Raw genomic sequence first — 144,179 nt, 5'->3', positions numbered from 1 at the left:
CACAAACAACTGCAGTTTTGACCCCTTTCCCAACATTTTACAGTTTTCTATATAAAATCTACCCCTACTCTTCTGCTTTTCAAGCAACAAGTCGGATTTCAAATCGGGTATACCAATCTGTAACTAGAGCTATTTTTGTAACCCTTCGCCTGCTTTTCTGGCTTCGGTAAAAAATGTCAGAAGTTAGCAGATTCATTAAATTCAAAACAACGTTCACAAACAACTGCCGTTTTAACCCCTTTCCCAACATTTTACATAAAACAATGTTTTCTATATAAAATCTACCCCTACTCTTCTGCTTTTCAAGCAACAAGTCGGATTTCAAATCGGGTCTACCAAATTTTAACTAGAGCTATTTTTCTAACTCTTCGCCTGTTTTTCTGGCTTCGGTAAAAAATGTCAGAAGTTAGCAGATTCATTCAATTCAAAACAACTTTCACAAACAACTGCCGTTTTGACCGCTTTCCCAACATTTTACAGTTTTCTATATAAAATCTAACCCTACTCTTCTGCTTTTCAAGCAACAAGTCGGATTTCAAATCGGGTCTACCAATCTGTAACTAGAGCTATTTTTGTAACCCTTCGCCTGTTTTTCTGGCTTCGGTAAAAAATGTCAGAAGTTAGCAGATTCATTCAATTCAAAACAACTTTCACAAACAACTGCCGTTTTGACCGCTTTCCCAACATTTTACAGTTTTCTATATAAAATCTACCCCTACTCTTCTGCTTTTCAAGCAACAAGTCGGATTTCAAATCGGGTCTACCAATCTGTAACTAGAGCTATTTTTGTAACCCTTCGCCTGTTTTTCTGGCTTCGGTAAAAAATGTCAGAAGTTAGCATATTCATTAAATTCAAAACAACTTTCACAAACAACTGCAGTTTTGACCCCTTTCCCAACATTTTACAGTTTTCTATATAAAATCTACCCCTACTCTTCTGCTTTTCAAGCAACAAGTCGGATTTCAAATCGGGTATACCAATCTGTAACTAGAGCTATTTTTGTAACCCTTCGCCTGCTTTTCTGGCTTCGGTAAAAAATGTCAGAAGTTAGCAGATTCATTAAATTCAAAACAACGTTCACAAACAACTGCCGTTTTAACCCCTTTCCCAACATTTTACATAAAACAATGTTTTCTATATAAAATCTACCATTACTCTTCTGCTTTTCAAGCAACAAGTCGGATTTCAAATCGGGTCTACCAATTTTTAACTAGAGCTATTTTTGTAACCCTTCGCCTGTTTTTCTGGCTTCGGTAAAAAATGTCAGAAGTTAGCATATTCATTAAATTCAAAACAACTTTCACAAACAACTGCCGTTTTGACCCCTTTCCCAACATTTTACAGTTTTCTATATAAAATCTACCCCTACTCTTCTGCTTTTCAAGCAACAAGTCGGATTTCAAATCGGGTATACCAATCTGTAACTAGAGCTATTTTTGTAACCCTTCGCCTGCTTTTCTGGCTTCGGTAAAAAATGTCAGAAGTTAGCAGATTCATTAAATTCAAAACAACGTTCACAAACAACTGCCGTTTTAACCCCTTTCCCAACATTTTACAGTTTTCTATATAAAATCTACCCCTACTCTTCTGCTTTTCAAGCAACAAGTCGGATTTCAAATCGGGTATACCAATCTGTAACTAGAGCTATTTTTGTAACCCTTCGCCTGCTTTTCTGGCTTCGGTAAAAAATGTCAGAAGTTAGCAGATTCATTAAATTCAAAACAACGTTCACAAACAACTGCCGTTTTAACCCCTTTCCCAACATTTTACATAAAACAATGTTTTCTATATAAAATCTACCCCTACTCTTCTGCTTTTCAAGCAACAAGTCGGATTTCAAATCGGGTCTACCAATTTTTAACTAGAGCTATTTTTCTAACTCTTCGCCTGTTTTTCTGGCTTCGGTAAAAAATGTCAGAAGTTAGCAGATTCATTCAATTCAAAACAACTTCCACAAACAACTGCCGTTTTGACCGCTTTCCCAACATTTTACAGTTTTCTATATAAAATCTACCCCTACTCTTCTGCTTTTCAAGCAACAAGTCGGATTTCAAATCGGGTCTACCAATCTGTAACTAGAGCTATTTTTGTAACCCTTCGCCTGTTTTTCTGGCTTCGGTAAAAAATGTCAGAAGTTAGCATATTCATTAAATTCAAAACAACTTTCACAAACAACTGCCGTTTTGACCCCTTTCCCAACATTTTACAGTTTTCTATATAAAATCTACCCCTACTCTTCTGCTTTTCAAGCAACAAGTCGGGTTTCAAATCGGGTATACCAATCTGTAACTAGAGCTATTTTTGTAACCCTTCGCCTGCTTTTCTGACTTCGGTAAAAAATGACAGAAGTTAGCAGATGCATTAAATTCAAAACAACGTTCACAAACAACTGCCGTTTTAACCCCTTTCCCAACATTTTACATAAAACAATGTTTTCTATATAAAATCTACCCCTACTCTTCTGCTTTTCAAGCAACAAGTCGGATTTCAAATCGGGTCTACCAAATTTTAACTAGAGCTATTTTTCTAACTCTTCGCCTGTTTTTCTGGCTTCGGTAAAAAATGTCAGAAGTTAGCAGATTCATTCAATTCAAAACAACTTTCACAAACAACTGCCGTTTTGACCGCTTTCCCAACATTTTACAGTTTTCTATATAAAATCTAACCCTACTCTTCTGCTTTTCAAGCAACAAGTCGGATTTCAAATCGGGTCTACCAATCTGTAACTAGAGCTATTTTTGTAACCCTTCGCCTGTTTTTCTGGCTTCGGTAAAAAATGTCAGAAGTTAGCAGATTCATTAAATTCAAAACAATTATCATTTTGACCACTAAGCCAAAGACTTTGACAAAAATATATTAGATTAAAACTTCCCTCTACTTCTCTGCTTGTCAAATGCGGAGAAGGTTTATTCAGTATGGAATTTACGTTACAGCAGTTTTACTAAATGCACTACCATGTGTTTTTTAAACTTTCACAAACTGCCGTTTTACCCCTTTCCCAACATTTTACAGAAAACAATGTTTTCTATATAAAATCTACCCCTACTCTTCTGCTTTTCAAGCAACAAGTCGGATTTCAAATCGGGTATACCAATCTGTAACTAGAGCTATTTTTGTAACCCTTCGCCTGCTTTTCTGGCTTCGGTAAAAAATGTCAGAAGTTAGCAGATTCATTAAATTCAAAACAACTTTCACAAACAACTGCCGTTTTGACCCCTTTCCCAACATTTTACAGTTTTCTATATAAAATCTACCCCTACTCTTCTGCTTTTCAAGCAACAAGTCGGATTTCAAATCGGGTCTACCAATCTGTAACTAGAGCTATTTTTGTAACCCTTCGCCTGTTTTTCTGGCTTCGGTAAAAAATGTCAGAAGTTAGCATATTCATTAAATTCAAAACAACTTTCACAAACAACTGCCGTTTTGACCCCTTTCCCAACATTTTACAGTTTTCTATATAAAATCTACCCCTACTCTTCTGCTTTTCAAGCAACAAGTCGGATTTCAAATCGGGTATACCAATCTGTAACTAGAGCTATTTTTGTAACCCTTCGCCTGCTTTTCTGACTTCGGTAAAAAATGACAGAAGTTAGCAGATGCATTAAATTCAAAACAACGTTCACAAACAACTGCCGTTTTAACCCCTTTCCCAACATTTTACATAAAACAATGTTTTCTATATAAAATCTACCCCTACTCTTCTGCTTTTCAAGCAACAAGTCGGATTTCAAATCGGGTCTACCAAATTTTAACTAGAGCTATTTTTCTAACTCTTCGCCTGTTTTTCTGGCTTCGGTAAAAAATGTCAGAAGTTAGCAGATTCATTCAATTCAAAACAACTTTCACAAACAACTGCCGTTTTGACCGCTTTCCCAACATTTTACAGTTTTCTATATAAAATCTACCCCTACTCTTCTGCTTTTCAAGCAACAAGTCGGATTTCAAATCGGGTATACCAATCTGTAACTAGAGCTATTTTTGTAACCCTTCGCCTGCTTTTCTGGCTTCGGTAAAAAATGTCAGAAGTTAGCAGATTCATTAAATTCAAAACAACTTTCACAAACAACTGCCGTTTTGACCCCTTTCCCAACATTTTACAGTTTTCTATATAAAATCTACCCCTACTCTTCTGCTTTTCAAGCAACAAGTCGGATTTCAAATCGGGTCTACCAATCTGTAACTAGAGCTATTTTTGTAACCCTTCGCCTGTTTTTCTGGCTTCGGTAAAAAATGTCAGAAGTTAGCATATTCATTAAATTCAAAACAACTTTCACAAACAACTGCCGTTTTGACCCCTTTCCCAACATTTTACAGTTTTCTATATAAAATCTACCCCTACTCTTCTGCTTTTCAAGCAACAAGTCGGATTTCAAATCGGGTATACTAATCTGTAACTAGAGCTATTTTTGTAACCCTTCGCCTGCTTTTCTGGCTTCGGTAAAAAATGTCAGAAGTTAGCAGATTCATTAAATTCAAAACAACGTTCACAAACAACTGCCGTTTTAACCCCTTTCCCAACATTTTACATAAAACAATGTTTTCTATATAAAATCTACCCCTACTCTTCTGCTTTTCAAGCAACAAGTCGGATTTCAAATCGGGTCTACCAATTTTTAACTAGAGCTATTTTTCTAACTCTTCGCCTGTTTTTCTGGCTTCGGAAAAAAATGTCAGAAGTTAGCAGATTCATTCAATTCAAAACAACTTTCACAAACAACTGCCGTTTTGACCGCTTTCCCAACATTTTACAGTTTTCTATATAAAATCTACCCCTACTCTTCTGCTTTTCAAGCAACAAGTCGGATTTCAAATTGGGTCTACCAATTTGTAACTAGAGCTATTTTTGTAACCCTTCGCCTGTTTTTCTGGCTTCGGTAAAAAATGTCAGAAGTTAGCAGATTCATTCAATTCAAAACAACTTTCACAAACAACTGCCGTTTTGACCCCTTTCCCAACATTTTACAGAAAACAATGTTTTTTATATAAAATCTACCCCTACTCTTCTGCTTTTCAAGCAACAAGTCGGATTTCAAATCGGGTCTACCAATCTGTAACTAGAGCTATTTTTGTAACCCTTCGCCTGTTTTTCTGGCTTCGGTAAAAAATGTCAGAAGTTAGCAGATTCATTCAATTCAAAACAACGTTCACAAACAACTGCCGTTTTCACCCTTTGACCCAAATGACCCTTTGACCTCAATTTCAATTGTATTTGCTTTTTGGAGACAGAGAGAGAACCGTTAAGGTTAGAAGCACAATTTGACCTCAGGAACGTTCCTAAGGTCCTCCCGGTCTGTGCAAGCCTAACCTTGACTGTGTGGCATTAACCCTTAACAGTTAAAAGAAGGTGTTTACATCAAACAGTTTACAATGACATCTCTCCCATAGGAACACATTGCCTGCACCTCTAAATTCAACCTGAAGCCTATGTGGGTTATGAATGTCTTATGAACCTGTCTTTGATGACAATCCATCAAGCCACTATGAGGTCTACCTGTGTTGATTATAAGCTACCTGGACCAACCGGAAGTGGTTAAAATCACCCTAAAAGGTGTCCTGATTTACATGACCTGCAATTTTGAAAATCACTGCATTCAACCAGTCAGATCAGATCAGTCAATTCTTAACGTATAGACTTAAAACTCAGGATTCTGTAAAAGCATACCCCGATCAGGATATGTATTTACTTATAGCTTCCTGTGCCAACCGGAAGTGCCTTAAAATGGGGTCATAGGAGTTGTTTCGAAAGTGTTAAAAAAGTCAGATCTTTCCAAAACTTTAAGTGTGTGATTAGGCAACCTTCATGAACTGTAAATCAGTCATTTCTCTAAACAGATCTCAAAGAAAAGCTCACACACACACACACACACACACACAAAGCAAGGATGGAGTGAAAAAGTACGGTGCTTAAAGACACACAGAGCCTTAAATGCTTTTAGGGGGGATCCAGACTTCCATACCCGCTCTGGGAGCACTATACTACGGGCAAAAATCAATGGGTGCTGGCCTGAGTGATTTATGGAGGTTTTCAAAAAAGTCAAAAAATATTGTATTTTTTTCTGGAAAATATTTTATGTTTTTTCTTCTCGAGTCAATGGCCTGAGTGATTTATCGAGTTTTTCCAAAAAAATCAAAAAATATTCTAAGACCAAACTTTTCGTGCACCTGGTATTTTTTTGGGGTTACCAGGTGCCATTTTTCAAGACGGTTGAAGTTGCTTTTAGGGGCATCCAGACTTACATACCCGCTCTGGGAGCACTATTCTACGGCCAAAAAACAATGGGTGCTGGCCTGAGTGATTTATGGAGGTTTTCAAAAAAAGTCAAAAAATATTCTGTTTCATGTTTTGAGTTACCACACACGATTTTCAATACGGTTTTAAATGCTTCATTTTGGCCTTTAAAAAAAAACCATGTTATTATCGACTATGAAATCCAAAGAGCACTTTTTTAAAGGGGGTGATACGTTTTTTCCAAATTTTCCAAATGTTTGACTTTTGACTTTTGACTTCCTATGAAATCACATTCCAAATGCACAAAACATATGCCTTAAGTACATGTAAACATTTTTTTTTTAAATGAGGATAATAAAATTTGACAAAAGTATGTTCATACAGTTCTTATACATGTGTAATTGACATAAAAATCGAGAGAATTTCGAAAAACGGTCCAGAAAGCAGTTTTTTAAAGGGGATGATACGTTTTTTACAAATTTTTGACATTTTTGACTTTTGACTTCCTATGAAATCACATTCCAAATACACAAAACATATTCCTTAATAACTCTACCTACATGTACATATTACCTCAATTACCTCAACACATGGTGCCCCGCACATTGACTCTGTACCCCTGTATATAGCCCCGCTATTGTTATTTACTGCTGCTCTTGAATTATTTGTTATTCTTATCTCTTACTTTTTTAACCTGTCTAGGCTGAGGGTGCCGCTAGCGGCACTCCCCCCCCACCCCCACTGAAAAGGCAGAGCCGCGAAATTCAAAAAAAATATTTTTTTTAAATATTTAACTTTCACACATTAAAGTCCAATACAGCTAATGAAAGACACAGATCTTGTGAATCCAGTCAACATTTCCGATTTTTAAAATGTTTTACAGGGAAGACACAATATGTAAAGATGTACATCTATTACCTAAAAACACATTAGCATAATCCACCATCTTTTATTTGTCCACCAACACCAGTAGCCATCACCAATTCGGCTAAACTAAGATATTTATAGCCCCTAACCAACAAAAAAACTCATTAGATGACAGTCTGATAACATATTTATGGTATGGGATAGGTTTTGTTAGAAAAAAGTGCATATTTCAGGTATATGGCATAGTTTACAATTGCACCCACCATCACAAATGGACTAGAATAATTACAATGAGCAACGTGTTTACCTAACTACTAATCATCAAACATTTCGTAAAAATACACAGCATACACGAATCGAAAGACACAGATCCTGTGAATACAGACAATATTTCAGATTTTCTAAGTGTCTTACAGCGAAAACACAATAAATCGTTATATTAGCATAGCACATAGCACATAGCAGCCCAGCATTGATTCTAGCCAAAGTGGGCGATAACGTCAACATCGCCAAAAATATATTAATTTTTTCACTAACCTTCTCAGAATTCTTCAGATGACACTCCTGTAACATCATATTACACAATCCATATAGAGTTTGATCGAAAATGTTTATATTTAGCCACCAAAATCATGGTTAGACAATGTGAAATGTAGCTCAGCTGGTCAGAAAATGTCCTTGCGCCACTTAGACAGTGATCTACTCTTATACATAAATACTCATAAACGTGACTAAAAAATATAGGGTGGACAGGGATTGATAGACAATTTAATTCTTAATACAATTGCGTTATTACATTTTTTAATTTATCCTTACTTTTCAATACAGTTTGCGCCAAGCGAAGCTACGTCAAAAAACATGGCGTCCTAAGCCACTAAAATGTTTCGACAGAAACACGATTTATCATAATAAAAATGTCCTACCTTGAGCTGTTCTTCCATCAGTATCTTGGGCAAAGGATCCTTTCTTGGGAGAAATCGTCTTTTGGTGGAAAGCTGTCCTCTTGCCATGTGGAAATGCCAACTGCGTTCAGCATGAACTGGAAGCGTGCCCAGCGATTCACAGCGTTTCAGAAATAAATGTCCCAAAATCGCACTAAACGGATATAAATTGCTATAAAACGCTTTAAATTAAATACCTTATGATGTTTTTAACTCCTATAACGAGTCTTAACATGACCGGAGAAAGATTACTCCCAACACTAATGCTTGGAACAGGTGCGGGTCGGTGTCCTCCACGCGCATAACGCAGCTCCAAAAGACTTACTAGCTACAGGGTTTTTTAATTTATAGTGCCTGTGAACGCGCAATCGACCCCATTCAAATCGTCATCACGTAAAGGCATCCAGGGGAAGACGTAAGCAGTGTCCGTATACTCATAGCAATAACAGTGGCCTTTTAACTGACTCCAGATCAGGGGCCAAAATTTCTGAAATCTGACTCCATGTCAGGGAAATTGCTGTAGAATGGGTTCTGTTCCACTTAGAGACAAAATTTCAACTCCTATAGAAACTATAGACTGTTTTCTATCCAATAATAATAATAATATGCATATTGTACGATCAAGAGTTTTGTAGGAAGCCGTTTCAAAAATTACAAGATTACCATAAATAGTGACAACAGCGCCCCCAGCCTCAACAGGTTAAAAAGGTATTTACTTAAAACTGCATTGTTGGTTAAGGGCTTGTAAGTAAGCATTTCGCTGTACGGTTCTATTCGGCGCATGTGACAAATAGAATTTGATTTGAGGTGTAAGCGAACATAATTCATAATCTTTTTATTAACCTGTTTAACATGTATTAAACGCATTATGAAGAACAATTTGTAATTTAGGCTCCACGAAATGCGTTATGAAGAAAGTCGTGTACTGTTGCCTACATGAAAAAAGGGGCCTTTCTGACTACAAGTGCACCAGTATTCCAAAGTATTACGTGAAATCAAGCATAGAAAAACAGCATTGGTGTAACAATCTTCTTTGGGAGAAAGAGAGGAGGACCAAAGCGCAGTGTGGTAAGTGTTCATGATGAACCTTTAATAGAACAAACTGAACACTGAGATACAAAACAATAAAGTGAACTACTGAAAACCGAAACAGCTCCGTGTGGAACACAGACACGGAAGACAACCACCCACAAAACACAACAGAAAACAGGCTCCCTAAATATGGTTCCCAATCAGAGACAATGACAAACACCTGCCTCTGATTGAGAACCATATCAGGCCAAACGAAAAACACAACATAGAAACACTAACATAGATAACCCACCCAACTCATGCCCTGACCATACTAAAACAAAGAAATAACAAAATAACTAAGGTCAGAACGTGACAATACCCCCCCCCCCCCCCCCAAGGTGCGGACTGAAGGGCGGCTCCGGACTGAAGGGCGGCTCAGAACTGAGGGGCGGCTCAGGACTGAGGGGCGGCTCAGGACTGAGGGGCGGCTCAGGACTGAGGGGCGGCTCCGGACTGACGGGCGGCTCCGGACTGACGGGCAGCTCCGGACTGACGGGCGGCTCTGGCGACTCCTTACTGGCGGGCGGCTCTGGCGGCTCCGGACTGGCGGGCGGCTCTGGCGGCTCCTGACTGACGGACGGCTCTGGCGGCTCCTGACTGACGGACGGCTCCTGACTGACGGACGGCTCTAGCGGCTCAGGACAGACGGGCGGCTCAGACGGCGCTGGACAGACGGGCGGCTCAGACGGTGCTGGACAGACGGGCGGCTCAGACGGCGCTGGACAGACGGGCGGCTCAGGCGGCGCTGGACAGACGGACGGCTCAGGCGGCGCTGAACAGGAGGGAGACTCAGAAGGTGCTGGACAGGAGGGAGACTCAGGCGGCGCTGGACAGGAGGGAGACTCAGGCCTGCCAAGGCGCACAGTAGGCTTGGTGCGTGGTGCCGGAACTGGTGGTACCGGGCTGGGAACACGCACCTCAGGGCGAGTGCGGGGAGTAGGAACAGGGCATACTGGACTCTGGAGGCGCACAGTAGGCCTGTTGCGTGGTGCCGGAACTGGTGGTACCGGGCTGGGAACACACACCTCAGGGCGAGTGCGGGGTGCTGGAACTGGAGGCCTGGTACGTGGTGCCGTCACCGGAGGGCTGGTGCGAGGGGCTGCCACAGGAGAGCTGGTACGTGGGGCTGCCACAGGAGAGCTGGTACGTGGGGCTGCCACAGGAGGACTGGTGCGTGGAGAAGGCACCGGATCTGGAGACCAGATGCGTAGAGCCGGCTTCATGGCACCTGGCTCGATGCCCACTCTAGCCCGGCCGATACGAGGCACTGCTATGTACCGCACCGGGCTATGCACACATACTGGAGACACCGTGCGCTCTTCCGCATAACACGGTGTCTGCCCGTACGCTCGCTCTCCACGGTAAGCACGAGGAGTTTGCTCAGGTCTCCTACCTGGCTTAGCCACACTCCCTGTGTCCCCCCCCCCCCCCAAGAAAGTTTTGGGGCTGCCTCTCTGGCTTCCAGCCGCGCTTACGTGCAGCCTCCTCATACCACCGCCTCTCTGCTTTCGCTGCCTCCAGCTCAGCCTTGGGGCGGCGATACTCTCCAGCCTGTGCCCAGGGTCCCTTGCCGTCCAGAATTTCCTCCCAGGTCCAAGAGTCCTGCGATCGCTGCTGCTGCTGCTTTTGCCCGTTACCACGCTGCTTGGTCCTTTGTTGGTGGGTGGTTCTGTAACGATCTTCTTTGGGAGAAAGAGAGGAGGACCAAAGCACAGCGTGGTAAGTGTTCATGATGAATCTTTAACCTCTAACGAGTCACAAACCCGGATCCGGGATCCCCCCCATCAAAAAAGCTGACTAGCATAGCCTAGCCTAAAGCCACAGGTATATCATATAATAAAATGTTCATGAAATCATAAGTCCAATACTCAAAATGAAAGATTACACATCTTGTGAATCCAGGCATCATTTCTGATTTTTAAAATGTTTTTACAGGGAAGACACAATATGTATTTCTATTAGCTAACCACCATAGCAAAAGACACAACTTTTTTTTCCCACCATTTTTTTCCTGCATAGGTAGCTATCACAAATTCGACCAAATAAAGATATAAATAGTCACTAACCAAGAAACAACTTCATCAGATGACAGTCTGATAACATATTTATTGTATAGCATATGTTTTGTTTGAAGAATTTGCATATTTCAGGTATAAATCATAGTTTTACATTGCAGCCACCATCACAACTCTCACCAAAGCAACTAGAATAACTACAGAGAGCAACGTGAATTACCTAAATACTCATCATAAAACATTTATGAAAAATACACAGCGTACAGCAAATGAAAGACAAGGATCTTGTGAATCCAGTCAATACTTCAGATTCTTTAACCTGTTGAGGATGGGGGCGCTGTTGAGACTATTTATGCTAATTGGGTACTTTTTGAAACGGCTTCCCACAAAATCCTTGATCGTACAATATGCATATTATTATTATTATTGGATAGAAAACAGTCTATAGTTTCTATAGGAGTTTAAATTTTGTCTCTAAGTGGAACAGAGCCCATTCTACAGCAATTTCCCTGACATGGAGTCAGATTTCAGAAATGTTGGCCACTGTTCTGAAGTCAGTTAAAAGGGCACTGTTATTGCTATGACTATACGGACACTTCTTACGTCTTCCCCTGGATGCCTTTACGTGATGACGATTCCAATGGGGTCGATTGCGCGTTCACAGGCCCTATAAATTAAAAAACCCTGTAGCTAGCAAGTCTTTTCTTGGTGCGTAACGCGCGTGGAGGACACCGACCCGCTCCTGTTCCAAGCGTTAGTTTAGCCTGTTATATTTCTCCGGTCATCTTTTCACTCGTTATAGGAGTTAAAAACATCATAAGGTAGTTAATTTAAAGCGTTTTATAGCAATTTATATCCGTTTAGTGCGATTTTGGGACATTTATTTTTGAAACGATGTGAATAGCTGGGCACGCTTTTCAGTTCATCCCGAACGCAGTTGGCATTTCCACATGGCAAGAGGACAGCTTTCCACCAAAAGACGATTACTCCCAAGAAAGGATCCTTTGCCCAAGATACTGATGGAAGAACAGCTCAAAGTAGGACATTTTTATTATGATAAATCGTGTTTCTGTCAAAACATTTTAGTGGCTTAGGACGCCATGTTTTTTGACGTAGCTTCGCTTGGCGCAAACTGTATTGAAAAGTAAGGATAAATTAAAAAATGTAATTCCGCAATTGTATTAAGAATTAAATTGTCTATCAATCCCTGTCCACCCTATATTTTTTAGTCACGTTTATGAGTATTTATGTATAAGAGTAGATCACTGTCTAAGTGGCGCAAGGACATTTTCTGACCAGCTGAGCTACATTTCACATTGTCTAACCATGATTTTGGTGGCTAAATATAAACATTTTCGATCAAACTCTATATGGATTGTGTAATATGATGTTACAGGAGTGTCATCTGAAGAATTCTGAGAAGGTTAGTGAAAAAATTAATATATTTTTGGCGATGTTGACGTTATCGCCCACTTTGGCTAGAATCAATGCTGGGCTGCTATGTGCTATGTGCTATGCTAATATAACGATTTATTGTGTTTTCGCTGTAAGACACTTAGAAAATCTGAAATATTGTCTGTATTCACAGGATCTGTGTCTTTCGATTCGTGTATGCTGTGTATTTTTACGAAATGTTTGATGTTTAGTAAGTAGGTAAACACGTTGCTCAATGTAGTTTTTCTAGTCCATTTGTGACGGTGGGTGCAATTGTAACCTATGCCATCTACCTGAAATATGCACTTTTTTCTAACAAAACCTATCCCATACCATAAATATGTTATCAGACTGTCATCTGATGAGTTTTTTTGTTGGTTAGGGGCTATAAATATCTTAGTTTAGCCGAATTGGTGATGGCTACTGGTGTTGGTGGACAAATAAAAGATGGTGGATTATGCTAATGTGTTTTTAGGTAATAGATGTACATCTTTACATATTGTGTCTTCCCTGTAAAACATTTTAAAAATCGGACATGTTGACTGGATTCACAAGATCTGTGTCTTTCATTAGCTGTATTGGACTTTAATGTGTGAAAGTTAAATATTTTAAAAAAATATTTTTTTTGAATTTCGCGGCACTGGTTTTTCAATGGGGGGGGGGGGGGGGGGTGCCGCTAGCGGCACGCTGATCCTAGACAGGTTAAGTGTTTTACAGCGAAAACACAATTTAGCATTATATTAGCTTACTACAATAGCCAACCACACAGCAGCATTGATTCATGCACGTTAGCGATAGCGAATAAACCAGCAAAAGATATTACATTTTTCACTAACGTTCTCAAAACTTCATCAGATGACAGTCCTATAACATCATATTACACAATACATATATTGTTTGTTCGAAAATGTACATATTTAGCGGCACAAATCGTGGTTATACAATGAGAATAGTAGCCAAGCTGCAAAGAAAATGTCGGGAGAAATCTTGGGAGAGGCACCTAATCTAATCAATAACTAATCATAAACTTGACAAAAAAATACAGGTTGGACAGCAAATGAAAGATACATTAGTTCTTAACCTGTTTGGGCTGCAAGGGGCAGTATTGAGTAGCCAGATAAAATGTGTCCATTTCAAACGGCCTCGTACTCAATTCTTGCTCGTACAATATGCATATTATTATTACTATTGGATAGAAAACACTCTCTAGTTTCTAAAACCGTTTGAATTATTTCTCTGAGTGAAACAGAACTCATTCTGCAGCACATTTCCTGACCAGGAAGTGGAATGTCTGAAATCGATGCTCTGTTCTTCTTCCTGCCTATAAATGGGCACAAGACCTATTAGTATACATGCACGTCATACACCTTCCTCTGGGTGTCAAGAGGCTGTGAGAGAAGAAATTAGGTGATTATCTTGGTCTGAGATGGAACACATCATTTTGGAATGACGTGTCCACCATTTTTGGCACTCTGAAGAGCGCGAGCTGGACAGTGGGGTTGCCTTTTGTTTAGCTGCCGTAATAGGTGACTACAATCTCCGGCTTTGATTTTATTTGATACATGTCACCATATCATCGTAAAGTATGTTTTTTCAATATAGTTTCATCAGATTATTGAAATTTTTTCGGGAGTTTTGCCGTGTTCCGTTCTCTTCCGTTTGTTGACATGGAGAGTGTCGTGCCACCCGGCTAGCGCGCTTGCTAAATGAAGAGGGAAAGTTGCCGTTCTGAATCCAAACAACGACTGTTCTGGACAAAGGACACCTTGTCCAACATTCTGATGAAAGATCAGCAAAAGTAAGACCCATTTTATGATGTTATTTCATATATCTGTCGTAGTCGCCGGCGCCCACTACATTTTTTTTCGCTGTAAAACACTTAATAAATCGGAAATATTGGCTGGAATCACAAGATGCCTGTCTTTCATTTGCTGTACACTATGTATTTTTCAGAAATGTTTTATGATGAGTAATTAGATATTTGACGTTGGTGCCTGTAATTATTATGGCTGCTTTCGGTGCAATTTCTGACTGTAGCTGCAATGTAAACTATGATTTATACCTGAAATATGCACATTTTTCTAACAAAACATATGCTATACAATAAATATGTTATCAGACTGTCATCTGATGAAGTTGTTTCTTGGTTAGTGGCTTTTTATATGTTTATTTGGTCGAATTTGTGATAGCTACTGATGGAGTAAAAAACTGATGGAGTAAAAAAAGTGGTGTCTTTTGCTAACGTGGTTAGCTAATAGATTTACATATTGTGTCTTCCCTGTAAAACATTTTAAAAAATCGGACATGTTGGCTGGATTCACAAGATGTGTACCTTTCATATGCTGTATTGGAAACCCGGATCCGGGAGCACCCCCACCAGTAAAAAAGCTGACTAGCATAGCCTAGCATAGCGTCACAAGTAAATACTAGCATCTAAATATCATTAAATCACAAGTCCAAGACATCAGATGAAAGATACACATCTTGTGAATCCAGACATCATTTCTGATTTTTAAAATGTTTTACAGGGAAGACACAATATGTAAATCTATTAGCTAACCACGTTAGCAAAAGACACCATTTTTTTTACTCCACCAGTTTTTTACTCCATCAGTAGCTATCACAAATTCGACCAAATAAAGATATAAATAGCCACTAACCAAGAAACAAATTCATCAGATGACAGTCTGATAACATATTTATTGTATAGCATATGTTTTGTTAGAAAAATGTGCATATTTCAGGTATAAATCATAGTTTACCATTGCAGCCACCATCACAACTCGACTAGAATAACTACAGAGAGCAACGTGTATTACCTAATTACTCATCATAAAACATTTCTTAAAAATACACAGCGTACAGCAATTGAAAGACACAGATCTTGTTAATCCAGACAATTTTTCAGATTTTCTAAGTGTTTTACAGCGAAAACACAATATAGCGTTATATTAGCTTAGCACAGTAGCAAACCACACAACAGCATTGATTCCAGCCAAACATAGCGATAACGTATTCACCACCAAAATATATTAATTTTTTCACTAACCTTCTCAGAATTCTTCAGATGACAGTCCTGTAACATCATATTACACAATGCATATAGAGTTTGTTCGAAAATGTGCATATTTAGCGGCACAAATCGTGGTTATACAATGAGAAAAGTTGCCAAGCTGCCCAGAAAATGTTGGGCGCCATCTTGGAGAGTCACCTATTCTAATCAATAAATAATCATAAACTTGACTAAAAAATACAGGGTGGACAGCAAATGAAAGACAAATTAGTTCTTAATGCAATCGCTTTGTAACATTTTTTTAATTAAGGTTATTGCGCAATACATCGTGCGCTAAAGCAAGGCTACACTGAAGTTAATGGCGGCTTATGCATTTAACATTTTTCAACAGAACAACGATTTATCAGCATAAATAGTTCTTACTTTTTGATTATCTCCCATCAGAATCTTGGAAAGGTGTCCTTTGTCCAGAACAATCGTCTTTTGGTTGAAAGCTGCCCTCTTGTCCTGTCGAAATAGCCGCTAACGTTCGGCATATGCCGGAAAGGTGTCCAACTCTTGAAAGTGCGTCACAAAGAAATGCCAGAAAATCGCAATAAACTGATATAAATTGCTATAAGTCGATTTAAATTAACTACCTTATGATGTCTTTAACAACTATAACGAATAAAAACATGACCGGAGATATAGAACTGGCAAAACGAAAGCTTGGCAGGAGGCCACTCTGATGTCCCTACTGCGCCAGGCGCAACGTTGAAAAGGACGGTACTTCCGCTCCAGGGTCTTATATAAGGTCCCAGATTGCGCAATCCACTCCATTCAAATTCTCCCCGCTTACTGACATCTAGAGGAAGACGTATGCAGTGCATGTAGCCCGATGGCTTACATGGGGACTTATAAACTGACCTCAGAACAGGGACCTCGATTTCTGAAATCTCACTCCCTGATAGGAAAAGTGCTGCAGAATGAGTTCTGTTTCACTCAGAGAAATAATTCGAACGGTTTTAGAAACTAGAGAGTGTTTTCTATCCAATAGTAATAATAATATGCATATTGTACGAGCAAGAATTCAGTACGAGGCAGTTTATTTTGGGAACACATTTTTCCAAAGTCGAAATAGCACCCCCCATAGGCTCAAGAGGTTTTAATGCAACCGCTGTGTTAGATTTTTTAAATTAATGTTACTACGACATACAGCGTGCGTTAAAGCGAGACCGCACCGAAATTAATGGCGGAATAGTAGTTTTACATTTTTCAACAGAACAACGAATTAACATCATAAATAGTTCTTACTTTTTGATGAGCTTCCATCAGAATCTTGGGCAAGCTGTCCTTTGTCCAGAATAATCGTTGCTCCGGCTGTAGAATGTAGTCTTCAGCTTAGGAATTAGCAGCAAACATTAGCTATGTGGCCCAGACATGTCCAACTCTTCATTACGCAGCACAAAGAAAATTCCGAAAATCGCAATATACTGAAATAAAAAAAAAAAATTATTTTTTATTTTACCGTTATTTTACCAGGTAAGTTGACTGAGAACACGTTCTCATTTGCAGCAACGACCTGGGGAATAGTTACAGGGGAGAGGAGGGGGATGAATGAGCAAATTGTAAACTGGGGATTATTAGGTGACCATGATGGTTTGAGGGCCAGATTGGAAATTTAGCCAGGACACCGGGTAACCTGTTGGGGATGGGGGCGCTGTTTAGACTATTTATGCTAATTTGGCTAATTTTTGAAACGGCTTCCCACAAAATCCTTGATCGTACAATATGCATATTATTATTATTATTGGATAGAAAACAGTCTATAGTTTCTATAGGAGTTGAAATTTTGTCTCTAAGTGGAACAGAGCCCATTCTACAGCAATTTCCCTGACATGGAGTCAGATTTGAGAAATGTTGGCCACTCTTCTGAAGTCAGTTAAAAGGGCACTGTCATTGCTATGACTATACGGACACTTCTTACGTCTTCCCCTGGATGCCTTTACGTGATGACGATTCCAATGGGGTCGATTGCGCGTTCACAGGCACTACAAATGAAAAAAACCTGTAGCTAGCAAGTCTTTTCTTGCTGCGTAACACGCGTGGAGGACACCGACCCGCTCCTGTTCCAAGCGTTAGTTTAGCCTGTTATATTTCTCCGGTCATCTTTTCACTCGTTATAGGAGTTAAAAACATCATAAGGTAGTTAATTTAAAGCGTTTTATAGCAATTTATAGCCGTTTAGTGCGATTTTGGGACATTTATTTCTTTAACGCTGTGAATAGGTGGACACGCTTTCAGTTCATCCCGAACGCAGTTGGCATTTTCACATGGCAAGAGGACAGCTTTCCACCAAAAGACGATTCCTTCCAAGAAAGGATCCTTTGCCCAAGATACTGATGGAAGAACAGCTCAAGGTAGGACATTTTTATTATGATAAATCGTGTTTCTGTCGAAACATTTTAGTGGCTTAGGACGCCATGTTTTTTGACGTAGCTTCGCTTGGCGCAAACTGTATTGAAAAGTAAGGATAAATTAAAAAATGTAATAACGCAATTGTATTAAGAATTAAATTGTCTATCAATCCCTGTCCACCCTATATTTTTTAGTCACGTTTATGAGTATTTATGTATAAGAGTAGATCACTGTCTAAGTGGCGCAAGGACTTTTTCTTTACCAGCTTGTCTACATTTCACATTGTCTAACCATGATTTTGGTGGCTAAATATAAACATTTTCGATCAAACTGTATATGCATGTTGTAATGTGATGTTACAGGAGTGTCATCGGAAGAATTCTGAGAAGGTTAGTGAAAAAATTAATATCTTTTGGCGATGTTGACTTTTATCGCTCACTTTGGCTAGAATCAATGCTGGGCTGCTAATTGCTATGTGCTAAGCTAATATAACGATTTATTGTGTTTTCGCTGTAAGACACTTAGAAAATCTGAAATATTGTCTGTATTCACAGGATCTGTGTCTTTCGATTCGTGTATGCTGTGTATTTTTACGAAATGTTTGATGATTAGTAAGTAGGTAAACACGTTGCTCTAAGTAGTTTTTCTATTCCATTTGTGACGGTGGGTGCAATTGTAACCTATGCCATCTACCTGAAATATGCACTTTTTTCTAACAAAACCTATCCCATACCATAAATATGTTATCAGACTGTCATCTAATGAGTTTTTTTGTTGGTTAGGGGCTATAAATATCTTAGTTTAGCCGAATTGGTGATGGCTACTGGTGTTGGTGGACAAATAAAAGATGGTGGATTATGCTAATGTGTTTTTAGGTAATAGATGTACATCTTTACATATTGTGTCTTCCCTGTAAAACATTTTAAAAATCGGAAATGTTGACTGGATTCACAAGATCTGTGTCTTTCATTAGCTGTATTGGACTTTAATGTGTGAAAGTTAAATATTTAAAAAAAATATTTTTTTTGAATTTCGCGGCACTGGTTTTTCAGTGGGGGGGGGGGGGGGTGTGCCGCTAGCGCCACGCTGATCCTAGACAGGTTAACACCCCTACTCTTACGATAAGTGCCATGGGATCTTTAATGACCTCAGAGAGTCAGGACACCCATTTAACGTCCCATCCGAAAGACGGCACCCTACACAGGGCAGTGTCCCCAATCACTGCCCTGGGGCATTGGGATATTTTTTAGACCAGAGGAAAGAGTGCCTCCTACTGGCCCTCCAACACCACTTCCAGCAGCATCTGGTCTCCCATCCAGGGACTGACCAGGACCAACCCTGCTTAGCTTCAGAAGCAAGCCAGTAGTGGTATGCAGGGTGGTATGCTGCTGGCTATGATATAATGATATAAAATGATATCACTCAGTTTAAAATAACTACATTATGACGTTTTTAACACCTATATTGAATAAAATCAGAGCCGGATATATCTAAGGCCTATAACGAGAGCTTTCCAGAATGCCATCCTGAGGTCTGTCTCGCGTCATGGTGAACGTTGAAAAGAGTGCACCCCACGTTCCAAGACCCTTTATATGGCCTCAGATCTGCCTAGCAACTCCATTCCAATTCTCACTGCTTGCTGACATCTAGGGGAAGGCGTATGCAGTGCATGTCGACCAATAGAATACATGCAAATTAATAAACTGACCCTGGAACAGAGTGCCTGATTTCAGATTTCTCACTTCCTGACAGGAAGTTTGCTCCAACTTGAGTTCTGTTTTACTCACAGATATAATTCAAACGGTTTTAGAAACTAGAGAATGTTTGAATTATATCTGTGAGTAAAACAGAACTCATTTTGCAGCAAACTTCCAAACAGGAAGTGAAAAATCTGAAAACGAGGCTCTGTTTCAGGTATTCAACTGGCTTTTAGTTATCGATATGCATGCACTTCATACGCCTTCCACTAGATGTCAACAGGCAGTGGAAGGTGGAATGGGGTGTCTAGCTTGATCTGAGGTCGAATGAGAGCTTTTGGAGTGACAGGTCCGGAATTTTCTTTGTCTTCTAAGGCGCGCGGCGGAGCTCGACATTTTCTTCTGAAAAGCGTTACGTATACACAGCGAATATCACGTCAAGGCTAGTGCGGGGAGCAGCAACAGGGCGCACAGGGCTCTGGAGACGCACAGGAGGCTTGGTGCGTGGTGCCGGAACTGGTGGTACCGGGCTGGAGACATGCACCACAGGGCGAGTGCGTGGAGGAGGAACAGGGCTCTGGAGACGCACAGGAAGCCTGTGCGTGGTGTTGGCACTGGTGGTACTGGGCTGGGGCGAGGAGGTGGTGCCGGATATACCGGACCGTGAAGGCGTACAGGAGCTCTTAAGCACTGAGCCTGCCCAACCTTACCTGGTTTAATGCTCCCCATAGCCAGGCCAGTGCGGCGAGGTGGAATAGCCCGCACTGGGCTGTGCTGGCGAACCGGGGACACCATGCGTAAGGCTGGTGCCATGTACACCGGCCCGAGGAGACATACTGGAGACCAGATACGTTGAGCCGGCTTCATGGCACCTGGCTCGATGCCCACTCTAGCCCGGCCGATACGTGGAGCTGGAATGTACCGCACCGGGCTAAGCACACGTACAGGAGACACCGTGCGCTTTTCCGCATAACACGGTGTCTGCCCGTACTCTCGCTCTCCACTGTAAGCACGAGGAGTTGGCGCAGGTCTCCTACCTGACTTCGCCACACTCCCCTTTCCCCCCCCCCCCCCCCAAGAAATTTTTGGGGCTGCTTCTCAGGCTTCCGTGCTAGCCGCGTACCTTGATAACGTCTCCGTTCCTCCATTCTCCTGTATCCCTCCTCGCACTGTTCCATTGAATCCCAGGCGGGCTCTGGCACTCTGGCTATTTGGCTATTTACATTCTGAAATAGATATTTTAAATAATATCCAAATTGTTGAGTTCTCTAAATAAGACATTGCAAACTTTTTCCAAACTAATCTAGATGAAGCAACTTCTCAGGTTAATTAAAGTTTAATTCACAAATTGCCTATACATGTTTGATTTATCATTAAATTGATCAATCAGTAAAATTTGGGGTTTTCAAAACCCATTCAGTAATCCAGTATTGACAGAAGCCCCGCCCCAGCAGGAATCCCATGTGGTTTCGGCCTTAGGGAGAAGTGCCACAGTGTTGAATGTGCCCAACATTTGGTCTACTGTTTTACACTTATGATATCCAATCAACAGAGATTTTATGGATTATCGTCTCATTCAATTTAATAAGTTAAATTGTTGAACATAATTTAATGTTCTTCCAATCAAATGAGACACTTTTAAACTTATCATATTAACCTAGATGAAGCCACATCTCATGTTAATTAAAGTTTAATACCCAGATAGCCTACACAGGTAGGATTAATCATTGGCATTGATTAATTAATTCAATTTGCTTTTGTAAATTAATTCACGTCCAACTTCCACATTACTGGTACAGTACTGGTAGTTCGTCAACATCTATAAATAGATTAAACTTGTCATTGCAGCTTCCAATTAATTCCAAATCCAAACTTTGAATAAATTTAGTGAAAAATGTTCCTCTAAATTTTTCTAATAATGTGCAAGCTATCAAAGGAGGTGGTCACCACTCCTCCGCTAAGTAGTGAACCTCCACCCATAAAAGGATTGATCTCTGACCTCAGCAGCGATACCAACCCTAATTATGCCATTAGTGAAAAAAAGCCGAAATTGCGAACGCTCTCCAAAATCAACCATCAAACACAATCAATCAATCAATTTTATTTTATATAGCCCTTCGTACATCAGATAATATCTCGAAGTGCTGTACAGAAACCCAGCCTAAAACCCCAAACAGCTAGAATGCAGGTGTAGAAGCACGGTGGCTAGGAAAAACTCCCTAGAAAAGCCAAAACCTAGGAAGAAACCTAGAGAGGAACCAGGCTATGAGGGGTGGCCAGTCCTCTTCTGGCTGTGCCGGGTGGAGATTATAACAGAACTATGCCAAGATGTTCAAAAATGTTCATAAGTGACAAGCATGGTCAAATAATAATCATGAATAATTTTCAGTTGGCTTTTCATAGCTGATCATTAAGAGTTGAAAAACAACAGGTCTGGGACAGGTGGCGGTTCCATAACCGCAGGCAGAACAGCTGAAACTGGAATAGCAGCAAGGCCAGGCGGACTGGGGACAGCAAGGAGTCACCACGGGCGGCAGTCCCGATGCATGGTCCTAGGGCCCAGGTCCTCCGAGAGAAAGAAAGAGAGAAGGAGAAAATTAGAGAGAGCCAAGATTTTCAAAATGTTCATAAATGACAAGCATGGTCAAATAATAATCAGGAATAAATCTCAGTTGGCTTTTCATAGCCGATCATTAAGAGTTGAAAACAGCAGGTCTGGGACAGGTAGGGGTTCCATAACCGCAGGCAGAAGAGTTGAAACTGGAATAGCAGCAAGGCCAGGCGGACTGGGGGCAGCAAGGAGTCACCACGGCCGGTAGTCCCGACGTATGGTCCTAGGGCTCAGGTCCTCCGAGAGAAAGAGAGAAGGAGAAAATTAGAGAGAGCCAAGATTTTCAAAATGTTCATAAATGACAAGCATGGTCAAATAATAATCAGGAATAAATCTCAGTTGGCTTTTCATAGCCGATCATTAAGAGTTGAAAACAGCAGGTCTGGGACAGGTAGGGGTTTCGTAACCGCAGGCAGAAACAGTTGAAACTGGAATAACAGCAAGGCCGGGCGGACTGGGGACAGCAAGGTGTCAGCATGCCCGGTAGTCCTGACGTATGGTCCTAGGGCTCAGGTTCTCAGAGAGAAAGAGAGAACGAGAGAATTAGAGAGAGCATACTTAAATTCACACAGGACACTGGATAAGACAGGAGAAGTATTCCAGGTATAACCAACTGACCCTAGCCCCCCGACACATAAACTACTGCAGCATAAATACTGGAGGCTGAGACAGGAGCGGTCAGGAGACACTGTGGCCCCATCCGAAGAAACCCCCGGACAGGGCCAAACAGGAAGGATATAACCCCACCCACTCTGCCAAAGCACAGCCCCCACACCACTAGAGGGATATCCTCAACCACCAACTTACAATCCTGAGACAAGGCCGAGTATAGCCCACAAAGGTCTCCATCACAGCACAACCAAGGGGGGGCGCCAACCCAGACAGGAAGTTCACGTCAGTAACTCAACCCACTCAAGTGACGCACCCCTCCTAGGGACGGCATGAAAGAGCACCAGCAAGCCAGTGACTCAGCCCCAGTAACAGGGTTAGAGGCAGAGAATCCCAGTGGAGAGAGGGGAACCGGCCCTGGAGAGACAGCAAGGGCGGTTCGTTGCTCCAGAGCCTTTCCGTTCACCTTCACACTCCTGGGCCAGACTACACTCAATCATATGACCTACTGAAGAGATAAGTCTTCAGTAAAGACTTAAAGGTTGAGACTGAGTCTGCGTCTCTCACATGGGTAGGCAGACTGTTCCATAAAAATGGAGATCTATAGGAGAAAGCCCTGCCTCCAGCTGTTTGCTTAGAAATTTTAGGGACAATTAGGAGGCCTGCGTCTTGTGACCGTAGCGTACGTGTAGGTATGTACGGCAGGACCAACTCGGAAAGATAGGTAGGAGCAAGCCCATGTAACGCTTTAAAGGTTAACAGTAAAACCTTGAAATCAGCCCTTGCCTTAACGGGAAGCCAGTGTAGGGAAGCTAGCACTGGAGTAATATGATCAAATTTCTTGGTTCTAGTCAGGATTCTAGCAGCCGTATTTAGCACTAACTGAAGTTTATTTAGTGCTTTATCCGGGTAGCCGGAAAGTAGAGCATTGCAGTAGTCTAACCTAGAAGTAACAAATGCATGGATTAATTTTTCTGCATCATTTTTGGACAGAAAATTTCTGATTTTTGCAATGTTACGTAGATGGAAAAAAGCTGTCCTTGAAACAGTCTTGATATGTTCGTCAAAAGAGAGATCAGGGTCAAGAGTAACGCCGAGGTTCTTCACAGTTTTATTTGAGACGACTTTACAACCATCAAGATGAATTGTCAGATTTAACAGAAGATCTCTTTGTTTCTTGGGACCTAGAACAAGCATCTCTGTTTTGTCCGAGTTTAAAAGTAGAAAGTTTTCAGCCATCCACTTCCTTATGTCTGAAACACAGGCTTCTAGCGAGGGCAATTTTGGGGCTTCACCATGTTTCATTGAAATGTACAGCTGTGTGTCATCCGCATAGCAGTGAAAGTTAACATTATGTTTTCGAATAACATCCCCAAGAGGTAAAATATATAGTGAAAACAATAGTGGTCCTAAAACGGAACCTTGAGGAACACCGAAATGTACAGTTGATTTGTCAGAGGACAGACCATTCACAGAGACAAACTGATATCTTTCCGACAGGTAAGATCTAAACCAGGCCAGAACTTGTCCGTGTAGACCAATTTGGGTTTCCAGTCTCTCCAAAAGAATGTGGTGATCGATGGTGTCAAAGGCAGCACTAAGGTCTAGTAGCACGAGGACAGATGCAGAGCCTCGGTCTGACGCCATTAAAAGGTCATTTACCACCTTCACAAGTGCAGTCTCAGTGCTATGATGGGGTCTAAAACCAGACTGAAGCATTTCGTATACATTGTTTGTCTTCAGAAAGGCAGTGAGTTGCTGCGCAACAGCTTTTTCTAAAATTTTTGAGAGGAATGGAAGATTCGATATAGGCCGATAGTTTTTTATATTTTCCGGGTCAAGGTTTGGCTTTTTCAAGAGAGGCTTTATCACTGCCACTTTTAGTGAGTTTGGTACACATCCGGTGGATAGAGAGCTGTTTATTATGTTCAACATAGGAGGGCCAAGCACAGGAAGCAGCTCCTTCAGCAGTTTAGTAGGAATAGGATCCAGTATGCAGCTTGAAGGTTTAGAGGCCATGATTATTTTCATCATTGTGTCAAGAGATATAGTACTAAAACACTTAAGTGTCTCTCCCGATCCCAGGCCCTCGCAGAGCTGTGCAGATCCAGGACAGCTAAGCCCTGGAGGAATACGCAGATTCAAAGAGGAGTCCGTAATTTGCTTTCTAATGGTCATGATCTTTTCCTCAAAGAAGTTCATGAATTTATTACTGCTGAAGTGAAAGCCATCCTCTCTTGGGGAATGCTGCTTTTTAGTTAGCTTTGCAACAGTATCAAAAAGAAATTTTGGATTGTTCTTATTTTCCTCGATTAAGTTGGAAAAGTAGGATGATCGAGCAGCAGTGAGGGCTCTTCGGTACTGCACGGTACTGTCTTTCCAAGCTAGTCGGAAGACTTCCAGTTTTGTGTGGCGCCATTTCCGTTCCAATTTCCTGGAAGCTTGCTTCAAAGCTCGGGTATTTTCTGTATACCAGGGAGCTAGTTTCTTATGACAAATGTTTTTCGTTTTTAGGGGTGCAACTGCATCTAGGGTATTGCGCAAGGTTAAATTGAGTTCCTCAGTTAAGTGGTTAACTGATTTTTGTCCTCTGACGTCCTTGGGTAGGCAGAAGGAGTCTGGAAGGGCATCAAGGAATTTTTGTGTTGTCTGAGAATTTATAGCACGACTTTTGATGCTCCTTGGTTGGGGTCTGAGCAGATTATTTGTTGCGATTGCAAACGTAATAAAATGGTGGTCCGATAGTCCAGGATTATGTGGAAAAACATTAAGATCTACAACATTTATTCCATGGGACAAAACTAGGTCCAGAGTATGACTGTGGCAGTGAGTAGGTCCAGAGACATGTTGGACAAAACCCACTGAGTCGATGATGGCTCCGAAAGACTTTTGGAGTGGGTCTGTGGACTTCTCCATGTGAATATTAAAATCACCAAAAATTAGAATATGATCTGCTATGACTACAAGGTCTGATAGGAATTCAGGAAACTCAGAGAGGAACGCTGTATATGGCCCAGGAGGCCTGTAAACAGTAGCTATAAAAAGTGATTGAGTAGGCTGCATAGATTTCATGACTAGAAGCTCAAAAGACGAAAACGCCATTTTTTTTTTTGTAAATTGAAATTTGCTATTGTAGATGTTAGCAACACCTCCGCCTTTGCGGGATGCACGGGGGATATGGTCACTAGTGTAACCAGGAGGTGAGGCCTCATTTAACACAGTAAATTCATCAGGCTTAAGCCATGTTTCAGTCAGGCCAATCACATCAAGATTATGATCAGTGATTAGTTCATTGACTATGACTGCCTTTGAAGTGAGGGATCTAACATTAAGTAACCCTATTTTGAGATGTGAGGTATCACGATCTCTTTCAATAATGGCAGGAATGGAGGAGGTCTTTATCCTAATAAGATTGCTAAGGCGAACACCGCCATGTTTAGTTTTGCCCAACCTAGGTCGAGGCACAGACACAGTCTCAATGGGTATGGCTGAGCTGACTACACTGACTGTGCTATTGGCAGACTCCACTAAGCTGGCAGGTTGGCTAACAGCCTGCTGCCTGGCCTGCACCCTATTTCATTGTGGGGCTAAAGGAGTTAGAGCCCTATCTATGTTGGTAGATAAGATGAGAGCACCCCTCCAGGTAGGATGGAGTCCGTCACTCCTTAGCAGGTCAGGCTTGGTCCTGTTTGTGGGTGAGTCCCAGAAAGAGGGCCAATTATCTACAAATTCTATCTTTTGGGAGGGGCAGAAAACAGTTTTCAACCAGCGATTGAGTGCTGAGACTCTGCTGTAGAGCTCGTCACTCCCCCTAACTGGGAGGGGGCCAGAGACAATTACTCGATGCCGACACATCTTTCTAGCTGATTTACACGCTGAAGCTATGTTGCACTTGGTGACCTCTGACTGTTTCATCCTAACATCGTTGGTGCCGACGTGGATAACAATATCTCTATACTCTCTACACTCGCCAGATTTAGCTTTAGCCAGCACCATCTTAAGATTAGCCTTAACCTGTCTAGGATCAGCGTGGCGCTAGCGGCACACCCCCCCCCCCCCCCCCACTGAAAAACCAGTGCCGCGAAATTCAAAAAAAATATTTTTTTAAAATATTTAACTTTCACACATTAAAGTCCAATACAGCTAATGAAAGACACAGATCTTATGAATCCAGTCAACATTTCCGATTTTTAAAATGTTTTACAGGGAAGACACAATATGTAAAGATGTACATCTATTACCTAAAAACACATTAGCATAATCCACCATCTTTTATTTGTCCACCAACACCAGTAGCCATCACCAATTCGGCTAAACTAAGATATTTATAGCCCCTAACCAACAAAAAAACTCATTAGATGACAGTCTGATAACATATTTATGGTATGGGATAGGTTTTGTTAGAAAAAAGTGCATATTTCAGGTATATGGCATAGTTTACAATTGCACCCACCATCACAAATGGACTAGAATAATTACAATGAGCAACGTGTTTACCTAACTACTAATCATCAAACATTTCGTAAAAATACACAGCATACACGAATCGAAAGACACAGATCCTGTGAATACAGACAATATTTCAGATTTTCTAAGTGTCTTACAGCGAAAACACAATAAATCGTTATATTAGCTTAGCACATAGCAATTAGCAGCCCAGCATTGATTCTAGCCAAAGTGAGCGATAAAAGTCAACATCGCCAAAAGATATTAATTTTTTCACTAACCTTCTCAGAATTCTTCCGATGACACTCCTGTAACATCACATTACAACATGCATATACAGTTTGATCGAAAATGTTTATATTTAGCCACCAAAATCATGGTTAGACAATGTGAAATGTAGCTCAGCTGGTCAGAAAATGTCCTTGCGCCACTTAGACAGTGATCTACTCTTATACATAAATACTCATAAACGTGACTAAAAAATATAGGGTGGACAGGGATTGATAGACAATTTAATTCTTAATACAATTGCGTTATTACATTTTTTAATTTATCCTTACTTTTCAATACAGTTTGCGCCAAGCGAAGCTACGTCAAAAAACATGGCGTCCTAAGCCACTAAAATGTTTCGACAGAAACACGATTTATCATAATAAAAATGTCCTACCTTGAGCTGTTCTTCCATCAGTATCTTGGGCAAAGGATCCTTTCTTGGGAGAAATCGTCTTTTGGTGGAAAGCTGTCCTCTTGCCATGTGGAAATGTCAACTGCGTTCGGGATGAACTGAAAAGCGTGCCCAACTTTTCACATCGTTGCAAAAATAAATGTCCCAAAATCGCACTAAACGGATATAAATTGCTATAAAACGCTTTAAATTAACTACTTTATGATGTTTGTAACTCCTATAACGAGTGAAAAGATGACCGGAGAAATATAACAGGCTAAACTAACGCTTGGAACAGGAGAGGGTCGGTGTCTTCCACGCGCGTTACGCAGCTCCCAAAGAATGACTAGCTTCAGAGTTTTTTCATTTGTAGGGCCTGTGAACGCGCAATCGAGCCCGTTGGAATCGTCATCACGTAAAGGCATCCAGGGGAAGACGTAAGAAGTGTCCGTATAGTCATAGCAACGACAGTGCCCTTTTAACTGACTTCAGAAAAGTGGCCAACATTTCTCAAATCTGACTCCATGTCAGGGAAATTGCTGTAGAATGGGCTCTGTTCCACTTAGAGACAAAATTTCAACTCCTATAGAAACTATAGACTGTTTTCTATCCAATAATAATAATAATATGCATATTGTACGATCAAGGATTTTGTGGGAAGCCGTTTAAAAAATTAGCCACATTAGCATAAATAGTCTAAACAGCGCCCCCATCCCCAACAGGTTAACGTCGGTAGCCCTGCCCCCTGGTAAACAGTGTATGATCGCTGGGTGATTCGTTTTAAGTCTAATACTGCGGGTAATGGAGTCGCCAATGACTAGGGTTTTCAATTTGTCAGAGCTAACGGTGGAAGCCTTCGGCGTCTCAGACCCCGTAACGGGAGGAGTAGAGACAAGAGAAGACTCAGACTCAGACTCCGACTCGCTACATAATGGGGAAAACCGGTTGAAAGTTTCTGTCGGCTGAATGAGCGACACCGGTTGAGCATTCCAACAGCATTTCCCTCCAGAAGCCATGAGAAAGTTGTCCGGCTGCGGGGACTGTGCGGGGGGATTTATACTAACGTTACTATCTGTACTTACTGGTGGCACAGACGCTGTTTCTTCCTTTCCTACACTGAAAATACCCTTGCCTAACGATTGCGTCTGAAGCTGGGCTTGCAGCACAGCTATTTTCGCCGTAAGGCGATCGTTCTCCTGTATATTATGAGTACAGCGACTGCAATTAGAAGACATCATGTTAATGTTACTACTTAGCTTCGGTTGTTGAAGGTGTTGACGAACCATGTCCAGATAAAGCGTCCGGAGTGAAAAGGTTGAATGAGGGAAAAAAGTTGCGATGGAAAAACTAAAAATATAAACGGTAATTAAAAACAGAAACAAAACAAAAAACGTAAAGTTGTCAGCCAGCAAAGTAAAGTAAAGTTCGCAGCAAATCGCACAGCAACAAAACGCACAGCAACACGTCTGCAGATTCAACAGGAAGTGACGTCACAGAGGGGGCTTTGTGACGGTTCTCCCCACATTTGCACTGATGTATCGCCATAAGAATGTGGCATCGGTTCAATACCACCGTGCACAGCTGAAGCACGTGCCAGTCATGGCTAGCATCAGGGGACAGGTGGAGAGAACTGAGCCACTATTGACAAAAGCAGGAAATGAAAACATTCTGCTAGTCGAGGAACTGCGTTTCAAATCTGAACAATTGAAAGTAATTGTAAATACTTATGACGATGAACGAGCACAAACTCTTCAACAAAATCGTTGTCTCCAGGAACAACTCAATTTAGCCAAAACTAAATACGAGGTAGTCCACTCCAAACTAGATAAATCTGTTGAGTTATCTACAAATAGGAGCGCGCAATTTGATAACATGCAGGCAGTTTTATTGAACGTTACTCAGAGTAACACGGTTCTACTCAAAATTCTGCAGACCAAAGACGATCAGTTGATGAACACAACGACGAAGTTGGATGACAAATCAGCAGAACTCATTGAAGTCGCTGAACAAATTAATGATGAGAGAACTCGGGTGATGAAGATGGAAATCTTGATTTCTAAGCAAGCGGAAGAAATCTCATCACTGAATCTCTCGCTCCGTACTCAAGACCTCTATTTGCAAACCATGACAGATAAGTTTGAGACCGAAAGGAGCAAGTGCGACACTCACGTGTCCAAAATCAGTACTCTAACCGCTCAAGTGGACTCTGCAATGCAGCAGAATACCACCTTTAGGTACCATCTGGAGGAAGTCCAGAAGGGTCACGCTCTACAGCGTGACTATCCATCCAAGCAACCGGAGCCCGGTACTCAAAGGAGTGAAGACGATAGGTTTCAGACATTGCCTCCGTCAGGTGTCCCCCAGTCTTCTCCGCTTGGCCATTCGGCACTGAGTAATATGGCGCCTCTTGGCCAACAAAGCCAAAGCTTGGCTTCTCCTCTTGGCCTTTTGCCCCACTTTCCCCACAGGATAAAGCCCACCCTCTCCGCCCTCTTGACGCGAAATACCTTGACAAACTCGTCAAGTATTTCCCCACCTTTGACCCCGTTCCAGGTCAGCCAAACGATACTGAGACGTTCCTAGCTGACATAGAGGACGTGTTGGATGGCTACCCGAACGCTACGGGTTCTGACAGGGTTTACCTGTTGAAGCGAACGTCGAATAGACACGTGACAAGGTTCATTCGCCTACAACAGAAACACGTGCTAAATGACTACGCTAAACTTGCCACAGCTTTGAAATTAGAATTCAGTGGTTCTGCAACTCGCAAACACGATAGCTCACTGGCTAACACGGTCAAACAAGCTCGGAATGAACACCCACAAGCTTACTATCATAGGCTTTGTTCAGCTTACTTTGGCCTACTCACTGAAACAGGCATGGAAGACCTGTTACCATTTAAACAAATGTTCCTGTTGAACATGTATCCCACCTTCATTACCTACTTGGGCACTGCAGCCCACATTGGGTTGCCTATCTTACAACTCAGAGAGCTTGCAAGCACAGCTTTTGAGGCATCAAAAGCTCGCAACGCCAAGAGCCCTGACCACTCGGTTTTGAAGTTTGACCAGGAGCACTCACTCCAGTCAGAGGGTGCATTATCAGGTATTGGAGCGTTAAGAGATGACGCAGAACAACAGTTTCTACCACGAAACCATGATTCCAATAACCTCCGCGGTCGAAATAACTGTAAAGCACGTCGCCATCAAAACGACTACCGCTACAATCGACCTGTTCACTACGTTCCTGCACCCAACCCACACAAAGTCTCAGAGCACAAGGGTAACAAAGGGTTGAAGGATGATCAAAAAGTAGACCAATGTTCTCCAGAAGTTCCACTAGGTGAAGAACTAAAGCGAGAAACATTTGAGAAAAGGGTAAAAGATAAGTCACAAGGACTAGACAGGGAATTACCGGACTCCAGGTCCGCAGGAATTAACACCCATAGCAAGGACGTTAAAATTCAAATCCCTCCTGCTTTCACTCGAGACCCTATCCAGGGCCCGATTGACCAAGAAACAAGCCCACGGGCTTCGTCTATAAACTCTGATACAAAGGTTGCGAAGAAAAAGGTCAAACGCTTCGTTAAAGCCAAGCCCACTCAAAATCGTAAAAGTCAATCTGCTTCCACCTTGAACAGAATTGACACATCACGTTGTTGCGAAAGACCACTCCACTTTGTGGGGAACATGTCCACTAAACACGAATCGAAACGACCATACCTGGAAACAGTCCTGGAGGACTGCTTAACTTGTCATGCGCTAATTGATTCGGGTGCGACAATATCAGTCATCTCTCAAACATTGTTTGATGATCTAAAAAGGGCTTTGAAGCCAACCAAACGTTGGTTAAAAGTGGAACGATGCGACACTACACTTCGAGGGGTCACTCAGACTACCTCGCCTCTCACATTGAGAGTCATGCTGAAACTACACTTCAAGGACATATCGCTCGTCCACCCTGTGTATGTCACTAGCCTCGAAACTGTACCCCTGCTACTTGGAGCAGACTTGATGGATCGGTTACTCCCATTGATGGATTGGAAAACCAACCAGGTATGGTCACAGGCCACAGTGCCTTCTCCACTGACCACAATGTCTTCCCCTAACGCTAGCTGCAACACAGTCAGTCACGAGGGATATCTGTCAAAAGCACCCCTTGGGAAAAAGACGTTTAAAACCCTCTTGGGGCAGAATCCGATCCAAGGAGATATTACGATATCTCAACACATTCCATCAGCCAACCTGATTGACCATTCTTTTCAGGATTTCGAGCCAGCTGTCTCTGTTAATAAGCAACTTCCCTCCTCCGTGCAGTCGTGCAATACGGTAGTTGAGATGAACTCCTCTTGCCCTTCAGACATTTCCGCAAGCACTGCGGCCGTCTCAGCAAGAAAAACATCGATGCGCAGAGTATACTCTGCTTCCGATGATACACCTTCCGCTTTGTTGGGGACTGTCAACCCTTACAATGACACTAATGGCGGTAGTCTAGCAACTGACCCGATGATTCCCACTGGTGAAACACTTTGCGATATCACAGACCGATATCCTCGTCTCAGTTCGCAGGTACTGAAGAGGATGCCACGCGCGGACGCGGTGATGACTGACAGACCTCGACAGCCACTGAGGGTGTTGAAACACAAACACCAGGAGATTTGGTTGAAAAGTTGCAGCCATTCTCATAATAACGCGGCCACTGACAACTCGTACATAGGGTCCGAACCTTTCGTTTGCGCCTCGGATACCAACACCACATGCTGGTGGGGGGGTCCCGAGACACAAAGGGGGGGAATAGGAGCCCAGACCCATGATGAGCCTTATCGAGGCCGGTGGGGGGGTCGAGACTACGGACAACACCGTACGAGGCCGCCAGAGCATAAATTAAATCTAGTTGTAAACTCCCCTTTGAGAACAGTGAGGAGCAGACATAATCCCTGTCTAGGGGCCTCTTAGAACACATCTAAGATAGTACTGAGGTGTACCACACTGGTCGTAAAGGAAGTCCAGTGGACAAAACAAATGGCAACAATAATCATTCCTTGCCTTGTGTAGTAGTCACTACAAGACAACTAGTAAAATGCTCTAATCATGTATTCCTGTAGGATAACATTTCAGAATAAATCGGTAGGACAACTGGACCCCTTGAGTACCAGTACCAATACCACAGTCAGTCCAGCAACACTCAGTAAGAGGATTAGTAACCTCACAAGTTAAATTGCTATTGATAATAGCAACATAGGAGTCACTCAGAGTGCAGCACGGGGAAGGGAATCTCCATTGCACTCTTCCAATGGTTACACACGCCACTAATAAATAGAATCCTCCGTACAGGAGAAAAAGTTATTAGAAGTCAGGAACCACGATCACACCACGTACGACTGGTCTAATACTTACAGTACTTCCGTCATGAGGTTAGCTCCTCCGTGGATAACATAGCTATGAAGTATATTTCTTCGTACCTACTGCCACTACAATAGTGGAAGACAGTGACTGGTAGTAAAACCACTACAGACTCCCTCGACACCAATTCTGACTGACCTCCAGGCATTGACCTGAAAATTACCTGACTACGTCAGACTCATTCTGAACAAGTTGTAATCTGCCAGAATACTTGGTTTCCTTCCCTTGGCATGTGTGCTTGCGTAAGCATAAACGCACATGTACAACGGAACATCCAATTAGGATTTATGCTAGGATCACTTAAGGGTCCGAGCAAAATACCAGCCTTAGTAAAGTTGAACATTTATTTTGAGGCCTTTAACTCTACAGCTACAGCACTCACCAGTTTTCTTCTCAGAAGTCCATAGGTCATCCCTGTAGACTGCCCAAAACTAGTGCCTTACAGCTGTAGACGTATCACATAGTTATCAATTTAGGATAGTACCTTAACCAACACCCCGCAAATTAGAAGAGCCCTAGATATGACATTAGACAATGCCATGATAGGGTCATTTTGTCATTTTCTGCCAATAACTATATTTTGTTTTGTTTTGTTTATGCTTTCATTCATTTTGTTTCATTTTCTTCGGCATGTAGAAAGTGATAGCCATAAACAACTTCCCCATACAACCATCAGTTAGTGCCACAACGCCGCTCATTTGGGAGGAAATGTAATTATATATTTCATGAGTGTGTGTGCGTTGTTAACATCTGCCTAAGTTACTGCCCAGATCTTCCAGTCTGGACGACCAGATGACGGGTCCGGAACGGCGATCCCAATCCGGACCTCCGCTGCCCAGCCATGGAGCAGACTTCTTCATTTGCAGACACCCTACCCGGGTCGACCACACCAGAGGCGGGACTGCAACAGCGATCCCAATCCGGACCCCCGCTTCCCAGCCATGGAGCAGACTTCTTCATTTGCAGACACCCTACCGGGTCGACCACACCAGAGGGGGTACTGCAACAGCGATCACCAACTGGACATCTGCTGTCCAGCCATGAAGTAGACTTCTTCATTCGCAGAAACCCTACCCGGGTCGACCACCAGATGGGGACCACAACGATGGTCCACAACCAGGACAACCCACGGTCATTTGTATGTTGGTTTGCAACATGCAGGTTAATCGCAAGATTGAACCCAACATGGGAGGACTGTCATGACGTTGAGTTGGGGGTAGGTTTATGACAGTCATAAATACCTCTTTCCCCCTTTTTCTCTCTCCCTACTATAACTGATGTGACATAAGAAAACCCCTTGGTTAACATAGATATTCTGGGTAACATCAGAAGTTGGGGGAAATGAACTATATTCTAGTAACCCGACCAACTGAACATATGCGGTGGTACTTAAGGTATATTATGTCAGTTCGGTTGCCCTCTGACACATTCTCATCAATGATAGAATGACATAAACTCTACTGTGGAAAGTCTAAACGTCAGAGGTATCGGATTCACATGGAATTGTTTAATTCAAATGTTTGAATATGACATTATTTGTGAAGAGGTGAAATGTAATTTTAGCTTCCAAATGAGAGATCTGTGCTTTCATAAGTTTTCCTCTGCTCACAGTGGTCCGCCCCTGTGAAGAGGCATGGGTTATAAACTTTTCAGACACACCCCTCTCCCTCCACTATAAAAGCCACATGAACAAGAATATAACTTCCTGTTCCGGGTACGCTAGGATGACGATCCAGTGTCAGAATGGTTCAGATCACTATAATCACTATAGATGAAGCCAACATCAGCATGGACTTTGATTGTGAATGGTATGAACTTTGAACTCGTATTCACTACAGAAGTGATATCTCCTAGCCTTTGAGTTAGCAACAGCTAAACGCAGGTTCGGAAGGACAGTCCAAGTATCCCGTCTAATACACACAACGTATCCCGTGACTACCAGAGACATTCTTCAAAGGACAGAGGACTCGGGTTGGCGACACGGGCCATCTACCACCAACCTACTGAAGCGCAGCTCAGAGTAAATATGTATTGCATTTTCCTCTTCAAATGGGCGGTAATTTAGAATGCATAAGATACTGTATTTACGATAGTACAGCTCGCCTATGTTTAAGTCTCCCGCTCTTTCACTAGGACTCAGCCCCCCCTTTCCTTTGTGTAACAAGCTGTCATATCTATTCTGCCCGCTAGGGACGTTTTTCTGTGTGACGTAATTTGTGATCAAGTTATGAGTTAATTGTATATGTGTGATTCTGTGTGATTAGTTAGGTATTTAGTAAATAAATAATTAAACCCAATTTTGTATTGCTGATTCAACTTGTTAGCCAGGATTCTTGCAGATAACCAAGGACTTACAACTTTCAGATGAGACTGAATAAAATGACGATTAATGTCACTGTTATGGACGTAAAATCTTACTAAATCTTTAAGAGTTTATTCGAAAGATAACAGCTCTATAAATATTCTTTCGTGGTGTCCCTCTCTAGTTAATTCATATTTACATGATTAGTTCAATCAGGTAATATTAATTACGGAGAAATTATTTTATAGAATAGCATGTCATAGCAATTAATCTGGCATAGTCAAAGACACGACAATGGTCAGGGCGTGAGTTGGGTGGATTATCTATGTTTGTGTTTCTATGTTGGGTTTTTCGTTTGGCCTGATATGGTTCTCAATCAGAGGCAGGTGTTAGTCATTGTCTCTGATTGGGAACCAAATTTAGGGAGCCTGTTTTCTGTTGTGTTTTGTGGGTGGTTGTGTTCCGTGACTGTGTGTTCCACACTGAACTGTTTCGGGTTTTCGTTAGTTAAATTTATTGTTTTGTATTTCAGTGTTCAGTTTGTTCTATTAAAGATTCATCATGAACACTTACCACGCTGCGCTTTGGTCCTCCTCTCTTTCTCCAGACGAAGATCGTTACAGAACCACCCACCAACAAAGGACCAAGCAGCGTGGTAACGGGAAAAAGCAGCAGCAGCAGCGATCGCAGGACTCTTGGACCTGGGAGGAGATTTTGGACGCCAAGGGACCCTGTGCACAGGCTGGAGAGTATCGCCGCCCCAAAGCTGAGCTGGAGGCAGCAAAACCGGAGAGGCGGTGGTATGAGGAGGCTGCACGTAAGCGCGGCTGGAAGCCAGAGAGGCAGCCCCAAACATTTCTGGGGGGTGGCACACGGGGAGTGTGGCTAAGCCAGGTAGGAGACCTGAGCCAACTCCCCGTGCTTACCTTAGAGAGAGAGGGACCGGGCAGGCACCGTGTTATGCCGTGAGGCGCACGGTGTCCCCGGTGAGCAGGCATAGCCCGGTGCGGTACATAGCAGCGCCTCGTATCGGCCGGGCTAGAGTGGGCATCGAGCCAGGTGCCATGAAGCCGGCTCAATGCATCTGGTCTCCAGTGCGTCTCCTCGGAACGGGGTACATGGCACCAGCCCTACGCATGGTGTCCCCGGTTCGCCAGCACAGCCCAGTGCGGCCTATTCCACCTCGCCGCACTGGCTTGGCTACGGGGAGCATTCAGCCAGGTAGTGTTGGGCAGGTTCGGTGCTCAAGACCTGCAGTGCGCCTCCATGGTCCGGTCTATCCGGTGCCACCTCCACGCACCAGCCCTCTGGTGGCAGCCCCCCGCACCAGGCTGTCTCTCTGTCTCCTCACTACAGGTGCTCCCGCCTGCTCAGCGCTGCCAGAGTCTCCCGTCTGTCCAGCGCCGCCAGAGTCTCCCGTCTGTCCGGCGCCGCCAGAGTCTCCCGTCTGTCCGGCGCCGCCTGAGCCGCCCGTCTGTCCGGCGCCGCCAGAGTCTCCCGTCTGTCCGGCGCCGCCAGAGTCTCCCGTCTGTCCGGCGCCGCCTGAGCCGCCCGTCTGTCCGGCGCCGCCAGAGCCGCCCGTCTGTCAGGAGCCGCCAGAGCCGCCCGTCAGTCAGGAGCCGCCAGAGCCGCCCACCAGTCATGAGCCGCCAGAGCCGCCCGCCAGTCAGGAGCCGCCAGAGCCGCCCGCCAGTCATGAGCCGCCAGAGCCGCCCGCCAGTCAGGAGCCGCCAGAGCCGCCCGCCAGTCAGGAGCCGCCAGAGGCGCCCTTCAGTCTGGAGCTGCCCCTCAGTCCGGAGCTGCCCCTCAGTCCGGAGATGCCCCTCAGTCCGGAGATGCCCCTCAGTCCAGAGGCGCTCCTCAGTCCAGTGGGGCCCTTTAGTAGGGTTGCCAGTCCAAGGTTGTCCAAGGGAGTCCGCACCCTGGGGGGGGGGGGGGGGGTACTGTCACGTTCTGACCATAGTTCGTTTGTGTTTTCTTTGTTTTAGTGTTGGTCAGGACGTGAGCTGAGTGGGCATTCTATGTTGTGTGTCTAGTTTTCCCGTTTCTGTGTTTGGCCTGATATGGTTCTCAATCAGAGACAGCTGTCAATCGTTGTCCCTGATTGAGAACCATATTTAGGTAGCCTGTTTTGTCTTTTGGTTTGTGGGTGTTTGTCTTCCGTGTCAGTGTTTGTCGCCACACGGAACTGTTTCGTTTGTTCACTTTGTTTATTGTTTTGTTTAGTGTTCTGAGTTAATTAAAATACTTCATCATGAACACTTACCACGCTGCGCTTTGGTCCGATCCTTCTACCACCACAGATGATCGTTACACCAGGGGATAATGGGAAAGATGGGTGACACCTGGAGGGGGGTGGAGACAAGCACAAGGACAGGTGAAACAGATCAGGGCGTGTCATATTTAAATCTATTTAGTCTTACCTCAGGCCAACAACGTGAAAATATGGGACACCACCACTTAAAATACCCTGTAACTCTTCTGATGTCAAGTCTCGCACACCCAAATACCACTCTGCAGCTGTCACCACCACCTCAATTTTCTGTGATTTACGTTCCATCCCTGTAGTACAGTTGATAACCATTGCTATAAATGCAAAAATATCCAGTCTTACTGAAACATATGTCACTTGTTGGCCTATCCCTCTGTACTGGTACAAATCAACTAGTCACCCTACTCCTCTCAGGATCCCTCCCCCTTATCCCATCTTCCTCTAATTTCTTTACTGCCTCAGCATATGACAACTTCACAGTGGAAAATATTAGATCCTAATGACTCCCATTGAGTACACTGTCACGGTTTTCTTCCTGGGATGAAGGAGAGGACCAAAATGCAGCGCGGCTAGTTTTCAACATGTTTAATAGACGAATAAACAGTAACACTAATACAAGTAACAAAATAAGAAATGTGAAAACCGAGACAGACCTATCTGGTGCAGACAAAACAAGAGACCGGAAACAATCACCCACAAAATCCCAACACAAAATAAGCCTCCTATATATGATTCTCAATCAGGGACAACGATTGACAGCTGCCTCTGATTGAGAACCATATTAGGCTGGACACAGAAACAGACAAACTAGACACACAACATAGAATTCCCACCCAGCTCACGTCCAAATCATTAGTGCACAGATATAGAAAACAGTTTAATATTATTATTAAAAAAAATTGTTGACAAAATCTACTAGGCAGCAAAAACATTTTTTTACAGTGTTGATAAATCACTACATGAAAGAAGAATTGCTCATAAATCGAAACCGCTTCACAAAATGAAAAGACATTAAAGGCCCTACGCAGGACAAAACAGCGGTCAAAAAGATATAACCCGTTGAAATAAAAGGCATCAATCCAAAGGGATTATCTACAATAGTCAAAGACGCATGGCAGACCAAAAAAGTGGAACCAAACAATTGGCAAAATCAGGAAGTAGAAAGGAAGACTCTGCGCATGCATTGCTGTATTCAGCACCATTAAATGGAGAGCGCGCTTCTGCTGCATCTCCACTCATGAGACAGGTAATAGCGGAGCTCCGTGGTGCTGACATGCTATAGGCACAGTTCAGTACACCCCTCATCCAATAGACCCCCAGAATCTATATAACCCCCCTCCTGTAATTCTCACAGAAACCACTATGTCGGGAATGGTTTTTTCCAACACTTTCCCTGGATGCCCCCAGTCTTGCTCAGAAAATAAGGTAATCTGTCTCATCTCAACTTTTTAAGTCACTGCAATAAAACTATTTGAGGTGCTTTCATGGAATATGTAGTCACTGAAAAAAAGTTATATACAGGCTATATACTGTAATGGCATCTAGAAAGTGTTTTAATATACACTGCTCAAAAAAATAAAGGGAACTCTTAAACAACACAATGTAACTCCAAGTCAATCACACTTCTGTGAAATCAAACTGTCCACTTAGGAAGCAACACTGATTGACAATAAATTTCACATGCTGTTGCGCAAATGGAATAGACAACAGGTGGAAATTATAGGCAATTAGCAAGACGCCCCCAATAAAGGAGTGGTTCTACAGGTGGTGACCACAGACCACTTCTCAGTTCCTATGCTTCCTGGCTGATGTTTTGGTCACTTTTGAATGCTGGCGGTGCTTTCACTCTAGTGGTAGCATGAGACGGAGTCTACAACCCACACAAGTGGCTCAGGTAGTGCAGCTCATCCAGGATGGCACATCAATGCGAGCTGTGGCAAGAAGGTTTGCTGTGTCTGTCAGCGTAGTGCCCAGAGCATGGAGGCGCTACCAGGAGACAGGCCAGTACATCAGGAGACGTGGAGGAGGCCGTAGGAGGGTAACAACCCAGCAGCAGGACCGCTACCTCCGCCTTTGTGCAAGGAGGAGAACTGCCAGAGCCCTGCAAAATGACCTCCAGCAGGCCACAAATGTGCATGTGTCTGCTCAAACGGTCAGAAACAGACTCCATGAGGGTGGTATGAGGGCCCGACGTCCACAGGTGGGGATTGGGCTTACAGCCCAACACCGTGCAGGACGTTTGGCATTTGCCAGAGAACACCAAGATTGGCAAATTCGCCACTGGCGCCCTGTGCTCTTCACATATGAAAGTAGGTTCACACTGAGCACATGTGACAGACGTGACAGAGTCTGGAGACGCCGTGGAGAACATTCTGCTGCCTGCAACATCCTCCAGCTGGACCGGTTTGGTGGTGGGTCAGTCATGGTGTGGGGTGGCATTTCTTTGGGGGGACGCACAGCCCTCCATGTGCTCGCCAGAGGTAGCCTGACTGCCATTAGGTACCGAGATGAGATCCTCAGACCCCTTGTGAGACCATATGCTGGTGTGGTTGGCCCTGGGTTCCTCCTAATGCAAGACAATGCTAGACCTCATGTGGCTGGAGTGTGTCAGCAGTTCCTGCAAGAGGAAGGCATTGATGCTATGGACTGGCCCGCCCGTTCCCCAGACCTGAATCCAATTGAGCACATCTGGGACATCATGTCTCGCTCCATCCACCAACGCCACGTTGCACCACAGACTGTCCAGGAGTTGGCGGATGCTTTAGTCCAGGTCTGGGAGGAGATGCCTCAGGAGACCATCCGCCACCTCATCAGGAGCATGCCCAGGCGTTGTAGGGAGGTCATACAGGCACGTGGAGGCCACACACACTACTGAGCCTCATTCTGACTTGTTTTAAGGACATAACATCAAAGTTGGATCAGCCTGTAGTGTGGTTTTCCACTTTAATTTTGAGTGTGACTCCAAATCCAGACCTCCATGGGTTGATAAATTTGATTTCCATTGATCATTTTTGTGTGATTTTGTTGTTAGTGTAACAGTATAAACTTTACGGCGTCCCCTCGCCCCGACACGGGCGCGAACCAGGGACCCTCTGCACACATCGACAACAGTCACCCACGAAGCACGGTCGTTACCCATCGCTCCACAAAAGCCGCGGGGGCAACACTACTTAAGTCTCAGAGCAAGTGACGTAACTGATTGAAATGCTACTGGCGCGCACCCGCTAACTAGCTAGCCATTTCACATCCGTTACACTCACCCCCCTTTCAACCTCCTCCTTTTCCGCAGCAACCAGTGATCCGGGTCAACAGAATCAATGTAACAGTATAAACTTTACGGCGTCCCCTCGCCCCGACACGGGCGCGAACCAGGGACCCTCTGCACACATCGACAACAGTCACCCACGAAGCACGGTCGTTACCCATCGCTCCACAAAAGCCGCGTCCCTTGCAAAGCAAGGGGCAACACTACTTAAGTCTCAGAGCAAGTGACGTAACTGATTGAAATGCTACTAGCGCGCACCCGCTAACTAGCTAGCCATTTCACATCCGTTACACTAGCACATTCAACTATGTAAAGAAAAAAGTTTTTAATAAGAATATTTCATTCATTCAGATCTAAGATGTGTTATTTTAGTGTTCCCTTTATTTTTTTGAGCAGTGTACATATACCAGTAGGGGAGCCTACAGATAAATAATGCACTAGGTTAGAGAGAAAAGTTGCAATCCGTTTTTTATAAAGTAGTACAATTTAAGTTACCCTCATTTAATACTTCACGAACAGACAATTTCATGATGTAGTGTTCCAATCCTGCGTTAGACAAATCTGTAGGTTAACACCAAACGGTTAAGTGATTATGAATTTAGAGCAGTCGGATTAAGTAATAGTGAAATACATTTTAACAAATGAAAAATAATATCATAACAAATGTAATGTGAGCATTGCATTGTGGAAATCAATGACTTTATAAGAACATGTATTGCAATGTGAAGCATGTATTTGTAGATGAAAAAGTAACTATGATTTGGTGTACTCTACTTGAAAATGTGTTTAGAGTTTTGAAACCACTGCCTGTTTGATGATCTGTTGTTGTAGTTTTTTTTACCATATACTTTGCACCTGTGGCCACACTTCTCATCCAGCAGGTGGTGTTAAATCCCTCCCTACGTGGCTTGAATGATGAGTAGAGTTATTCCTTATAACTCCTAAAAAATGTAAGGCCAGTGTTGGCAACATTTCTTCTGATCCAGCAGGTGGAAATGAAATCCCTCCATATATGAGTTGACTGACCAGTTAGTTGACTGACTCCTTATAGCGCCTAAGGATTTTAAGCAGTGTTGGCAACATTACTTCTGGTCCAGCAGGTGGCGGTGAAATCCCTCCCTATATGAGTTGACATTCCTTTGAGCTCCTAAATTAAGCATAGTGTCAACAGTGCATCTCTGCTGAACCCTGTTCTGGGCCGTTTGCTTCACTTAATTCGAGATGATTCCGGTCTTCTTCATCTCCTCTTCATTAGTTCTTCTCCATGTCTTCCTTCCTGTCTTGCCCTGTGGGTTCCACTGAAGTGTGTTTTTTTTTTATCACTGGCCACTTAAATTAATGGAACACCAGTTACTTTAATAATGTTTACATATTTTGCTTTACTCATGTCATATGTATATACTGTATTCTATTCTACTGCCGCTCTGACATTGCTCGACCATATATTTATATATTCTAATTAAATTCCTTTACTTAAATGTGTGTTTATTTTATTTATCTTTTTTTTAAGGAGAGCCCTCTAGGAGCTCAGATGCAATAATTTAATTACCAACGTTTCGACAGACAAGCTGTCTACATCAGGGTATAATTTTTCAAGTGTACTTCAAGCGCTAGCCAGCACCTCGCCTAAATAGGTGTGCGTTTCTTTCGCCTCTATTTTATTTATTTAACTAGGCAAGTCAGTTAAGAAAAAAGTATTATTTACAATGACGTCCTACACCGGCCAAACCCAGATGACACTGGCCAAATTGGGCGCCGCCCTATGGGACTCCCAATCACGGCTGGTTGTGATACAGCCTGGATTCGAAACAGGGTGTCTGTAGTGATGCCTCTAGCACTGAGATGCAGTGCCTTAGACCGCTGCGCCACTCGGGAGTCCAAACATAGTAAATGGGTAGTGGGTAAATGTGGCCTCAGGACATGTGGTTTCCAGTTTGCATAAAGTCCAGTGGAAGTTCTTTGAGGGCTGTCGTGGTATCGGCTTGAAGGGGAATATACATGGCTGTGACTATAACCGAAGATATTTCTCTTGGGAGGTAATACGGTCAGCATTTGATTGTGAGGTACTCTAGGTCGGGTGAACAAAAGGACTTGAGTTCCTGTATGTTATCACAATCACACCATGAGTGGTTAATCGTGAAACAAGCACCCCCGCCTTTCTTCTTCCCGGAGAGTTCTTTATTCCTGTCTGCGCAATATACTGAGAATCCAGCTGGCTGTATGGACAAAGACAGTATGTTCCAAGAGAGACCTGATGTCTCTCTGGAAGGAGATTCTTGCCCTGAGCTTGTCTACTTTATTATCCAGAGACTGAACGTTAGCGAGTAATATACTCGGAAGCAGTGGATGGTATGCGCGCCTCCTGAGTCGGACTAGTAGTCCACTCCGAATACCTCTTCTCAGCCTGCAATGTTTTGGATCAGGCTCTGGAATCAGTTAAATTGCCCTGCGGGGTACGAACAAAGGAACCAATTCGGGAAAGCCGTATTCCCGGTCGTAATGCTGGTTAGTTACCACCGCTCTGATATAAAAAAGTTATTTCTGGCTGTATGTAATAACACAAAACATTTCCTGGGCTGATAATGTAAGAAATAGCACACAAAAAAATGAAATACTGTTCATTAACACGGTACTTCATTTTGTTTATCTGTCGGCCCCAGCCTCGAACTCAGGCCGGCCCTGTGTGTAACTAACTGACCCTCTCTGCCCATTCATCGCCATTTACCCGTTGTTGTTGTTTTCCAAGCTGTTTACCCGTTGTTGTCTCACCCGTTGTTGTCTTAGCTCTTCCAATCAAAACCTTATGCCTTTCTCTATTGTCAATATGTATACTGTTGTTTAGGGCAGCGCTCATTGTTTTATTTTACTGGAGAGCCCCTAGTCCTGCTCAACATGCCTCAGATAGCCCCCTTGTCCCACCCCCCACACATGCGGAGACCGCACCTAACTTAACTGGCGCCTCCAGAGATGTAACCTCTCTCATCATCGCTCAATGCCTAGGTTTACCTCCACTGTACACGCACCCTACCATACCATTGTCTATACACTATGCCTAGAATCTACACTACCACGCCCAGAAATGTGCTCCTTTTATTCTCTGTTCCCAAAGCACTAGACGACCAGTTCTTATAGCCTTTAGCATACCCTCATCCTACTCCTCTGTCACATCCTGACCATAGGAAGCCTTTATTTTCTATGGTAGAGTAGGTCAGGGCGTGACTAGGGATTTAGTCTAGTTTATATTTTCTATGTGTGGTTCTAGTTTGTTTTTTCTATGTTGGTGTGTTGGTATGATTCCCAATTAGAGACAGCTGGCTATCGTTGTCTCTAATTGGGGATCATACTTAAGTAGCATTTTTCCACCTGTGTGCTATGGGATATTGTTTGGAGTAAGTGTATGTAGCACCTCTGTTGTCACTGTTTGTTTTTGCAAAGTTTCACTATTAAATATTATGTGGAACTCAACATACACTGTGCCTTGGTCCGTCTATACAAACGATCGTGGCATCCTCCTCGTTTCCTCTGGTGATGTAGAGGTTAACCCAGGCCCTGTGTGTCCCCAGGCGCTCTCATTTGTTGACTTCTGCAACCGTAAAAGCCTTGGGTTCATGCATGTTAACATCAGAAGCCTCCTCCCTAAGTTTGCTTTATTCACTGCTTTAGCACACTCCGCCAACCCTGATGTCCTAGCCGTGTCTGAATCCTGGCTTAGGAAGGCCACCAAAAATTCTGAAATTTCCATCCCCAATTACATTTCTGTCAAGACAGAACTGCTAAAAGCAGCAGAATTGCAATCTACTGTAAAGATAGCCTGCAGAGGTCTTTCATACTATCCAGGTCTATGCCCAAACAGTTCAAGCTTCTACTTTTAAATATCCATCTCCCCTGAAATAAGTCACTCACTGTTGCCTCTTGTTATAGACCCCCCTCAGCTCCCAGCGGTGCCCTGAACACCATATGTGAATTGATTGCCCCCCATCTATTGTCAGAGTTCGTACTGCTAGGTGACATAAATTGGGATATGCTTAACACCCCGGCCGTCCTACAATCTAAGCTAGATACCTCAATCCAAGATGGCGTAGCAGTGCAGACGTGTTTTTGTTCGTCCTCTAGTGTACTTTTGTACATTTCATGAATATGTACGATGTAGCCACAATTTTGACTTTGTGGCTGTGGTATAGAGTGACAACCGTTGAGGAACGAGGACGTTAAACGATGGTCAAAACTCTCCAGCACAGTAGGTGTCGGTAATGCACCATTATGTTGGATGCCAACCGCCCCCAAAAAACACCTAGGAAGAAAAATAATTACCACTGACATCATTCAGCGTCAACTTGGTAACAAGTTGTCACGGAGTGGCCTGTTAGTACTGCATGTAGCGGTGGCTATCGTAATAGAATAATTCAAAAATATAGTTACATCATTCACTATGCCTCCGAAGAAACCAGTTCAAGCTGCCGCGGGTAGTAAAAAAACGCAAGAAAAGAAGAAAGAAAAGATCATTGAGGTGAAATCCCTTATGCGCACGAGATCCAAATTACATGGGATAATGCTAAGCTAGTTTGCTAGCTACTGGTAGCTAGCTAAGTTACAGTAACGTTCAAATGTTATTTTGTGAAGCTAGTAAGTTAGACAGATAACGTTAGATGCTAGCTAGTTATACCACGTATTGTTGAAAGCAGAACACTTTCCAACCGTTATATTTGTTAGGTACCAACCTAACGAACGTTAGCGTTCTTATGCTAACCCCTTTTTAAGAACGTGGTAGCTACTGGTAGCTAACTTGTGCTTGCATGATGTAGCTTGTTAGCTGCAGACAGTAGCTAGCAAAGGTTACAATCGTATTTATTCGAATTAATGTCAAGTGTAGCTAAGTTGTGTGATCGTCTGTCCACGGCTTGAATGAACTGTCTAGTTAGTAGTTGTAACACAGATGAAAGGTTGGCTAGCTAGTTATCATCTCTAATATTTGTCGGTAAAGTAACCCAGGCTAGTTAGTCAGCTACTATAAATCTACTTAGATAGCTAGCGCCAGAAACATTATTTTGTCGTTGAGGTTTCTAATAGGTAGCCTGCCAACTAACATTAACGTTATGTCCTTTATTAAATTGCTGGTATTCAATTTGTTTATCTATATAGGACAAGACATTTGGTTTGAAGAACAAAAAGGGTGGAAAACAACAGAAATTTATCAAGAATGTCTCTCAGCAAGTCAAGCAAGTTCCTGGTAGTAAGGTAAGATTGCGCAGCTAGGCCTACAGTCTTATTGTTTCTCAATTAATTGTCCTAATGACCACTGGCTTGACTTGTAAAGAGATGGTTGCCATTAGAACATCATCAACCTATAGCCATAATAACCCGGCTTTTGTTCATGTCTTCTCTCTAGTTAGAATGTACCCAATTCATAGACATTAATTGCTTTAGCGCCTATTGACAATAGTATCTTGTCACAGGGGGAGTTTTGTTAAGAGCCCGACGCTTGCAGTAAACATTAACACGCATCGCTTGTGGTACTGTTTTGGAAACATAAGGAACATATCCTGTATATCAGCAAAGAAAAATAAACTAAATGTTGAAAAAATACACACTTTTTATATGGTTAGTGTTCCCACACAGCCATTTCTCCATGTTACAGCGCTTGTTTATTGAAGACAGGCTTCTGTCCAAACACTTAAAAGACACACCCTCGTCCACTTACCCTCACCTTATGCCCTTGGGGAAATCCCCGTTGCCATCTTGGAGGGGTGTCCAAATGATTAGCCAAGCAAGGGAAGTTTGCAACGTAAGCCCCTCAGCCCTTGTTTTTAGTCGGCTTTGCTAGTGTACAATTATGTTCACTCCGGGGCCCGAAACTCCCCATAATTCAATTTGTGACAATTATACATCCGATAAGAAGTCTGCGAAAACTTAAACATCAATGGAAGTCAACATACAAGTGTAAGTCAAAACGAATGCAAATAAGTTAGAAATTGTGCTACTAATGCACATGACAGCACAAACACATCTCGTAAAAAGTAAATATGTTTTTGTTTGGTGATCTTTTGGAAATTGTAGAAGTAAAACATTTTCCAGCAGAAGTTCTAGCTAGGCAGTCTAACGTTAGTTAGCTAATTAATTTGCTAACTATCATACAGGAAGTGTATATTAATAATTATATATTTAATTTAAGTAGACATGCACTCATAATTGACTGTAGGGCATATAAATAACCCACAAGCTACTGGTGGCTGAAAACACAATCATCGAGGGATGGAGTGACGAATTTCTGACCAAGGCTGGTCCATTTTAAAATTAATTCCTTCCTCCCTTGCCCTGCAAGTGTATACTCATCAGACGTCATGATACGTCATCAGAAGTGTTCACTTAATTTGAGGGCTGAGGGGATAGGGTGGGTCTTTTAAGTGTTTGAACCGCAACCACAGAAGTTACCGCCTGTGCTAATTAGCTATCTAGCGTGCTCGAAACATTTGTGTTTAACAAATGGAACTCAGGAGGTGTAGCTAGGTCGGATGGAGCCACCCATAGCTGTATAGATCTGTGCAACACTGCTTCAGTAATTGTATATTTTTTATTTGAATGATTCTTTCTAACTAAGTACTAAATGTTTCGAAAGCTGTATCGCAAGCAACGATTATTTACGTTTCTAAACTTCAAAACAGTCGGGATTGTAGGTCACACGAGCCAGTTGTGGGTGACGCTGAAAACTGTAAGGAGAAGGCAAAATGCTCCCTAGAGTTTTTGAGAGCTAGTCAGAACAGTGTGTTATGCCAGAATGTGGACGGCTAATGTTAAAGCAACCCGTTGGGATTTTACAACACTTAAGGTAGCTACTACTCACCTCAATGCTAAGCATTGCATTTTCTTGGGATTCAATGGACTGCTATAGCATTTGCTAGGATATCAGGCTGACGAAAAAGGCAGTTTGATAAAAAATGGGCAATATTTCAATCTTATTGATTAAACATTTATCATTTTGGGGAAATTACAGAGTACAGCGACATATTCTAACCCTGGATTGAGGTACATTTTCCTAGCCATATTCCGTGCTGTCCACGTTCTGGCATAGCTCTGTTCCAACTAGAGAAGAAATTTACATAAGTCAGGTTCTTATGGCTACATCAATCTATAGATGTTTTCTTGCTAATTTACTTTGACACATCTAGCCTAATTTTTGCCTGGATCTAGCATCTTAATGCAACCGCTTTGTCAGATTTCAATAAAGCTTTACGGAAAAAGCAAACCATGCAATAATCTGAGTACGGAGCTCAGAAACCAAAACAAGCCAAACATATACCCGCCATGTTGTGGACTCAACAGAAGTCAGAAATAGCATTACAAATATTCACTTACCTTTGATGATCTTCATCAGAATGCACTCCCAGGAATCTCAGTTCCACAATAAATGTTTGATTTGTTCGATAACGTCCATAATTTGTCCAAATACCTCCTTTTTGTTCACGTTTAGCCCAGTAATCCAAATGCTCAATACGCGATCGCTTAGTTAAGACAAAGTCAAAAAAGTCATATTACAGTTCTTAGAAACATGTCAAACGAAGTATAGAATCAATCTTTAGGGTGTTTTATCATAAATCATCAATAATGTTCCAACCGAAGAATTCCTTTGTCTTCAGAAATGCAATGGAACTCAAGCTAACTCTCACGTGAACGCGCGTGGTCAGCTCATGGCACTCTGCCAGACCACTGACTCAATCCCCTCTCATTCCCCCCTCCTTTACAGTAGACGCATCAAACAAGGTTCTGAAGACTGTTGACATCTAGTGGAAGCCTTAGGAAGTGCAATTTGGCCTCATAGAGACTGTATATTCGATAGGCAAAGAGTTGAAAAACTACAAACCTCAGATTTCCAACTGCCTGGTTGGATTTTTCTAAATTTTTCACCTGCCATATGAGTTCTGTTATACTCACAGACATCATTCAAACAGTTTTAGAAACTTCAGAGTGTTTTCTATCCAAATCTACTAAAAATATGCATATATTAGCAACTGGGACTGAGTAGCAGGCAGTTTACTCTGGGCATGCTTTTCATCCAAACGTGAAAATGCTACCCCCTATCCCAAACAGATTAATGTAATTTATTTAGGCCGTTTAAAAAAATATTTTATCAATCAATTAAAAGTCTACATATCAGCCAGGATCGGAATGTCACTTTAGCGTGTTTGTGGGCATCACTTGTATCTGTGCAAGACGAGTGGGCCGTTGCTCAAGGAGAGCGAGACAGTCGGACATTGCAGAAGCAGGCCTAACATATAAAATAGGATTAAGAACAGACTAATAACTAAGTAGCCAATTCAAACATATATTGTACCCTCTAGGTAACTGTCTAGCTATTATTAGCATGTATTAATGTTTTGGTAATTTCCCTAAAAACTTTCCACTGCCTACACTCACGAATATGGCTATACAAGTTGATTTAACAAAACAAATGATTGTATTAGTTGGTATTTGGTTAAATCGTGGTGAATCGAATTATGTGAATCAAAATAATTGGAACTGCGAACTGTAATTTTAGGAAAACATATTAATGTAGGCTTTTGGTTTAGGTGGCTTCAACTTGTTTAGTAGATACCTCCATTTTAATTGTATCATCCAATGTTGGGACATTGCATCTCTAGATGCTAGTCAGCCTGCAAAGTAAATACTTCTAAGGCAGCTAAGATAAATGACTAAACTAGAAAATGTTAATTTACTGAATTTGTGGGCTTGCTTCAGTTGAATAAAAATATTTGTAACTAGGGTTGCAAATTTTGGGGAATATTTAGAGGTGGCACTTTCCATGGGAATTAAAGGGAATATAGGGGGAATTAACGGAATATATGCAAATGAATATTAATACCATTTAAATGTAGATGTTTTTTGCATTGTAAATATTTACCATATAATATGGAGACATAAACCTTTTACCTTATCATAAGTAGACATAATTGCAAATGATTAAATCCTTCCAATAGAAATAAATAAATGTAGTTACGAATTTAACTTGAATTAAATTAGTTGACTCTTCACATGGGATGATTTCACTGAACAACAAAAGAGAATATTGAATGATCCCCAATGATCTATCGCATCTCCCAAAAACATTTTCAACATGCATTTGTAAAATTATAGTCTAGAAACTAAAGTTTTGGTTCTCTTCCACTCAGGCTTCCATGTCTTCTCCCTGGACCTCCTCAATGTCCACCTCTTGAACATCAGACTCTGAGGCCTCATCTTCACTGTCACTTTCTAACCTTTTTGAGGATGGCTCTTTGTCAGGCTCAAAAAACGCAAATTTGCCTGGATGGCAACCAATTTTTCAACCCTTGTATTGGTCAGTCTGTTGCGTGCTTTGGTGTGTGTGTTCCCAAACAAGGACCAGTTGCTCTCTGAGGCGGCTGATGTTGGTGCGATTTGGAGGATGATGGAGGCAACAGGGGAAAGAGCCTCAGATACACAGTGCCTTCCACCAGGTGGCTGATGAGATATGTTGGCACGACTGCAAAAAATGAGTAAAAAAACAAACAAATACAATTCCATGTACAGATAAATAGTTTAGCAGTTAGATTAAACAACTCCTTTGTAAGATATATGTTTTAAAATGAAACATGTATGGAAACAGGTGAATTAACACTCCTCAGTTAGCAGGCTCAAGCAAGCTAAAACCCACATAGTTTTTGCTACCAACTATCAGAAATTGTTAACAAGTCAGAAATGAATTAAACACACTTTTCTGTAGGCTATTATTTACTAGTTAACAAAAATCATGTTTGTCATATAAAATATATTCACCCCACCCAGTATTGCAATCAAAACTTTACCAGAAGGCATGAAGTCCTTGGCTCAGACAGTGTAGTACTGTGAGAATCAGCTGCACATGTGCATGCAGAGGATTGCAATTCCATTGAATTGGGGATAGTTTAACCCAAATATGCCATAAGACCTAGTATTGCCTTATGTATATCCCACAAAAAAAGTTCACTGTTATGAGCTAACTTCCCATGGAAAATTTCCAGAAAAATTCTGGAAATTTACTGGAAAGTTTCCAAACCTTTGCAACCATATTTGTAACCTACCATAGCCATTTGATATATTGAATGAAATCATTATTTCATGAGGTAAAACCTATTTGGTTGCAATGTTATACATCAGAGGTGGTCAAATCAAATGTTATTGGTCACATACACGTGTTTAGCAGATGTCATTGCGGGTGTAGCGAAATGCTTGTTTCTCTAACTCCAACAGTGCAGTAATATCTAACTTTCACAACAATACACACATCTAAGTAAAGGAATGGAATTAAGAATATACACTGCTCAAAAAAATAAAGGGAACACTTAAACAACACAATGTAACTCCAAGTCAATCACACTTCTGTGAAATCAAACTGTCCACTTAGGAAGCAACACTGATTGACAATACATTTCACATGCTGTTGTGCAAATGGAATAGACAACAGGTGGAAATTATAGACAATTAGCAAGACACCCCCAATAAAGGAGTGGTTCTGCAGGTGGTGACCACAGACCACTTCTCAGTTCCTATGCTTCCTGGCTGATGTTTTCGTCACTTTTGAATGCTGGCGGTGCTTTCACTCTAGTGGAAGCATGAGACGGAGACTACAACCCATACAAGTGGCTCAGGTAGTGCAGCTCATCCAGGATGGAACATCAATGCGAGCTGTGGCAAGAAGGTTTGCTGTGTCTGTCAGCGTAGTGCCCAGAGCATGGAGGCGCTACCAGGAGACAGGCCAGTACATCAGGAGACGTGGAGGAGGCCGTAGGAGGGCAACAACCCAGCAGCAGGACCGCTACCTCTGCCTTTGTGCAAGGAGGAGCGGGAGGAGCACTGCCAGAGCCCTGCAAAATGACCTCCAGCAGGCCACAAATGTGCATGTGTCTGCTCAAACGGTCAGAAACAGACTCCATGAGGGTGGTATGAGGGCCCGACGTCCACAGGTGGGGGTTGTGCTTACAGCCCAACACCGTGCAGGACGTTTGGCAAAATTTCCCACTGGCGCCCTGTGCTCTTCACAGATGAAAGTAGGTTCACACTGAGCACGTGACAGAGTCTGGAGACGCCGTGGAGAACGTCCTGCTGCCTGCAACATCCTCCAGCATGACCGGTTTGGCGGTGGGTCAGTCATGGTGTGGGGTGGCATTTCTTTGGGGGGCCGCACAGCCCTCCATGTGCTCGCCAGAGGTAGCCTGACTGCCATTAGGTACCGAGATGAGATCCTCAGACCCCTTGTGAGACCATATGCTGGTGTGGTTGGCCCTGGGTTCCTCCTAATGCTAGACCTCATGTGGCTGGAGTGTGTCAGCAGTTCCTGCAAGAGGAAGGCATTGATGCTATGGACTGGCCCGCCCGTTCCCCAGACCTGAATCCAATTGAGCACATATGGGACATCATGTCTCGCTCCATCCACCAACGCCACGTTGCACCACAGACTGTCCAGGAGTTGGCGGATGCTTTAGTCCAGGTCTGGGAGGAGATGCCTCAGGAGACCATCCGCCACATCATCAGGAGCATGCCCAGGCGTTGTAGGGAGGTCATACAGGCACGTGGAGGCCACACACACTACTGAGCCTCATTTTGACTTGTTTTAAGGACATAACATCAAAGTTGGATCAGCCTGTAGTGTGGTTTTCCACTTTAATTTTGAGTGTGACTCCAAATCCAGACCTCTATGGGTTGATACATTTGATTTCCATTGATAATTTTTGTGTGATTTTGTTGTCAGCACATTCAACTATGTAAAGTAAAAAGTATTTAATAAGAATATTTCATTCATTCAGATCTAGGATGTGTTATTTTAGTGTTCCCTTTATTTTTTTGAGCAGTGTATAAATATTCGGACGAGCAATGTCAGCCCTACATAGACTAGGATACAGTACAATAGAGTACAGTATATACATATGAGATGGGTAATGCAAAATATGTAAACCATTAAAGTGGCCAGTGATTTCAAGTCTGTATATAGGGCAGCAGCCTCTAATGTGCTAGTGATTGCTATTTAACAGTCTGATGGACTTGAGATAGAAGCTGTTTTTCAGTCTCTTGGAAGTGCTTCTCCTTCCAATAGGGCGCTTCCCCTTTAATTACCAATTAAATAGCCAGCCTCAGCTGCACAAAAGTGAGGTTGTGATGGAGACGTGAACAAGGATGTGTTCAACCCTCAGTTCCGAAGCTTCTCGCTTCCGTTTTGTTGTATTTAAGTGTGCTTTGTAGCCTAATTGCAAGTGTTCTTCGTGGCCTTTCTCCGCTGGAGATCTGTTGGCGGATCGGATTGTATGTCTGACCAACTGACTACAATCTTTTTGTATACGGTATTTCATTTGTCTTGGTGTGACGTATACCGTGATGAATTATGTGGTTAGTTGTAGTTGAGGACTTATTAAGATTTGATACGCTTTATGGTTGTGTGGTAAAATAAGTGTTATTTTGATTGTATGATTGATACTGGGTTTACGCTACACTTGTATGAACGAACAAACATTGCGTGACTAAGGTCACTTGAGTTCCTTGAACTCCTTTACCGGGCAGAACTCTATTAGGCCCGAGGTACAGGACTTTTCTGGAGGCACCAGAGCTCATTATTTGTTATATTATTATTATGTGTGTGTGATCATTTGTTGGTAATACAACCCACGCAAAATAATAGTTGTTTTGAAGTTATTTCCAATGTTTTAAGGGTTTATGAAAATTGTATGTCCATCCTGACTTTTACATGAGTCCTTTGTATTGGTGTATTGTATTGGTGTAGGCTTACCATGGAATCGGTACATCAAAAATCTTTTCCCAACTATTTCGCAATCTGTATGGCACAGTTGTCAACATCCTGGTCCTCAAATGAAACTGGTATACTTTCGTATTGATGCTATTTTTATTCCTCCGCCAGCATTTTAAAAAGTCGGTTTGGTAATACTTTCCTGTGGATATTTTGTAAAAAATGTCCAATGGCATAGGACCAACAAAGTGGACAATTGGCAGAGTAAGTCCAAATGACAGTTCATTCAACATTCTGGCCACACAAGGCAAAACAAGGCACTGTTACGAGAATTTTGTTCTCAGTTGTTCATAATACCCAATTGAATTAATTACTCAGCCTGAAACCCAGAATTTGTAAGAAACTGGTTGAAATGAATCAGACGGAGGCCCCGCCACAATAGTCAGAAAATGTATTTACGAGAGTGCTCTGCCAATCATTACATGTGCATTGGTTTATTTACCTCATTTCGTCATAAATGTCCCTCTAATACAATGACAATATAGTTCACAAGTCCTTCTCATACATTGCCTGACACCTGTTATACAATCTACTACAAGCCTAAGGTTTCTCCCCTGCCTAGGTGGGGAGACTTCCTTCTCTGTTATCCGTTTCACAATGGTCAGTTCCATAGTGGTCACAAGTTGTCTGCCACAGTTCCTTGCCTACTAACAGTCCCTCTTTCTTATGGACAAACATTCTTCATCAGACAGGATATAATTCTGTTATGTCTAGTTAAATGTATACATTATTTAGTCAGTATTCATAAAAATCCCATAACAGGCACCTTCTGGAAAATGTAAATGTTTGTAAAGCTGACCTAATCAAATCAGTTTGTCATGTGCGCCGAATACAACAGGTGTAGACATTACAGTGAAATGCTTATTTACAGGCCCTAACCAACAGTGCAATTTTTAAGTAAAAATAGGTATTAGGTGAACAATAGATAAGTAAGTAAATAAATAAAAAAACAACAGTGAAAAATAACAGTAGTGAGGCTATATACAGTAGCTAGGCTATATACAGGCACCGGTTAGTCGGGCTAATTGAGGTAAGTTTAAGCTATAAGCTATAGCTTGCTATTAGGTCAGGAGACCGGCAAAACTGGTTCCTGTTGTGGACTTGTGACTAACTAGATCCTGTTTTCCTAGGTTGCTGCTGAAGGGGACAAGAACAGAAAGGGTGACAAGAAGAAAGAGTTAGATGAGCTGAACGAGCTTTTCAAGCCAGTGGTGGCTGCTCAGAAGGTCGCTAAAGGTGAGGATGGAAATGTTGTCTATATTCAGCTACAAAGTTTCCCCTGGTACATATATTCTGAAAAATGCTCTGGTTAATATAAAAGGACATTTTGCAACCTTACCCTATTGAATGCTTAGCAAACTCTTATTGTCAGGCTTAATCACTGATTAGGCCTATGTGGACTACCCACTACTGTTCGTCAAGAATTAGAACAGGGCAAAGGTGCAAAAAGTTATTATGATATAAACTGAGCAATTTCAGACAATCTTTGTGCACCACGCAAACTACTGTGTTTATCCTCAATCTAGAAAAGCCATCAAGTGTGCATAGAGTTGCATCATTGAGGTTTTGTGTTGGAGATACTAACATATTTTATTTTAAGTTCTTATTTACAATGACGGATGTTACATTTCTAAATGATTCATTCCATTAGTGGATAGTTGTTTCTGGAGGGTTATATCAGGTTTCAATTAACCTCTACAGAGTACCTAACCCGGATCCGGGAGCACCCCCCCCCCCCCCCCCACACACACTGATTAGCATCGCTAGCATAGCGTCACAATTAAATAGTAGCATCTAAATATCATTAAATCACAAGTCCAAGACACCCAATGAAAGACACAGATCTTGTGAATAAAACCACCATTTCAGATTTTTTAAATGTTTTACAGGGAAGACACAATATGTAAATCTATTAGCTAAACACGTTAGCAAAATGACACCATTTTCTTACTCCAACAGTTTCTTACTCCATCAGGTGCTATCACCAATTCGGCTAAACTAAGATATTGATAGCCACTAACCAACAAAAAAATTCTTAAGATGACAGTCTGATAACATATTTATGGTATAGCATGGTTTTCTTTTTTTAAATGTGCATTTTTCAGGTATAAATCACAGTTCTACATTGCAGCTGCAATCTGATATAGTGCTGATGCAGCTAGAACAATTACAGAGACCAACGTTATATAACTAATTACTTGTCTTAAAACATTTCAGAAAAAATACACAGCGTACAGACATTGAAAGCCCAACATCTGGTGAATCCAAACAATATTTCAGATTTTTTAAATGTTTTATAGCGAAAACAAAATGTATCGCTAAATTAGCATAACAAGGCCAGCCAGAACCAGCTGGACGCGCGCGACCAGTTCACATGCACGACAGATATATGAAATAACATCGTAAATTGGGTCTTACTATTGCTGGTCTTTCATCAGAATGTTGATCAAGGTGTCCTTAGTCCTGATGAGTCGTTCAATCCATTCACAATGGCAACTTTCCCTCTTCATTTAGCCTGGGTACTGGTCGACTAGCACGGCTCTGTCCAAAGTTAAAAAACTCACAGAACGGAACACGGCAAAACTCCCGAAAAAATTCTAATAATCTGATTAAACTATATTGAAAAAACATACATTACGGTGATATGGTCACATGTATGAAACAAACTTCGACACGGAGATAGTTTTCATCCGTAACGTCAGCATAACAAAAGTCAATGGCTTCTCTAAACGCGCATCTCAGGAAACCGGAAGTTGTCGGTCACGCTAAAGAAATAGCTCTTATTTCACGTCAGTACAAGATAAACAAAAAATTTCTCCTCTGACGTCTTCCAGACACCCAGAGGAAGAAGAAGGAAGTGTGTTTCGGGTCATAGGTCGCGTGACCATATATAGGCAGAGCTTTGAAGCGAGCATACACATCTTGCAATCTTTTTCTGGCTCAGGGAAAGTGCTGTGAAATGACCTGTGTTTGACTCAGAGACTCAATTGGAACGGTTTTAGAAACCATAGCTTGTTTTCTATCCAATGCTATATGGTTATATGCATATAGTAACAGCAATAATTGAATAAGAGGCAGTTTAGTCTGTAGAGGCAATTATGCTAATGCGAAACAGCACCCCCTGTATTCTCAAGAAGTTAACACAATTTGCAATGTTTGCTCTAAGTTGTCTCAAAAGAAAAGTTTATTGCAATGCATCAAATTACAAGATTAACACTAACATGTAAAAGCATTTGTAACACCTTTAACAAATTAGATGTTTACTGTTATGTTAATGAAGTTCTTACAGATTGTATGGCATGTTTGTAATGAATGTTAATGTTTATGTTGTACAGTACCAGTCAAAAGTTTGGACACACCTTCTCATTCAAGGGTTTTTCTTTATTTTGACTAGTTTCTAAGTTGTAGAATAATAGTGAAGACATCAAAACTATGAAATAACACATGGAATCATGTAGTAACTAAAAAAGTGTTAAACAAATCAGAATATATTTTAGATTCTTCAAAGTAGCCACCCTTTGCCCTGATGACAGCTATGTACCCTCTTTGCATTCTCTCAATCACCTTCATGTCACATGGAATGCATTTCAATTAACAGGTGTGCCTTGGTAATAGTTAATTTGTGGAATTTCTTTTCTCCGAATGCATTTGTGGAAATCAGTTGTGTTGTGACATGTTAGGGGTGGTATACAGAATATAGCCCTATTTGGTAAAAGACCAAGTCCATATTATGGTGTGAACAGCTTAAATAAGAACTTTGAAAGGTTCTTCAAGTGCAGTCGCAGAAACCATCAAACGCTATGATGAAACTGGCTCTCATGAGGACCGCCACAGGAAAGGAAGCACCAGAGTTACCTCTGCTACAGAGGATAAGTTCATCAAATTTACCAGCCTCAGAAATTGCAGCCCAAATAAATGCTTGAGTTCAAGTAACAGACACATCTCAACATCAACTGTTCAGGGGAGGCTGTGTGAATCAGTAATTCATGGTCGAATTTCTGCAAACCACTACTAAAGGACACCAATAAGAAGAAAAGACTTGCTTTAGCCAAGAAACATTTACATTACATTTAAGTCATTTAGCAGACGCTCTTATCCAGAGCGACTTACAAATTGGTGCATTCACCTTATGACATCCAGTGGAACAGCCACTTTACAATAGTGCATCTAAATCTTTTAAGGGGGGGGGGGGGGGGGGGGGCAGAAGGATTGCTTTATCCTATCCTAGGTATTCCTTGAAGAGGTGGGGTTTCAGGTGAAACCCAAGCAATGGACATTAGACCATTGGAAATCTGTCCTTTGGTCTGATGAGTCAAAATGTGAGATTCTTGGTTCCAACCGCATTGTCTTTATCAGATGCAGAGTAGTTGAACGGATGATTTCCCCATGTGTGGTTCCCACTGAAGTGTGGAGGTGGTGGTGTGGGGATGCTTTGCTGGTGACACTGTCAGTGATTTATTTATAATTCAAGGCACACTTAACCAACATGGCTACCACAGCATTCTGCAGCGATACGGCATCCCGTCTGGTTTGGGCTTAGTCCCACTATCATTTGTTTTTCAACAGGACAATGACCCAACACATCTCCAGGTTGTTTAAGGGTTATTTGACCAAGAAGGAGAGTGATGGAGTGCTGCATCAGATCTGGCCTTCCAATAACCCGACCTCAACCCAATTGAGATGGTTTGGGATGAGTTGGACCGCAGAGTGAAGGAAAAGCAGCCAACAAGTGCTCAGCATATGTGGGAACTCCTTCAAGACGTTTGGAAAAGCATTTGAGGTGAAGCTGGTTGAGGGAATGTTGAGTGCAAAGCTGTCATGAAGGCAAAGGGTGGCTACTTTGAAGAATCTAAAATATATTTTGATTTGATTTAACCCATGATTCCATGTGTTATTTCATAGTTTTGATTTATTTTCTATTATTCTAAAATGTAGAAAATAAAGAAACCCTTGAATGAGTAGGTGTCCAAACTTTTGACTGGTACTGTACATAATTTAAATCATTACCCAATATTGTTACCCTGTGTTGGGTTACAATAACAAAAGAGAATAATTTTTTCTTAATGTGTAGTTATTCTATTAAATCCACCTAACTGGCAAGTGGCAGGAAAGACCCTGAGGTAATGAGCGCAAGAAGAAACATTCAGTACTTATTATGTTTTCCTCTTAATTCTGCAGGGGTGGACCCAAAGTCAGTTCTCTGTGCCTTCTTCAAGCAAGGCCAATGCACCAAAGGAGACAAGTGCAAGTTCTCCCACGATTTGACACTCGAGAGGAAGTGTGAAAAACGGAGCCTCTACGTCGACAAGAGAGATGACGAGCTTGAGAAAGGTTAGTGTCTTCTAACCATTAGTGTTGTCAGCAGTGAAGAGACAGCTGATATCTCTGCTGGGTTTTGTAGAGCTGACTATTTATCCTGTTTTGTATAGACACCATGGATAATTGGGATGAGAAGAAGTTGGAGGAGGTTGTGAACCAGAAGCACGGAGAAGCTGAAAAGAAAAAAGCTCAAAGCTCAAAAACTCAAATTGTATGTTTTGGCACATCCCTCTAAGAGCTAAGATTCATCACTACTATACAGTGCATTCGGAAAATGTTCAGACCCCTTCCCTTTTTCCACATTTTGTTACAGCCTTATTCTAAAATGGATTAAATTTAAAAAATCTTCATCAATCTACACTCAATACCCCATAATAACAAAGCAAAAACAGGTTTTTCAATTTTACTTAAGTGTTCAGACCCCTTGCTTTGAGACTCAATTGAGCTCGGGTGCATCCTGTTTCCATTGATCATCCTTAAAATGATTCTACAACTTGGAGTCCACCTGTGAAAAAAAATATTGATTGGACATGAAAGGCACACACCTGTCTATATAATGTCCCACAGTTGACAGTGCATGTCGGATCAAAAACCAAGCCATGAGGACGAAGGAATTGTCCATAGACTTCAGAGACAGGATTGTGTCGGCACAGATCTGGGGAAGGGTACCAAAACATTTCTGCAGCATTGAATGTCCCCAAGAACACAGCGGCCTCCATCATTCTTACATGGAAGAAGTTTGGAACCACCAAGACTCTTCCTAGAGCTGGCTGCCCGGGCCAAACTAAGCAATTGGGCGAGAAGGGCCTTGGTCAAGGTGACCAAGAACCTGATGGTCTCTCTGACAGAGCACCAGAGTTCCTCTGTGGAGATGGGACAACCATCTCTGCATCACTCCACCAATCAGGCCTTTTATTATAGAGAGGCCAGACGGAAGCCACTCCTCAGTAAAACTCACATGGCAGTCCGCTTGTAGTTTGCCAAAAGACACTAAAGGAAAGACACTAAAAACACGATTTCCCTGGTCTGACGAAGTTTGAACTCTTTGGCCTGAATGCCAAGTGTCACATCTGGAGTAAATCTGGCAGCATCCCTACGATGAAACATGGTGGTGGCAGCATCATGCTGTCGGGATCTTTTTCAGCGGCAGGGACTGGGAGACTAGTCAGGATCGAGGGAAAGATGAACGGAGCAAAGTACAGAGATCCTTGATGAAAACCTGCTCCAGAGCACGCAGGACCTCAGACTGGGGTGAAGGTTCACCTTCCAACAGGACACTGACCCTAAGCACACAGCCAAGACGAGTGGCTTCGGGACACGTCTCAATGTCCTTGAGTGGCCCAGGCAGAGTCCTGATTTGAACTCGATCGAACATCTCTGGAGAGACCTAAAGATATGTGTGGCGACGCTCCCCATCCAACCTGACACAGCTTTGATGATCTGCAGAGAAGAATAGGAGAAATTCAGACGTGCCAAGCTTGTAGCGTCATACCCAATAAGACTAGGCTGTAATCGCTGTCGAAGGTGCTTCAACAAAGTACTGAGTAAAGGGTCTTAATACTTATGGAAATGTAATATTTCAGTTTATTTTCCATCAGTTTGCAAAAATGTCTAAATCTCTTTTTGCTTTGTAATTATTGGGTATTGTGTGTAAATTGAGTGTGGAAAACGATTGAATCTATTTTAGAATAAGGCTGTAAAGTAACAATGTGGGAAAAGTCAAGGGGTCTAAATACTTTCCAAATGCACTGTATATTAGGATACATTGACTTTAGACTGACTTCTGCTTTTATCGTCATGTAGGTTTGCAAGCATTTCCTTGATGCCATTGAAAACAACAAATATGGTTGGTTTTGGGTATGTCCTAGTGGAGCTGACACTTGTATGTACCGCCATGCATTGCCTGCTGGGTTTGTGCTAAAGAAAGACAAGAAGAAGGATGAAAAGGAAGATGAAATCTCAATGGAAGAGTTGATAGAGAATGAGGTAGATATGAACACTTTTTCACGAAAATACAAGTTCCTACTTGAGATATTTCAGTTGTTGTTGTTAGTATTACAGTTAAAGCCACAATGTTTGTTTCAATCGGCAGCCTCGCTACTTTATCCACTCTGAAATGCATAAAGAGCTATGGATGCCAGGACTGGCTGTTAACTCTGTTAAAGTTTGCGATCACTCTGTGACCAACATACTTTTTTTGGGGGATAACTTGGGACTTATTAATAACTTGGGACTTATTCAATAACGTAGTGCTGAGATTGAGATCCTGTAAAGTTTCCGTGGACTTTTACTGTTTAAGAAATGTTACCAAACAATTACTTTGTCTATCAGCGATCTGCCCTCGGACCAAATGTCACCCGAATAACTCTGGAGACCTTCTTGGCCTGGAAAAAGAGGAAAAGGCAAGAGAAAGTGGCCAAGGCAGAGCAAGACATAGAGAAAAAGAAAGCTGATTTCAAAGCTGGCAGGTCCTTTGGGGTGAGCTTTGATTTTGTTTTCTACCAGAGGATGTCGCCAAAGCTCGAAATAATCATTTATTTTGATTGCAGTATCACATCTTACAGATAAGTTGAAAACATTTTAATACTAACACGAATTGTTGTTGTGTAGGTTAGCGGCCGTCAAGTATTTGAGTTTTGCCCTGATCTGGCTGATGATGACGATGAGGAGGCTGATGACATAAAATATGTTGAGGACGATGATGACTTTGAGGTAAGCCTGATAAAGCATATTTTTCAATAGGCATGTATCTCTGGGGATACTCAGGAAATCTTTACTGAAGTAACTTGAGGACGTGTTGGCGCTACACCAGATTTAATTATCATGAAGTGATACATATGTATAACATTGATACTAGAGGTTGAACGATTGATTTTTCAACACCGATACCGATTTATTGGAGGACCAAAAAAAGCCAATACCGATTTAATCTGACAATAAAAATAAAAAATGTATTTATTTATTTGTAATAATGACAATTACAACAATACAGAATGAACACTTATTTTAACTTAATATAATACATCAATAAAATACATTTTGCCTCAAATAAATAATGAAATATGTTAAATTTGGTTTAAATAATGCAAAAACAAAGTGTTGGAGAAGAAAGTAAAAGTGCAATATGTGCCATGTAAAAAAGCTAACGTTTAAGTTCCTTGCTCAGAACATGAGAACATATGAAAGCTGGTGGTTCCTTTTAACATGAGTCTTCAATATTCCCTGGTAAGAAGTTTTAGGTTGTAGTTATTATAGGACTATTTCTCTCTACCATTTGTATTTCATAGTGTAACAGTATAGCTTCCGTCCCTCTCCTCGCCCTACCTGGGCTCGAACCAGGAACACATCGACAATAGCCACCCTCGAAGCATCGTTACGCATCGCTCCACAGAGCAAGGGGAACAACTACTTCAAGGTCTCAGAGCGAGTGACGTCACCGATTTAAACGCTATTAGTGCGCACCCCGCTAACTAGCTAGCCATTTCACATCGGTCACACCAGCCTAATCTCGGGAGTTGATAGGCTTGAAGTCATAAACAGCTCAATGCTTGAAGCACATTGAAGAACTGCTGGCAAACGCACGAAAGTGCTGTTTGAATGAATGCTTACAAGCCTGCTGCTGCCTACCACCACTCAGTTAGACTGCTCTATCAAATCCTAAACTTAATTATAACATAATAACACACAGAAATACGTGCCTTAGGTCATTTATATGGTCAAATACGGAAACTATAATTTCGAAAACGAAACGTTTATTCTTTCAGTGAAATACGGAACCGTTCTGTATTTTACCTAACGGATGGCATCCCTAAGTCCTAAATATTGCTGTTACATTGTACAACCTTCAATGTTATGTCATAATTATGTACACTTCTGGCAAATTAATTACGGTCTTCGTTAGATATAAATGGTCTACACACAGTTCGCCAGGCGGCCCAAACTGCTGCATATATCCTGACTGCTTGCACGGAACGCAAGAGAAGTGACACAATTTCTCTAGTTAAAATAAATTAATGTTAGCAGGCAATATTAACTAAATATGCAGGTTTAAAAATATATACTTGTATTGATTTTGAAGGACAGCATTGATGTTTATGGTTAGGTACACACTGGTGCAACGACAGTGCTTTTTTAGCGAATGCGCTTGTTAAATCATCACCCGTTTGGCGAAGTAGGCTGTGATTCGATGAGAAATTAACAGGCACCGCATCGATTATATGCAACGCAGGACATGCTAGATAAACTAGTAATATCATCAACCATGTGTAGTTAACTAATGATTATGTTAAGATTGATTGTTTTTGATCAGATAAGTTTAATGCTAGTTAGCAACTTACCTTGGCTTCTTGCTGCACTCGCGTAACAGGTAGTCAGCCTGTCATGCAGGCTCCTCGTGGAGTGCAATGTAAGGCAGGTGGTTAGAGCGTTGGACTAGTAACCGGAAGGTTGCAAGATCAAATCCCCGAGCTGACAAGGTAAAAATCTGTCGTTCTGCCCCTGAACAAGGCAGCTAACCCACCGTTCCTAGGCCGTCATTGAAAATAAGAATGTGTTCTTAATTGACTTGCCTTGTTAAATAAAGGTAAAAAAATATATATAATAATTATCGGCCACAATCAGTGTCCAAAAATGCCGATTTACCGATTTGTTATGAAAACTTGAAATCGGCCCTAATTTAATCGGCCATTCAGACCTCTGATACTGGTTATTCCTCCCCACAGGTTGAAGATGTTCAGGAGTTCCAGGACATTGATCTAGCCAGGTTTGTTCCAAAGGAAGTTGATAACACCGGGATAACTGTTGCTGCAGTTGACAGATTCACAGCCAAATCGAAGCCAACAAAGGAAATTAATGGTGAGTGTTTGAAATTATTCTGCCAATAAAATGAATGGAAGCCACATTATCCTTGATCTCTATTTTTTTAAAGCATTTATCTTTCTATCCCAAATGTGTTTTCCATAACATGTACAGTACTGCGCAAAAGTTTTAGGCAGGTGTGAAAAAATGCTTTAAAGTAAGAATGCTTTCAAAAATAGACATGTTAATAGATTATATTTATCAATTACATTACGTTAATATTTGGTGTGACCACCCTTTGCCTTAACAGTATAAATTTTTCTGGGTTCACTCTCACACAGTTTTTGAAGGAACTCGGCAGGTAGGTTGGCCCAAACATCTTGGAACTAACCACAGTTCTTCTGTGGATTTAGGCAGCCTCCGGTGCTTCTCGCTCTCCATGTAATCCCAGACAGACTCGATGATGTCGATCTGGGCTCTGTGGGGGCCATAATATCACTTCCAGGACTCTTTGTTCTTCTTTCGTTGTATGTTTGGGATCGTTGTCATGCTGCAGAATAAATTTGGGGCCAATCGGATGCCTCCCTGATGGTATTGCATGATGGATAAGTATCTGCCTGTACTTCTCAGCATTGAGGAGGCCATTCATTCTGACCAAATCCCCTACTCCATTTGCAGAAATGAAGCCCGAAACTTGCAAGACACTCATTCGTGTACCACTCCTCAGCCCTTCGGCGAACAAACTGCCTTCTGCTACAGCCAAATATTTCAAATTTTGCCTCATCAGTCCAGAGCACCTGCTGCCATTTTTCTGCACCCCAGTTCCTGTGTTTTCAGGAATATTTGAGTCGCTTGGCCTTGTTTCCACGTCGGGGGAATGGCTTTTGTTCGCAGGTCTTCCATGAAGGCTGCATGTCTTTCATGAAGGCCGCTTCTGACCAGACTTCTCGGGACAATAGATGGGTGTACCTGGGTCCCACTGTTTTCTGCAAGTTCTGAGCTGATGGCACTGCTGGTGCCAAGTGAAGTAAGCATGATGTGTCTTTCATCTGCTGCAGTACGGTTCCTTGGCCGACCACTGCGTCTACAGTCGTGGGCAAAAGTTTTGAGAATGACACAAATATTAATTTCCATAAAGTTTGCTGCTTCAGTGTCTTTAGATATTTTTGTCAGATGTTACTATGGAATACTGAAGTATAATTACAAGCATTTCGTAAGTGTCAAAGGCTTTTATTGACAATTACATGAAGTTGATGCAAAGAGTCAATATTTGCCGTGTTGACCCTTTTTCAAGACCTTTGCAATCCGCCCTGGCATGCTGTCAATTAACTTCTGGGCCACATCCTGACTGATGGCAGCCCATTCTTACATAATCAATGCTTGGAGTTTGTCAGAATTTGTGGGTTTTTGTTTGTCCACCAGCCTCTTGACCACAAGTTCTGGGGAGTTTCCTGGCCATGGACCCAAAATATGTTTTGTTCCCCGAGCCACTTAGTTGTCACTTTTGCCTTATGGCAAGGTGCTCCATCATGCTGGAAAATGCATTGTTCGTCACCAAACTGTTCCTGGATGGTTGGGAGAAGTTGCTCTCTGAGGATGTGTTGGTACCATTCATTATTCATGGCTGTGTTCTTAGGCAAAATTGTGAGAGAGCCTATTCCCTTGGCTGAGAAGCAACCACACACATGAATGGTCTCCGGATGCTTTACTGTTGGCATGACACAGGACTGATGGTAGCGCTCACCTTGTCTTCTCCGGACAAGCTTTTTTTCCGGATGCCCCAAACAATCGGAAAGGGGATTCATCAGAGAAAATGACTTTACCCCAGTCCTCAGCAGTCCGATCCCTGTACCTTTTGCAGAATATTAGTCTGTCCCTGATGTTTTTCCTGGAGAGAAGTGGCTTCTTTGCTGCCCTTCTTGACACCAGGCCATCCTCCAAAAGTCTTCGCCTCACTGTGCGTGCAGATGCACTCACACCTGCCTGCTGCCATTCCTGAGCAAGCTCTGTACTGGTCGTTCCCCTGAATCAACTTTAGGAGACGGTCCTGGTGCTTGCTGGGCGCCCTGAAGCCTTCTTCACAACAGTTGAACCGCTCTCCTTGAAGTTCTTGATGATCCGATAAATGGTTGATTTAGGTGCAATCTTACTGGCAGCAATATCCTTGCCTGTGAAGCCCTTTTTTTTGCAAAGCAATGATGACGGCACGTGTTTCCTTGCGGGTAACCATGGTTGACAGAGGAAGAACAATGATTCCAAGCACCACCCTCCTTTTGAAGCTTCCAGTCTGTTTGAGCTCAATCAACATGACAGAGTGATCTCCAGCCTTGTTCTCGTCAACACTCACACCTGTGTTAACGAGAGAATCACTGATATGATGTCAGCTGGTCCTTTTGTGGCAGGGCTGAAATGCAGTGGAAATATTTTGGGGGGATTCAGTTCATTTGCATGGCAAAGTGGGACTTTGCAATTCATCTGATCACTCTTCATAACATTCTGGAGTATATGCAAATTGCGATCATACAAAATGAGGCAGCAGACTTTGTGAAAATTAATATTTGTGTCATTCTCAAGACTTTCTGCCAAGACTGTACAGTCCTCAACGTTGCCCTTTTCTTTGTGCTTCTTCAAAAGAGCTTGGACAGCACGTCTGGAAATCCCTGTCTGCCTTGACAATTCTGCCTGGGAGTGACCTTGCTGATGCAGTATAACCACCCTGTCTTGTTGCTGTGCTCAGTCTTGCCATGGTGTATGACATTTGACAGTGAACTGTCTTCACCAACCTCACCTTGTAGCTGAGTTTGGCTGTTCCTCACCCAGTTTTATTCCACCTACACAGCTGTTTAAGTTAATGACCGTTTCAACCTACATATTGAATTGATGATCATTGGCACCTGTTTGGTATAATTGTTTAATCATACACCTGATTATATGCCTACAAAATCCCTGACTTTGTGCAAGCGTACCTACAAGAATTGATGCTGTTTTGAAGTAAAGGGGTGGTCACACCTAATATGGATTTGATTAAGATATTTCTTCTGTTCACTCACTTTGCATTTAGTTAATTGATAAATATAATCTAGTAACATGTCTATTTTTCAAAGCATTCTTACTTTAAAGCATTTTTTTCACACCTGCCTAAAACTTTTGCACAGTACTGTATGACTTTAAACCTCTTTCTATCATACAATTTGCCCCTTTTAACCTGTCTAGGATCAGCGTGGCGCTAGCGGCACACCCCCCCCCCCCCCCACTGAAAAACCAGTGCCGCGAAATTCAAAAAAAAAATTTTTTTTAAATATTTAACTTTCACACATTAAAGTCCAATACAGCTAATGAAAGACACAGATCTTGTGAATCCAGTCAACATTTCCGATTTTTAAAATGTTTTACAGGGAAGACACAATATGTAAAGATGTACATCTATTACCTAAAAACACATTAGCATAATCCACCATCTTTTATTTGTCCACCAACACCAGTAGCCATCACCAATTCGGCTAAACTAAGATATTTATAGCCCCTAACCAACAAAAAAACTCATTAGATGACAGTCTGATAACATATTTATGGTATGGGATAGGTTTTGTTAGAAAAAAGTGCATATTTCAGGTAGATGGCATAGTTTACAATTGCACCCACCATCACAAATGGACTAGAATAATTACAATGAGCAACGTGTTTACCTAACTACTAATCATCAAACATTTCGTAAAAATACACAGCATACACGAATCGAAAGACACAGATCCTGTGAATACAGACAATATTTCAGATTTTCTAAGTGTCTTACAGCGAAAACACAATAAATCGTTATATTAGCATAGCACATAGCACATAGCAGCCCAGCATTGATTCTAGCCAAAGTGGGCGATAACGTCAACATCGCCAAAAATATATTAATTTTTTCACTAACCTTCTCAGAATTCTTCAGATGACACTCCTGTAACATCATATTACACAATCCATATAGAGTTTGATCGAAAATGTTTATATTTAGCCACCAAAATCATGGTTAGACAATGTGAAATGTAGCTCAGCTGGTCAGAAAATGTCCTTGCTCCACTTAGACAGTGATCTACTCTTATACATAAATACTCATAAACGTGACTAAAAAATATAGGGTGGACAGGGATTGATAGACAATTTAATTCTTAATACAATTGCGTTATTACATTTTTTAATTTATCCTTACTTTTCAATACAGTTTGCGCCAAGCGAAGCTACGTCAAAAAACATGGCGTCCTAAGCCACTAAAATGTTTCGACAGAAACACGATTTATCATAATAAAAATGTCCTACCTTGAGCTGTTCTTCCATCAGTATCTTGGGCAAAGGATCCTTTCTTGGGAGAAATCGTCTTTTGGTGGAAAGCTGTCCTCTTGCCATGTGGAAATGTCAACTGCGTTCGGGATGAACTGAAAAGCGTGCCCAACTTTTCACATCGTTGCAAAAATAAATGTCCCAAAATCGCACTAAACGGATATAAATTGCTATAAAACGCCTTAAATTAACTACCTTATGATGTTTTTAACTCCTAAAACGAGTGAAAAGATGACCGGAGAAATATAACAGGCTAAACTAACGCTTGGAACAGGTGCGCGCCGGTGTCCTCTAGGCTCATGACGCAGCTCCCAAAGAATGACTAGCTTCAGGGTTTTTTCATTTGTAGGGCCTGTGAACGAGCAATCGACCCCGTTGGAATCGTCATCACGTAAAGGCATCCAGGGGAAGACGTAAGAAGTGTCCGTATAGTCATAGCAACGACAGTGCCCTTTTAAATGACTTCAGAAGAGTGGCCAACATTTCTCAAATCTGACTCCATGTCAGGGAAATTGCTGTAGAATGGGCTCTGTTCCACTTAGAGACAAAATTTCAACTCCTATAGAAACTATAGACTGTTTTCTATCCAATAATAATAATAATATGCATATTGTACGATCAAGGATTTTGTGGGAAGCCGTTTAAAAAATTAGCCAAATTAGCATAAGTAGTCTAAACAGCGCCCCCATGGCTGAGGGCTATCTGAGATTCACTTGTTTCTGTAAAAAGCCGGTAAACTCTGAAATTCGTAGACAGACCTAATGATACAACTACTGACCATCCATGAGATCAAAATTATAGTTTAAGGGACAATCTGTAGTTGGTACATCTACTTTCAGACTTATAAATGAATGATATGTACCCGTTGACTTCTGAAGAATAATACTTATAAACGCCACATGAGCTTAGTTCAGCTGTCGTACCCCATCAGAATCCAAAATATAAGCTTGTCTTACTCCTATGTTTGTAAGCGAAGTAAAACATGGTTAAAATGGCACAAGATGTGACTGACATTTTACAGATGGGTGGAAGAGCAGGTTTGAAGCACTAGGCATCTTGTTATGACATGCATTATCTCAATTAGATCCACAGAATTATACCTAGGAGGAGCAGCTTCTATGAAGGAACTTTGAATGTCCTTTGAGCTAGCTTACAAGCGTGTGTGTGTACAGCGGCACCAGAACTAAAAACACGTCTCGCCTTTTTTGTAATGAATAAATCCAATGTGAAATGTAATAACTAGGCCTATAGTAATCTTTAAGTAGCATTCAAAAAGTTAATCCATTATTTTCTAGCTAATAAAAAACCTCCCGATCTTCTCACGGTTTTAACATCAGTACAGTAGCCTATACTTTGTGCAGGCTCCCTGCCCTTCCCCCTCCAATGACAAATATTTTCAGCTTGTGGGACAAGAAAAAAATGCCTGGAACGTAAAATAATGTTAACCTGTCTGGCAACTCCTCCCACATTCCACTGAAAAGGCAGAGCGCGAAATTCAAAAAATATTTTTGAGAAATATTTAACTTTCACACATTAACACGTCCAATACAGCAAATGAAAGATACACATCTTGTGAATCCAGTCAACATGTCCGATTTTTAAAATGTTTTACAGCGAAAACACCACATATATTTATGTTAGCTCACCACCAAATACAAAAAAGGACAGACATTTTTCACAGCACAGGTAGCATGCACAAAGCCAACCTAACTAACCAAGAACCAACCAAACTAACCAAGAAACAACTTCATCAGATGACAGTCTTATAACATGTTATACAATAAATGTGTTTTGTTCGAAAAATATGCATATTTGAGGCATAAATCAGTTTTACATTGCAGCTACCATCACAGCTACCGTCAGAAATAGCACCGAAGCAGCCAGAGTAATTACAGACACCAACGTCAAATACCTAAATACTCATCATAAAACATTTCTGAAAAATCGATGGTGTACAGCAAATTAAAGAAAAACATCTTGTGAATCCAGCCAATATTTCCCATTTTTTTTAAGTGTTTTACAGCGAAAACACAATATAGCATTATATTAGCTTACTACAATAGCCTACCACACTACCGCATTCATTCATCAAGGCACGTTAGCGATAGCAATAGGCACGTTAGCGATAGCAAATAAACCAGCAAAATATATAAATTTTCACTAACCTTCATAAACCTTCATCAGATGACAGTCCTATAACATCAGGTTATACATACACTTATGTTTTGTTCAAAAATGTGCATATTTAGAGCTGAAATCAGTGGTTATACATTGTGCTAACGTAGCATATTTTTCCCAGAATGTGCGGATATTTTTATGACACTCAACTATTCTGACCAAATAACTATTCATAAACGTTACTAGAAAATACATGTTGTTTAGGAAATGATAGATACACTAGTTCTTAATGCAATCGCCGTGTTAGAATTCTAAAAATAACTTCATTACGACATCCAGCTTAGTTATAGCGAGAGAGTACCCAAAATCTGGGCACAAACTACTATTTCACATGTTCGACAGATATATGAAATAGCATCATAAAATGGATCCTACTTTTGATGATCTTCCATCAGAATGTTGTACAAGGGGTCCTTTGTCCAGAACAATCGTTGTTTGATTTTAGAATGTCCTCTTCTCCAGTCAATTAGCACGGAAAGCTAGCAAAGTAGCGCGAAGCTCTCCTTCCTGAACAAAGGCACACAACGCAACACGCCTAACATCCCGAATAAATTTCAATAATCTAATAAAACTATATTGAAAAAACATACTTTAAGATGATATTGTCACATGTATCAAATAAAATCAAAGCCGGAGATATTAGTCGTCTATAACGACAGCTTTTCAGAAGGCAAAACCAGGTCCCTTCACGCGCGCTCCAGAAAACAGGAAACTGGTGACACGTCATGCCAAGAGATTTTATTCGACCCCGGATCAAGTTATACACTCCATTTCTTCTCTCACTGCCTGTCGACATCTAGTGGAAGACGTATGCAGTGCATGTATACTAATAAATATCACGGACATTTATAGGCATGCCCTAGAACAGAGCATCGATTTCAGATTTTCCACTTCCTGTCAGCAAAATGAGTTCTGTTTTACTCACAGATATAATTCAAACGGTGTTAGAAACTAGAGTGTTTTCTATCCAATAGTAATAATAATATGCATATTGTACGAGCAAGAATTGAGTACGAGGCCGTTTAAATTGGGCACGATTTTTCCCCAAAGTGAAAACAGCGCCCTCTGTCCTCAACAGGTTAACTGATTTCCATGCTTTTTAAAATAACAGTTCTGTCCCGGAGTATGGATCACTTTTGTTCCCGGTTCCAATTCTGTTACACAATTAAATATTTCTGTTCCCTGAAGCGGTTCCAACCCCTGTTTTAAAACTATCATTTTGATATCATGGACGGTCAGTCCTTGCATCCATAGCTCTGTTTATGAATTTGAGTGAATTCTAGCCCCATCCCATAGCTTTTTGCTGAAATGGGCAGGGAGAATGCTTTGTTTCAACTGAGGATTTCCCCTTTAACTTCTTGTGGCTGCAGGGGCAGTATTGAGTAGCTTGGTTGAAAGGTGCACAGAGTAAACGGCCTGCTCCTCAGTCATAGTTGCTCATATATGCTTATTATTATTATTATATCACTCTGAAGTTTCTGAAACTGTTTGAATTATGTCTGTGAGTATAACAGAACTCATATGGCAGGCAAAAACCTGAGAAAAAATCCAAACAGGAAGTGGAAATTATTAGGCTGGTCGATTTGCAACCAAGATCCCATTGAAATCACAGCGAGATATGAATGAGTTTTCACTTCCTACGGCTTCCACTAAATGTCAACAGTCTAGAACTTTGTCTGCCTCTACTGTGAAGGGGGGCCGAATGAGAGAGGAATTAGTCAAGTCTGCCATGACCTGACCATGCACATTCACATAAGAGGGAGCTCTGTTCCATCGCTCATCTGAAGTCAATGTAATTCTCCGGTTGGAACGTTATTCAAGATTTATGTTAACAACATTCTAAAGATTGATTCAATACATCGTTTGACATGTTTCTACTGACTGTTACTGAACTTTTGGACATTTCGTCAGCTTTTAGGGAATGCGCTTCGTGACTTTGGAATTATTTACCAAATGCGCTAACAAAAGTAGCTAATTGTACATAAATAACGGACATTATCGAACAAATCAAGCATTTATTGTGGACCTGGGATTCCTGGGAGTGCATTCTGATGAAGATCATCAAAGGTAAGGAAACATTTATCATGTAATTTCTGGTTTCTGTTGACTCCAACATGGCGGCTAATTTGACTATTGTTCTGAGCGCCGTCTCAGATTATTGCATGGTTATACAAGTTCTACACATGGACTTATAGATATACCTCCCCTTAATGCAACCGCTGTGTCAGATTTCAAAACAGCTTTACGGAAAAAGCAAACCATGCAATAATCTGAGGTCGGCGCTCCGAGCACAATCAAGACAAAAATATATCCGCCATATTGTGCAGTCAACAGAAGTCAGAAATAACATAAACATTCACTTTGATGATCTTCATCAGAATGCACTCCCAGGAATCCCAGTTCCACAATAAATGTTTGTTTTGATCAATAATGTCCATTTATTTCAATTCCTCCTGTTCTAGCGTTCAGTACACTTTCCAGGCAAGTCCAGCGGAAAGTACGGACAAAGTTTAAAAAGTGATGTTACGGTCTGTAAAAACATGACAAACGAAGTATTGAATCAATCTTTAGGATGTTTTTAACATAATTCTTCAATAATGTTCCAACTGGAGAATTCCATTGTCTTCAGAAGTGTGATGGAACAGTGCTCGCTCTCACATGAACGCGCATGGTCAGCGCATGTTCAGCTCATGGCAGACCTTACTCAAACCCCTCTCCTTCGGCCCCACTTCCTTGTCTGATGCTTCTACTGTGTTCTAAAGACTGTTGACATCTAGTAGAAGCCTTAGGAAGTGCAACATTACCAATATCCCACTGTATCTTCAATAGGAGCTGAGTTGAAAATCGACCAACCTCAGATTTCCCACTTCCTGGTTGGATTTTCTCTCAGGTTTTTGCCTGCCATATGAGTTCTGTTATACTCAGACATCATTTAAACAGTTTTAGAAACTTCAGTGTTTTCTATCTAAATCTACTAATAATATGCATATTCTAGCTTTTATGGCTGAGTAGCAGGCCGTTTACTCTGGGCACGCTTTTCATCCGAACGTGAAAATACTGCCCCCTACCCCAAAGAAGTTAAGCGTATAGTGTTTGTTTGAAAGCAATGTAATTGTAAACAATGGCGTAAAACAAGCTTATATTTTGGGTTCTGATGGGGTATTTTGGGTTCTGATGGGGTATAAGTTATATTCTTCAGGAATAAATGGCTATATAAAAGTATTTTTAAGTCCAAAAATGTCCATTCTAATCCCGGATGCCCCTTGAACAAAGTTGAATGACTCCCTTGCCACGTCACCTACCATTGCAATTTCATTTATGGGTCACAGCACAGATTCTGCGTATATATCTGATGCCTTTGACTGAGCAGATGTGATGTTCTGAACCTGTGCCTTGCGCCCTCTCCCAGATGACCAGCTGAACGGGGCTTGTGGAGGTGTGGAGGAGAACGGTCACGATGGGGAAGACGAGACTCTCGACGAAAAGGAAGCCGAGCCCGTGCCTGTTGACGAGAACCTTTTCACTGGCGAGGACCTGGACGAACTGGATGAGGAACTCAACACACTGGACCTGGATGACTGACAATGATGACTTCTAGTAGAACAGTGCCTCGTGGACTATGAATAAGATGACTAAAACAGATTCACAATAAAACATCCTGATGCTCACATCTTGTTACTGCTGCAGTTTCTTTCCCCCCCTCAGTGGTCCTGATTGCTAAGAGAGTGAAAAGGATTTGAGAGGGGGTACAACTCGAACTGTATGGTCTTGAAACTGGTTCATGTGAAATCACCAGTTCTTTGTGGCTGTCCTGAATCCTGTATATTGATGTTGGGTTCTATCGTATGAGCATCCTCCTGACTTGCATAATCTGACATGGTATGGTCTAATAATGCAACTCCTTTCGAGCATGTACAAGGGGGGAGGTGGGTTCTAGTGTAAAAACCCCTGATTGAATTAAGTACAATTCCATATTCATGCAATTATTTTACACTTTTGGAATCTGCATATATTGAGTTTTACAGAATAATGACCCATGACGTTGAGACCTTGGGGAATACATCCTGGGCCCGGTTTCCCGGCAGCGATGGAATTTAGGCTTATGAGTGTTTTTAACAATGCGTCTTTCCTACAACGGCCGACAATGTAATATGGTTTCCCAAAGCACCACACAAAGAGAACGTGTGTCGTTGAGGCATGTGTCGATCTTGATAGGAGCAAAAGAAAGGCAAACGCTGCTCTCGGATCGGCTTTTTCCATTCAAAATTTACCTTAACATTAGAATTATTCCACAATATTGACAACGGATCAGCCACTAGAAAGATCTTACCAATGGCTGCAAATATTAAAGTAGCTTACTCTAATGCTTACCCTATAATGCACTAAATCAAGATTTAGAACTTTGCACACATTAAATATTTAGGCAATTACAGACAGTAGCCTACAATAAGCAAAATAGAACTCAGTTGAATGAACATGACAAAGTATTCAGACCCCTGAACTTGTTCCACATTTTGTTAGTCTTATTCTAAAATGGATTAAGTTGTTTTTTTTTACCTCAATCTACACACAATACTCCATAATGACAAAGCAACATTTTTTATTTTAGCAAATGTATTAAATCAACTTTTACATAAGTATTCAGACCCTTTACTCAGTACTTTGTTGAAGCATCTTTGGCAACTATACAGCCTTGAGCCTTCTTGGGTATGACGCTACAAGCTTGGTACACCTGTATTTGGGGAGTTTTCCCATTATCTGCAGCTCCTCTCAAGCTCTGTCAGGTTGGATGGAGAGCGTCGCTGCATAGCTATTTTCAGGTCTCCAGAGATGTTCAAACGGGTTCAAGTCCGGCCTCTGGCTGAGCCACTCGAGGACATTCAGAGACTTATCCCGAAGCCACTCCTGCGTTGTCTTGCCTGTGAAGGTGTATTTTCACCTCATTCTGAGGTCCTGACTTTTCATCAAGGATCTCTGTACTTTGACCAGTTCATTTTTAACCCGATCCTGACTAGTCTTACAACGGCGCCACAGAATGGGCAGATGAAGCGGCCACCTGGTCAGGCTCCTTAGACGTGCACATTGCCTACCGCTCCCGAGTGTACTACTAGCCAATGTCTAGTCTCTTGACAACAATGAAGTCGAAATTCGAGCAAGGGGTTGCCTTCCAGAGAAACATCAGAGATTGTAACATTCTCTGTTTCACAGAAACATGGCTCTCCCGGGATATGTTGTCGGAATCGGTTCAGCCACCGGACTTCTCCATGCATCGCGCCGACAGAGAATCACCTCTGGGAAGAGGAAGGGCGGGGGGTGTATGCTTCATGATTAACGACTCATGGTGTAATCATAACCGCAAACAGGAACTCAAGTCCTGCTCATCCAACCTAGAATTCCTTAGTCAAATGCCGGCCATTTTACCTACCAAGATAATTCTCGTCAGTTTTATAGTCAGCTGTGTACATTCCTCTTCAAGCAGACACCAAAACGGCCGTCAAGGAACTTCACTGGACTATATGCAAACTGGAAACCATATATCCCGAGGCTGCATTTATTGTAGCTCGGGATTTTAACAAAGCAAATATGAGGACAAGGCTACCTAAATCCTACCAGCATAACAATTGCGCTACGTGCATCGGCAATATCCTCGACCACAGCTACTCTAACTTCCACGATGCATACAAAGCCCTCCCCTGCCCTCCGTTCGGAAAATCCGACCACGGCGCCATCTTGTTCCTACCGTCTTATAGGCGGAAACTCAAACAGGATGTACCAGTGACGAGAACCATTCAATACTGGTCCAACCAGTCGGAAACCACGCTTCAAGATTGTTTTGATCACGCGGACTGGAATATGTTCCGATCAGCCTCAGAGAACAACATCGACCTATACACTGACTTGGTTAGTGCGTTTTATAAATGAGTGCATTGGAGATGTCGTACCCACTCTGATAAAACCTACCCTAGCACAGCTTGTGGGCTGTCGCATAATTCTATGGCACATTATTTAAGTGTCAGCCATTGTTGCCATTAATGCTAGCTAGTGCTAGTTTGACCACCAGAGGGCATCTTTGAGAAGCATTTGACTGTTTTTAATATTGGCTGTATTAGAGAATTTAAAACGTTTTTTGTAAGAACATAGTAAATGGGATAAATTTTAAGAAAATTTGCTGAATTAATTTGATTAATATTATGGTGTTTCAATTCCAAGAAGAACGAAAAATGAAACCCTCAGTGTTTCCGTTAGGAAAACATGATGCTGTACAATGTGACCGATTGGGAGGAGGCTACTAAGTGACTGCGAGTGAAGAGCAAAATGATCCTAACATTTCCACACCCTAATTGTAGGCTTACCAGTTCCCAAACGGAGATTCAGTGAAAGTAAAAATGTCATTGATTTTATCAAGACCAGTCCCCATTCTTGTCTCAGAGCAGCGCGAAAGGGTGCTGAAATAGTTGACAACACGCAGGTAGGCTATTTCTTCAAATCCTTTTATAACAATTGGATGACCTTTTTGACGTGGCTCCCATTTTGGCTGTAGTGTTTGTTGCGCGTTCCGGTGAGGGCGTGCACTTCATTATTAATCTCTGGTAATGGTCTCCGGTATTCTCCGTCTTAAATTTTATTTACATATTAGGGTACCTGAAGATTGATTAGGAACGTTGTTTGATATGTTTGGAAGAAGTTTATTGTTAACTTACTGGATTCATTTGTATGCATTTTGAACGAGGGAAACCGGTGGATTACTAAAACTGACTTTTTAGGGATATAAAGGACTATCGAACAAAAGGACAATTTGTTATGTAGCTGGTGACCCTTGTGATTACAACCAGATGAAGATCTTCAAAGTTATTTATTTTATTGCTATTTCTGACTTTTGTGACGCCTCTGATTGGTTGGAAATGTGTGCGGGGCGCTGTCCTCAGATAATCGCATGGTGTGCTTTCGCCGTAAAGCCTTTTTGAAATCGGACAATCTGGCAGCGGCTGGATTAACAAGAAGTTAAGCTTTTAACTGATGTTTAACATTTGTATTTTCATGAATGTTTAATATTACGATTTTTGTCATTTGAATTTCGCGCTCTGCAATTTCACCGGATGTTGGCCAGGTGGGACGGTAGCGTCCAAATGATCCGCAAGAAGTTAAGTCCTTAGTAATTTGGATACCAAGGAACGATCCACTGAAGCCCTGCCGATGTGGATTTCTTTCCTGGCATCCACAATCACCTCCTTGGTCTTTCTGACGTTGATGGAGAGGTTGTCCAGGCACCACACTACCAGGTCACTGACCTCCCTGTTATAGGCATTATAGGCAATTAGCAAGACACCCCCAATAAAGGAGTGATTCTGCAGGTGGTGACCACAGACCACTTCTCAGTTTCTATGCTTCCTGGCTGATGTTTTGGTCACTTTTGAATGCTGGCGGTGCTTTCACTCTAGTGGTAGCATGAGACGGAGTCTACAACCCACACAAGTGGCTGAGGTAGTGCAGCTCATCCAGGATGGCACATCAATGCGAGCTGTGGCAAGAAGTTTTGCTGTGTCTGTCAGCGTAGTGTCCAGAGCATGGAGGCGCTACCAGGAGACAGGCCAGTACATCAGGAGATGTGGAGGAGGCCGTAGGAGGGCAACAACCCAGCAGCAGGACTGCTACCTCCGCCTTTGTGCAAGGAGGAGCACTGCCAGAGCCCTGCAAAATTACCTCCAGCAGGTCGCAAATGTGCATATTCCATTTGCACAACAGCATGTGAAATTTATTGTCAATCAGTGTTGCTTCCTAAGTGGACAGTTTGATTTCACAGAAGTGTGATTGACTTGGAGTTACATTGTGTTGTTTAAGTGTTCCCTTTATTTTTTTGAGCAGTGTATAAACACCATGGGACCACGCAGCCGTCATACCGCTCAGGAAGGAGACGCGTTCTGTCTCCTAGAGATGAACGTACTTGGTGCGAAAAGTTCAAATCAATCCTAGAACAACAGCAATGGACCTTGTGAAGATGCTGGAGGAAACCGGTACGAAAGTATCTATATCCACAGTAAAACGAGTCCTATATCGACATAACCCGAAAGACCGCTCAGCAAGGAAGAAGCCACTGCTCCAAAACCGCCATAAAAAAGCAAGACTACGGTTTGCAACTACACATGGGGACAAAGATTGTACTTTTTGGAGAAATTACCTCTGGTCTGATGAAATAAAATATAACTGATTGGCCATAATGACCATCATGTTAAGGGGAGAAAGGGGGAGGCTTGCAAAACCCCATTGGCTACAGGTTATCTACAAGTCTCTGCTAGGTAAAGCACCGCCTTATCTCAGCTCACTGGTCACCATAGCAGCACCTACTCGTAGCACGCGCTCCAGCAGGTATATCTCACTGGCCACCCCCAAAGCCAATTCCTCCTTTGGTCGTCTTTCCTTCCAGTTCTCTGCTGCCAATGACTGGAACGAACTGCAAAAATCTCTGAAGCTGGAAACACTTACCTCCCTCACTAGCTTTAAGCACCAGCTGTCAGAGCAGCTCACAGATTACTGCACCTGTACATAGCCATCTATAATTTAGCCCAAACAACTACCTCTTTCCCTACTTTATTTAGCTCCTATGCACCCCATTATTTCTACTTTGCACATTCTTCCACTGCAAATCAACCATTCCAGTGTTTTACTTGCTATATTGTATTTACCTCACCACTGTGGCCTTTTTTGCCTTCGTTATCTCACCTCATTTGCTCACATTGTACATAGACCTACTGTATTATTGACTGTATGTTGTGTTTATTCCATGTGTAACTCTGTGTTGTATGTGTCAAATTGCTGTGCTTTATCTTGGCCAGGTCGCAGTTGCAAATGAGAACTTGTTCTTAACTAGCCTACCTGGTTAAATAAATAAAAGATGCGAGGGAAGGAGAAGGGACTCATAGGCCTGAGAGATAATATTCCTAAATGTGTTACAAATCATTGTATCATTCATCAGGAAGCACTTGTAGCTAAACTCTAAGACTATGACTTACAGAATGTGATGCAGCAAGTCGTGTGCGTGGTGAACATTATTAGGAGGGCACTGGATCACCGGCAATTCCGCGAGTTGCTGGAGAAATACCAGAAAGAATACGGCGACTTGATATTTCAGTGAGGTGAGAGCTGTCTTGTGGCAGAGATTTGGAAAGATTTCTCTCGCTCTCCCAGAAATCTGTGAATTTGTTGCAAGTAAGGTGAGAGGAGCCAGAGCTGAATGATCCACAGTGTATATTAAAGCTGGAATTTTTAACTGACATCACCTGCCACCTGCACACGGTGAATCTCCAGCTCATAGGGAGAGCTAAAACTCTGGGGGAAATGCTGTGTGGTCACAGCATTTCAAAATAAAATCACACGGTTCATACCTGACAGTTTGTTCATTTCCCAAAATTAAGAGCAGTCACCACATCTAAACCAGACACACTGCAACATTTTAGCTATGATGCATTTGTGCATGTGTTGGAGAGTTTGAGTCAAGATTCAAGGATATTTTAACTTAATTGAGAACCCCTTTCCTGTACCATCTCTGAACCCCTGACTGTGCTGGAATAGAGAGTGAGATAGTGGAGCATTTCGCTACACTCGCATTAACATCTGCTAACCATGTGTTTGTGACCAATAAAATTTGATTTGGAGCTGCAGGCAAATGACACATTGCAAGGTCCATAGGCGCATAGACACAGCTTGGCTAAATTGTAACTGTAAAGCACATATTGGGCTCAACCAGGACTGTTACTTTTGTAAATTAATTATGACATTTTAAGAATGTGATTTGGGGGGAAAAAAATGACAAATGCAGAACGGTGGTAAATGCCTATAAGCAGCTTGGGGAGGATAATTTTTTCAGATTTAATCACGTAATATTAGGCCTACTGATTATTTCTCACAATCTACTTGGGTGCTAGTCATTGACAGCCTGTGAGCTACAGGACATGCAGTTTGGTGCAACCTTAGGTAGGCTACAGCAAAGCCTTATCAGAAATGCCCGTGTGCTCCAGGGCAAGGTGAAATGATGAATTCGCTCGTGGTGAACGCAGCTCAAATTATATGAAACATCATTGGTCAACAATACAAATGTAACAGCACAACACAATAGATATAGAGAAACTCAATTATCGGCTATGAAAATCCAACTGACATCTACTCCTGAGGTGCTGACCTGTTGCACCCTTGACAACTACTGTGATTATTATTATTTGACCCTGCTGGTCATCTATGAACATTTGAACATCTTGGCCATGTTCTGTTATAATCTCCACCAGGGACAGCCAGAAGAGGACTGACCACCCCTCATAGCCTAGTTCCTCTCTAGGTTTCTTCCTATGTTCTGGCCTTTCTAGGGAGTTTTTCCTAGCCACCGGGCTTCTATACCTGCATTGGTTGCTGTTTGGGGTTTTAGGCTGGGTTTCTGTACAGCACTTTGTGACAGCTGATGTAAGAAGGGCTTTATAATTAAATTTGATTTGATATTTTATTTTGCAGGTGCCTTTTCATTTTAAACACCAGTGATGCATATAGCGCTTTCTAACATCACTGAACCAAAACAGTGGAATGTGAGAGCAAAGGAAAACTTTTAAGTGATCAAAAACATTCATCTTAAAATACAATTTGTTTATTATATAATCTATAAAATGTACTTTTAGACTTAGCTCAAAACAATCATTAAAAATGACAAATTATTAAGCTGTTCTGTTTCCTCCATTGGTCAGATAGTCTCAAAGCAGCAATATGTAACTTTTGGGCAACCCAACCAAATTCACATAGAAATGTGAGTTATAGATCTGTCATTCTCATTGACAGCAAGCCTAAGAAGCAGTATATCTGTTTTATGTGTGCTATTTCTATGCTTCTCATGCACTACTTCAGTGTATCATTTCTGGTTTTGTACACCAGCTGAAAATACAATATTTGGGGTTATTGGAAAGATATTTCCCAGCAGTTTGGATGGTATGATTCTCTACATTGTTCGTTTTGTCAAACTTAAATTAGGCAAAATATAATTTTAACAACCAGGAAATGGCAGAGCAATTTCTGCATATTGCACCCTTAAACAATACATATAGAGCTGTAAGCAAAGAACCGTGATTCAAATTCCTGCCGTTGGCCAGTCCAGTGTTGTGATTGGCTATGAAGAGCCTTCCGTTTGCGTGCCTTCAAAATGATGCACTACAGAGCTGTCTGTTTAGCTTGCTAGCAGACTTGAACAGTAAGCACCGAACTACTAGGTACACACAGGAAGGAATTTAAAATAAATATGATACCTTGAGTGGAATATACTTGTTAAAGTTAGCTAGCTAATTACTGGTTAGCCAACATTAATCTGTAAAACGAAAAGCAATCAGCTCTAGCAAACGCCATAAAACAAGTCCACTAATTGAAGGCAGGATCCAATATTTAGGGTATTAATCCCAAGGGGAGACACTCAGCACATGGGGAATTTGAATATGAAGACACAAAGGGGAGAATCTGCAACCTGCTACAGTTCATACAATACATAACCAGTCCCAAATAATAGAATGTAAACTGACATGAATACTAAATCAGCTAAACTCAGGTTAACATGTCAGAATCAGCTTTATTTCGACAAATCCATTTGCATGTACAGGAATGTGACTCTGAAATGGTGTTGGCAGACCAAATATAGATGCAGATCCACAGTGTATATACAATGAACACTAAACTAAAAACGTTAAGCTACAATACATAAATGATGCATGTAAGAGATGCGAAGAGTGCAAGGTACATAGTCTGTGGATGAGAGGATGATCCGTGGACCAGGTGGCCAGTTGGTGAGGGCCACGGCGCTGGGGAAGAAACTGTTCAGGTGGCGGGAGGTTTTGGTCGTGATTGACCTGAACCATTTGCCAGAGGGGAGCCTTTGGAAGAGGGGATGGAAGGGGTCGGCGATGATCTTTCCTGCACGCTTCCATGCCCTGCAGGACCTCGATGGAGGGCAGGCGGCAGCCAAGGAACCTCTCAGAAGACCAGACACTCCGTTGCAGTGATCGAGGATGTGAGGAAGGATTCGACGGTCGTTTACAACTGAATCAGTACATACAACATTCAAAAGAAGGACTGAGGACAAAACACCATGCATTCACTGAGGAAAACAGATTTGTTTTATAGTAATTGTCTCACGGTGAACTACCATTGTTTATCAATTGCACCCCAGGTAATCTTAGGTTTTATTACATAGTCGGGAGGAACTACTGAATATAATAGCAACGTCAACTCACCATCATTACGACCAGGAATATGACTTTCCCGAAGCGGATCCTGTGTTTTGCATTCCACCCAGGACAATGGATCTGATCCCAGCCGGCGAACCTAAACAACGTCGCCGTAAAAGGGGCAAACGAAGCGGTCTTCTGGTCAGGCTCCGGAGACGGGCACATCGCGCACCACTCCCTAGCATACTACTCGCCAATGTCCAGTCTCTTGACAACAAGAGAGCAAGAGTTGCCTTCCAGAGAGACATCAGAGACTAACGTTCTTTGCTTCACGGAAACATGGCTCACTCGAGAGACGCTATCGGAGTCGGTGCAGCCAGCTGGTTTCTTCACGCATCGCGCCGACAGAAACAAGCATCTTTAAGGTAAGAAGAGGGGCGGGGGGGTATGCCTTATGATTAACGAGACGTGGTGTGATCATAACAACATACAGGAACTCAAGTCCTTCTGCTCACCTGACTTAGAATTCCTCACATTCAAATGTCGACCGCATTATCTAAGGGAAATCTCTTCGATTATAATCACAGCCGTATATATTCCCCAATCAGACACATTGATGGCCCTGAACGAACTTTATTTGACTATGTAAACTGGAAACCACATATTCTGAGGCGGCATTCATTGTAGCTGAGGATTTTAACAAGGCTAATCTGAAAACAAGACTCCCTAAATTCTATCAGCATATCGATTGCGCAACCAGGGCTGGTAAAACCCTGGATCATTGTTATTCTAACTTCCACGACGCATATAAGGCCCTCCCCCGCCCTCCTTTCGGAAAAGCTGACCACGACTCCATTTTGTTGCTTCCAGCCTACAGACAGAAACTAAAACAAGAAGCTCCCGCGCTCAGGCCTGTTCAACGCTGGTCCGGCCAATCTGATTCCATGCTTCAAGACTGCTTCGATCACGTGGATTGGGATATGTTCCGCATTGCGTCCAACAACAACATTGACGAATACGCTGATTCGGTGAGCGAGTTCATTAGAAAGTGCATCGGCGATGTCGTACCCACAACAATTAAAACATTCCCAAACCAGAAACTGTGGATTGATGGCAGCATTCGCACGAAACTGAACGCGCCAACTACTGATTTTAACCAGGGCAAGGTGACCGGAAACATGACCAAATACAAACAGTGTAGCTATTCCCTCCGCAAGGCAATCAAACAAGCTAAGCGTCAGTATAGAGACAAAGTAGAGTTGCAATTCAACGGCTCAGACACAAGAGGTATGTGGCAGGGTCTACAGTCAATCACGGATTACAAAAAGAAAACCAGCCCCGTCGTGGACCAGGATGTCTTGCTCCCAGACAGACTAAATAACTTCCTTGCTCGCTTTGAGGACAATACAGTGCCACTGACACGGCCCGCTACCAAAACCTGCGGACTCTCCTTCTGCAGCCGACGTGAGTAAAACATTTAAACGTGTTAACCCTTGCAAGGCTGCATCCCCAGCCGCATCCTCAGAGCATGCGCAGACCAGCTGGCTGGTGTGTTTACGGACATATTTAATCAATCCTTATCCCAGTCTGCTGTTCCCAGATGCTTCAAGAGGGCCACCATTGTTCCTGTTCCCAAGAAAGCTAAGGTAACTGAGCTAAACGACTACCGCCCCGTAGCACTCACTTCCGTCATCATGAAGTGCTTTGAGAGACTAATCAAGGACCATATCACCTTCACCCTACCTGACACCCTAGACCCACTCCAATTTGCTTACCGCCCCAAAAGGTCCACAGACGACACAACCACACTGCACACTGCCCTAACCCATCTGGACAAGAGGAATACCTATGTGAGAATGCTGTTCATCGACTACAGCTCAGCATTTAACACCATAGTAACCTCCAAACTCGTCATCAAGCTCGAGACCCTGGGTCTCGACCCCGCCCTGTGCAACCGGGTACTGGACATCCTGACGGGCCGTCCCCAGGTGGTGAGGGTAGGTAACAACATCTCCACCCTCGCTTATCCTCAACACTGGGGCCCCACAAGGGTGCATTCTGAGCCCTCTCCTGTACTCCCTGTTCACCCACGACTGCGTGGCCATGCACGCCTCCAACTCAATCATCAAGTTTGCGGACGACACTACAGTGGTAGGCTTGATTACCAACAACGACGAGACGGCCTACAGGGAGGAGGTGAGGGCCCTCGGAGTGTGGTGTCAGGAAAATAACCTCACACTCAACGTCAACAAAACAAAGGAGATGATTGGGGACTTCAGGAAACAGCAGAGGGAGCACCCCCCCTATCCACATCGACGGGACAGTAGTGGAGAGGGTAGTAAGTTTTAAGTTCCTCGGCGTACACATCACGGACAAACTGAATTGGTCCACCCACACAGACAGCGTTGTGAAGAAGGTGCAGCAGCGCCTCTTCAACCTCAGGAGGCTGAAGAAAATCGGCTTGTCACCAACAGCACTCACAAACTTCTACAGATGCACAATCGAGAGCATCCTGTCGGGCTGTATCACCGCCTGGTACGGCAACTGCTTCGCCCACAACCGTAAGGCTCTCCAGAGGGTAGTGAGGTCTGCACAACGCATCACTGGGGGCAAACTACCTGCCCTCCAGGACACCTACACCACCCGATGTCACAGGAAGGCCATAAAGATAATCAAGGACAACAACCACCCGAGCCACTGCCTGTTCACCCCGCTATCATCCAGAAGGCGAGGTCAGTACAGGTGCATCAAAGCAGGGACCGAGAGACTGAAAAACAGCTTCTATCTCAAGCCCATCAGACTGTTAAACAGCCACCACTAACAGCGAGTGGCTGCTGCCAACATACTGACTCAACTCCAGCTCACTTTAATAATGGAAATTGATCAAAAATGTATCACTAGCCACTTTAAACAATGCCACTTAATATACTGTACTCTGCCATCTTTATATAATACATGTATCACTAGCCAATTTAAACTATGCACTTTTATGTTTACATACCCTACATTACTCATCTCATGTGTATATACTGTACTCGATACCATCTACTGCATCTTGCCTATGCCATTCTGTACCATCACTCATTCATATATCTTTATGTACATATTCTTTATCCCTTTACACTTGTGTGTATAAGGTAGTAGTTGTGGAATTGTTAGGTTAGATTACTCGTTGGTTATTAATGCATTGTCGGAACTAGAAGCACAAGCATTTCGCATTAACATCTGCTAACCATGTGTATGTGACAAATAAAATTTGATTTGATTTGAAAACCAATCTCAATTTGGCATTGGAAGTTTTATTGAAGTCATTAATACAGGATTCAAATCACATCGGGAGTCTCATCAGATCAGACGTTATCAGCAAGCCAGATCAATCTGTTGAAAGAGCACAAGCAGAACAAAGATATAAGTGCAAACAGATACAATTAATCTCTGCTCAACTCCTCACTTGCATCCTTCTCAAAACCCATTGGAGGTCTGAGGCGAGGAGACGGGTCGTCTCCTCCAATGGTGTTTTAGGAGGCGCAATGGTCCATCAATAGCTCTGTCTATGAAGTTGGTTACATTTCTCCAGCCCCATCCCTCAGCTTTTCACCAACATGGCAGCGGGGAGTTTGCTTTGTTATTGCTTCAACTGCTAATTGCCACTTTAAGAAACACAAATGAGCATACATGTATGTTTAAGCATTCACAACTGTTGGGAGTGCGGTGCCATACCTTTAGCACCCAGGTGCAGCAGAGCTGACACACTAAAGATGAAGTTGTGGCAGATGTCTTGACCACTCTCTGGCTGTTCTCCAGATAACAGTAGCGCTAGAAGCTGTCCCAGGCATTGTTTGTAGCAACGTCACCTCCCTCAGAACCAGTGAAGATCTCCAGGTTCTTACAACGGCATCAGCATAATTTATAAAGAGAGCAGAACAATACAAGAGATATTATAGATTTAGTAGGAGTTCAAACTTAAAGTCCTTGTACAATCCATAGACATTGGTAAAAAGGTAACCAAAAACTGGAGTTTGAGGAATGTGGAGGGATACATACAGTGCATTCGGGAAATATTCAGACCCCTTAACTTTTTCCACAAATTGTTACGTTACAGCCTTATTCTAAAATGTATTAAATATTTTTTGCCCCCTCATCAATCCACACACAATACCCCATACTGACAAAGTGAAAACAGGTTTAGAAATTTTAGCAAATGTATTATAAATAAACAGAAATACCTTATTTACATAAGTATTCAAACCCTTTGCTATGAGACTCAAAATTGAGCTCAGGTGCAACCGGTTTCCATTGATCATCATTGAGATGTTTCTACAACTTGGGAGTCCACCTGTGGTAAATTAAATTGATTGGACATGATTTGGAAAGACCTGTCTATATAAAGTTACACAATTGACAGTGCATGTCAGAGAAAATACCAAGTGATGAGGTCAAAGGAATTGTCCATAGGGCTTCGAGACAGGATTGTGTCGAGGCACAGATCCGGGGAAGGGTACCAAAACATTTCTGGAGCATTGAAGGTCCCAAAAACACAGTGGCTTCAACAATTCTTAAATGGAAGTAGTTTGGAACTTCCAAGACTCTTCCTAGGGCCAAACTGAGCAATCGGGGGGTGACCAAGAACCCGATGGTCACTGACAGAGCTCTAGAGTTCCTCTGTTGATGGGAGAACCTTCCAGAAGGACAACCATCTCTGCAGCACTACACATACACAGTCAACTTAGTGTATGTACATTTCTGACCCACTGGAATTGTGATACAGTGAATTATAAGTAAAATAATGTCTGTAAAAAATTGTTGGAAAAATGACTTGTGTCATGCAGAGTAGATGTCCTAAACGACTAGCCAAAACTATAGTTTGTTAACAAGAAATGTGTGGAGTGGTTGAAAAACTAGTTTCAATGACTCCAACCTAAGTGTATTTAAACTTCCGACTTCAACTGTATGTATGTATGTATGTACACTGCTCAAAAAAATAAAGGAAAAACTAAAATAACACATCCTAGATCTGAATGAATGAAATATTCTTATTAAATAGTTTTTTCTTTACATAGTTGAATGTGCTGACAACAAAATCACACAAAAATTATCAATGGAAATCAAATTTATCAACCCATGGAGGTCTGGATTTGGAGTCACACTCAAAATTAAAGTGGAAAACCACACTACAGGCTGATCCAACTTTGATGTAATGTCCTTAAAACAAGTCAAAATGAGGCTCAGTAGTGTGTGTGGCCTCCACGTGCCTGTATGACCTCCCTACAACGCCTGGGCATGCTCCTGATGAGGTGGCGGATGGTCTCCTGAGGCATCTCCTTCCAGACCTGGACTAAAGCATCCGCCAACTCCTGGACAGTCTGTGGTGCAACGTGGCGTTGGTGGATGGAGCGAGACATGATGTCCCAGATGTGCTCAATTGGATTCAGGTCTGGGGAACGGGCGGGCCAGTCCATAGCATCAATGCCTTCCTCTTGCAGGAACTGCTGACACTCCAGCCACATGAGGTCTAGCATTAGGAGGAACCCAGGGCCAACCGCACCAGCATATTGTCTCACAAGGGGTCTGAGGATCTCATCTCGGTACCTAATGGCAGTCAGGCTACCTCTGGCGAGCACATGGAGGGCTGTGCGGCCCCCCGAAGAAATGCCACCCCACACCATGACTGACCCACCACCAAACCGGTCATGCTGGAGGATGTTGCAGGCAGCAGAACGTTCTCCACGGCGTCTCCAGACTCTGTCACGTCTGTCACGTGCTCAGTGTGAACCTGCTTTCATCTGTGAAGAGCACAGGGCGCCAGTGGCGAATTTGCCAATCTTGGTGTTCTCTGGCAAATGCCAAACGTCCTGCACGGTGTTGGGCTGTAAGCACAACCCACACCTGTGGACGTCGGGCCCTCATACCACCCTCATGGGGTCTGTTTCTGACCGTTTGAGCAGACACATGCACATTTGTGGCCTGCTGGAGGTCATTTTGCAGGGCTCTGGCAGTGCTCCTCCTGCTCAAAGGCGGAGGTAGCGGTCCTGCTGCTGGGTTGTTGCCCTCCTACGGCCTCCTCCACGTCTCCTGATGTACTGGCCTGTCTCCTGGTAGCGCCTCCATGCTCTGGACACTACGCTGACAGACACAGCAAACCTTCTTGCCACAGCTCGCATTGATGTGCCATCCTGGATGAGCTGCACTACCTGAGCCACTTGTGTGGGTTGTAGACTCCGTCTCATGCTACCACTAGAGTGAAAGCACCGCCAGCATTCAAAAGTGACCAAAACATCAGCCAGGAAGCATAGGAACTGAGAAGTGGTCTGTGGTCACCACCTGCAGAACCACTCCTTTATTGGGGGTGTCTTGCTAATTGCCTATCATTTCCACCTGTTGTCTATTCCATTTGCACAACAGCATGTGAAATTTATTGTCAATCAGTGTTGCTTCCTAAGTGGACAGTTTGATTTCACAGAAGTGTGATTGACTTGGAGTTACATTGTGTTGTTTAAGTGTTCCCTTTATTTTTTTGAGCAGTATATATAGATATATATATATATATATATATATTCAGAACCATAACCCTGTAATGCTTAGAGAAGATCTAATGTCAAGTGTTATTGAAGTGTTGTGGTTGCAGGTTCTTGGGGACCTGAATATTGACTGGTTTTCATCAAGCTGTCCGCTCAAGAGGAAGCTTCCTGCTGTAACCAGTGCCTGTAATCTGGTTCAGGTTATTAATCAATCTACCAGAGTGTTTACAAACACTACAGGAACAAGATCATCCACATGTATCAATCACATTTTTACTAATGCTGTAGAACTTTGTTCTGAAGCTATATCCATACACATTGGATGCAGTGATCATAATGTAGTGGCTATATCCAGGAAAGCTAAAGGTCCAACAGCTGGGCCTAAAATAGTATATAAGAGATCATACAAAAGATTTTGCTGTGACTTATGTGGAATATTTGTTGGTCTGATGTGATTAATGAGGAGCATCCAGACACTGCACTTGATGAATTTATGAAATTGCTTCATCCAATTATTTGTAAACATGCACCTGTTAAGAGACTGTTAGAACTGTTAAGGCTCCATGGATTGATGAGGAATTGAAAAATGTGAGTACTTTAACTTCTTCGGGAGACTGGTTTTTGTTCGGAATTTCAGATGACTGACGTACAAAAAGTAAACTGCCTGTTATTCAGGCTCAAAAGCTAGGATATGCATATAATTGGTAGCATTGGATAGAAAACCCTCTGACGTTTCTAAAACTGTTAAAATAATGTCTGAGTATAACAGAACTGATATAGCAGGCGAAAACCCGAGGAGAATCCACCCTAAATATTTTTGGGTGAGATCACAGGCCATTTCAATGCCAGCCTATAGGAAATTCAAAATAATACCTCCCAGATTGCAGTTCCTATGGCTTCCACTAGATGTCCGTCTTTAGAAAGGGTTTCAGGCTTTTTTTGGGAAAAATTAACAAGTATTTGTAGTTTTTCCAAGGTGTTCCCCATTGGAAAAATAGTCTTGTGCGCACGTGAAAGAGAGCGGGCTCTTCGTTATTTATCTTTCTTTATCTTATTTTATCGCTATTTGGGATTTTTTTATGCCTGTGCTGGTTTGGAAAAGTATTTTGGCGTGGGGCGCTGTCCTCAGAAGATCAAATGCTATGCTTTCGCCGTAAGGCCTTTTTTTTTTTTTTTTTATCTGCCAACGCTGTTGGATTAACAAGAAGTTAAGGTTTGAAATTATGTATGACACTTGTATTTTCATGAATGTTTAATATTACAATTTTTGTATTTCGCGCTCTGCAATTTCACCGGATGTTGTCGTGGTGGAATGCTAGCGGGACACTGATCTAAAAGAGGTTAAATGAAATTATGGGCAGAAAGACAAATTCAACTCCATCTTAAATCGAATCAGATGTCTTATTCATCACAAAATTAATTATTTTAATGATTATTTCATTGGCACAGTTGGCAAACTTAGGCAGGAAATGCCCATGACAAACAGTGAGCAATTATATTCATGCATTAAAAAAACAAATAATGAAATAAAAGCAGTGCAAATTTGAATTTTGTAAAGTTAGCGTGGGAGAGGTGGAAAAATTATTGTTAACGATCAATAATGACAAACCTCCTGGCATTGACAACTTAGATGGAAAGCAATCTGAGCATAGAGGAAAGTCTTTGTCCTCAGGCATGGAGGGAAACCAAAGTAATCCCGCTACCCAAGTGGTAAAGCGGCCTTTACTGGTTCTAACAGCAGATTTATAAAGCTTGCTACCAGCTCTTAGCAAACTGTTGAAAAAAATGGTGTTTGACCAAATACAATTGTTACGGATACAAGTATTCTGCGTGTATCCTGTGTGTATTTCTTTTCTCTCCTTCTTCCCTACTCACAGATGACCATCATCATTCCCCAATCAGTCGCTAATCAGAAGACACCTGCTCCTTTTCTCCTACCCAATCACAGTCCCTTTCCCTTGGTTTAAAAACCCTGTCAGTTGTGTTCTCTAGAGCTCAATTCTCTTTGTCAATGCCAACTGTCTGTAGATCTCTTGTTTGGTTTGCAACTACATGTCACTTTGTCCCCATCTGTGAGTATTGGTTTTGTTATGGTGTTTGAGTGTTTCTTTGATAGTGGGAAAAGGGGGTAACCAGACAGGTCGCCCGTGGGCATACACTACCCGTAGGTAAACTTTGTTAAATACACTAGTTAGAACTGGGCGGACCACCCACTGTATTTTTGGTTAGTTAGCTGTTGGTGAAGTAGGCTAGTCTAGTTTAGGGGTGTTTGTGGATACTTATTATTTCTTTCCTTGGGTCCAGCTCAGCCCCTTTTCCTGCTCCCCCCTTTACCGTGTGTTTAGAAATAAACCCTGAGTGTTTGACGGTAGATATTAATTGTCGTGGTTATTTTGTTCTCACTCTTACTTTGTCACTACTATAATTTGCATGAGTTATGTTACGGGTCCCATTACCATCCCCCCTAGACTGTCGGGCAAAAGGGATTCGTAACAATGCTATTTCTCTGTAAACAAATTAACAACACATTTTCAGCATGCTTATAGAGAAGGGCACTCAACATGTACACTAACACAAATGACTGATGATTGTTTGAAAGAAATTGATAAGAAGATTGTGGGAGCTGTACTGTTAGATTTCAGTGCAGCCTTTGATATTATTGACCCATAACCTGTTATTGAGAACTTAAGTGCTTCAACCTCAGCACTGAATCCACGATATGGCAAATAGAACTAAAGTATTTTCTTTAATGGATTGCCATTCGTAATCCCCAAATCCAGAACAAATTCAAAAAAAACATACAGTATTATATAGAGCCCTTATTGCATGGAACTTCCTTCCATCTCATATTGCTCAAATAAACAGAAAACCTGGTTTCAATAACAGAAAGTAACACCTCATGGCACAACGCCTCTCCCCTATTTGACCTAGATAGTTGTATATGTGTGCCTTTAAAAAAAAATTATGTAGTTCGGTCCTTGTCCAATGACGTTCTGTTTTGTGTGGACCCAAGGAAGAGTAGCTGCTACTTTTGCAACAGATAAATGGGGATCCTAATGAAGTACCAATACTTGTAGTAGTCCCCAGAGTGCTGTGTATAGAGGAGAGCCAAGGTAACCTACTTGGAACAGAATGGATTCCTGTATCTCCTGTCTGTCAGCTGAGCAGAGACAAACTTCAACATCACATATTAGTGACAATGGACCTGCATGGAAAGAGGGATGGAGAGAGAAATGATGAGGTCATTCTCATTTATTGCACAAAAACTGACAAGGGTAAAAGTTATTAAATCTTTATTTCAATCTCAAAGTAAGCGGTTATAAATATTCCCTATTATTTGGTTCGGAGCCTGACCCTTTTGGCTCCCCCTCAATCACGGCCCTCTTCCCCAGTGAGGGTCGTGCCTGTATGTACTCATTCTGCCCCACCCCAATGAGGTATAATAAGAACTCAAGACTGTGTACAAGATGTCTGACTGTTGTTTTCAAGGTAATCTAAGGTAATCTACTCACGCCGATTCCAGGTTGCATCCAGTTTATACGAACCATGCGCACTAGCACTCAGCGCAAGCAGCAATGAAAACATGACAGACATTGGATGAATATAAAATAACTTAGTCTGTGTGATTTAAAAAAAATTAAAATAATACTTTTGGCCTCTGCAACAATTAACTGAATAATTCAATGGGTGTTTTGTGCAAAAAGGTGATGACTAAAGTGTGTAAGAAATTTTCAAATCTGGCCGCCAATGGAAATTATTATTTCTGGGCCAGGCATCAGCTAACTGAACTGCAGTACCAAAGCAAAACTGTATACCTTTATTTATTCAAGTTAGTCTCATTGAGATAAAATCTCATGAGACCGGGTCCGACCTTGACACCAGCAGGGGGAAACAATGTTTGAGACATATCAGACATACTGTAACAACTTAGACACACCATGAAATGTGTTTAGTTTTTTTTTTTTACATACATTTCAATTAAAGAAACTTAAAGAATCAATTAAAGAATACGCGTCAAGTCGTAATGATAATCACATTTCTCAGTAACGTGAGTCAACCAAACCTATAAACTCAAAGGAAACAAGATCCTGGGGCCCCTTGCTCCCTCCTCTCAGTCATGCTGGTCTTCCAAGTCCTCCTCCTCTATTAAACCCTTCCTCGACATATCTACAATGCTCTTAGTTAAACCAGAGACTATAGAAAACGAAACTACCTTTGGTTAAACCACAGGGTTAAATGTTAGCTGACTAACATTAGCTAGTTCGCTTTCTAGCTAACTGACATTAACCTAGCTTGGCTCATCAATAGCCTGCTTTAATAACAAAAGACAAAATAACTACCTTCAATTTTGAAATCATAGTTGATTAGCTAGCTGGTTGGTTTCTCTAGTGAAAAACGAATCGAACTTACATCATCAGCCATCATTCACCATCCCCTTTCATCTTCTGTGGTCAAAAAAGTGGTAAGAGATCACTCAAGCCATGACTGGCCCAAAAACCTGACCATTTGCGTTTCAGTAGACTGCTACAGGCTATGTTCATTGGCTAGAACTTTCCTGGTATAAAAAGATAGTAAGCAGTTGCGAGAGCAAAATTGATTTTGGAGAGCAAACAGGAAAATTGGTGAGGAGATCTGTGGGGATGTCTTGAAGTATTTCTTCAAGGAAACAAAAGCCTCTGGCCTCTAAATAATTTACTGCATATGGAAATGTGGTTCTGCTCGCTTAAAGTCACACTTGCAAGCTCTCAAGTTAAATTTGTGCGCACCACGCTGGCCTGCGCTCATGTGAACCCGTCCTCTGCTTGACTACATTTCTTCTCTTTTGACTCGTTTTGACTCGTGCAATGACGTTTCATCTTGCTCGCGCCTGTTCGACTTTTGAATTGGCTATACATTTACTCAAGTTTTTCTTTTATTTTGGCAGCTACCTGTATATCTATTGTTTTTGTCAAAATTGGTCAGGATCCGTAAATTTGGTTTGGAGTCAGGACTGAGACTGGACCACTCATGAACATAACACTGTCCCTGCCAGTGACAAGCATCCCCATAAAATGATGCTGCCACCACAATACATAAATACAAAAGGGTTTCGCTGTTGTATTGGATTTTCCCTTGCCTGACACTGTGATACCTTTGGTTCACAGTCTTGAGATTAATGCCATACATTTGTTTGTAAAATTTCCACAAAGAATGTTGAATACAATTATAGTTTTTACTTTACTATTTGTCCGTGCGGTTGGTCCTTTTGACGCTTGGAATGAGACAATATATCCACAGGAAAGTATCAGTAAATAACCTTATCTAAGCATTCAGATTTCTATCACCTTAAACATGTAAACATTTGCAAGAGCTCAGCAAGTATGCATGTGGCGTGCATGTATTTTCATCTTGTGCAAACTTTGAAAAGTTGATCTATAATCTTCTGTGGATCACAGGAGTTTGGTGGCACATTATATACCTTGCATTCGAGGATTAGTTTAAGAGTTGGGGAAAACATGGCAGAGGCTGTTGAAGATTTTGCACAAGGGCCCCTCCTGACTATAAGCGCAGCAGCACAGTTGATACTGTACTGTGGATTGCCATTGTCTCATGTCAGACAGCGTCACTCCTCCACGGCTCTCGTTTCTCAATCAGTGGAGGCGGAATCGACGCGCCGACGTAAGACCAAGGTGGATCGGATTTTTTTTTTTACATTACCATGGCAATTATGCGTCACAATAGTAATATGGAATGTCCAGTCAATGAACATTTGGGGTAATAAGGCCTAGTCATTCTATAGACTTGGCCTTCCAACGCTTACATCAAATGCTTTATAACAGCATCATATCCCGTAGTAACAGTGCCATTCCAAACACAAAAACCAAGAAAATAAACTATTAATCATCTAATAATAACAAGAGAGTCATCTTAGATAGTTAATAGCCGAAGTTTGTATTTAGAAGCCTTTTGACCAGTGAGCTTTGCAGCCCAAATGACACTCATCTAACCACTAGCAAGGGCCCCAACGTCTCCTCCTGTCAACTCTCCTCTTTCGCCTCACGGTCCAAATGGCTCTACATCTCCTACGGACTGGACGAGAAGTGAATCATCTTCATCTGGGAGTGATTGTTATCCCTGAGTAGCTAGACAAGCACTTTAATAGGCTTTGACTTGTCAACAAAAATAAAATACAGCAGGATATAAAGTACCCTAATGGATGTAAGAGGATGACGCACTTCTTTTGAGCATAAAATGAAGAACAATCGGCCCAAAATTGTACGAGTAGACCTTCCCGTAGCTTAGAATGCTTAACGTATTATCTTTAAGTGATAATGCCCGAAAAGGATATATAGTCTTGACACAAATCTAGGTTTGCTACCCAAGCCAGCTGGTCGTTCTATCGGTTTGGTTGTCAGAGACGCGACCCAGTCGTTCAGTCTTTTTGTTCTGTATCTATAGACATGTCACCCAGTCATTCATTCTAAATGTTCCATTGCCATACTGGCTGGCAAAAGTCTTATCCCTTGCTTGCTAGCCAGCCAACTACAGTTAATTTACAGTCAGGTCAAACAGTGCAGCCAGAATAACAACAAAGTAGCTGAATTTGCATAAGCTGTTTTCTAGTAACATTTATGTATTTAACAATGAGCTAATGAGGCGCGATTTCACCTGGCATAGAAAATGTGCTCTCAAGTCAGAACACGATTGTTCAGAGAGCCAACACAATCACTTCAAACTGAAGCTGGCAAGACAGCAAACTAGCTGCATTTCGTTTTACCTTTTTTCAAATTGACGTCTTTGTATATATATATATATATATATATATATATATATACACACAACAAAAATTATGCTAGCCGATTTCGACTGACACGTTCATTACTATGGGGGAGCTGTTGCACGTTGGAGACAGCAAGGTTTATACATATCTCCGCTGCTGAAACGAAATGTTAGTCTAAAAGAATGTGAGAATGTCTAGATGCTTTTTATAGTGGAGATCAAGTTTACAAATTGCCTGGCTGGGCTGATGAGACAGTGGATTGCGCAGTCAGATTGAACAGAGTAAATAGGCATTTTAACGTCATAGATTTAGCCGGTGTAAACTTCTGGAATAGACACCAGCTAGAATGCGGTTTTAACCAACTAGCATTTAGGATTAGACCCACCCGTTGTATAATAGAGATAATGGTGTTTGTGAAATGCAATCAATGATTAACAGACCAGACAAACTTATCCTTTTGTTTATTGAGCAATTCAGGGTACATACATGGTGAACAAGCTTGAGTATATATCGTAAGTAGTATTAACTGTGACTACACTACTGTAAGTCCTAACTGATATCATACCTCACATTATGAAAAGAAATGTCTTGCAAGTTTGATGCTAGTGGCAATGTCACAAAAAGGTACAGAAATCAATGTCTGTAGTAGTTGGTCGTGTCATCGTCTCAGTATGTCCAGTCATGTCCGTTGTCATGTCCAGTCATGTCCGTGGTCATGTCCGTGGTCACCTCTGCAGAAACAAAAACATTCAGGATTCAGTGAGACATGTGGCTTCTAAAGCCTTCTCTGGCATTGTCACTCAATTCAAACTGACTACCAGCCGCCATCAATCTGATCTGGACTGAGGGAGTAAACTTGTGGGTAGTCTCACCAGACTCAGGCCACGCCACACGCTCCGTGAGAAAATACTACCTTTTGGAAGTGTGTAATTACGCTGTAATTAATCACTGTCACAATCAAATTCAGATAATTGTATTGGTCACATACACATATTTAGCAGATGTTATTGTAGGTATAGCGAAATGCTTGCGTGTCTATTAGTTGATGGTGCTATGAGACCAGTGTAAACATTACCAGTTGGTTAGGTTAATACTAGAACCGCCAGTGGCGTTTGATTTTGCAAGGAATAGAGCGATTTCTTAGGGGAAACCCCTCGAGTCGTACAAAATGGAATATAACGTTGCGGAAAATGTTCGTAGTTACACAATTTCATGTGTACTCGAGGCCGATCGATTAATTAGGACCGATTTCAAGTTTTCAAAACAATCGCAATCAGCATTTTTGGACTCCGATTTTATTTATTTTACCGTTATTTTACCAGGTAAGTTGACTGAGAACACGTTCTCATTTGCAGCAACGACCTGGGGAATAGTTACAGGGGAGAGGAGGGGGATGAATGAGCCAATTGTAAACTGGGGATTATTAGGTGACCATGATGGTTTGAGGGCCAGATTGGGATTTTACCCAATTTACCCGATTACATTGCATTCCACGAGGAAACTGCGTGGCAGGCTGACCACGTTACACGAGTGCAGCAAGGAGCCAAGGTAAGTTGCTAGCTAGCATTAAACGTATCTTATAAAAAACAATCAATCTTCACTAGTTAACTACACATGGTTGATGATATTACTAGGTTAACTTCTTTGGGATATGGGGCAGCATTTTCACTTTTGGATGAATAGCATGCCCAGAGTAAACTGCCTCCTACTCAGTCCCAGATGCTAATATATGCATATTATTAGTATTGGATAGGAAACGCTCTTAAGTTTCTGAAACTGTTTGAATGATGTCTGTGAGTATAACAGAACTCATATGGCAGACAAAAACCTGAGGACAAACCATTCAGAATCCACCATTCAAAAATCCAAACAGGAAGTGGGAAATCTGAGGTTTGTAGTTTTTGAACTCAGCCCTTATCGAATACACAGTGGGATATGGGTTATTTTTGCACTTCCTAAGGCTTCCACTAGATGTCAACCGTCTTTAGAACGTTGTTTCAGGCTTCTACCGTGAAGGGGGGCCGGATGAGAGCTGTTTGACTAAGGGGTCTGGCAGTAGCCTCGTTCTCAGTCACGCGCATTTCACATGAGGTAGCTCTCGTTCCATTGCTTTTCTACAGACAATGGAATTCTCTGGTTGGAACATTAATGATAAAAACATCCTAAAGATTGATTCTATACTTAGTTTGACAAGTTTCTACGACCTGTAATAACTTTTCGTCCGACTGGACCTGAACCCGCGTTTGGATTTGTTTACCAAACGCCCTAACAAAAGAAGCTATTTGGACATAGATGGACTTTATGGAACAAATCAAACATTTATTGTCAAACTGGGATTCCTCGGAGTGCATTCTGATGAAGATCATCAAAAGTAAGTGAATATTTATAATGCTATTTCTGACTCATGTTGACGGTGCAACACGGCGGATATTTCTTTTGGCTGTTTTGGGCTCTGAGCGCCATACTCAGATTATGCTTTTTGCGTTAATTTTTTTTAAAAATCTAACAGCGGTTGCATTAAGGAGAAGTTTATCTATATTTCCATGTTTAATACTTGTATTTTCATCAACATTTATAATGAGTATTTCTGTAAATTCATGTGGCTATCTGCAAAATCACTGCATGTTTTGGAACTACTGAACGTAACACGCCAATGTAAAATGAGATTTTTGGATATAAATATGAACTTTACCGAACAAAACATACATGTATTGTGTAACATGAAGTACTATGAGTGTCATCTGATGAAGATCAAAGGTTAGTGATTCATTTTCTCTATTTGTGCTTTTTGTTTTTTGCTTTTTATTTGGGTTTTTCTGTGATTTGGTGGTGACCTAACATAATCGCTTGTGGAGCTTTCGTTGTAAAGCATTTTTAAAATCAGACACTGTGGCTGGATTATCGAGAATTTTATCTTTAAAATGGTGCATAATACTTGTATGTTTGAGAAATTTGATTTATGAGATTTCTGTTGATTTGTATTTGGCGCCCTGCAATTTCATTGGATGTTGGCGAGGAACCCCAGTCCGAGACAGGTTAACTAGCTTGTCCTGAGTTGCATATAATCAATGCGGTGCCTGTTAATTTATAATCGAATCACAGCCTACTTTGCCAAACGGGGGTTGATTTAACAAAAACGCATTCGTGAAAAAAGCACAATCGTTGCACAAATTTACATGAAAAATGTTGAGTTGGTAGTAAAATAGTGAACTATTCCTTTTAAAAAAAGGTCCAATGCAGCCATTTTTTCTCTCAATATTAAACAATTTCTGGATAACCAATTTAAGCATCTTAAATGTGATTATTTTTGACCATTTTGATTGAAAAACTAAAATAGCTTCTTAGCAAAAAGAGTATTTTCACTAGCGACAATCATTTTTATTCTAGGACTGTGTGAATGGTCTGAATAGGGAGTGGGAAACAGAAAAATAGATGTTATTGGTAGAGAGGTTTGGATGATGTCACCAGGAAGGCCAAAACTCCATCCCACCTTTTATAGGCTGAAATTTCAGGCGGTCGTTTCAAATAGCTTACACTAAAAGTACATTATCATAATTTTCACAGTATTAGTCAGAGTGGAATACATACACATGCATTCTTAAGAAAAATATAATTGAAAAGGTTTACAAAATTTAGAAATTAAGGGTTAGGGTTAACAATGTTAATTTAGCATTAACAAAATACATTAATCTTAACTTTGAAACTGACTTACCTCTTTTACCTAGGAATTGGCTAGTATGTCCGCGGGCGCTTGTGGGACTCCTCCCTTGGTTCCCTGGGCGGGTCAGCCAGCATCACCTTCATCCTCACTCCGTTCACCATTTTACCATGCAAGGCAGCCATAGCGTCGCCCGCACTCTCTTTCTCTGCGTACTTCATGTAGCCTACGTTCCTCCCAGGCACGAGGTGCACCTCCACAAGGGAACCAAATCGACTGCAGAAAGAACCATCAGTAAGCACTTCATTAGGCCTGATTGCTTAGAAAACATGAAATAGTTTGTTAACCATCAGGTAACTAAATATTGTATGAATTTATGAACAGTATTCAGTGTGTGTGTGCGTGTATGTTTAATCCATGTACAGTTGTGACCTCGTCCCCAGATTAATTTCTACCGCCTCCAGAGCCTGGAAACAGTGTGTGATTCTCTGCGACTAAGGGAGCAAGGTTCCAAAGTCTAGGTGAGAGAGCCTCCTAAAGTAAGCCTTGACCGAGCCAGAACGGCCCATGGAGACAGGAGCCTAAGCCCTGTAGCGTGAAGCAGCTTGACGTACAATTACACGCCCTGGACAGGACAATAGTCTGTCGCAGGGTCTTACCCCAAATTACCCCCAATCCATCTCCTTAATGCTCAGTGCCTGATACTGATTTACTTTAGATTTTGACCCCCCCCCCCCCCCTCCCCACCCCCACTTTGTTCAGGGACACATTATTCCATTTCTGTTAGTCACATGTCTGTGGAACTTGTTCAGTTTGTCTCAGTTGTTGAATCACCACCCCAGACCATGACGGACCCTCCACCTCCAAAATTGATCCCACTCCAGAGTACAGGCCTTAGTGTAATGCTCATTCCTTCGACGATAAACGCAATCTGACCATCACCCTTGGTGAGACAAAACTCTGACTCGTCAGTGAAGAGCACTTTTTGACAGTCCTGTCTGGTCCAGCAACGGTGGGTTTGTGCCCATAGGCGACGTTGTTGCCGGTGATGTAAGGCAGGTCCTCACCAGACAACAGGCCTACAAGCCCTCAGTCCAGTCGCTCTCAGACTATTGCGGACAGTCTGAGCACTGATGGAGGGATTGTGTGGTCCTGGTGTAACTCGGGCAGTTGTTGCCATCCTGTACCTGTCCTGTATGTGTGATGTTCGGATGTACCGATCCTGTGCAGGTGCTGTTACACGTGGTCTGCCACTACAAGGACGAGCCGCTGTCTGTCCTGTCTCCCTGTAGCGTTGTCTTAGGCGTCTCACAATACGGACATTGCCATTTATTAGCCTGGCCACATCTGCAGTCCTCATGCCTCCTTGCAGCATGCCGAAGGCACGTTGACGCTGATGAGTAGGGACCCTGGGCATCATTCTTTGTGTTTTTCAGAGTCAGTAGAAAGGCCTCTTTAGTGTCCTAAGTTTTCATAACTGTGACCTTAATTGCCTACCGTCTGTAATCTGTTAGTGTCTTATTGACCGTTCCACAGGTGCATGTTCATTAATTGTTTATGGTTCATTGAACAAGCATGGAAAACAGTGTTTAAACCATTTACAAATGAAGATCTGTGAAGTTATTTGGATTGTTACGAATTATCTTTGAAAGACAGGGTCCTGAAAAATACATATCAGCAAAAAAAGACACCTCCCTTTTTCAGGAAAGTATTCAGACCACTTGACCTTTTCCCCATAATGGCAAAGCAAAAGCAGGTTGAGTTTTTCAAAAGTATTAAAAATAGAAAAATTTATATCACATTTACATAAGTATTCAGACCCTTTACTCAGTACATTGTTGAAGCACCTTTGGCAGCGATTACATCCTTGAGTATTACACTACAAGTTTGGCACACCTGTATTTGGAGAGTTTCTCCCATTCTTCTCTATAGATCCTCTCAAGCTCTGTCAGGTTGGATTGAGTGCATCGCTGCTAAGCTATTTTCAGGTCTCTCTAAAGATGTTCATTTGGGTTCAATTCCGTGCACTGGCTGGGCCACTCAAGGACATTCAGACTTGTCCTGAAGCCACTCCTAAGCTGTGTGCTTAGGGTTGTTGTCCTGTTGGAAGGTGAACATTTGCCAGTCTGAGGTCCTGAGCGCTCTAGAGCAGGTTTTCATCAAGGAGCTTTCTGTACTTTGCGCCATTCATCTTTCCCTCGATCCTGACTAGTCTCCCAGTCCCTGCTGCTGAAAAACATCCCCACAGCATGATGCTGCCACCACCATGCTTCACCGTAGGGATGGTGCCAGGTTTCCTCCAGACGTGACGCTTGGCATTCAGGCCAAAGAGTTCAATTGTGGTTTCATCAGACCAGAGGACCTTGTTTTCGCTTCTTATTATGGGGTATTGTGTGTAGATTGATGAGGATTTGTAAAAATTTATATCCATTTTAAAATAATGCTGTAGCGTAACAATGTGGAAAAAGTCAAGTGGTCTGAATATTTTCCGAAAAGTACTGTACATTTTATTTGATTAACTTGAAGGTTTACAAATATTAAAATAATGTTGATAAGCAGCAATTTATAAGACCTTCAAGTAACGTGTTATCAGAACAAGGACTCATTGGGATTGTGAACTGAAGGACTCAGTTTAGCTATTTTAAGTTCGTCCATACCAGAAGACATCTTCCAGGACGTCCATGGGAAGAGGTGCAGGGCTGAAGACCACAAAGAGACGCTCCTTAACCCGGCTATCTGGGGGTGCCAGGTTCTTCAGAGAGGGAAGTGATACATCTGTCTGGACGCGGGGCATCGGAGAGGCTGTGCGGTAACCCTGAGACACATCACATCAAGAGATTAACAGAGTACCCATGCGCACACCAACATCCTAAAAGCAAATTATTGAACATCTACGATCTAGAAAAAAAAATGTTAATCCATGAAAAGTTTATTTGGAAAGGTTGTGAGCTCCTCTGGCGATCTATGCCAATCTTGATACTAGAATAACTGCTAAGTGCAAGTACATTCAAACACGGTTTCCATTATGAAACAAACACTGTTACTTACTGTATTCATCTTCATCAGTTGCTGGCTGGTGGTAGGACCATTCCACACCATTGACATCATCTGAGCAGCAACCAGCTGCATTGCCATCTTCCCGACAGGACTAACAAAAGGACATGACAATATTCTTACAATGGTGACCCAGTAGAGTTGTTTTTAATATCTTTCAGCATTTCTCGAAAGGACGGGTAGAGACAGTGACAACCACATCAAGTAGACATCCAATTTGATGCATTCATTCTATCGATAAAAACACTTGTTCTTGTGAGTACTGCTACATCTAGGGAAACTGGTTCTGAGAGAAATTAAGCTGCGTGTATCCAATTGTAGTTAATACTATTAACAATCATTTAAAACATGCTTTTCATTGAAAAACAATGCAGTGGGTGCAATAAAATAAATAAAAACGAGACAGACAAAATGAGACCAACTGTGTTTTGTCAGCCACTGACAGCCACTGTTCAAGACTGTCAAAATTCAACTTCAAATTCGATAAATCAAAAGCAATGCTTCATTTTGCCATTTAATTTTCCTCATATCGTTTTCAACCTGTTGATTGTCAAACACAGTGGGCAGGTTTTTGGTAATGTGTTTCGGGCATGCTAGCTGTATGATAGTGTTTTAAGGCCGTACCGGCAACAACAGCCAGTGTAAGACCCCACAGAAGAAGAACAGACAATGTTTGCGAGGACTTTGCGGGAGGGGACTATAAAGCTCAGTGGAGGGGACACGGGGAGATACTAGTAGCTAGCTAATATGGCCAATCGGTTATTATACACTGAGTGTACAAAACATTAGGAACACCTTCCTAATATTGAGTTGCACCCCCCCTTTTGCCCCCAGGATAGCCTCAATTAGTCTGGGAATTGACTCCACAAGGTGTCGAAAGCATTCCACAGGGATGCTGGCCTATTTTGACTACAATGCATCCAAGGGAAGGAACCAAGTATCCGGGTAGGCTGCAACCTGTTCAGAATGAGTCTGACGTCATCAGATACTTTCCAAGTCAATGCCTGGAGGTCTGTAAGACTTGATATCGACCTCAAGACATGTGTTAAGGGGACCTGTAGTAGTTTTACTACACAATGTGTCTTACACCATTGTAGTGGTGAGAGCTATAAAATAGACTCCCTCATACCTATTTTATCCACGGAGGAGCTAACCTCACGATGGAAGTACTCTATAAGCACCGAACCCAGTCGTATGCGGTGTGATCATGGTTCATGACTTCTAATAGCTTTCCTCCTGAATGGAGGGTTCTATTTATTAGTGGCATGTGAGTTAACCATCAGAAGAGTGTTCTGGAGATTCCCTTACATGTGTTGCAATCTGAGTTACTACCAACTCCTCTGTCACTTATCAATAGCAAATTATTTTGGGAGGTGTGAATGGAATTTATATGTTTAAATTAATGATTAGAATATTCCACCCTGAAACCATATAATTGTATGAAATTGATTAGAATCATAAATTTAATTGATTAGAATCATAAATTTAATTGATTAGAATCATAAATTATTATTAATGATGTGTGTAGTCTTAGTCAGTAAAATAATAAATGTGTGTAGTTTTAGTCAGAATTAGTGTAAAACAATATACCTGTCCAATATGTCTCTATATTATCTTAAACACAGACCTTGGTTAGGGGCCACAGAGATTTGGGAAAGGTCAGGGAGTACTTCTCACGGTCCCTAATCGTTGTCGGCTGGGTATTGATAAAGTATGTGCGTAGGATACCTACTGTTCTTATGTATGTATGTGCGTATGATATCTACTGTTTGTGTGGAAGTATGTGCGCCGCTATAAAATGGATGTCTTTGTATTGTGGACTTCAGAACGTTCTTCTGAATAAACATTTCACTATTGTAGGCTGGGCCTGTGTCTGTTTTCATTTCAACCAGTATCTTACAAATTCTGGGTCCAGACTGAGTAGTTAATTGAAGTTCAGTTTATGAACATTGAGAACATAATTCTCTTAACAGAGGTCTCTAACCCTCTTACTGATTGGGGCTGGACTGACTGTGCTGGCATTGGTACTTGTACTCAAGAGGACCAGTTATCCTACCAATTTATTCTGAAATTTTATCCTACCGGAACACATGATTAGAACATTTTACTAGTTGCATTGCATACTAGTTGAACCTACACATGGCAAGGAATGGTTATTTTTGTTGGAGGTGGAAAGTCCTTTGGACTTCTTTTATGACCAGTGTGGTACACCTCAGTGATATCTTAGATGTGTTCTAAGGTTATCCCCGTCGAGAGGCTTGTCCGCTCCTCTCTGTTCAAATGGGGAAGTTTAAAACTAGGTTTGATTTCTGCTCTGGCGGCCTCGCACAGTGTTGCACGTAGTCTCGACCCCGCCAGCAGCCTCGATGAAACTCATCATGGGTCTGGGCTAGTATTACCCCCTTTGTGTCTCGGGAGCTCCCCACCAGCGGTTGGTGTTGGTATCTGAGGCACAAACGAAAAGTTTGGACGAGTTGTCAGCGACCGCGTTATTAAATTGGCTGTAAGCTTCCAACCAAATCCTCTGGTGTTTGTGCTTCAAAAAGCTCAGTGGCTGTCGAGGCCCCTCAGTCACCACAGCGTCCGTATGTGGCAACCTCTTCAGTACCTGCGAACTGAGACAAGGAAATCTGTCTGTGATCGTGTTTCACCAGTGGGAGTCATCGGGTCAGTTGCGGGACTGAGACCATTAGTGTCATTGTAAGGGGTGACAGTCCCCCACAAAGCGGAAGATGTATCCTCGGAAGCAGAGTACACTCCGCTCATCGATGTTTTTCTTGCTGAGACGGCCGCAGTGCTTGCGGAAGTGTCTGAAGGGCGAGAGAAGTGGATCTCAACTACAGTTTTGCACGACTTCGAGGGGGTAAGTTGCTCATTCACGAAAATAATGGTCAATCAGGTTTGCTGATGGAATGTGTCGAGACCTGGTAATATCTCCTTGGATCGGATTCTGCACCAAGAGGTTTCGAAAGGTCTTTTTCCCAAGATGTGCTTTTGACAGATACCCCTCTCGTGGATGACTGTTGCAGCTAGCGTTAGGGGAAGACAGTGTGGTCAGTGGAGAAGGCACTGACCTGTGACCATACGTGGTTGGTTTTCCAATCCATCAGTGGGCGTAAACAATCCATCAAGTGTGCACCGAGTAGTAGGGGTTCCGATTCAAGGCTGGTAACATACACAGGTTGAATGAGCGATACGTCCTGGAAGTGTAGTTTTAGCATGACTATCAATGTGAGAGGCGAGATAGTCTGAGTGAAACCTCGAAGTGTATTGTCGCATCGTTCCCTTTATAACCATTGTTTAGTTGGCTTCAAAGCCCTTTAGAGATCTCTCAAACATTGTTCTATGATGAGCTATATTGTCGAGCCCAAATCAATTAGCGCATGACAGGATAAGCAGTCCTTCAGGACTGTTTCCAGGTATGGCCGTTTTCAGTTGCATTTAATGGACATATTCTCAATGACGTGATGTTCCGTTTCTGTTCATGGTGAAAGCAAATTGACTTCTCGGATTTGAGTGGGCTTGGCTTTTGACCTCATTCTTCGCATCCTTTGTGTCAGAGTCTATAGACAAAGCCTGTGAGCTTGTTTCTTGATCGAACGAGCCCTGGATAGGGTCTCGAGTGAGAGAGGGAGAAATACGATTTTTAACGTCCTTGCTAAGGGTGTTAATTCCTGTGGACCTGTTGTCTGGCAATTCCCCGTCTAGCCCTTGTGTCTGATCTTTTTCCCCTTTTCCAAAATGTGTCTCGCTTTAGGTTCTTCACATAGTAGAACTTCTAGGGAACATTCGTCACGTTTTGGTCATACTCAAACCTTTTGTTACCCGTGTGCTCTGACACTGTGTGGGTTGGGTGCAGGAACGTAGCGATCAGGTCGATTGTAGCGGTAGTCGTTTTGATAGCGACATACTTTAGTTATTTCGACCGCGGAGGGTATTGGTATCGTGGCAGAAACCGTTGTTGTGCAGCATCTCTCGACGCTACAATATCTGATAATGCACCCTCTAATTGGAGTGTGTGCTCATGGTCAAACTCTAAAACCAAGATGTCAGAGCTCTTAGCATTGCGTGCTTTTGATGCCTCAAAAGCTGTGCTTGCAAGCTCTCTGAGTTGTAAGATTGGCAAGCCAACGTGGGCTGTACGGCCCAAGTAGGTAATATAGGTGGGATACATGTTCGACAAACATTTGTTTGAATGGTAACAGCTCTTCCATTCCTGTTTCAGGGAGTAGACCAAAGTAAGCTGAATGAAGCCTATGATAGTAAGCTTGTGGGTGTTCATTCCGAGCTTATTTGACAGTGTTAGCCAGGGAGCTGTCGTGTTTGTGAGTCACAGAACCACTGAATTCTAATTTCAAAGCTGTGGCAAGTTTAGTGTAATCATTTTGCACGTGTTGCTGTTGTACATGAATTAACCTTGTCACGTGTCTTTTTGATGTTCGCTTCAACAGGTAAAGCCTGTCAGAAACCGTAGCGTTCAGGTAGCGTCCTCTATGTCAGCTAGGAACGTCTGTGTTGTTTGGCTGACCTGGAACTGGGTCAAAGGTGGGAAAGTTTTAGACGAGTTTGTCAAGGCGTTCCATGCCAAGCGGGCGGAGAGGGTTAGCTTCATCCTGTGGGGAAATTGGGGCCGAAAGGCCAAAAGGAGAAGCCAAGCTTTGACTTTGTTGGCGAAGAAGCGCCATATCACTCTTTACCTGAATGGCCAAGAGGAGAAGACTAAGGGACACACGAGGGAGGCAAAGTCTGAAACCTATCATCTTTACTCCATTGAGTACCGAGCTCCGGTTGCTTGGTTGGGTAGTCACACTGTAGCGCATGACCGTTCTGAAATTCCACCAGATGGTACCTAAGAGTGTGGAATTCTGCTGCATAGCAGAGTACACTTAATTGCTTAGAGTACTGATTTCAGACACCTGAGTGTCGCACTTGCTCCGCTTGGCCTCATACTTATGCGTCATTGTTTGCAGATGGAGGCCTTGAGTACGGAGCGAGAGATTCAGTGATGAGATTTCCTCCGCTTGTTTAGAAATCAATATTTCCATCTTCATCACCGGAGTTCTCTCATCATTCATTTGATCAGCGACTTCAATGAGTTCTGCTGATTTGGCATCCAACTTAGTCACTGTGTTCATTAACTTCTTGAGAATACAGGGGGTGCTGTTTCGCATTAGCATAATTGCCTCTACAGATTAAACTGCCTCTTATTCAATTATTGCTGTTACTATATGCATATAACCATATGCCATTGGATAGAAAACAAGCTATGGTTTCTAAAACCGTTCCAATTTTGTCTCTGAGTCAAACACAGGTCATTTCACAGCACTTTCCCTGAGCCAGAAGAAGATTGCAAGATGTGTATGCTCGCTTCAAAGCTCTGCCTATATATGGTCACGCGACCTATGACCCGAAACACACTTCCTTCTTCTTCCTCTGGGTGTCTGGAAGACGTCAGAGGAGAAATTTTTTGTTTATCTTGTACTGACGTGAAATAAGACCTATTTCTTTAGCGTGACCGACAACTTCCGGTTTCTGAGATGCGCGTTTTCAGAGGTGCCATTGTCTTTTGTTATGCTGACGTTACGGATGAAAACTATCTCCGTGTCGAAGTTTGTTTGATACATGTGACCATATCACCGTAATGTATGTTTTTTCAATATAGTTTAATCAGATTATTAGAATTTTTTCGGGAGTTTTGCCGTGTTCCGTTCTTTGAGTTTTTTAACTTTGGACATGGACCGTGCCAGTCGACCAGTACCCAGGCTAAATGAAGAGGGGAGGTTGCCATTGTGAATGGATTGAACGACTCATCAGGACTAAGGACACCTTGATCAACATTCTGATGAAAGACCAGCAATAGTAAGACCCAATTTACGATGTTATTTCATATATCTGTCGTGCATGTGAACTGGTCGGGCGCGTCCAGCCGGTTCTGGCTGGCCTGGTTATGCTAATTTAGCGATACATTTTGTTTTCGCTATAAAACATTTAAAAAATCTGAAATATTGTTTGGATTCACCAGATGTTGGGCTTTCAATGTCTGTACGCTGTGTATTTTTTCTGAAATGTTTTAAGACAAGTAATTAGTTATATAACGTTGGTCTCTGTAATTGTTCTAGCTGCATCAGCACTATATCAGATTGCAGCTGCAATGTAGAACTGTGATTTATACCTGAAAAATGCACATTTAAAAAAAAAAAACTATGCTATACCATAAATATGTTATCAGACTGTCATCTTATGAATTTGTTTGTTAGTTAGTGGCTATCAATATCTTAGTTTAGCCGAATTGGTGATAGCACCTGATGGAGTAAGAAACTGTTGGAGTAAGAAAATGGTGTCATTTTGCTAACGTGTTTAGCTAATAGATTTACATATTGTGTCTTCCCTGTAAAACATTTAAAAAATCTGAAATGGTGGTTTTATTCACAAGATCTGTGTCTTTCATTGGGTGTCTTGGACTTGTGATTTAATGATATTTAGATGCTACTATTTAATTGTGACGCTATGCTAGCGATGCTAATCAGTGTGGGGGGTGTGGGGGGTGCTCCCGGATCCGGGTTAGGTACTCTGTAGAGGTTAACCTCTCTGGGATATGTGGGGCGCTAGCCCACCTGGCTAAAATCCAGTGAATATGCAGAGCGCCAAATTCAAATAAATTACTATAAAAATTAAACTTTCATGAAAATCACATATTCAATATACCAAATTAAAGCTACACTTGTTGTGAATCCAGCCAACGTGTCAGATTTCAAAAAAGCTTTACGGCGAAAGCAAACGATGCTATTATCTGAGGACAGCACCCCAGCAAACAAACACAGACAATCATATTTCAACCCTCCAGGCGCGACACAAAACACAGAAATAAAGATATAATTCATGCCTTACCTTTGACAAGCTTCTTCTGTTGGCACTCCAATATGTCCCATAAACATCACAAATGGTCCTTTTGTTCGATTAATTCCGTCGATATATATCCAAAATGTCCATTTATTTGGCGCGTTTGATCCAGAAAAACACCGGTTCCAACTCGCACAACATGACTACAAAATATTACCTGTAATCTTTGTCCAGACATTTCAAACTACTTTCCTAATACAACTTTTGGCATTTTTTTAACGTAAATAATTGATACAATTTAAGACGGGATATACTGTGTTCAATAATGGAGGAGAACAAAGTGTAGCGAGCTTTCAGGTCACGCGCCTCTAACAAAGAGTACACTTCCCTCTACCCTCGTTCTAAACAGTGCTACTTCCTCATTTCTCAAAGGAAAAACCTCAACCAATTTCTAAAGACTGTTGACATCCAGTGGAAGCGATGAGAAATGCAAGAAAGTCCCTTCGAAATCTGGATTCCCAATGAAACTCATTGAAAAGACAGTGACTTAAATAACAAAAATCTGAATGGTTTGTCAGGGTTTCGCCTGCCAAATAAGTTCTGTTATACTCACAGACATGATTCAAACAGAAAACACTGACGTTTCTAAAACTATCCAAATCTACTAATGATATGCATATCTTAGCTTCTGGACCTGAGTTGCAGGCAGTTTACTTTGGACACGCTTTTCATCCGGACGTCAAAATACCGCCCCCTATCCCAAAGAAGTTTTAACTGATGGTTAACTTTGGTTTGCAGCATTTGGACTAGAACATTATTGCTTTGAGTAACGTTCATCAAAACTGCCTGCATGTTATCAAATTGCGCCCTCCTGTTTGTAGATAACGACAGATTTCTCTAGTTTAGCGTGGACTTCGTCGTATTTAAATCGAATTGTTCCTGTAGAAAACTTTTGATTTTGTTTTACAGTTTGTGCTTGTTCATCGTCAAGTATTAATAATTACTTTTAAATTGTTCAGTTTTCAAAACACAGGTCCTCAGCTAAGCAGAATGTTTTCATTTCCTGCTTTTGTCGATAGTTGCTCGGTTCTCTCCACCTGTCCCTTCATATCAGCCATATTTTGCACATGCTTCTGCTAAGCACTGGGGAACTAGACCGATGCCAATCTTTGATGGCGATACATAAAGGCTAAAGTGGAGAGAACCTTTACAATGCCTGCGTCCGATGATTGATTATGGAGTGTTTTTCACAATTTCTGCTGTCTTTCCACTATTAGCATAGTTAGAGTTTGTATCGCTGCTGAAGTCAGTGATCAATCGGTGAGGGTTCACTAATTAGCGGGAGACTGGGAACCACCCCTCTGATAGCTTGCACATAAAAAAAACATGTTCAAATAATGTTTATAAAGTACGTTTTTTGAGACGGTGGAAACCGCAAAGACTATGTTAATCTATTTAAATGCGTTAATGAACCATCAATACTGGATCAGTAATGTGGGAGTTGAACGTGAATGAATTTCCAAAAGAAAATGTAATTGACTAATCATCATTAATTAATCATAGGCTATTTGGGAATTAACTGTAACCTGAAAGCAATGCTGTCACTAGGTTAATGTGGAACGTTTAAATAGTTTCTTTGGAAGTAATCCGTTTGGACCTTATACAAATAATCCACCTGAAAATATAAATCTGACAATTTTAGTTTCTTAGTTAAATTGAAGAAGACAATGATATCCAATCAGTAAATATTGGCTGGATATCATAAGTGTGACCCCTTGTTACAAACGTAAGACAACGTCTTATTATTATATATTTTTTTAATGACTGGCGATTCTTCACCCCCAGGGGTCACTGATCGCAGAAAGCTGTATTCAAACGGAAGTCCCGATTCGGCGGAACTTCCGTTTTCTAAGGCATACGATGTTGCTGTGTGAATAAAGGGGAAAAACAAAATGTCTGCTCTCCCTTTGATATCTTTAGCATCTCATGCAAGCTAATCCTACTTTGTTCACTTTCAAGCACAACCAACATAGGATCCTTTACACTACGGGAAGGGGGTTTACTAGTGATGTCTCACATTCAACCCAGTCGGCATTCTTCTTTGCTAGCACTATATTACCGGAACGCGCGGTAACATAAAGAGAGACGCCTGTGGACTATCCACGCTGTCTAAGCGCGATTGACAGATAAATAATACTCCGGCCCGATCAACAGATCGATCCTCAAATTTCTAACATTGCTGGATCTATGCCCTCGCTCTAGAAATGAATACTGACCGAATCACTCGCTCCTAAAACATGAGAAACAGAAATAGCACGTTTGGCTCTTTCTATAATTGGATTCTAGCGCTAGAAATTTTATCACTACACTGACTATGTCAGAGAAACAACATGGAGGCAACCTCCAGATGTATCTTGTTCAAATGGCAACACACACACACGTCGACAAATCCTGTCTACAACTCCTATGGTTTATAACATAATCTGGGTGTATCATTTAATTTGCTTTTCAAATTTCATATAAACTGAATTCTCCTGGATTCCTCACACAGGGCATCAATTATGTTGTGTCTTGGCTATCATTAATGTGATGACGATTGTTTTATCAAATTGATTAACTGTTTAACTACTACGATGATTAAATTACTCATTTAACAATTAACTCGTCAGCAATCTTGGGGCACCACGGGAAAAGTTTGACAAGTTCGTTTTCCAAATGAACTCTTAAAGATATATATTGCTGTTACATTTCAGTCAATCAATTGGTTATTAATTGATATTTACCTTCTATCAGTCTCATTCTGAATGTCGCAAATTCCTTAGAAATCTGCATGAACCCTAGCATAAATTCTGAATCAGTGATAGACAAATTGGCTTAATTACTTATTTACTAACCACACAATTACATCAACACAAACAGAATTGGTTAGACATAGATTACAACATACTGCAACGAAAAGTCCCTAGTGGACTAAACCGATATGACAGCTTGGTAGACAATGGAAAGGGGGGACAGATAAAAAGTGGGAAAGACAGAATGGACCCACTACACACAGTTTAACTAGGCTCATTGAAATGCGAATATTTTGCATATGAACAACTCAAAAACAAATGGCCGAAAAAAAACTGCCCCCTAAAAAATATATATAAAACTAATGGCCAAAGGTGTCCTCTCTCTCTGTCAATTGCAATTTTATACTTATACAGTGCCTTTGAAAGTATTCAGACCCCTTGACTTTTTCCACATTGTTAGGTTACAGCCTTATTCTAAAATGTATTAAAGATTTTTTTTATCCCTCAATCTACACACAACATCCCATAATGACAAAGCAAAAATAGGTTAAAAAATATGCAAATGTATAAAGATTTTTTTTTTTTTATCAATATCAAATTTACGTAAGTATTCAGACCCTTTACTCAGTACTTTGTTGAAGCACTTTTGGCAGCAATTACAGCCACGAGTCTTCTTGGGTATGACGCTACAAGTTTGGCACACCTGTATTTGGGGAGTTTCTCCCATTCTTCTCAAGCTCTGTCAGGTTGGATGGGGAGCGTCGCTGCACAGCTATTTTTCAGGTCTCCAGAGCAGGTTTTCATCAAGGATCTCTGTACTTTATTCAGGGTCGAGAGAACGGAGCAGTCACCCAGTCCCTGTCGCTGAAAAACATCCCCACAGCATGATACTGCCATGCTTCACTGTAGGGATGCTGCTAGGTTTCCTCCAGACATAGCGCTTGGCATTCAGGACCAAGAATTCAATCTTGGTTTTATCAGACCAGAGAATCTTGTTTCTCATGGTCTGAGTCTTTAGGTGCCTTTTGGCAAACTCCAAGCGGGCTGTCATGTGCCTTTTAATGAGGAGTGGCTTCCGTCTGGCCACTCTACCATAAAGGCCTAATTGGTGGAGTGCTGCAGAGATAGTTGTCCTTCTGGAAGGTTCTCCCATCTCAGAGGAACTCTGGAGCTCTGTAAGAGTGACCACCCGGTTCTTAGTCACCTCCCTGACCTTTCCAAATCCCGTCCAATCAATTGAACTTACCACAGGTGGACTCCGTTCAAGTTGTAGAAACATCAAGGATGAGCAATGGAAACAGGATGCACCTGAGCTCAATTTCAAGTTTCATAGCAAAGGGTCTGAATCCTTTGGTAAATAAGGTATCTGTTTAAAAATAATTATACATTTGCAAAAATAATCTAAACACCTGTTTTTGCTTTGTCATTATGGGACATTGTGTGTAGATTGATCCATGTAAACCATTTTAAAATAAGGCTGTAACTTAACAAAAATGTAGAAAAAATAAAGGGGTCGGAATACTTGCCAAATGCACTGTACCGGTATATGGATGATTCATAAAGCCAGGCATATTTAACAGTTAGGTCTATAATCAATAGCCTAACTCATTTGGAGTTTCCTCTCTCCTCAATTTTCTTAGACAATTAGACTAAGGCAAGGGCTGTTTCCTCGTCTCTGCCGCCTCCACCGCATTGTTCTCAAACCTAATATGCTGGTTAACTTTGTTATTATGCACATAGCAACATAGGGAAAGGCACCAATTCAACTGTGCACTGCAGATTGTTTCAGAACCAACAGACAGCGAAAGTATCTAACGCGGGAGAAAGCGCATGTTATAAATTATATATATATATATATATATATTTTACCTTTTTAACTAGGCATATTAGTGTTGCACCATTATTTTTACATATAACCATATACAATTGTATGTCCTAGAGTGATGGACTGTGCCATCCCCGTGGCCTTCGCAATGGATAAGTCCACTGAGTCTTGTGCACTACGAAAAATGTTTTTTAATTGCGATTGCTCGACTAAAGAGATCTCAGTCAACCAAACAATCAACCAGTCGACTAAATGAGATCAAACTTAAAATGTAGTGTAAATTGTGTTTTGTTGTCTCTTGGTGTCTTTCATATATACATACATGTACAGATATAACTTTATGTAATATCTTGTCTATAACTGTACTGTACTTTGTCGTGTATTTGTTTGTGGACCCCAGGAAGAGTAGCTGCTGCATGTGCAGTAGCTAATGGGGATCCTAATAAACTAAACTAACTTACACCATCTTTTGACAACATCGGCGACAACTAAACACAACTAACTATGGCCCAGTAACTGACGTCGAAAGTTTCCAGTCTCAGGTAAATCATGTCATAAATTGGGTGAGTGGATGGCTGGAGTAGGTCTTTAGCAATGAATCAAATAATATCAAGATCAACTTAACCTAAAGATCATGCTTTAAAGCTTATTACTTTCAAATAAATCGATTATCATTATTGATAGACAAAAATCAAGACATTTGACACATTTTAAGTGTATCATCACATGATAAGTCTGTACCTGGTCCTGTCTTCTCCATCCTCTATGTGGGCCACGATGAGGCGGTTTCCAGGGGGATACTCAAAGCCATTCAGCTTCTCTTTGGCATAGACGGCAGAGCCCAGGTTGTTGTAGCGAATCACAGTATGTCCTGGGGGGGGGCGTTAAAATGTTTTACATGCATCATGAGCAACATCATAAACAACATTAATGAGAACAATTTAAATACAAAATTAGGAGCGTTAATCTTTGATGGTTACACTACATAAGAATGTTAAAAAAAAAATGTATATTAACAAAAATAATGAGTAGGCTTATTCTAGAATGTCTTATTAGCATTATGAACATAGTTTATAGATGTCTTTATAGTAATGTCTAAAGTGTTACTCTTGATAAATCAATGTGTGACTCAAGTTTTATTTAACCACATCTTCCCTTATTAAATACATAATTATCAATGTATAATACCTTTGTTGAGCCCACAATGATCCCGCTGCATCTCACAGTAATCCATCCCTGGTATGAGGTCAAAGAGGCCATAAATCTGCTCCTGAGTAACATTAGCTCTCGAGGAAACCATTAGGCACCTGGTGATGAGGTCACTGGATCGGTAGTCAGTTACGGCATAACTGCCAGGGTCAGCTGTCAGGTAGGGATCACAGACAGATGTCAGACCACAGCTAGATTAAAGCAAATGCAAATGAAAGCAAAGGTGACATTCTGAATCAGAATTAAGTACTTCACATACACACTCCAAAGGAATAGGGGTTCATTCCCAGGTCACTTGACATGTGCTCTGCTCTGCCACTGTTGTGATAGTCATTATCTGCAGATGAGTTCTTGCTTCGGGGCTCAGCAAGAACAGCCCTGTAGGCTGGTTGCACAGACAAGGGTTACATTGATACAAATTCAATTCTACAGTGAAATCATTGAAAGGGAAAGTGTTTTAACTTGAGTTTATCCGTTCTGAGGCTTCAATGAAAGGGCTGATGCCTGCTTACCTCTATCACAGTTCTCAATGGCAATGGCTGCTTGTGATGGCTTATGATACCTCACATATCCCAAGCCTTTGCTCTCCCCCGTGGTTTTATTCTTTATGATCACACAGTATTCTATGTCCCCATACTCCTACAAGCAAAAAAATATTTTAAAAAGAGCATTGTCTATATTGGTCTGCAGGTGTTTAGAGCATTGAGCCAGTAACGGAAAGTTTACTGGTTCAAATCCCCGAGCCGACAATGTGTGTCAATTTGCCCTTGAGCAAGCATCTGCTAAATTATTCAAATGTAAGGGTGGTCACTTTGGCCAGAAATATTTCACCAAGTGATAAAATGCATGCAATGGACCTCGTACCTTGAACGTGTCTTTCAGATCTTCTTCTGTGAACGTTTTGGGAATCTTTACAAATATTCTGGTGAGCTCTTCATCCTCCACATCTCTGTGTCTACCGGAGGACCTTGACTGGGCAATGAACACCTGAAACAGTGGTCATATTCAGTCAAAATGCATAACCTGTATATAGTGCATTTGGAAGTATTCAGACCCCTCGACTTTTTCCACAATTTCTTACATTACAGCCTTACTCTAAAATGGATTCAATTGTTTTTTCCCCTCAATCTACACACAACACCCCATAATGACAAAGCAAAAACAGTTTGACATTTTTGCAATATTAGAAAAAATATTCAGACCCTTTACTCAGTATTTTGTTGAAGCACCTTTGCCAGAGATTACCGCCTTAAGGTCTTCTTGGGTATGACGCTACAAGCTTTGCACACCTGTATTAGTGGAGTTTCTCCCATTCTTCTCTGCAGATCTTCTCAAGCTCTGTCAGGTTGGATGGGGAGTGTCGCTGCAAAGCTATTTTCAGGACTCTCTAGAGATGCTCGATCGGGTTCAAGCCGGAGACTTGTCCCAAAGCCACTTCTGCGTTGTGTTGGCTGTGTGATTATGGTCGTTGTCCTGTTGGAAGGTGAACCTTCGCCCCAGTCTGAGGTCCTGAGCGCAGGTTTTCTTCAAGGCTCTCTAAACTTAGCGCCACTTGCCTCAATCCTGATTAATCTCCCAGTCTTTGCTGCTGAAAAACATCCCCACAGCATGATGCTGCCAACACCACGAATCACCGTAGGGATGGTGCCAGTTTTCCTCCAGATGTGATGCTTGGCATTCAGGCCAAAGAATTCAATCTTGGTTTCATCGGACCATAGAATCTTGTTTCTCATGGTCATTGTCCTTTAGGTGCCTTTTGGCAAACTCCAAGCGGGCTGTTGTACCTTTTACTGAGGAGTGGCTTCCGTCTGGCCAATCTACCATAAAGGCCCAATTAGATTGGTGGAGTGCTGCAGAGATGGTTGTCCTTCTGGAAGGTTCTCCCATCAGCAGCTATGTCAGAATGACCATCGGGTTCTTGGTCACCTCCCTTCTCCCTCGATTGATCATTTCTGCCAGCTCTAGGATGAGTCTTGGTAGTTCCAAACTGTGTTTTTGGGGACCTTCAATGCTGCAGAATTTGTATCCTTCCCCAGATCTGTTTCTTGACATAATCCTGTCTTGGTGCTCTACGGTCAATTCCTTCGATCTCATGGCTTGGTTTTTGCTCTGACATGCACTGGCAACTGTGAGACCTTGTATAGACAGGTGTGTGCCTTTCCAAATCATGTCTAAATCAACAAGTGGACCACGATCAAGTTGCAGAAACATCTCAAGGATGATAAATGGAAACAGGGTGCACCTGAGCTCAATTTCAAGTCTCATAGCAAAGGGTCTGAATAATTATGTAAATAAGGTATGTATTTTTTTTTTTTAACTATTACACATTTAAATAAATCCTATTAACTTCCAGTGTGGTGAGAGCGGATTTATTGCAATGCTACGTCACACTGGCCAAATTTCTGCCTGCTCGAATGGCAATAGCTAAGATATAGATAAAAACATGAAGTGACCCAGGGAAACCTCCAGCAGGCCACAAATGTGCATGTGTCTGTTTCTGACCAGACACATGCACATTTGTGGCCTGCTGAAGGTCATTTTGCAGGGCTCTGGCAGTGCTCCTCTTTGCACAAAGGCGGAGGTAGCGGTCCTGCTGCTGGGTTGTTGCCCTCCTACAGCCTCCTCCACGTCTCCTGATGTACTGGCCTGTCTCCTGGTAGCGCCTCCATGCAGGTATTAAGTAGGAAAGAAATTCCACAAATGAACTTAAGGCACAGCTGTTAATTGAAATGCATTCCAGGTGACTACCTCATGAAGCTGGTTGAGAGAATGCCAAGACTGTGCAAAGCTGTGAAGGCAAAGAGTGTTAACTTTGAAGAATTTCAAATATAAAATATCTTTTGATTTGTGTAAATGTTTTTGGGTTACTACATATTCCATATGTGTTATATCAGTTGTCTTCACTCCTATTTTACAATGTAAAAAAAATAGTAAAATAAATATTTAAAAAATTACCCTAGAATGCGTAGGTGTCCAAACTTTTGACTGGTACACACACATACAAACCTTCCTTCCTACTATTGTACAATCTGTGTTGCGTCATTTTCCTGAGCTATTGTTTGTTTGAATTCAAGACCAGATTTATCTCAATTTCTCCGTGTCAGATTAGCCACTCATTTCGGTCATTTGTGGTATTAAAAAAAGATTCAGTTAATGTCTATCATGTAAGTATTGTGGAATTGCATCCGGCCCTGGTTATTGAAAATATGTCACAGCGGTTTAGATGGTACAATGGATTCTCTAGACATACATTGTTTGCGAACTATTAGATGCAACCAGGAAATGGCGGAGCGATTTCTGCATGATGCACCTTCGAGGAAAGATTTGAACGGAGAACGCTGATCCGAGAACAGCGCTCCCTTTCTTTCCATACTATATGTATTGACCGTCGACGAAGCACTGTGGCGACCATTTTCTCTGCTTGATGTTTCGGGCAGTTGCAGGAAACGTGCATCGTTAAAACACGCGTAAAACTATATTCCATCGCTATCGGTGAACTGGGCCCAGCATGGAATCATTTTTTTAAATACTTAAGGAAATAAATAGTGAATGTTAGAAACTTGTAGGATGAGGTCATATATTAAGTTTAGATGTATGTGCATGCAAACCTTAATGGGCTTCGTTCCGTCTAACAGGCATTTTCCATGCATGTCCTCCATGGCGGTGCATGCTTCCGAAGACTTCGCGAATTTAACATAGGAGATCCCCTTCGATTCTTTCGTCTGTTTGTCCTTAACGACCCATACACCTTGGACCTCTCCAAATACAGAAAATTTCTCTCGAATAACATCATCTGAAACTGATCGACTTGTTACGAGAAACAACCGACTGTTAGGAGGATTGTCAAGATTTTCAACTGATTGCTTGGATGAGTAGTCCTCCATTTTGGTTATCAAGAAATGACGTTGTGTGCGTCACATAGTACATGTTTGATGCTTTGTTCAAGTCAACTCGGGAACATGGTCTCTGAGTTTCCCATTTGAAAGTACCAGAATCAACCAATAGGAATCTCTACGTAAATAACCTACGTTCGTTTTAACTCGCTACGTTCAGATAGCACGCGACCACAGCGTTTCTCCGAGTGTTCCACTTGGAAAGTACAGTATCAGAACAAATCAATAGGAATCTATGCAAAAATGTAGGCACATTTTTACTTGCAGTTCCAGCGTAGTCTTGAAAGCATTTAACTTTTGTCACCTTTCATTATGAGAATACACCGACTTTCGTTGACTGCATTAACTTTTGTGATCAAAGGTCATTAAGCTTTGACTGCAAATTTCTGCAGTTCCTCTTCACCAACTTCCTCCTGCATTGTGGGAGGCTCTATTGTCAACCAATCATTTGTGAGTTTGTTTGTGTTACCTTTTCTATGAGCTTATAATATAAACTACAACACAAAAGGTATGGTTTACTTCATGTCAGCATGTTTAGCAGTTTACAGCCTTTTTTTTGTTTCTTATTCTTCCTCTACCCAATTCACTTAAACTATATTTCTTTATTTCCCATGGGCTTCACCAGAGTACCCCCTAGTGACTGGAATACAACTGTATTAAGCTTTACAACACCCCCTGCAAAAACGAAATGTTGTCCCAAACATTTCACTGGCCTCAAAACAAACAGAGGATGTAACTACTGGTCATGAGAACAAATTAGAAAATTGGCCTAACAGCCATATAACTATCTAGACATGTCCAGTCTACCTTTATGGGCAAAGACGCAACCCCTACCAAACATTATCACACTGTGATTAGGAAAGGTAAACAAGAAAATATATACACACACACTCTAGTTGGTATCCTGATAAGAGCTGGGCAGCCCTAAAGTGTTATAGGTTAGAATGTCTCTGGGCCTCCTCTGCCGGGCTGAACGGCAGGGCAAGGTCATTGGTGACCCCAATGAATCAGTGTCCACTTCATCATTAGATGATTGAGTCTGAGCCCTCAGTTGTTTCCATATTTACCCCTGTCCTCTCCTTGCTCTCTCTGAGGACTGGCTGGCACTCCTTCACAGTGAAGTTTATCAGTCTGACCCCGTTCCTCACTATTATCTGATACTAGCTGTGTGCTACTCTGTCTGCTCTCTTCATCCCTATGTGACCTATTGATGAAAACTGGATAAGAATCCTCATCTGAGCTCTCAGACTCAGCACGCTCCCCATTTTTCTGCTTCCCCTTGTGGAGAAGGGGTGGTTCCCTTCTCCACAGACCTATACTGGGTGTTTCAACAGGTTCCTCAAATGGTAGGGAATTACATGACATAAGCATATTGCGAAGCAGAACCCAGGCCCTGCCTGTACCCCTCTCGGGTTTGACCTCATAGACAGGGCTGTACCACCACATGTACTTGGTCCTCCCAGTGTGATCTTAGCTTTCCCGGCAAACCACGTTCTGACATGTTCCTTACCAGTACACGATCCCCTGAGACCAGAACCAAACAAATTTTCTTCTGATCGTAGTAGGTGTTTCCCTTTGCTGTTGATTACTCCATGTTTCTAATGGCGATGTCATAGGCTTCCGCCATCTGTTGCTACCACTTCTTAGCATAATCCTGGTATGATTTCTCCTGTTCCTTTACCTGTAACCCAAAGACAAGGTCAACAGGTAGCAGTGAAGCCCTTCCAAATAGCAGGAAATATGATGAGAACCCAGTAGCATCACTGGTGGTACAGTTATATGCATGAATGACCTTGTTCAGATAATCACCCCAGTTAGCCTTTTTCTCTTCATCTAGTGTGCGCAACATTGATAACAGTGTACAGTTAAATCTCTCCACCGGATTCCCCTGTGGATGATATGGAGAGGTTCTGGAATTGGCTATTCCCGTACAGTTCTGCAAGACTCTGAATAACTGATTTTCAAACTCTCTTCTCTGATCATGATGAATTTTTGACAAAGCCAAACTTTGGGGGGAAAAAATCTTAAATCTTTTTTTTTACTGCAGTTTTCTGACTTATTTCTGGTGGGGTAGGCTTGTGCACATTTTGTAGTTATCTAAACTAACTAAAATGTCCTCGTAGCCCCCTCTGCTTTTCTCCAAGTGCACATAGTCAATTGAAATAATCTCGAAAGGAGCTGTAGCTCGTACATGTTGCATTGGGGCCCTAGTTATTACACTGGGTTTCTTTTGTTTGATAAACTTACACACTTTCGTGATAGTGTTCAATGTCATGTTGCATGCGTGGCCAATAAAAGCCTTCTCATGCTAAGTTCAACACTCTTTCTGTTCCTAGATGGGCCATTTCAGCGTGTGTGTAAGTACTTGTAAATCAGTGTACTATACAGACTTGGTACCACAACTTGTGTCCTTTTTGCTGTTTTCCTTTGTAATAATCCATCTGGTGAGACATTGAGCCTTTCCCACTCTTGCAGTAACTTTTTGACTTTATATGATTCTTGTTGGTTTAGGCTTAGTCCTTTGACTTTTCAGTTCCAAGATTCTCCATACAGCTGCATCCTTTAACTGAGCCTGCATGAGATCGTGTGGAGACAGTCAGTCTGTAACTGTTCCCCCCACCATGACAGCTCATCTTGCACTGATGGCCTTAGTGTGACAGCGGATATCCAAGTTACACAGTCATTCTGTTGTATTATGCTGGCTGGGGTTGAACCAGCCTATGGCCCTAAACGTGACTAGTGAAGCCTCGAGTGAGGAGCACCCTGCTCAAATCAAACAGAAATCTGCAAAGCAGTTGAGGCTGCTGAGGGGAGGACGGCTCACAATAATGTATGGAACGGAACAAATGGAATGGCATCAAACTATGTGTTTGATGTATTTGATATTTTTCTACCCATTCCGCTCCAACCATTACCACAAGTCCATCCAACCCAATGAAGGTGCCACCAACCTCCTGTGCTGCAAAGCTTGTTATGTTGTCAACAAAGTAGCATTATCCCTGTTCAGAAACATACATATCTTTTGCATAAAATATATGGTTGAATTTTTCATTAACTTTTCATTGTGAAGGCAGATAAAGTGTTTTTATCAAAAGCTTTTGCATGCATTAGTCCACCTGCTTACCAGGGTTGTAGTGCTGATGGAGCGCGGGGGAGCAGCGCGCCTCACTTTTTCAATTTGAGAATACACAGAGTTGGTAAAACTATTTCTGGAAAAATAAATTATATTTAATTACTACAAAAAATTGCCTGAAAAACGATAGACTGACAAACCAAATAGAAGAAACCACAATTTGCCTTTCTTCTCTCTGGTGGTGGTGAGAATGATGAAGAACTATGTGTGTGCACCTTGTGTCTGCCTTGATGTTTATAAAACTCCAGACTCCCTCTTGCACAGTGGAACCCAGAACGATATGTAACATATTTGTTATGGCGACACCGTTCTGCTGAGGACAACCAAACCAGAACGTCCACCGCAAAGCCCAAGAGCCTGACCCACTCTGGAAGTTGCTGTAGCCCTGCTTGAGATATTTAGCCTATATTGGCAATTGGTTGAGACTCAGGGCCCCATTCTAGCTTGGTATGTCAGCGTGGAAAATTGGAAATGTGAATTGGAGGTAATAATACATTTAGGTTATAGTTTATTGAGATGCGTGAATACACCACAATAAAGATTTTATGGCTGTTTTAAAGCATATTTCCTGCAATTAAATGTATTAAGGATGTGTTAACTACTTGGTCAATTGATTTGGTCAACTGATCAATTGATTTGGTCAACTGGTCAATTGGTCAATTGATTTGGTCAACTGATTTGGTCAACTAAATGTTGACCAAATTTGGTCAATTTGGTCAACATTTATGAACATTTTGAAAATCTTGGCTCTCTCTAATTTTCTCCTTCTCTCTTTCTCTCGGAGGACCTGAGCCCTAGGACCATACGTCGGGACTACCGGCCGTGGTGACTCCTTGCTGCCCCCAGTCCGCCTGGCCTTGCTGCTATTCCAGTTTCAACTCTTCTGCCTGCGGTTATGGAACCCCTACCTGTCCCAGACCTGCTGTTTTCAACTCTTAATGATCGGCTATGAAAAGCCAACTGAGATTTATTCCTGATTATTATTTGACCATGCTTGTCATTTATGAACATTTTGAAAATCTTGGCTCTCTCTAATTTTCTCCTTCTCTCTTTCTTTCTCTCGGAGGACCTGGGCCCTAGGACCATGCGTCGGGACTGCCGCCCGTGGTGACTCCTTGCTGTCCCCAGTCCGCCTGGCCTTGCTGCTATTCCAGTTTCAGCTGTTCTGCCTGCGGTTATGGAACCGCCACCTGTCCCAGACCTGTTGTTTTTCAACTCTTAATGATCAGCTATGAAAAGCCAACTGAAAATTATTCATGATTATTATTTGACCATGCTTGTCACTTATGAACATTTTTGAACATCTTGGCATAGTTCTGTTATAATCTCCACCCGGCACAGCCAGAAGAGGACTGGCCACCCCTCATAGCCTGGTTCCTCTCTAGGTTTCTTCCTAGGTTTTGGCCTTTCTAGGGAGTTTTTCCTAGCCACCGTGCTTCTACACCTGCATTCTAGCTGTTTGGGGTTTTAGGCTGGGTTTCTGTACAGCACTTCGAGATATTATCTGATGTACGAAGGGCTATATAAAATAAAATTGATTGATTGATTGAACTGGAAACACTTATCTCCCTCACTAGCTTTAAGCACCAGCTGTCAGAGCAGCTCATAGATTGCTGCACCTGTACATAGCCCATCTATAATTTAGCCCAAACAACTACCTCTTTACCTACTGTATTTATTTATTTATTTTGCTCCTTTGCACCCCATTATTTCTATCTCTACTTTTTTCTATCTCTACTATCTCTACTTTTTTTTCTTTTTTTTACTTGCTATATTGTATTTACTTCGCCACCATGGCCTTTTTATATTTTTATTTATTTATATATATATTTTGTTTGCCTTCACCTCCCTTATCTCACCTCACTTGTTCATATTGTATATAGACTTATTTTTCACTGTATTATTGACTGTATGTTTGTTTTACTCCATGTGTAACTATGTGTTGTTGTATGTGTCGAACTGCTTTGCTTTATCTTGGCCAGGTCGCAATTGTAAATGAGAACGTGTTCTCAATTTGCCTACCTGGTTAAATAAAGGTGAAATAAATAAATAAAAAATTTGATAGCATGTTTCAATCTATGCAAATAAATTATATTAATTGATAGTTCACCTCTGTTTTCTTTTATTCTCTAATAGGGTATATTGTAACCATGCGTTCAACAAATGAAATCAATGTTAATTTATGATACAGTGTAGTGTAAGCTACACAACGCAATTACATGCCTACTCGCAACTTAAGCTCTCCTACAAACAGTGCAATGAAATTAAGCGATATGTATTTGTATTTACATGAGGCTATAGCCTACATCTAGCTATACGAAATAGTTGTACGCCTATTAGGCTGTACTGCACATTATTATTTATTTTTCCTGAACTGGCCAAATGGCAGAGCTATCATTCAGCACCATAAGTTGGTTCAACTTATTTTTTCATCATTGCACAATCCTGGTGCTATCCTTTCAGAGCCATGAAGGGCACTCCAAACATTTCAAATAACACTCATCAATGTCACGTTCCTGACCTGTTTTCCTTTGTCTTGTATTTATTTTAGTTGGTCAGGGCGTGAGTTGGGTGGGTTTGTCTATGTCTTGATTTTCTATGTTGGGATTTTTGTGTTCGGCCTGGTATGATTCTCAATCAGAGGCAGCTGTCAATCGTTGTCCCTGATTGAGAATCATACTTAGGCAGCCAGGGTTTCACGTGTGTTTTGTGGGTGTTTGTTTCCGTGTTTGTGTTTTTCACCACACGGTACTGTATCTGTTTTCTGCACTTCGTTTATTTGTTTTGTATTTTCGGTGTTCAGTTTTTCCGTTATAATAAATCATTCATCATGAACACTAACCACTCCGCGTCTTGGTCCGATCCTTCTCGCCTCTCCTCGTCCGAGGAGGAGGAATATGACGATAGCCGTTACAATCAAGATCTGTTGCCTACGCCTAATAGTCTTACTCATCACTTATTATTATTACAAATAGAAGATAACTAAATGAGCACCATTGTGAGAAGAGGTAAAGTTCAATCAAAGCTGAATCAATGTCTTGCAAGATCACATTATAGATGAATTTGTATTTTACATAACAGAACCAAATATAAAGAAATAACGTAGCATAGTAGGCCTATGACATTACTGTTACACCAAAAACACCGCCTCATTTCTTATGAGATTTCAGGATGGTTAGCAGAAGCTGAATAGTCACCCAAAAATGCACCAAAACTCAGAGCGTGTGTCACGCTCGTCGTAACGTTGAAGAGAGGAGGACCAAGGCGCAGCGTGAAATGAATACATATTTGATTTATTAAACGAAGACGAAAATTAAGAACACTTGACAAACTAATACAAAACAATAAACGACGACCGCGAAGCTAATGAAAACTAGTGCTGACACAAACACTACACATAGACAATAACCCACAACCCACAATACAAAACAGGCTACCTAAATATGATTCCCAATCAGAGACAACGCAAAACACCTGTCTCTGATTGAGAACCATATCAGGCCAAACACATAGAAATAGACAAACCAGACATACAACATAGAATGCCCACACAGATCACACCCTGACCAACCAAAACATACAAAGTAAACTATGGTCAGGGCGTGACAGCGTGCCACAAGGCAGGATATGCTTTGATTGAAACAAAATACAAGAAACTCGTTAACTCCATCTGCTCTAATTCACTCACAAAAAGTAATTAATGAAGATTGAAATGTATAGTATATTCCCATGCAACTGGTTGAGATCAATCAAATACCAGTTTCACCAGTAAAACGTGAAGAACAATAATTTACAATTGACAGTGAAGATTCGGTATGCCTAACTTTGTCACGCCCTGATCTGTTTCACATGTTCCTGTGATTGTCTCCACCCCCTCCAGGTGTCGCTTATTTTCCCCAGTGTATTTATCCCTGCGTTTCCTGTCTCTCGATGCCAGTTCGTCTTGTATGTTTAGACAAGTCAACCATTGTGTTTTTCCCATACTCCTTTCCTGTTCTATTCTTATATTCCTCCCGGTTCTGACCCCTGCCTGTCTTTGGACTACTTTCCTGCTTGCCTGATCATCCTGCCTGCCCTGACCTTGATTCTGCCTGCCCTTCGGTACCTATTGGACTTTGACCTTTTTGCCTGTCCACGACCACTCTCTTGCCTACCCCTTTGGATTAATAAACATTGCAAGACTCCAACTGCATCTGCATCTGGGTCTCGCCTTTTGCCTTGATAAACTTCGTGTTTGAGGGTATAAAAAATAGAAAATGTTCGGAAAGTGTTTGACGCTGCATAAGAATTTCAGACTCAAAAAAAGTCTGGCATGAAAGCTTGTGAGCCAGCTCGTTTGGAAAACATGCGAGCTAAAGTCCAAAATTCCAAACAGAATAAATACAGCACTTCGAACCTCAACTCCTTAGCTAGACTCGAACATTGCAAAATCACTTAGTTTTAGTCCCTAGGACTAGTCTTAAACAAGAATTTGCCGCTGTTGTCTTATTGAGAACACTGACATTCGGATTCCTCCGACTTTCATGATACTTCATGCAGCAGTCCCTGACCGGGACTCTTACCTGGGTCCAGCGACTGTCAACACCTTAGCCATTTTGCCAAGAGATCCTAAACTCTTGACAAGGTCGCTAACTCTTGATTAAGGTCACTACACTACACCCTTCCTTCGGCAGAGCATGTCCCCATAATTCTCTATGCCAAGCCAATTACGTGTATATACCTCTCTGACGGCCTCATGGCCGCCATCCCATTTCTGACACCATTGTAGAGACTTTGGGGTAGGCCTGGGACATGAACCCGGGTCCAGACTGTCAAACCAACACCTTAGCTATTACACCTCTTGACGAGGTCACAAGGGCTACACTAGTCTACAAGATTTCAGTGTAGCCAGTTCAGCCTTTGATATCATTGATCATAACTAGGGCTGTGGCGGTCATGAAATTTTGTCAACCAACCGGCGATTGTCAAGCAAATAACTGCCTGTCTCGCGGTAATTGGACGTTAATTAATAGTGGCTTCCACGCATAGCCTACAAGCCACTGATGCAGACCTTTGGAACATCTACATTTTATAAAGTCTAATAAATCCATTTAATATAGCTTACACTATCACAATAAATCCAGGATTTATTTAGACAGGTCTAAAGAAACATGATATGAAGAAAATGTAGTCTATTTCAGAAGAACAAAATAACATACTCTGAGTTGTCATTATGTTAGGTCCTAATCTGGCAACGCCATATGGCTGTGTGCTACACTAATTAATTTAGTAAACAAGATTTGCTTAGAACTCCATGGCATTATTTTATAGTATGAAGAATACAATTAAACAAATATAAAATATATTTTCTCCAAACGATTTCCGAGGGAGTGCACATTATTTTATATTATTTCTGTGTTGAGCAAAGAAACAAAGGTTAACAAAGAAACAAGTCCTCCTATATGCTTAATTTAGAGTTATTTACACAACTTTAGTTGTAATACAAACGTTGGGCTATACATTTAGATTTTTAATACATTCTAAGGCTACATGATGCGACTCTAATGATGATTTGAAAAAAGTTGCATTAAAAGGCATGAGCTCTGCTTTGTTTCTTGTGCAGGCTGCACACACTTCATCAGTCTTTCATTCACAATTTGACAAGCACTTGATAATATTGTCACCAGGCCTCGAATTTCACCACGGCATCCCTCGTGTGGCCCTAATGCCCCCTAAAAAATCCATGCCTTTTGTGGCCATTGTGCCCATGGGCTGAATATAATAATTACAATTCCCTTCTCCCGGCCGTGCCCCGAAGCACCTCTCACTCACATAGCTCTCTCAGATCTCAATTCATATTAGCCAATGCAGTTAACTGATCGGGACCTTCTCACAAGCATCTCAGCTCCAAAGTAGGCTACAAGTGAAGACCGACACATCGGGACACAACTGCTTGAGTCCTTATCTAATGCTGAGGTGCATATTGAAGATGGTAAAAGAACTGTCCATATTTACTTTTCATCAGCCAAAAAGATGATTAGGCCTAACGAACAGCAAATGCTCTAACCTATGTCAATCTAATATCCCCCATAGTACAAAAGTTGACCTATTCTATTGGTAAAACATTTTGGGTTTCTGTGCAACATTTTCTTTTTCCAAACATAGTCTGGGACATTTGTGGGACGCGATAGATCCCAAATTAATACAACCACTCGCATCAAAAAAACTTTTAAAAGCAAAGAGGCTGATTCAACAGATCAGAAAGTTTAGCTTGAAATGTTGATAAACAATTAGGCTATTTCTTCATATTATAAGCGCAGCAATATTCACACAGCAGTAGGCTATAACCACGAATGTTCCAAAATGCAATCAATTAGTGGAAAAACACTGTTCTCAAAAGTGACCACGAATGTGATTATGCATGTAATACTTTATTATAAAGGTGCATTTTTATGGTGAAAATTATCTTCACGAAACTTGAAACTCACGCGCCGCCCAATGTATGCCAGTTAGGCTCTACACCGGTTGTAAAGTGGATTAATGTGCTTAATTTTAAGAAGATATTTGGCCACTTCAGTTGTGATAAAAGCCTTATGAAAACAAATTGTCACACCTGCTCCTGCTCTTCCTCCCTCAGACTCCCCAACATTACGCAATCAAGCCACCTTCAGTACGCACACCTGCCTTTCCCCATCACGTGTATCAGTGCTCATTGGACTCACGTGGACTCAATTACTTGTTTAATTTCCTTCCCTATATCTGTCTGTTTCCTAGCTCTGTTCCCTGCTTCGGGATTGTTTGTCATATGTCCTTGTTTTCCCGTGTGCTGACGCTGTTCCTGTCGTGGTCTATGTCTGTTCCTGAATAAATGTTTGACTCCCCGTACCTGCTTCTCATCTCCGGCGTCAGGTCCTTGCAAAATCCCAAAGCCAGTACTGGTGTTCCGGTTGGTGGGGAAGTCGGTTCTGGGTCGCCTAGCCAGCTCCTCGGGCTTCCACGCCCTAGCTGGCTCGAGAGGTTGGCTTGGAAGGCGCCCATCCCACGTTTTTAATTTTTTTATTTAACCTTTATTTAACCAGGTAGGCTAGTTGAGAACAAGTTCTCATTTGCAACTGCGACCTGGCCAAGATAAAGCATAGCAGTGTGAACAGACAACAACACAGAGTTGCACATGGAGTAAACAATAAACAAGTCAATAACATAGTAGGGGGAAAAAAGAAAAAAAAAGAGAATCTATATACAATGTGTGCAAAAGGCATGAGGAGGTAGGCAATAAATAGGCCATAGGAGCGAATAATTACAATTTAGCAGATTAACACTGGGGTGATAAATCATCAGATGAGCATGTGCAAATAGAGATACTGGGGTGCAAAAGAGCAGAAAAGTAAATAAATGAAAGCAGTATGGGGATGAGGTAGGTAAATTGGGTGGGCTATATACCGATGGACTATGTACAGCTGCAGCGATCGGTTAGCTGCTCAGATAGCAGATGTTTAAAGTTGTTGAGGGAGATAAAAGTCTCCAACTTCAGAGATTTTTGCAATTCGTTCCAGTCGCAGGCAGCAGAGAACTGGAAGGAAAGGCGGCCAAATGAGGCCGCCTTTCCGCCGTTGGGCCTCAGCCGGATCGTCAGGTCCTGTTTGCCCAGCCGGCTCTGTCACGTCTCTGTCGGATCATCGGGCTTCCACGTCGCAGCGGGATCGACAGGTGGGCTCGCCTAGGTGGGATGCCGAGTGGCGCCCCAAGAGGGGCGGAGGTACTGTCACACCTGCTCCAGCTTTGATCTAATTCATTGTAATTCATTTGGTTATCCTATCCAAATGAATCAAAGGTGGGGCACCATTGAGATTTTCTATATAGAGACCCTTATAATGAACTCTTATCAGTAATTATTAACCATTATACCATTAATGCTTATATCAACAGTAGTTTCAATCAATAGTCAATTTCTACACTGCACAAAAATATAAATGCAACATGTAAAGTGTTGGTCCCATGTTTCATGAAATAAAATATCCCAGAAATATTCCATAAGTGTCACGTTCCTGACCTATTTCTGTTAGTTTGTTATATGTGTTAGTTGGTCAGGACGTGAGGTTGGGTGGGCATTCTATGTTTTCTGTTTCTATGTTGGTTTTTGGGTTGCCTGGTATGGCTCTTAATTAGAGGCAGGTGTTTGGCGTTCCTCTAATTAAGAGTCATATTTAGGTAGGCGTTGTCACAGTGTTCGTTGTGGGTGATTGTCTTCTGTGTCTGTGTCTGTACACCACACGGGACTGTTTACGGTTTGTTCGGTTTGTGTAGCCTATGTTCCTATTCGTGCGTTTTCTTGTTTTATGTAAGTACGTCGTCTAGGTCTGTCTACACCGTTTGTTGTTTTTGTTAGTTTAATCAAGTTCGTGTTTCGTTAATAAAATATGTCTTTTCACTACGCTGCGCCTTGGTTCCCTCAATACTCCTCCTCTTCAGATGAAGAGGAGGAGGACTGCCGTTACAGAATCACCCACCAAGAATCCAGAACCAAGCAGCGTAATTTGGAGCAACGGGGAAGTATACAGGACTTGTGGAGTTGGGAGCAAATATTTAACGGAGAAGGACCATGGGCTAAAGTGAATCACCGTCCATGGGAACAGCTGGAGGCAGCTCGGAGAGTGGAGGAAAAGAGAGAGAGGAACCGGAGTTATGAGGGAATGCGTCTTGCACGGAAGCCCAAAAAGCCCGTGAGTAACACCCAAAAATTTCTTGGGGGGGGTGTAAGAAATACCATTGTAATAACACAAGCATATTGCTATTACATTGTTATAACTAACTTCTTTCTAAAAAACAGGGTTTCTCACAAGCAGAAACTGAGACACACACACACCAGGGGCCTGTTGCACAAAAGTAGAATTAAGACATCCGGGATAAATGACTCAGCTGAGCTCAATGAAGCCAAAACATGTACGTCCAGGCTTAATTGGTTGCACAAAGACCAAGCCGGGATGAGCAGACACGGATTCATTAAGCCAGGTGAAACCAATCCTGGATAGGTGCGCGCTCACGGCTCACTCAAATAGACCCCGCCACAGATCACAGATTAACTGATTTACCATGGCAACTAGAGCCGCGTACTTTTCCCGTCGGAAGCACAAATCCTCATGGAGGCATACGAGGAGGTAAAAGATATAATTAAGAAGAAAGGCAACACCGCCACAGTGATAAAGCAAAGAGAAAAAGCGTGGCAAAGTATTGCAGACCGCCTGAATGCGTAAGTAGTGCACAATTACAGTCACCGCTCCGCTGAAACATCACAATTACAATTCAAATATTTAATTCACATCTCCAAAAATGCAGTTGTACTGTAATTATGAAACGGTTAAATTTTTAATTGAAATGCACTGCAGATATGAGTGAAATTGTGTAAAGTAACTCCATCACACTGTATAAAGCTATGATAAATGTTTTGATATTTTTACTGAAAACAAGACAAAAATACCAAGTAATTTTTGCAGTGTGACTCCATTAAATGTGTGTGTGTGTGTGTGTAGATTAAACATGAACGGGCCAAAACGGACATGGCAGCAGGTCAAAATCAAATACAAGAACATTCTGCAGAATGGTATGGTCCCTGACTAATATTTAACAAAGCACAAGCATATATTGTACCCAGAAGGTGCCTGCTCACACATTGTCTGTACTGTTTTAGCAGTGAAAAAGAATACCCACAGACAAGGCACGGGTGGTGGGTCACCAAAGGCTGACCTTACCCCAGCAGAGGACATGGCCTTGGAGCTAAATAAAGGCAGGCCCGTCTTAGAGGGGATCCCTGGGGGGAAAGAGATGAGCATAGGTTCCTCCCAAGATGCCACCCGCTTCATTCAAGGTATGTCCTTCCATCTCTACATGGGATACAACCACATTCATATTGAATCAATTTGGACTGTCTGACTTTGGTTTACCTATTGCCTTGCAGTGTCTGGCAGCACTGTGTTCCTGTTAGAGCCACCAGCACAAGCACCAGACGATGCTGATCCAGTGAGTACTCCATCAAAGGCATACTGTAGGCCTGGCATGTCTTGTCTACTAGCTTCAATATGAATCCGATTAAATGTGATAGGGTGAAGGCCCCAGTGCAGCAGCAACAGCACATGATGGAGACGATGATGAGCAGGAGACCATCTCTCTGGATTCCAGAAGGCATGAGGTATCATGTTAAGACTGTGAAAGTACTATTTACTCTACAATGGTGAGGAGTCCTCATCAAAATCAAAAAATCTAATTTCTTTTACAGGACCCAGATGCTATACAGTGGGAAAACCAGCCTGGCAACATAGTGCGTATTAATAAAAGGACACCACATCCTGCCAAATTCCAGCTGCGCTAATTGTATCGTGTTCACAGAGCTCACAAGCTATCAGAAAGTTGTATGGCAACCACCTCCGGCGCCAAATAGAACTGGCAGACATAGACATTCAGTACAAGAAGAAAAAGATGGAAAATCTTGCACTGGAGTCCGAAATAAAAAAGAGGACAATTAGGAAACTGGACCTTGAAATAAAAAAACTTGAGAGGGAGGTGAGATATGCCTTCAATGTACACTGTATGCTAACTGTAACACAAATGTATTAATCATTATTTTTCTTTCCTCCCCCAGCTCCAAGAAGATGACACAGCTCAAAATAAAAATTAGGTATATTCTCGTAAAGTCAAGTGAGCCATGACATATGAGCTCTTATTGTGAGCACACAGGACGGTGGCATCTTTATAATTTTTTTTTTTTTTTTCTCCCAGCAATCAGTACAACCAAGTCATCGTTATAAGGCATCGCCCTCTTTTGCCCACCCCCCCAACACCAGGTGTGGCCACTAGCCTATATGAAGGCCCAAAATTGTGTGTTCCTTTCTGCTCTGACAATGGCATGCCCATTCGTGCGAGATGTGGTGGATGAAGAAGCACTTGTGCTGAGGAGAGCCTTCAGGCGAGAAAGGGTCTTCAGGGACCGGTTGGACCCACTGGCCTTCCCTGATGACCATCTATATGAAAGATACAGGTTTTCTGCAGATGGCATCAGGTATCTATGCAGACTACTGGGTCCCAGGATTAAGCACCGCACTGCACGGAGCCATGCACTGAGTGTGGAGCAAATGGTTTGTGTGGCCTTGCGCTTTTTTGCTAGTGGAGCCTTCCTGTACTCAGTGGGGGATGCAGAACAGCTGAACAAGGCCACAATTTGCCGCACAATAAGGAGTGTGTGTCTGGCTATCAAAGCATTAGCAGATGTCTTCATCTCCTTCCCTGGCCACAGAAGACTCTGTGACATCAAAGAGGAGTTCTATAGGATTGCAGGTAAGAGGATCTACAAATTACAGGACAACTGTTAACACATAGTAGGATACTCATTACTTTGTGTGACAGGTTTCCCCAATGTCATTGGTGCAGTGGACTGCACACACAAGGATAAAAGCCCCCTCAGGTGCCCATGAGGCCGATTTTGTGAATAGGAAATCCTTTCACAGCATTAATGTTCAGGTGAACATAACTTTTTGATATTGTCCCTTGACGAACACTCTGCATTGCCAGTGATGTGCATTGATTGGTGTAATATTCCTCATCTTATGATTTCAGATGGTCTGCAATGCTGACTGTATGATCAGCAATGTTGTGGCAAAATGGCCTGGCTCAGTCCATGACTCCAGAATCTTTCGGGCCTCTGAAATCTATCAGTGCCTATCACAAGGTAAGCCACACAACTCCTATTTATAACCATCATGGCTGTGTCAAGAATATCACTGTGTTTATGAGGTAGTAATGATGAGATTTTGTGTTGACAGGTGAATTCTCTGGTGTGTTGCTGGGAGACAGGGGGTATGGCTGCCAGCCTTTTCTCCTGACACCTTTCATAGACCCCCAGGAAGCACAGCAGGCCTACAACCATGCCCATGCCAGGACCAGGGCCAGAGTTGAAATGACCTTTGGCCTCCTGAAGGCACGCTTTCACTGCCTTCACAAATTAAGGGTCAGCCCTGTTAGGGCATGTGATATTACTGTGGCTTGTGCTGTCCTCCACAATGTGGCCTGCCTGAGGAAGGAGAGGGCCCCCAGAGTGCCACCAGCCATGGACTGGGACAATCCGGCAATCTTCCCTGATGACGACAGTGGTCGGCTGCTGAGGGACCAATATGTGTTGAATTATTTTAGTTAGTATGTGTGCTTTCAATTTTGGTTAAATATGTCCTGCGGTGGCAGAGGAATTTGGGTTTTTTTGGGTTCGTTTTTTTACGAATTTGGCCTCTTATGATGTTTGTGCGGTATACTGTGTGTAATACAAGGCTGCAGGGAGGCTACTGCTGTAACGGCTGTCGCTCTCCTCACCCTCGGAAGAGGTGAGGAGAGAAGGATCTTCAGACCAAAACGCAGGCTTTGGGAAATAAGCCATCTTTATTTAACAACGATGATGGCAACACGAAACGAAACAAAACACTTTCAAACTACAAAACAAGAAAACGACGTCGACGAAACCTGAACATAAACTTACATAACTAAACATAAACTCACGTACAGGAAACAGACGACATCGAAACGAAACGAAACAAACAAACGCTACAGTCCAGTGTGGTACGAACAAACATACTGACACGGAAGACAATCACCCACAACGAACACTGTGACAACGCCTACCTAAATATGACTCTTAATTAGAGGAACGCCAAACACCTGCCTCTAATTAAGAGCCATACCAGGTAACCCAAAACCAACACAGAAACAGAAAACATAGAATGCCCACCCAACCTCACGTCCTGACCAACTAACACACAAAACAACTAACATAAATAGGTCAGGAACGTGACAACTGCATCCATTCATTTGTCTGTTCAGTTGATGTGTATGGATTTGTCCTGCATTTATTTTAGTGTGCAGACATGCAGGGTGTGTTATATACAGACCTTTGAATGTGTATGTATCATTTTGTATAATATGCTTGGATTCTGTGCTTTCCATCTTGTAGAGTCACTGTGACTTCAGTTTCGAAAGGAGCTGATGGTTTACCTGCTTTGTTTTGTCCTTATTCAATAAAGGAACATAATGTTACACATTGTGTTTTTATATTCATATGGAATGTGTATTTGTTTATATGACAGAGTACTAGGGCCACACTGAAGAAAAAGGATAAAGTCATAAATTTATGAGGCTGGTTCTTTCTGCAGAAAAGCTACATATTGTTTTTACAGTTTTGATACTTATGACAATGTGATACTTAATATTCTGGCACATCAACATGTCTTTGTTTATGAAACCATACTGAAGTACAATTTCACGAAATGCCCCACATCTGTCATTTTAACAACTGTCCTCCTTTAAAACAACTGGTTACAATGTTATTACTTGTGTTTTTTTCCCCTCTGTGGCCCTAATATTCTATCATTTTATATATAGCCTTATAGTCTATGGGAAACTGTAAATTATCTAATGATAGCAACATCATCTAAAAATTATTTTTTATCCTAAATCATTGAAATGAATGATCACAAACGTTTAAATAATGACAGTGGGTCTAGTTATATGTGATAACAATGTATAGTGAGCAGTGAAATAACTATTGGTTTCCATTTGTGGTGACTGCTGACTGACATTAGGGATGAGATTAAATAGATCCTGGAATTTAGCCTGGTCTGGAGCAGGCTAGCTCCACAGAATAAATCTCCATGGTAATTTATACCATAACATATCCTCCTGCCCCCTATCCATCTTTAGTGCAACCGGATTACGGATCAATTGAGCCAGGATCACCAAGATATCCTGACTTAATCCCTTATCCTAGTTTTGTGCAACAGGCCCCAGAGACAGATGGCTGACACAGAACATTCATAAACACTGATAAGGCAGGGAAGGCCTTGAGCAAGAGTGCTTGGGTCTGCATCCCACGAGATAATGAGACACACACATAACCGAGGACAGAGGGCTGACATAAACCTTTCATAAACACCGATTAAATAAGAACATCTGCGCACACACCTAATCTCCTATTTTAGCTGAACATTTTGGTAACAAAGAACTTTTGATACAAGACTCAGAAGGATGACGCACAGCTCATCCGGACCAATCTGAGAAGACAACAACCTGATCAGGACCAACCAGAAAACCAGATCTACCAGACTCAACCTACTTTCTGTCCTGTATAAAATGATTATGTATTTCTGTTATCTGGGCTCTGTCTGCAGGTTCATTACGAGCTGAATGAACGAGTCCATGCATGTTTGTATCAGATATCTTTACCTCTGAATAAAACTGCTTTTTATTATACGAATATCCACCCTGTCCAGAGTCTCTACTTCGTCTCAGTTCTCCAGTAAACTTGTGTCATCAACAGGGGCTAAGAGGTAGTGGGCCAAGGGCAGGTAGGAGACCTGCGCCCACTTCCCAGGCTTACCGTGGAGAGCGGGAGTACGGGCAGGCGCCGTGTTACGCAGTAGAGCGCACGGTGTCTCCTGTAAGAGTGCATAGCCCAGTGCGGGTTATTCCACCTCCCCGCACTGGTAGGGCTAGATTGGGTATTGAGCCAGGTGTCATGAGGCCGGCTCAACGCGTCTGGTCTCCAGTGCGTCTCCTCGGGCCGGCATACATGGCACCTGCCTTAGGCATGGTTTCCCCGGTTCGCCTACATAGGCCGGTGCGGGTTATTCCACCTCCCCGCACTGGTCGGGCGACCGGGAGCATTCAACCAGGTAAGGTTGGGCAGGCTCAATGCTCAAGAGAGCCAGTACGCCTCACTACGCACTAGGCTACCAGTGCGTCTCCTGAGCCCTGTTCCTCCTCCACGCACTCTCCCTGTAGTGCGTGTATCCAGTTCGGTGCCTCCAGTTCCGGCACCACGCACTAAGCCTCCTGTGCGTCTCCAGAGCCCTGTACACACTGTTTCTTCTCCCCCTACTAATCCTGATGTGCTTGCCCTCAGCCGGTGCCACCAGTGCCGGTACCACGCACCAGGTATAGAGTGGGCTTTGAGAGTCCAGTGTGCCCTGTCCCTGCTCCCCGCACTAGCATGAAGGTGCGTGTCCTTAGCCCGGTGCCTCCAGTTCCGGCACCACGCACCAGGTCTACAGTGCGCCTTATCCGGCCAGAGCCATCCGTCTCCCCAGCGCCATCTGAGCCATCCGTCTCCCCAGCGCCATCTGAGCCATCCGTCTCCCCAGCGCCATCTGAGCCATCCGTCTGCAATGAGCCTGCAAAGCCGCCCGTCTGCAATGAGCCTGCAAAGCCGCCCGTCTGCCATGAGCCTGCAAAGCCGCCCGTCTGCCATGAGCCTACAGAGCCGTCCGCCAGACAGGAGCCGCTAGAGCCGCCCGCCAGACAGGAGCCGCTAGAGCCGTCCGTCAGACAGGATCTGCCAGAGCCGCCAACCAGACAGGATCTGCCAGAGCCGCCAACCAGACAGGATCTGCCAGAGCCGCCAACCAGACAGGATCTGCCAGAGCCGCCAGCGAGCCATGAGCAGCCAGAGCCGTCAGAGAGCCATGAGCGTCCAGAGCCGTCAGCCTGCCATGAGCGTCGAGAGCCGTCAGCCTGCCATGAGCGTCGAGAGCCGTCAGCCTGCCATGAGCGTCGAGAGCCGTCAGCCTGCCATGAGCGTCGAGAGCCGTCAGCCTGCCATGAGCGTCGAGAGCCGTCAGCCTGCCATGAGCGTCGAGAGCCGTCAGCCTGCCATGAGCGTCGAGAGCCGTCAGCCTGCCATGAGCGTCGAGAGCCGTCAGCCAGCCATGAGCGTCGAGAGCCGTCAGCCAGCCATGAGCGTCGAGAGCCGTCAGCCAGCCATGAGCGTCGAGAGCCGTCAGCCAGCCATGAGCGTCGAGAGCCGTCAGCCAGCCATGAGCGTCGAGAGCCGTCAGCCAGCCATGAGCGTCGAGAGCCGTCAGCCAGCCATGAGCGTCGAGAGCCGTCAGCCAGCCATGAGCGTCGAGAGCCGTCAGCCAGCCATGAGCGTCCAGAGCCGTCAGCCAGCCATGAGCGTCGAGAGCAGTCAGCCAGCCATGAGCGTCGAGAACCGTCAGCCTGCCATGAGCGTCCAGATTCGTCAGTCAGCCATGAGCTGCCCTTCAGCCAGAAACGGCTATATACCCAGAACTGCCCCTCAGTCCAGAGCTGTCTCTCTGTCCGGAGCTGCCCTTCAGTCCGGAGTTGCCCCTCTATCCTGATCTCCCTCTCTATCTTGAGCTACCTCTATATTCTGATCTATCCCTCTGTCTGGTGCTATCCCTCTGTCTTGATTTATCTCTCTGTCCCGGTGCTGTCCCTGTCATTGATGTTACTAAGAGGATTTTGTGGGGGTAAATTGAGGGTGGACATTTTTAGGGGGAGAGGGAGGCTAGGATTGATTATGGTGGGGTGGGGACCTCGCCCGGAGCCTGAGCCACCACCGTGGTCAGATGCCCACCCAAACCCTCCCCTAGACTTTGTGCTGGTGCGCCCGGAGTTCGCACCTTATGGGGGGGGTTATGTCACGTTCCTGACCTATTTCTGTTAGTTTGTTATATGTGTTAGTTGGTCAGGACGTGAGGTTGGGTGGGCATTCTATGTTTTCTGTTTCTATGTTGGTTTTTGGGTTGCCTGGTATGGCTCTTAATTAGAGGCAGGTGTTTGGCGTTCCTCTAATTAAGAGTCATATTTAGGTAGGCGTTGTCACAGTGTTCGTTGTGGGTGATTGTCTTCCGTGTCTGTGTCTGTACACCACGCGGGACTGTTTACGGTTTGTTCGGTTTGTGTAGCCTATGTTCCTATTCGTGCGTTTTCTTGTTTTATGTAAGTACGTCGTCTAGGTCTGTCTACACCGTTTGTTGTTTTTGTTAGTTTAATCAAGTTCGTGTTTCGTTAATAAAATATGTCTTTTCACTACGCTGCGCCTTGGTTCCCTCAATACTCCTCCTCTTCAGATGAAGAGGAGGAGGACTGCCGTTACAATAAGCACAAAAAGCGTGCACAAATGTGTTCACATCCCTGTTAGTGAGTATTTCTTCTTAGCCAAGATAATCCATCCACCTAATAGGTGTGGCATATCAAGAAGCTGATTAAACGGCATAATATAATACACAGGTGCACCGTGTGCTGGGGACAATAAAAGGCCACTCTGCTGTTTTGTCACACAACACAATGCCACAGATGTCTCAAGTTTTGAGGGATGTCCACCAGAGCTTTTACCAGATAATTTAATGTTCATTTCTCTACCTTAAGCTGCCTCCAATGTCATTTTAGAGAATTTGGCAGTATGTCCAACTGGCCTCACAACCACAGACCATGTGTAACCACTCCAGCCCAGGAACTTCACATCCAGCTTCTTCACATGCGGGCTCGTCTGAGACCAGCCACCCGGACAGCTGATGAAACTGTGGGTTGGCACAACCGAAGAATTTCTGCACAAACTGTCAGAAACCATCTTAGTGAAGCTCATCTGCATGCTCGTTGTCCTCACCAGGGTCTTGACCTGACTGCAGTTCGGCGTCATAACCGACTTCAGTGGGAAAATACTCACCTTCAAAGTGAGGATAAATCCCGGTTTCAACTGTACCGGGCAGATTACATTGTGTGGGTGAGCGGTTTGCTGATGTCAACGTTGTGAACAGAGTGCCCCATGGTGGGGTTATAGTATGGGCAGGCACCTCATGTTTCAGCATGATAATGCACGGCCCCATGTTGCAAGGATCTGTACACAATTCCTGGAAGCTGAAAATGGCCCAGCTCTTCCATTGCCTGCATACTCACAGTTATGATACCCATTGAGCATGTTTGGGATGCTCTGGATCAACGGGTACGACAGCGTGTTCCAGTTCCCGCCAATATTCAGCAACTTGATTGTAAGGATTCAGCATAGCCATGCTCATATGATATAAACCTGAGATTTGCCCATTAGTTTTCACAAAATTAAACTGACTGGAGCTCTATGCTAAAGGTGTCAATTAGACAGGCTTTTTTCAAGGTCAGTGGAAGGTCATTAGTAAACAGTAAACAGTGTGGTACACCACACAACCGAATTTGCATTAGAGAGGCTTCCATCAAAGACAACCCTTTGTGATCTATTGGATAGGTAACTAACTGTACATGCATGATAACTGTACAGAGCATGTTAATCCATAACATCAATGTTTTTTCAGCATTATGCTATGATTAGGACTGTTACGGTAACCACTTCATGTTTTATTTAACCTTTATTTAACTAGGCAAGTCAGTTAAGAACAAATTCTTATTTACAATGACAGCCTACCCTGTCCAAATCCGGACAACGCTGGGCCAATTGTGCGCCACCCTATGGGACTCCCAATCATGGCCGGATGTGATGCAGCTTGGATTCAAACCAGGTACTGCAGTGACACCTCTTGCACTGAGATGCAGTGTCTTAGACCACTGTGCCACTCGGGAGCCCAAACGGTAACTAGGCTTCTCCAAGCTCTGATACTGCTGATGGTCATTAGTAGCCTACCAAACTTGCTAACTACCTGGTACTCAGTACTCTATTGTCCCTCTAATCACTCTGACATCAATGCAAATGTAATCGAAAATGAAATCAAACACAATTCATGAGAGCCCATGAGCCCATGTTGCACAACATTTCTATAGGATGCAATCGCGTGAGAGTTTTGATGGCTTCTATTAAAGGCCATCAGCTTTCTATAGACTAAGTCTTGTTATGTGTTTATGCATTATGGCCTGCTATCATATTGTTTGAAGATGAATATTGTTTTGTTACATCTGCATTGTTTGTGTGTGTGTATGTGTGTAAAGATTGAGCAACATAGAGTGCCTTGATGCAAAAGCTGTGGTCAATCTGGAGAGGAGAGGGGAGGGGTGCATATCTCCAGGCCAACCAGGGAGGGTAGGACACTGGACAATACCATATAAGGAACTGTTTGAGTGTAGAATCTGGGGTGAGGCACAAGACGGATCTAATCTACCCAACGACCAGATGCGGACAGCTGAGAGCACCAAGAGACTGGGACCAGTCTGAGTGCCAGAGATAGGCTGAGCAAAGTTTAAACCACGCTCAGCCTCTACTGTGATAGGCCAACAGACGGGTTGGAAATACGTCTGTCATTGTATAAGAACAGCTGTTTACTTACTTCCTGCCAGTTCCCTGTTCAACCCTGCGCGGTGATACAGTGAACCCGTATATAAGAAAATTGCATTTACCATTTATCGCTTGAGTTTAATTAAAATACTTAAAGTATATTCGGTGACTCACATTTTGTCCTGATACCAGATTTGAATTAACGCAAATCACTCACAGTCTACTATATTTATTTCTCAACTTTCCTAATATTAAGCACATTGCTTTGTTTTACAATAGGAGTTTAGCCTACCTGGCTGGCACTTAAGCCACTTGTGAATGATGCCCAGCTTGTGCAGTAACGCAAGAAACAGCGCATGCCTTTTTTTGTGTGACTTTTTCCAATAATAGTCTCACACCTCATGTAGCCTAGCGCATAGGCCTATATCAATTTCAATCTATTTTATTTTATATAGCCCTTCGTACATCAGCTAATATCTCGAAGTGCTGTACAGAAACCCAGCCTAAAACCCCAAACAGCTAGTAATGCAGGTGTAGAAGCACGTGTGTAAGGAATGACGCTGCAGTATAGAAGCAGGTACGGGGAGTTAATTAGGAACGGACATGCAGCAGGATAGGAACAGCATTAGAAATGGGAAACACAAAAACAGACAATGCAGCAGCGGGGAACAGAGCTGGGGAACTGACGAATAAAGGGGAGGTAATAAACAGGTGATTGAGTGAGTCCAGATGAGTCCAATATCACAGATGCACATGACGAGGGAAGGCAGTTGTGTGTAAATGATGGTGGCAAGAGTGAATAATGCAGGGCAGCCTGGCGCCCTTGAGTGCCAGGCTGAGAGAGCGGGAGCGGGAGCAGGTGTGACAGTACCCCCCCTCTAGGGGCGCCACCCGGCGTCCCACCTGGGCGAGCCGGCCGAGACATGGGCGCTGGGCAAGCCGGCTGGGGTAAACTCTTCACGAACCGGCAGAGGAGTGGGAGCCTGGCGAGGCGGCTGAGGCATGAACAGCTGTCGATCCCGCTGCGGCGTGGAAGCTCGATGATCCGGTGGAGCATGACGTGGGATGGGAACCTGCCGAGCCAACCGAGGCAAGGAAACCTCTCGAGACAGGGAGGACGTGGAAGCCCGACGAGCTGGCTTAGGCACCCTCGGTTCCATCGGCGGCTGAATCCAAGCCCGACGTCACCAACAAAACAAGAAAAGTCCTGGCCGGCTGGGCAAACAAGACCTGACGATCCGGCTGAGGCCCGACGTGGGATGGGCGCCTTCCGAGCCAACTGGGGCAAGGAAACCTCTCGAGCCAGCTAGGGCGTGGAAGTCCGACGAGCTGGCTAAGCACCCCCGGACCCAGGACCGACGTCACTACAAACCGGAACGCCAGTACTCCCCGAAGCTTTGTGTGTAGGCTGCTGCATTCTGTAAGGAATGACGCTAGAGATTGGAAGCAGGTACAGGGAGTTGACATTTAATTAGGAACGGACATGGAACAGGACAGGAACAGCATCAGAACTGGGAAACACAAAGACAGATGACAAACAATGCAGCAGCGGGGAACAGAGCTGGGGAACTGACAAATATAGGGGAGGTAATAAACAGGTGATTGAGTGAGTCCAGGTGAGTCCAATATCGCTGATGCGCGTGACGAGGGAAGGCAGGAGTGCGTAATGCAGGGAAGCCTGGCGCCCTTGAGTGCCAGGGTGGAAGAGCGGGAGCAGGCGTGAATAATAAATTATCTTGAATATCCATAGCCAAAGCCACAATACTAATATATATATATATATATACTATATATATATATATATATAACATGATGTAAAAAAAGAAGGACAGTGAAGATAAGCCAAATTTAGCTAGCTAGGCTAATTGAGGCTGCAGTGCATATGCTTTCTCATCCTACAGTTACGAATAACAAAAACTCCATTAAGAATATTAAGTAGCCAGTAGCAGCTCTTTGTCGTTGTAGCCTATCATTCTCCTTTACCTTTTGATTGGAGACTGTCAGAAAACTTGGTTGTAACATTAATCATTTGGTTGTTACTTCATTGGTTACCTCTACGCAGATGCCCCAGGGGCAGAGTGGCACACACATTGATATGGCACTTTTAAATGTTAGCGCAATCACTAGTACACTAGTAACTTTTCTTGTTGATTGCATGTTTCTCACTGAAGCATGGCTGTCTTCAGCCTGTAGTGCTGCTCTTATTGAAACCTCCCCCAGACTACAGCTTTTCATACTCAGAAATGCTCTCAGCTGTAAGGACTTTTTCTGTATAAACAATACTCCATCACCTATTCTGCCTTCCTCTTGTGATGATTTAGTTAATAACTTTAATAGGAAACTAAGGGTAACCATTGATGCCATAGCTCCAGTAAAGTTGAAAAAGGCCACATCCAAACGGAGTACTCCCCTTGGATGAGTGAGGAAACTAATAAATTAAAGAGAAATGGAGAAAGGCAGAGCGGAAGCGGAGAAAGTCAATGTTGCAGGTCCATTCTGATATTCTGTGAGAGCAACTTGGCATATAACAAGGCAAATAGAAATGCCAGACGAGCTCATTTTTCTAACTTGATCACTAATAATCAGAATAATTTGAGAGTGCTCTTTTTGATCATTGATGGCCTGATAAATCCTACCCCCTCAAACCTACCTCATGCAAATTT

The 144,179-nt window shown here is 42.3% G+C and overlaps 2 protein-coding genes, 1 long non-coding RNA gene and 1 pseudogene across 8 annotated transcripts; 3 read left to right on the top strand and 1 right to left on the bottom strand.

Annotated features, from left to right (window-relative positions):
- The first annotated feature begins 45,343 nt into the window (after positions 1-45,343).
- On the top strand, positions 45,344-74,308 carry LOC129840703 (zinc finger CCCH domain-containing protein 15-like). The gene is made up of 10 exons (XM_055908788.1): positions 45,344-45,746; positions 46,379-46,474; positions 55,154-55,259; positions 59,202-59,354; positions 59,453-59,553; positions 61,146-61,328; positions 61,674-61,820; positions 61,953-62,054; positions 64,064-64,196; positions 74,050-74,308. The coding sequence occupies exons 1-10, from the start codon at positions 45,669-45,671 to the stop codon at positions 74,220-74,222; spliced, it is 1,272 nt and encodes a 423-aa protein (XP_055764763.1). The 5' UTR covers positions 45,344-45,668; the 3' UTR covers positions 74,223-74,308.
- A 7,902-nt stretch (positions 74,309-82,210) lies between these two features.
- LOC129840702 (RNA-binding protein 45-like) lies at positions 82,211-119,469 on the bottom strand. Of its 6 annotated transcripts, none has more exons than XR_008757246.1 (12): positions 119,090-119,469; positions 116,346-116,468; positions 115,994-116,120; positions 115,741-115,866; positions 115,461-115,634; positions 115,014-115,143; positions 102,810-102,909; positions 102,419-102,576; positions 99,816-100,037; positions 92,466-92,548; positions 86,546-86,710; positions 82,211-86,203 (listed from the first exon to the last, which is right to left on the bottom strand). XR_008757246.1 is itself a non-coding variant. In XM_055908785.1 (10 exons), exons 1-9 carry the CDS (start codon positions 119,363-119,365, stop codon positions 99,836-99,838), a joined length of 1,416 nt encoding a protein of 471 aa, XP_055764760.1. In that variant the 5' UTR covers positions 119,366-119,469; the 3' UTR covers positions 96,548-96,834; positions 99,816-99,835. The 6 variants fall into 6 exon arrangements, 2 of the variants coding, with proteins under 2 accessions (XP_055764760.1, XP_055764761.1); XR_008757247.1 differs by having other exon boundaries at positions 99,825-100,037; XR_008757248.1 differs by lacking the exon at positions 92,466-92,548.
- A 138-nt stretch (positions 119,470-119,607) lies between these two features.
- Positions 119,608-124,611, top strand: LOC129840704 (uncharacterized). The gene is made up of 2 exons (XR_008757250.1): positions 119,608-119,824; positions 123,292-124,611. It is a non-coding gene; the product is annotated as an uncharacterized LOC129840704 (long non-coding RNA).
- An 8,653-nt stretch (positions 124,612-133,264) lies between these two features.
- LOC129840633 (putative nuclease HARBI1) lies at positions 133,265-135,575 on the top strand (annotated as a pseudogene).
- The last annotated feature ends 8,604 nt before the right edge of the window (positions 135,576-144,179 follow it).

Source organism: Salvelinus fontinalis, chromosome 41 (assembly GCF_029448725.1).
Source record: "Salvelinus fontinalis isolate EN_2023a chromosome 41, ASM2944872v1, whole genome shotgun sequence".
NCBI classification, from domain to species: Eukaryota; Metazoa; Chordata; class Actinopteri; order Salmoniformes; family Salmonidae; genus Salvelinus; species Salvelinus fontinalis.
The sequence above is the reverse complement of the archived record's forward strand: the minus strand, read 5'-3'. Positions and strand labels throughout refer to the sequence as shown.

Excerpts from the sequence above, each read along its gene's own strand:
- LOC129840703 (XM_055908788.1), top strand. The coding sequence starts at position 45,669 with ATGCCTCCGAAGAAACCAGTTCAAGCTGCCGCGGGTAGTAAAAAAACG. Across the intron at positions 61,329-61,673 it reads AAGAGTTGATAGAGAATGAG|CGATCTGCCCTCGGACCAAA; the intron begins GTAGATATGAAC and ends TTTGTCTATCAG. Across the intron at positions 64,197-74,049 it reads GCCAACAAAGGAAATTAATG|ATGACCAGCTGAACGGGGCT; the intron begins GTGAGTGTTTGA and ends GCCCTCTCCCAG.
- LOC129840702 (XM_055908785.1), bottom strand. The coding sequence starts at position 119,365 with ATGGAGGACTACTCATCCAAGCAATCAGTTGAAAATCTTGACAATCCT. Across the intron at positions 116,121-116,345 it reads ATCTGAAAGACACGTTCAAG|GAGTATGGGGACATAGAATA; the intron begins GTACGAGGTCCA and ends TTTTGCTTGTAG. Across the intron at positions 115,144-115,460 it reads TCATTGTGGGCTCAACAAAG|GACATACTGTGATTCGCTAC; the intron begins GTATTATACATT and ends GCCCCCCCCCAG.